This window comes from Chenopodium album, chromosome 18 (genome assembly GCF_948465745.1).
Source record: "Chenopodium album chromosome 18, dcCheAlbu1.1, whole genome shotgun sequence".
NCBI lineage: Eukaryota > Viridiplantae > Streptophyta > Magnoliopsida > Caryophyllales > Amaranthaceae > Chenopodium > Chenopodium album.
In genome coordinates this window covers 47625349-47769527 of record NC_137851.1, presented here as the reverse complement: position 1 = coordinate 47769527, position 144179 = coordinate 47625349, and the positions used below count along the sequence as shown (strand labels likewise).

Below are 144179 nucleotides of genomic sequence, written 5' to 3'. Positions count from 1 at the left end.
TGAGTAGTGGGTACTCTCAGATTTATGAAATAATTATTCAACTAACATACGCATGAGACGATGTTATTGTCTTGCATACTTGAATATGACATGTAGAAGGAAATTGTAAGGGGGGATTGATGATCCACATCTATATAATTTCCTCATCTCTTTTGTAATCCAACCTCCAATGAGGATCCTTGACCAAAATGAACTACTTAAATTGCTACAGAGAATCAATTATCAATCATCAATCAATCAATAACTATATACTAAAAGACACACCAGCAATAACACGTTTCATCTCCTGGTGTCATCTTCTGGTGTGTCTTTTAGTTTTGATTTTTTTTTTTTTTTGGTTAAAATTTATTTAATGTAAATTTTTAATAAGGTAAATAAAGATTGGCTAAAATGTAAATAGCCTTAATTATACTAAATCAATATAGCAAGAGTTTATTTTATAAAAAAACAGACATATATTAGAACTTAAACAACCGTGTATTATTGTACGGGACCTAACCTAGTTATATGAATAAGGAACAAGCCTAAAGTTTATAAAGTTTTCCATTTTTTGATCACTTTGGCATTTCATCCTCATTAAATAAGTCAAAGTGTAATTAACAAGATGATAGGTTATCAACATGGACTAATTTCTACTTCACTTCAAAAGTTCTAAGGTTGTCCGCGTATAACTCCGTAACAACTTTTTTTAGAAAAATATTATTCCGTAGGATGTTGTAACGATGATATGAAAATGTCAAGATTTTGTACTAGGAATCTTCGCATATTATAATTATGCTACGTAGTTCTTATTACTTTGATGACTGTTTTTTGTGATTATTAGCTACATTAAAAAATGGTGTAAATATGTGGTCATTTTATGAAAAGTATGTTGCCATTTGTTTTTTTGGTAGGTACCCTTTAATCCTTTATATTTCCTCTTTATGAGGTATATCCGTATGTATTACTCAACCTCAACGTATTCTTCTAATTCAATATTCAATCCAAGAAGTAAAATTCCAAGTTTTGGAATATTTTACTTTATAAAGTTTCAAAAATTTCCTAAAATTTTTTGGCAATTTTTTTTTCATCAAGGGCACTATGTTGTGCATTGTGAGAAGTGGAAAATAGTATTTAGTTTCGACAATTTATCTCTTTCTTTTTAATTTTTGTCTTTATAAAAAAGGTGATTGGTGGATAAAAAGAAATCGGTTTTGGTTCTTGTCCAGTATATAGGATGGTCTTGCATACTTGATTATTAGAGGTAGGAGGAAATTATAAGGGGAGGTCGACCCAATCTATGTTTTCCTCCTCCCTCTAGTAATCTAACCTTCCTATGCATTGGAGAGGATCCTTTACTGAAGTCACGGCTTAAGTTGCCGTGGAGAAGTATATGAACAAGGAACTTTAAATAGATGCAGCAAAGGAGAGGACATTTTCTATTTTAGCTTCATGTTCATGTCCTTCTCCACGGCAAAAGGCATGCCTAGGTAAGTCTATTATGCATCCGAGTGTATATGTAAGAGTTTTTACACATAAATTATATGCAATTAAATAAATAACTTAAGGATTCGATTTGGCATTGCTGTGGTTTTCTGTTTTTTGGTTTTTTGTTTTTTAAAAGTATATGATACATGTCCCATCATGAATCAAAAATTATATAAACTTATTAAAATCACGATAATTTTGAAAACTGACAACAGAAAAGTAAAAACACCATTTTCTTGTTTCCTGTTTTTGGTTTTTGGTTTTCAAATTAACAGGAAACTGAAAATAAAAAATGATGCCAAACAAGCCCTTAGATAGAAAATGTACATTTTTTATTTTCTTTGACAAGCAGTGTAGTGTATATGTTCATAATGATTGTTTAATTTTCTAAACAAATTATTTCTGATCATTTCTACAGAGGATTAAACTGATTCCATGTTACTCGTTAACAGAAGAAAAAGAGAGCTTGGGGCATTGAAGAATCGCGCTAATGCTAGGGCCTCGGATCAGCAGATTAATATGTTACAAAAAATCAACACTTTTGTTTAGTTAAGGTCTGAATCAGAGAAACAAGAAGTTACCCTGAACGAGCATCATCAGAGTCGTAATCTTCCATTTAGAAAAAAAGTACAATTGCAAATTTTCTGTTGATACAGAGCTCTGAAGGATGTCACATTGACCGGCTTCTTGTCTTTCTATTACTTCGGCCTTGCAGCCTATCAAATGAAGTTCTATGCCTACGAAGAACAGATGAATTTTGCCTTTATATTTTACTTGTCTATATAACATAGTTTCTGTAATTTAATGCTCTGGCATTTTGTATCTCCCCAATCAGTAACTATATAAACTGTGCTCCCTCCATTCCAAACAAGTGTATTGTTTCGCGAAAAGCTACTAACAGTAAGGCAACATGCCAACATTAAATCAAAGGGATTACACACTACCCTCAAAGGCTGAAAAAAAAAAAAAAGTATATATTAATCAAACAAATGATCTTGTAAAAAATGTCAATTACTCTCCAAACCCTGCCATTTTTAACCCATTTATGGGATTGTAGACATCTGATTGCATCTCCCTTAAAACCAAACCCAGAAATGAATATCTTTCACATCATTTGATTATCGAATAAGGTAAAATGTTGAAGAGTCACGTGAATTCTTTTGTTTTCTAAAAGTTTTAATAAAAATATTTCTTTTTGTTTTTAAAAATCTTTCTTTTCGTATCCTATTTATGAAAAATGTCCAATCCAATTTAGTTTGGTCCATAATATGTGTCTAATAATTGTGTAGTTGGATGGGCTTGAAAAGACCTTTTCAACGATATATTATAAGCCCAATTCCGATGAATAATGGGAAAGTTATGGCCAAAATACTAAATTGGATCTGAAATGAGTTTTATATACGGCTCAATGATTAAGAGGAGGACCTATTAATTACTATTCCTAAAGTCATTAGGATTGATTTTGATCCTCTAGAATAATCTAGAAGGTTCTTTCAAATTCTAGTGGGATTAGGATTGATAATAATATCTTTTAGAGAAATAAAGAGTTTTTATTTGGAATAAAACAAGTGTTTCAAAAGATAAGTACGAACGTTAATTAGTCTAATTTAATTAGATTAAGGATTCCGTACAATTTTGAATTAACGCGTTCACCATCGCCAAACGACAACCATTGCGCAACGATGGAAGTAATTTTACTCCAAATCGAATTCGATTTTTTTCTGATCATTTCGGGACTATTTTCTCTATAAATAGGGTTCTTATTCCCCGTTTTCAGATCATCAACAATCATCTAATTCTTTCTCTCTAAAAGTAATAGCTTCTTCTTTCCTTCTTTCTCTTGCTTTCTAAGTCTAGCCTTTTCAAAATACAATATTCCTCATTCACGAGACTTAGACACACCTTACCAAGCTCGAAGTTGTCTTCGCCCTAGACGTAAAAGGTTGATAATTTCTGAGGGTTTGGTCTCAAATCCATATTTTAATTATTTAACTTAACTGTTTGATTTAATATTTTCCTTGAAGTTACCAATGTGTGTATTGTTTTGATAGAAAGAGATACGAGACAACAAAGTAAGTAGTTTTGCTATATCTTTAAAAAGCATGTTTATATTATATGAATTCCTAGTATCATGTTAGAATGTTATTTAATGCTTTATAGTATCATGTTTAAGCTGCTTCCTATTTTCTTCTATCGTGTTAGTATCATGTTAGGGCTACATCTTTGATCTTTAATGTTTAGTGACATGTTAGGATTTATTATTAATCTTATTAGTATCATGCCTAGGATCTTGCTAATATTATTATGCTTTGTTGAGCTTGACATTATTATGATTTGTTGTTAATTATTATTATGTTGCTTAATATTATTGTTATTGCTTGATCACGCCCCCTCTTGCAGGATTAAAGGGAATCTGTACTTGTAATCATGCTTAATAAGATAATTAATAATTTTATTTAGGCTAATCTGATTTTAATTAAGTGATTGCCAATAATGGTTTTGTTTGTGCATTAATATTCAACCAACATAGATTAAACAGATTTAAGATTAATATATTGATTGTATGTTAGTCAGAAAACGCACATGAATATGAGAAGAATAAAAGTAGAGGTTTATTTTTAGGGTAGGTTCAATCTCTTTTAGGTTGGATTTGCACCTTCATCCCCGAATATCCAGTCATGGTTCCAAACCACTATGAAGTTAGCAATCTCATTGATCGTGAAGAGGTGTAACCTTTACCCTGTGAACGGTTTACAAGTTCCTAAAACTTGTTGGCAACACTTTTGCTCTACCTTCCTTTCCTTTGGACGCCACCATGCTTAAGTGTATGATCACAGTGGGCTCAAGTGTGAAATGCTTGAAATATTCCCTACAGGAATCCAAACCTTTTTCACCCTTTAGAATGTAGAAAGTAGCTTACCTTTCAAGCTTTCTTATATAAAGGTGTAAAGACACAAGCCTCCAAGGTCGAGTTGAAATCTAGGTTGGCTCAAAGCTGCCGAGCTTATATTCATCGAATAAAACAACACTTTGTATACTCAGCCAGTTAGCCCGTATACCCCAAAATAAACAGGGCCAAGTGCTACAGAAGCAAGTTAGGTTTGGTTACAGCTAGGCCTGTTCATCGGTCCAAGACTGGACCGACCCGGATTGGACCGAAGACCGAAAATTAGAATTTTAAGAACCGAAGACCGGACCGATTAAGCTAGGACCGAATCCGGATCGGACCGAAAGAATCGGTCCGAAACCCGGACCGGACCGCTTTAGACCGATTTAAGACATTTTTAAAAAGGAATACTAAATTTTTAATAAAGTAATGGAAAACACGAAAAAAGTAAAGGAAAAATTATATTTTAACGTCATTTTTACGTCTTTTTTTATATGTTTAGTACAAAAAAACTTATAAAGTTAAAGTTTTCTAAGTTTATTAAGGATAATTTTAACCATTATTTAAGGTTTCACGCATATTTTTAATAAAAAAATCGGTCCAGTCCAAGACCGGTTTTTATAGGGTTTTGGACCGGACCAGACCAAAGATCGAAGAAATGAATTTCTAGAACCGAAGACCGGACCGATTAATTCGGTCCGGGTTTGATCCGGGGCGGTCCGGTCCATTTTTCGGTCCGGACCGATTTATGAACACCCCTAGTTACAACTGCATTTAAGCAGAGTTCCGTTCGTTTAAGAATTTCCTTAACAGTACATGCTTCAAAAGTTTTCTAGAAACTTCTAAGGACAAAAGATTTAAAAAAACAAACACTGGTAACAACATTATTCAAACAAATTATCACACCATTCGCTAGGATTATAGAGTTTGATTAAACAACATAGTCTCCTAAGTATGAGTGTATGAATAACTAATTTGGAAAGGAAAAAGAAGGGGAAGGGTCAAGACAGCTTCCCTGAAGTTCATGTCCCAGGCTATGAGTGTCTCTATATTTATTGCCAAGCAAAGACTTCTAAATCGGTAATTTATACATTCACTCCAAACATCGGCTAGCCAATCTGTATCACCAATAATGTGTATAGACAGAAATACAGCATTTGAAGGGACTAGTTTGTACTCTCTTGAGGTGCAGGAGATAATGAATACTTATAAATTGCCTCCGTGATCCTCTCTTTGTCTCTGGTAGGAAACGCTTCCAGCAAAACCCCGTTTTTGTAGAAGTGGAATAGTGGCACTGTCTGCATTTGAAAAGAACCATTCTATCATTATCAGCATGAAAATGTCTGGGGTAACAGGTTAGGTGTACGTGTAAGGATTTGTTCATTTCACCATATACAGTTAAGTTTCAGGAATGATAAATCTCAGGTAAGAACCAATAAGTTCCAAAGGGGCAGCTAGAGTTCAACTCACGACTTTAGTTCAAAGAAGTTCAAATAAGGACTAATGAAACTTGTATCAGTGAAAACAATAAGGTTTATACAGGGAAAATCCCACCATATTGATTGTTAAGCATGTGGCAAACTATAGAGTTTGCCTGATAAAATAGACTGCCGATTAATTGAACTTATTAAGGGACTCGAGAATTTGTTGTCTACATCTGTAAAAAGGTTTATCAATTATGCAAACATGCCATCTTTAATTCAAGAACTTCCAGATGCAGGCAGTCTCACCCTATAGACAGAGATAGCGACAACAGTAGTACAACTCTATGAGCAGACTGTAACAAATGCATCGTATGTAAAAAGTGACTTTACTTTGTACTGAACCTAATCCTTATTAAAAACTTAAAGAGATCAGAATGAGATATATGCATGATCAAGCTGAAAGATGCAAGCAGAGAGTAAAGGGAGCCAGTTATTCACCTTGATTCTAAGTCGTTCAGCAACCTCTGATTGCTCATCATATTCGTCTAACACCTGGAGTACATGGCAGCATAGATACAGACTCAAATCAAGTAATCAACCACTAAAATCTCTTTTGATAGAAAATGATAGCAGAAGACTAAATAAGGACAACTAAATAATGAAATATTGCAAGATCAAAACAAAATAGTGGACTGAGTGCTCACATTATGCTTTAAGAATATGACAGGAACATCATCATCACCAGAAGCTTTGCAGAGTTTAGAAAAGCCTTGCTCGATGTACTTGCAGCTGCCACAAGAAGTACGATAAAAGTCCACCACAACCAAAGTACTCTTCTTCTTGGCCTTCTCTAAAATTCTCAAGAACTCTTCATCAGTATAGAATTCTCTGACACACTCGACAGGGCACAGATCTTCTTCTTCATCCTCATCAAGTATAACATCTTGATTTTCATCGGTGACAGACTTCAATGATTGCTGCTTAATACTCGAGCCATTGATCACGGAAACCACACCTACAAACCCATTAAAAATAGCTGGATTTCTAGGCCTAGACACAAATATTGAGGAAGTTCTGAAATCGAATTGCTCGTTACAGTAGTTCCTCAAATGAATTGGTGATCTATACGTACAACAATTGTTACACAGACCCAATATGGATCCTACTGTTGGCATTGTCTAAGAATATTGGCAATTATAAGTTGCTAATACTAATGATGTGTTTACAATAACATTTCAAATAATAACTTCCTAAAATCGATACAATTATGAAGCATGTAACCGAGCTACAATCAGAACAACCCGATGCATTTTTATAAAAGACGGCCTTCAAGGGGCTTCAAATATGATCTGCAAAATGATGCCATTCATTCTGTGCATCAGATGTGAGGAACCTTATACATAACAAAACCCACTAATGGGGTCGGCTATATGAACCAAAAATTTATCTTCTATAATCCGTAAACTAGAAATTAAAAGGCTACATACAATTGAAAAACATATACAGTATGCATCACTAAAATAAAAGGCAACTTAATAGGTGAAATTGAAAAATATAGCAGAAATTCAGATTATTTTCAAATGGGTATATTTTATTTCTATTCAAAATGAGAAAAAATCTAGTAATTCAAAATAGATATTATGACTTTGTTTCATTTGTATATTAGATTTGGATTTTCTCATAAAATAAAACACTTTAAATCCTGTACAGTAATTCATTCAATACAATTTGCGATCACTAATACAAGTAACAATACATACATCAATGAAATTAAATTTTTTTAAAAATTATTATAAAAAAATAAAGGAAAATACCTTAAAGCAGGGCAGTGTAATGGTTGGATTAGAATGGTGGTTCCCGCGCACGAGATAGAGTTTGTAACGAGTGATCAGCAACAAATCAAAGTTCAAAGGGTTTATAAATATCGCCTTATCCATTTCTCTCTTATTGACTTTCTTTTTCTTCATTTTCACTTTGGTCCAATGTCCCATCTAGGGTTGTTAATGAACCGAGACTGTGAATTGTTCCGGTTTTGCTCGGTCAAAGCTCAGCTCGGCAGGGCTCAATTCGAGTTCGGATGTGGCTCGAAAAGTTCGCAAGCGGCTCGAATTGTTTTTTATAAAATAAATATTATACGGTTTTTTTTTTTTTTACAGAGTGTTTGGGTCCAATTTATCTAATAGGGTCTGGTCCCTAAATGACTCAATTTAAAGCCCAATGTTAAAGGTTCAACTCTCCATTCCATGTCAAGTCAAGTCAAGGTCCAAGTCTATATTGCAGGCCCATTTGGCTTAGGCCCATTCCTCCAATTATGCAAAGGTATAAAAGTCATCAATTGTATCACTTCACAGGGATATTCACATATAGCCTCAAACAATTTATTCTCTTGCATAGCTTTCTCTCCTTAAGCACTGTTTGACTTTGGCATCGGAGGGGCCTTCCTCAGCGCAACCCCCGAGGCCAGTTTACATGTGTTTGTTGTGCAGGAAGCCCTCGGCCCAACATTCTTTGGATCGAGTTAGTCTTCATCCATTTCACAGGACCTTCGGCAGGGTCCCATTGTTTGTACCCGAAACAATTTTGGCGTCGTCTGTGGGGAAGACTTTCCAAAATCTTTAAGCCGATCTCAATCTTGCTCTCACCTTAGTATCAATGGCTAAGAACAACAAGAACAAAAAGTCCGAAAGTGGCCCTTCTCCAACTAAGAAAGGTCGCATGGGAATGACGTCGGGGAAGAGGCCCTTAGACCCTCCTTCTCCGTCGCCGTCGCCTTCCCCGAGTAGGCAATCCTCCGGGGAGGCCAGCTCGGGAGGGGCATCTCAAGGGGGATCTCAATCTCCCTCCATCCGCTCTCAGCATAGGACGAGTCCTCCTCGGTCCAGTGCTGCGGCTCAGTCCAACCTTAGGACTCAATCTAATGCTCGAAACAAGCCTTTGAGTATTCATTCTCGTTCCCAGCCGAGGACCCCTTTAACGGGGCCCAATTCGAAAGAGGTAGCGAGAGCCCTTGCAGTACTCATGGACGCCATGAGAGCCCAACTCATGCCACCCCCGCGCGACCGAACCCCTCCGCAAACAAGGAATCAGTGGAGGAGAATCGATCAAAAAGGGGGAAAGCCCTCTTCTCTAATGGAGCTGGCTGGCGAATGGGAGGAGGACACTTGGAAAACCGAGCGAGAGAAAGAAAGAAACTCGCATTATTTCAGGGAGTCCAACACCCAAGCCTACCAAAGCAACAAAAGCAGCAGTTCTGCCTCTCGGCCAGAGACTCCCCGTCGAAGCGTTTATGACCGTCTCGGCGTAAGGGAGCCGAGTGTGCACAGTCGCCTCTCTTTCCCTGACCAAGCCAAGGCTCATCCTAAATCTTCCCGGCCAGGGACAAAAACCACTTCTACCTCTCTAAGAGGGCGGAGCGCAGTCCCTTCGGCCAGGAATAAAGGAAAGGCCATAATGCTTCCCACCAGTTCTCCATTCGAGCAATGGATTCTGGAAGAGCATGTGCCGACGGTTAAAATCCCGTCACACATTACCTATGATGGGACTTCGGATTCGAAGGACCACATTGCCTCCTACGAGGGGCATATGCATCTGAACCCCAAGTCCGAAGCAACCTGGTGCAAATACTTTCCCACCACTCTCAAGGGGATTGCGCAAGCGTGGATTTCCAAGGGGGTAAATGAAGGCTCTATAACTGGGTGGGACGATCTGTCCACCAAATTTAGGAGCAAGTTTTCTATGGCAAACTACCGGGAGAAGACACCTGCAGAGCTCATGGGCCTGCAGCAAGGGGAGGCTGAAAGCCTCCGCGACTACCTGACTCGCTTCAACAACGAGTCGTCCAACATCTCTCGGCTGGATCAAGGGTTGGCCGTTTTTACTCTTCAGCACGGCCTTCAGACTGGACCATTCTCCGACTTCATGGTCATGAATACCCCTCAGACCTTGGAGGAGGCTCTGAATGCTTCAGATTAATTCATCCGAGCCGAGGAGTAGAACAAAACAAAAACCCAACCTCAAACTGGGGGCGGAAAGCTAAAACAACAATCGACCGAAGGCCAAGGCCAGAAGTCGAAAGGAAAGGCGAAGGCCTCGGAACAATCTTCGGCCAACGAGCCGAAGAAGGACAAATCTGCTCCTCATCTGGGCAGATACGAGTCTTACACTCCGCTCGCGCTCCCGCACGCTAAGATCTACAACGTGACGAAGGGAGAGCAGAGTTACCGAAAGCCGAGACCACTTCCCTAGTGGTATCAGCAGAAAAATAAGAACCTTTGGTATGAGTTCCACGAGTCACCGGGACACAACACCGAGGAATGTATCCAGCTGAAGGACCAGATTGAAGATATGGTCCGGAAGGGGTACTTGAAAAAGTACATCGCGGATCACCGCGAGAAAAAAGAGGCTGAGAAGTTTGAAAAAGACTCTCGACAAGAGATAGACTTCCCCTGGAAGAACAACAAAGCTTTGGAGGATAAATTTCCTCCGATACATGTTATTTCTAGACGGACATGTTCTCGGAGGGAGCACAAACGTCACCTTAGGGCTCTGACTCACCAGGTGAACAATGCTGATATCCAACCTCCCCAATCGCCGGTGCCGAACATGACGTTCACATCCGCCGACTACCGGGGGGTGACGTACCCTCACGAGGATCCGTTGGTGATTGTCGCCACGGTGGCCAACCACGACGTCGGGCGAACCCTCGTCGACGGTGGTAGCGGAGCAAACATTTTGTTCCGAAAGGCCTACAACCAAATCAAGGAGAAGCCCAAACACCTTACGCCGGTACTCTACCCAGTATCTGTATTCAACGGGTCTTCGACTTATCCAGACGGGAAGGTCACGCTTCCTGTTACCATCGGCCGCAACGAAGCAGTTAGGAACGTCATGACCGAATTCTTGGTCATTGACGCTCCATCAGTGTACAACTTGATCATGGGGAGACCTATGATTCACGAAATTCAAGGGGTAGTCTCCACGTATCATCAGATTATGGTCTACGTTTCGGACGCCGGTTACCACGAAAGAATTGGGGGCAGCCAAAAGGAAGCCCGAAGGTACAACTACCTCAAGCCCGGGTCGGGGACCCTTCGGCTAGATTTGCCCATTCCAGTAGTGGCCTTAAATGACCACTCTCTTGCCCGATCCACCTCGGACAGACCTGAGAAATCACCAAAGAAGGCCACAGCCTCCTCCTGATGTCTTCCCCAGATGGTCTCTCGGACGCTGGAGGGGATGGAGATGAAGGGGGCATGAAACCCCATTTCTTCAGACCTGAAAGTCTGGAAAAAAGGTAGTGAGGACGAAGGGGCTTCAGTATTCTGGTCCTTCGCCTCTTCGGCAATGTCATCGAGGGTGATTGTTTCAACCTCCACTTCCTTCGGCTGCTCTAGAAGAGCGTCAGCCTCACGCTGAATCTCAATAGCAAATCCTTCATCTGTTGCAACTTTAGTCGTCTCATCAGCTACCCCAGTAGTAGCAGCATCTTCAGCCGAGAGCTTAGCAGCGCTCTCCTGGTTCAGCTCTTCACCATGGACCCCTCCCTTCGGATCGGGAGTTCTTTGGTCCACGTCCATTTCTCGGGTCTCAGGAGGTGGTGGAGGGGTCTGCGGGGGTGGATGTACTGGGGGTGGAGGAATCCTCGGCGAAGCCCGGCCATCAGTAGGCTCTCTGATATAGATTCCCCCAGTTGGCATCGGCCTTGTCCCAAATTGATTAGAGCCCAGCACTGCCATCCTTCTTCTCCTCTTGTTGAGGGGTTCGTCCATTTTCGAGTCTGAAGTCTCAGATTCGGAGAAGTCTTCAGGATTAGCAGGTGCCTTCCCTTTTCTTCTGCCTTCCTCGCCAGTCTGCAGAAAATGGGGGGCAGGGAAAGGGTAGGTAAAAAAAATGCAAAATGCAAAAATGCTAAATAAACTTTGAAGAAATCACCGAGGTGTGCAGACATGCCTCGTTTGTCGCTGCTTCTGCTTCGACAGCTTTGGAGGTCCCTTCACCTCCTCCAAGGGACTCAGCTACCCTAGCTACCTCCTCGGCAGTTTTGGCAGCTTCCTCTTCTTCAAGCGACAAGCGGTAAAAAGGATCCCGCTTTGCCCACCAGGGTTTTAGCCTCAGATAATCCGCAGCTGGAGTAATCTGAAGCCTGGTTGAGTGGAGGCTTAAGGGTCGCTTCTTCGGGTCAGTGATCTCCGGAGCGTTGTTCAAAACAGCTCTCTCAACGTTGATCCCTAAGCAAGCATAGTCAACCTTGACTGTCCCCTCGTTCAGTTCTGAAAAACGAAAGCGAATGATTCAGTTTCAATGGAACAGACACTGGAAAGCGCCGAAGCAAATTACAACAAACAACAAAAAGAAAGAAAAAAGAAAATGCAAGTCCTCGACCCCAGCAGAAGAAACTTACCATCCTGGTACTTTTGGCTGAGGCCGACGACAGCGAGCATCTCCTCGCTGAAGGAATAGAAGGTGTCCGGCAGCCAAGTTTCCGGCACAAACTTCCATCGGCCTATCCCTCCGGGATTTTCCTTCTTCCCGAAAATCTTCAGTTTCCTGTAACTTGGATCATCAGCAGCATTCTCCTCTTCGGGACCCAGATCTTCCATGTCTGGGTCTGGCTCGGATAAGTATTGGGGGGCACCGAAAAAATACGGGTGATTCGGTTCCGAAGGCGCCCTAACCCAGATCCACTGGCCTCGCCAGTCCTTATCCGAAGAATCGTTTGGCCACATAGTCAAGTATTCCGGCAGGCTTTCGATTCTCCACCAGCCAGCACCATGTTCACCATACCCACTCTGGATGTTCTGCACAAGTTTGTGAAGCTTCTTAAAACAGTGCAGATTCGGCTCGATTCGGCAGAATAAACACACCCAAAGGTACGTCATCACTCTTCGGATGCTGACGGGGGTTAACTGACACAGGGAGATCCCGTACTTTATTAGCACGTCCCTGACGAAGGGATGTAAGGGGAACCTCAGCCCATATTGTAGCTGCCGAGTGTACACCCCCACATAGCAAGGGGGTGGACGATGGATTCTATCAGTTCCAGTAGGCATTCGGCACCAGTACCCATCAGAATCTGGAATGCCATAACGCAGTTCGATCTGCTCGGCGAAGTGATACGCCTCAGCATTCCTCACCCACCACCTATAAGGTGGGCAAGTCATCAAGCTGAAGTTTGCTTCGGCATTGACCCATTCAGAGGCCCATTGGGGCAGTTCCCAGGGCACCGCGGCCTCTTCTTCTTCCTGCCCGGAAGTGCTCATTGCCTCCGCCCCACGGGGCGGCGCTGAATTTATCGGGACTGCTGGGATTCCTCTCGGGACCGGCTGAGGGACTTCCTGGCCCTGAGTATTGCTGACTCGGTCCCTTCGATGGGGTCGCCGAGGCAGTCGTGGTTGACGCGCTCTACCTCTAACCATGTCAGAATTTCGAAAGGGAAACCGAGAAAAAGAGGGGTGCTTTGAAATTCGAGAAAAACTAAACCAAATTCGAAGAAAATTACCTTTATCTGATGCGGAATTCGTCAATCTACGAGTTCGGAGTAGCGGATTTCAGTTTCGAAGCTTTAGTTTCGGGGATTTAGTGAAGTTTCAAGACGGAATCAAAGGGTTTTGCGCGAGTTAGAGTGTGAATTGGTGAAGAAATGAGGAGAGAGAGAGAGCGGAATCCGGTTATATTTCCAGAAATGGGAAGTTTGGGAGTCCGCACCCTTAATTTCTCTTAAATGCCTCACTAAGTAACCGTTAAACACACTCACTCCAAATTAACTTCCCATTATCCGTCCAACTCCGTCCAAATTAACTGCCCATTATCCGTCCAACTCCCTCCATTATCCATCCAAACAGCCGTTATTCCATTATTTGCGGTTTAAATTCAAAATTTTGGATTAATTAAATTATTTGCTTCCCTCCTTTTTGATTAATTAAAACCCGACCCGTCATTCTTCCAAATCGGGTATGGGGGGCAAGTTGTTTGGGTCCAATTTATCTAATAGGGTATGGTCCCTAAATGACTCAATTTAAAGCCCAATGTTAAAGGTTCAACTCTCCATTGCATGCCAAGTCAAGTCAAGGTCCAAGTCTATATTGCAGGCCCATTTGGCTTTGGCCCATTCCTCCAATTATGCAAAGGTATAAAAGTCATCAATTGTATCACTTCACAGGGATATTCACATATAGCCTCAAACAATTTATTCTCTTGCATAGCTTTCTCTCCTTAAGCACTGTTTGACTTTGGCATCGGAGGGGCCTTCCTCGGCGCAACCCCCGAGGCCAGTTTACATGTGTTTGTTGTGCAGGAAGCCCTCGGCCCAGCATTCTTTGGACCGAGTTAGTCTTCATCCATTTCACAAGACCTTCGGCAGGGTCCCATTGTTTGTACCCGAAACACAGAGTATTATACTTGGGTAATTGGGTATGTTATGCGACATAAGTTATGTATTTATGGGTCTAAATGAGCTTAGTTTCAAAGTCGATCTTATAACAAGCCTGATTTTGAGCCACAAGCCGAGCTCCATTTTTAAGCACTTGAGCTCGAGCCGAGCTCAATTTTCAAGGCTCGACAAGCCACAAGCTCGAGCTAAGCCTATTAGTATTCGGGCTCGGCTCGGCTCATTAACAATCCTAGTCCCATCAATCTTACCCCTTTTGTTTTAAAAAAAAAACAAACATATAGACAATGTTCAATAAAATATAGTCGTGGTGGTATATAATAGCTGTGCAAGTAGTTGTTACTCCATAGTCGTCAACAAACTGTTAGTTGTGAAAATACGTGATTAAATATGATTATTCAGTAAAATAGTTGTTGACTAATTATTATATACTTGTATACGAGTATTCGATAAATTAGAAATTTTGGCTTTGATACTAAAAAATATATCCCCACTACTAAAAACTACTCAGGCACCCAGCCATTATATTGTCAAACACTCAATTATTTTACTATGTATTAAGCAATGGTTTAATCTGGCCAAACCATTACAAGCTACTAAAAACTAGTGTCAAATTGACCAAATCAGACTAAGATCTCACATGCCTATTTTTCAGTGCATATAAATCATGAAAGACGGTTAAAAAGAGAACGTAAATATATAAAGTCAAATTAGGTCACGTAAAAAAGAACTTAGAATTTATTTCTTATTTTTGTAGGGCGAAGTTAACAAATCCCAAGCCAACAAGATCTCGATTGAACCCAACCCATCTTAGATTAGTTCACTTAGTGGATGGGAATTGGGCCAAGATACCATATTCAAATAAATTGGGTTGTAAGAATGTAACGTCATAGAATGAATTAGCATGCCCAATCAAGGGCCTTTCGTTCACAAAATGAAAGTTGCACAAAGTGCTCATTGTTGAGCATATCCTCGACCTAACCAAAGTGTATGATTTGCATTTACTTTCACACCAAAAAGGTGCCCAAACTTGACATGTAATACACACAGACTTCTACACACTGACACTTTGTAGAATATCAGAAAGGTTTTTCATACATCCCCATTGATTGAACTCTATCAAAAATTTGAAAGATGCTAATGCATTAAATGCTTCACCTTATACTCGTATAGGCATAGACCATTTGATAACCGATTATAAGTAGCAGTAGCAGAAGCAGAAAGAATTGAAGTTTTATTTCACTAGCAAAGTTACACCGTTAATTCAACAAAAGTTGGCTCAAGTGGTAAGTAACTTGATATCGTTTAAAGGAGGTAGGTCTCAGATTCGAGTCTCACCATATGCATAAATTCTTTTTGGGAGACTCACCCACCATAAGTCAGGTGTGCGACCTGGTCGGATTCGGATGTAGTTGGAACTAAGGGTTTGTTCTCTTCAGCTTAATTTCAGTTCAGATCCAATCAGTTCAGTTCAGTTCCTAATTTTCTTCTCTCATAAACAATTCAGTTTAGTTCAGCTCAGTTCAGTAAATCAGAACAGGCCCTAAGTTCCGGTGAACCACGTAGGCATCCTAAAAAATAAGTAACACGGTCAAGTTCATAGTGATGCTATCTTAACCCCAAACTTCAACTTCCAAATTGATAATATTGACCTATATATCCTTAATTCATTACCATGTGAATGGATATTGTTTGTTACAAATTCACGTACATAATTATTCAACTTAAATTATTAAGGTATTACCACCATTTATGTCACTTATTAAACGAGCCGATATAGTCAATACGTTGTTTTTGTTTAAGAAATGCTAGAAAACTACCAAAAAAAAAATGTTACATGAATTATGAATCTTAATTGTAGCAAGTTGTGCAATACGTATAACTGTTAGATATATAATATTCCGTAATTACAAGATCTCAAACCATATTCAATACTTTGAGCAAAACCGAAAAGTCCCTAATTATGCGCAACATTTAATAATCCAGCAAATCTGAACCCAATTGAAACAACCCATTCACAACCTCAGTCTAAAGGAAGGGGTGTGCATTATTGATCCTATAAATAAAATAAACTCTATAACAATTCCTTTGAAATCATACTCCATTCACCAATACATAGGCCACTTTAAGCCAGGGTTTAACTTTAGAAGGAAAAAGGTAGCAGAAAGAGCTAAACAAAAATAACAAAACGCATAAAAACTCATTGACCTAAGTAGTAAAAATATGGGCAATAACTTTCGAAACAAAGAGAAGGTAATAATGGGTGAGTATAAACAAAAACTTTATGAAGAAAATAGAGAAAAGAAAATTAAAAGGAAGGAAAGGTGGAAGCAATAAATATTGACCAAAATACCTCAAAACCCGTGATTCAATCATGAACCCCACCTTATATCTAAGTTGTAGTAGTAATTTATTTTTTGTTACTAGATGATAGTAATATGGCAAAAGCTAATAAACATAACTTACTAGATGATAGTAATATGGTAAAAGCTAATAAACATAAATAAAAGCGTAAATATTACTTCTTATGTTTTGTAATTTTAGTCCCATATGCAATCAATTACATAAAATAAGAAAAAAAGAATACTTGGAATCTAACATTAAAGTACATTATAATTCATAATTAGTTTACCTTACTTCCTCCGTCCTTAAATTAAAAGTGTATTTCTCTTTATTATGTAAGTAATAAATATTAAAAATAGGTTTCTAATAAAGGGACAGAGGGAGTATTTAGAATCATAATGCATAATTCAATGTAGATATTTTCTTACTTAATAAACATTAATTACACCAATTGATACGTGATATTGACATACATTGCAAACTTAACGCCCTCTAGATGCTTGTCAGCAAGATCTTAATAATATATACTTAACGCTCTCTAGATGCTTGTTAGTAAGATCTTAATAATTTTCTTACAACCCTTACATGATCCGACTTTTTAATCTTCATTTCACACCTTAAATCATACTTAATTATATTTATGTGAAAGGTTTATATGCGTAAATTCATAATAAAAAAAAAATACTAAGTATGATATAATAATAACAAACATTTAAACAAATTTAAGTAAGCCCTACATATGATTATGTATTTCTATTAATTAATAATGTCAAGTAATGAAATAATAAATATAAAGTACAAGAGGTCAAAAACCCTAAAATTCTCGTCTCTCCCTTCAAACCTGGCCACCATAAGAAAACTTAACGGTTGTCAACATATCGATTTTTGTCGATGGTAAGCCCTAAATTCTTGTTTAATTTAATGTTTTTAGTCAATAAAGATCACCAGCAGTATGATGATTATAGTCAGTCTCTCTAGGTAGGGTTTAGTATTGTTTGTTTGTTTGTTTTTAGTGTGTGCAGGGATACTAATTTTGAAGATTCGTCTTGTAAATTTGTAGAATTGCGGGTCTGTTGGTATAGGGTTGCAGATTTAGAAGATTCATCTTGCTAATTTGTAGATTTTGATGACCAATCAAATTTTATCACTTTTGCGGCTATACATCGATCAATGGAGCTCCGTCAAGAATCCAAGAGCAGTTCAGAAGCGATATCATTAGTTTAGAGGTGTTTAATTCTTGTATTGGTAAGATCTCTTTAGGGATAATTGTAAGTGTCGAATGACTATTATTATTATTATTCAATGAAATCACCCCTCTCTACTCTATTAAAAAAAATAAATAAAAAATGAAATACGAGTAATAATATTAAGGGATGGAGAGTGCGTAGACAAACATATTTGCAGCGCTTTCAAACCCTATTTAATTGGCAGCAGCATGCAATTGCAGGGTCCCTTCATATTCTCTCTCTTTCACTATCTTTCTCTTATTACAAACTTCAAATCACATCCAAATATTTTTCTTGTTATCAACAAACATCATCATAAAACTCATACGGATTTCTCATTCTTATTGTGGGTTCAACTTTAAGTTAATTACACTTCATGAAATTTCTAGGATATTGTAAAGCCCACCCTTTTCATAAATAAAAACAAATTAAACTTCAGTACAGTACTCGCTAAATACTTCTAATTTATACCGTACAGTTTTTTTTTTTTTTTTTTTTTTTTTTTTTTTTTTTTTTTTTTTTTTTGTGATTAACCAAACCATTTAATTTTTCAATTTCCATGCAATTTTAATTTTCTCATTTTATGATGTCAACTAAACAAGGCCTATCAAGTGAATTATTATGGCTAAATTCTACAACACTTAGGCTAAGGGCTTGTTCTGATTGACTGAACTGAGCTGAACTTATTGGAGCTGAGCTAAACTGAATATTTTATGAAAGAAGAAAATTAAGATTAAAAAGTGAGCTGAATTGAACTTATTGAAGCTGATTTAAACTGAACTGAAAATAAACTGAAGAGAACAGGCCTTAAAAAGAAGCTACAGAGTATCATAGATTGTACGTACTCCGTAATACTTCACTTATTTAAAAAACACCGTATTTAAAAACATACATACAAGTACGAGTACATATTATACTTCGTACTACAATTCATATTATTGAGGGTCTGTTCTCGTTGACTAAAATGAATTGAATTGAGCTAAACTTATTAGAGCTGAACTAAATTAAAATGAATATTCTAAAATGAATATTTTATAAGAGAAGGAAATTAAGAGCTGAACTGAACTTATTAAAGCTGAACTGAAGTGAAATGAAAATAATTTGATGAGAACAGGGCCTGAATCATATATTAGTACAACAAATTGGAAAGTAATACGAAGTGAAAGTAAACCCCATATCATAAAATATGGAATAAAAGTAAATTAAATACACAAACAATAACTAATGAATGGAGTATATGTCTACAACTCTACAAGTGATTAAGAGTTTAATGCAAAAATAAATTAATTAAAGAGGAAAAAACATAGAATTAAAGTTACAAGATTACTATTTGAACACTCAAATTCTAGCAATAACTTTTTGAAACAGTTCATCATCTCTCATCAAAAAAAGGTGAGTGAAAAATGTATTCACCTTTCATCATAGACTTCTATGTCGATGTTGTAAAAGTGCTAACGAGAAGACAATAAAAATTTGACATTAGAAAGTATATATTGTCTACTCGCCTACCCCCACCCCCCCCAAAAAAAAAAAAAAAAAGCATATATTGTCTACTCAAACATATGTATAAAAGTCATATTCATACCTTCATCAAATTATGTTTAATTTCGTGATGATTTTAAGGTAGACCAAAGATGTCCAACCACTTTGGCTGACAGTCTAATTTCCCAAGTAAAATTCAAACTGACCTAGATCAAATCTCGTTTAATTTAAACAACTTTTATTCAAGAAACTTTGTTAAGTTCACATGAAAATTAGGAGAAAACGACTTGACGTGCCTTTACCATTAAACGCATATATATAGGCTTACAACATTAACCTAACTTGCCAAAACTCCTAACAAGATATATACAAAGATATTCACAAAATATATCTAACTTAACTTAATTATATCCTAACAAACTTAATAAACCACAAAACAATATTGCATATCCAAAGATAAATGGTCGAAAATGAATCGATACAAAAGAAAAATGAGACCAAAAATTAACTTTTAATACCAACATTATGTTAGAATTCAAAGTATATAATTATAACAATAAATAGATTATCATATTAATGTTAAATTAAATGTTCAAAATTATGAAGCATTTCTTATGAACCATATATCAATATGTAGCTAGAACTGTCGATAATACCATTAACAAAATAATTTAACATAAAATCCCAAGTATTTTGTGTATGAAACAGCCTTTATATTTTAATTTTTTTGGTATGAAAAAACTTTAATTCAGGTTTGGGACCCTCATTCCAAAACTCTTATTACCAAACTGCAGATTCATGGATTAGCAGGACCATGAATATTCAAGAGGCAGGCAAATACAGCTTTTATTACCATTACAATACTTATCATTTTCTCATTCAAGAGGATACCCTCCAAATAATTACTTGTATAATTCACAGCTCACAAAAATAAATATAGCTGACTTTATGAACCATAGTACTACTCTCCCTCCCTAGATCTGTCCTAAATTTATTGTCGTGTCAAAACCATAAACCCACCTAGCTAGTAACTAGTAACGTGACAACTAAATCAAGACAGCCTGAGAACAGATGAAGGGATTTTTGTTTAATCATAACTTAATATTGGTCACTTTAATTTTTAATTAGCTCATCACTTGAACTCTCAAGAACTCGTTAGGTGAATCATCAATCAAAAAAATGTGAAGGTGTACTAATACAAATTTCCTTTACATATAATAACCAGAAAATTTATAACAGTGAGTAGTTAAAGATAAACGTAAAAAAAACAAAAACATAGATTACTTCGTAACCCTAAAATATACTTCGTATTTTTATTTATAAAATACAAAGAAATAATTAGGGTTTCAAAGAATGGGTTAGAAATTACACTGCAAAAACAATCAAAACTATGAAAAAAAAAACTGAAGGGAATCTGATATTTCACAAGAAACCAAAGTTGCAATAAAAAGTCAACCACTAAATTAGTGGAGTTGGATTACCACAACAGTAAATAAAAGTCCAACAGTTTTACTTTTGACATTAAATTTATAATTAAAAATAAAAATTAAGAAAAAGATACCTAGTTGAGAGAAATCAAAGCAGCAAAATAAGGAAGAAAGATCAAGAAGGTTTTACAAAGGAAAGCCAAACAGAGCTCTATTGGCAGGATGCCCACCTCCCAATTTATACAAGAGTCCCCCTTTTCTATAGGAGGTGGACAGAATGCCAAAGATTTCTCTGTAAAGCCGTCCTTTGCGAAACCCCCGTGAAAAAGCGAGGAATGATGATTAAGAGTTGATTCCATGGATGAGGGAGAAAGAAAGAAAGATTTAAGATAGAGAAAGAGAGAGGGAAAAGAGGGAGACGGGGAAGAAGAAAGTAGGGTCAGTTTGGGTGGGTATTTAAGAAGATGGTGTGGGATAGAGAATTTGAGAGTTTTTGGTGCGCGTCTTATAAATGTCATATAACAAAAGTAAAAATAACGTTCAATTTTTTAGGTAAAAAAAACTTTAAAACTAAAACAGTAAGAAAAAAAATCTATTTGTCATTTCGCATTGTCAATTTAACTGTGCTTGTACTAATTGTTTGTATATTTTGATGTTTATATTATTAATTACTACGTTTTCTTTAATTGCATATATACCTCATAATTGTGCAACAATAAAGTTGTATAATGGTACTCTCTATAGTTCATTTTCCAAATTATTTGTGTCCAAAAAAAAAAAAAAAAAAAATATAGAGTAAAGTTAACAATTTAACACTTACGGTGTAGAACCAGCTCTCATGTTTCCCATTTATTTATATTTTTCTTACTAATTTGATCAATTTTTTTTTTCTCTTAAAAAGACTATAATTAAGAACATCAATATAAAATGAAAGTAGTATTTTTAATAATCACGTATGGAGTATTTTGTAATAGATTTGTTTACTCGTCATCTAATTATCCCAAAAAAATTAGTAATTGATATTTTTTTTTTCACAAAAATAAGCTTGAACAATTATTATTACTCATATTATTTAAGGAAATTGAACAAGTTAATTATAATTACATAGTAACTTATTAATATATATACAAATAAATCTTGATCTTTAATTGATACTCCGTATTAATTAATTATTTTTCTATATATCTTCCACCTATACATCAAGTATCAATTATTTTTTTTTTTTACACAAAAGTACCAATTAAAGGACTCGATCATTCTATAATCAATTATTACTTTCTCCGTTATTTATTTGAATTGTTCGTTCCACATTAACTTTTAAATCTAACATGATCAAACTTGACTTTCACTAGTTATACAAGCTAAGTATAAAAATAAAGATTATAATTATGCTGTTAGGATCTTACCAAAATTTTTCACTATACATATTATTTTCAATATACTAGTATACATTAATTTGTTTTTGTAATTTTTACTAATGAAAAAAGATAGTATGTATGGTTCAATATGTTTACATATACACAGTCAGCAGTATAGAACAACTATGGAGTAACAAATATTCAAGATATACCTTCATCCTGCTAAAATTATCTCAATTTCTCTAATAATTTGCCCCTTATACTTGTCACGCCGTACATAAAAGGTCAAGATGATCGGAGTTACAATGTTACTCTCACATATACTACCTTTGAGGTAGTCTAGCTTGTAAGCATGGAGGGGGATATATATCTTGAGCCATACTTATAAATTCTTGGAGCGCAAGTAGGTGATTCCAGTCTTCCAGAGAAAAATAACCTTTGGGCTTCCAAAAAATATAGAGGGTGATCTAATGATCCTTCAACTCTTTAATAATCTAATCTAGTATAAGCAATAAAAAACTAAATTAAGATTTAAAGCTTGTTTTGATTTACTGAAACAAATGAACTGAATTGTTTATGAGAGAAAGAAATTACAAACTGAACTGAACTGAAATTAAGCCGAAGAGAACAGGCCTTAGTACTATTGACTTAATATAGATCTAGGCAGTCATTATTGCATTGGAGATTATAATTGCGTTGTGTAAATGAATTGAATGAAAATCCCCAAGATCCTTCTTATTTGTAACTACTTTTCCTGAGCCAACTCCTAATTCATGACCTTCACATACAAAGGCCATGTTTGGTAATTGGCTTTTTAATGGCTTTTTGGTTAGCTTTTGGCTTTTTTAGGTGGTCAAATAGCCAAAAAATGTGTTTGGTAATTGGCTTTTTAGTCAGCGAAAAAGCTGGCTTTTAAGCCAAAATGAAAAAGCTGCTTTGAGTAGCTTTTTTGTTGGCTTTTGGCTTGTTGGCCCATAAATTATCTAATAAACAGCCAACAACCAACAATTAATTTACCAAACACTTTTATAAACAGCTAGCTTAAACAACCAATTTCAAAAGCCATTATAAACAGCCAAACATTCCAGCTGGTCAAACAAGCCAAGTGAACCAGCCAACAGCCAACCGCCAACAGCCATTTGCCAAACAAGGCCAAAATGCTCTATGATCTAAATGTGGGCTTACATGAAAAGACGTTAATCTCATCAAGATTCTTCTCTTTACCTTAATATATAAAATACACATAATCAGATCGATTACTTAACATTTGTCTAGTGTTCAGGTTTCTTAAATTGTATCCTTTGTTAAGTACGTACATGTTACACTCCCTAGCTATTTGCAATTGATGTGCGCATTTTTGGTAGAAGTTGGCCTCATATATATTCGTACCTTAGACTTAAAAAGCATATTACAGGTATATTTGGTAGCAATAATAATGAGGTTTTGGAAAAGTTGTGAACACAAAAGGACCCAGCTACGTATCCGATATGCATGTGGAACTTTATCAGAGCCGAAACAGTATCACTCTTCACACCCAGACGCTTCATTACATCACGTCAAAAAGATATTTAACCCATTGCTTTTTTCCTTAATGTCATCATTATGCATTATAAGAAATCATTAACAAAAGTCAAATGTGCTTTAGTTAACAACATATAACAATTACTTCGTATACATCCACAATATATTCATAGGAAAATTTGATTCTAATAATCCAACAGTTCACCAGTCATAATCTATTCAAGATGCACCTAAAGCTGGGATTAATCAGCAATGATCAATATGTATATGGTCGTTTGATGATCAGACAATGCAAGCAATTGTTGTTACATCTAAATTCCATTTAAAAATGACAACACCATCATATTCAGTTAATTTATACCAGCTGCCTAGCATTGCAAGCACCAAATTAAATCAAATAAATTTATAGTGGATGATCAACATTGAACACGAATGGGGTCCTAAGGTCACCATGGATCGGCGAGGCATCCGAGGTTATTGTATCATCATCAACCGTAATTTTGGAATCAATGGAGTAGAATTCATTTCAATGTTTGATCGCTCAATTTTCATCACAAAACTTCATACTAGTAGTCTAGTTACGGTTCTGTCTTGTTCATTTGATTTTGCCTAAAAATATATTATTATCTGAATTTATATACCAAGTATTAATTTCGTCAACTTATATTAGTTTATTAAACATATTTAACTTTTTTTTTTTTTTTTTTTTTGGTTAATGAATATAGTAATCTATAAATTTTTTTAATTTTTTTTAAAGTAAGGAGAAGGACTCTGATTAAACCTCAACCCTTGAGATATTTTTGGTCTAGTATTTACAAAGTCGGGCATCTTATAAGTGAGGGGGGAGGGTTAGAGATATTCATCCTCAAAGTGTCACTAGTGGAGATTAAACAACTCAACCTCAAAGTTAGAAAGTACAATCGTTTCCTCTAAATTAAGCTTAGCTTATTTTAAGTAATATACGATTATTAAGAGGAACATATGAATGATATGATTGTACTCCGTATAATTCTTCGTATATGGTCGTAATACATATGTTAAAAATAGATGAGTAGGTGAGAATGATGAAGCATAAAATAAGCAGAAAAGGTGGTGATCGGGTATGGCCGTTGTTACAGTTTTGTCAATGGAAGAGTAGTCAATTCAATTGACTTGACTAATTAATAATATTATACTATAAATATATACTCCACCTTTTTATTAATTTAATTTCTTTATGTGTTATTTAGCGAGGGAGTCATAGATAGAAAGGTCTCAAATTTGCACTGCTCGATGCAATGAAATTTCCACTAACTTCATCATTGTATTTCAGTGTGAGAGCTACTCACTACTTGCCTTTCCTTTCAATTAACCAGGAGATATATTGTGTATAGAACACGTAACTTGTATGTCATGCTCCACTAATTTTTACTTATTCATGATTCTTGTGTGATTTTTGTTTTATGGTAAGAAAGGAAGGGATCACTTATTAAGGGTCTCTTCTCTTCAAATTATTTTCACTTCACTTTAATTCAGCTTTAATAAGTTCAGTTCAGTTCAGTTCTTAATTTCTTTCTCTCATAAAATATTTTGTTCGGTTCAAATCAGCTCAGTTAAGTCAATCAGAACAGGTCCTAAACTCGTATTAGGATAATATCGCCACATAATTTGTAAGAGAAAATCCGTGTAAAATCCTCTTATAGCTTTGAAAGTACTTTTAAATTTTGAATTTAAAGAGATTGAAACCATGTTCTTTTGAATTGAATTAAACTAAATTGAATAAAAATTAAAACTAAACTAGTTCAGAATGAAAGCTTGATGGGTTCCGACGTGAGCTTGTGTATAGCTCAATGATGAAGTACTCCGTATTGATCATGGTATCAATTCAAGCAAACAATCCTTGGCTATTATCAATACCAAAAGTATCGATTTATTAGACACGTCTGATAAGAGACCAACTCGTATAATCGATTTGAATTAGGAGAGACGGGGTTCTAGTCTTGTAGAGGGTAACAAAAAAAAATTAAAGAGGGCGGAAGTGGCAGGCAAGGCAGCACCCTAGACACGATAATAAAGCAAAGCAAAGAAGAAAAATGGTAATACGAAATAATGTAATCTTTCGCAGCAGTAGTTGTCTTTCCTACAGAGAGTAGTCTCTGTCTATATTCCCATATTTTGACTACTGAGGAATTTTATATCACAAGTCACATTTGCATATTCCATTATTCTTACATCCCAGTTCAACTTACTTATATAAGTCTATTTCATCTATTTAATGCTCTCATTTATTGTGCTTAGTTGGCTACCTGTCACACCCTTTAGTAACTATCACAACAAATTGTTTTTTTTTTTTTTTTTTTTTTCCTTTAATTTCTTCAACAACTATATTTGCGAGCTTAAATTCTCTGTAATTTTCTCAACAAACATGATTGATTTTGTTCTTTCACACAGTACATACTACTCGGGCACTCGTTGAATTGGGTTTATGGTTGATTACAAAATAGTCCTGATAAGGCCGAGTCATATCAGATAATGGTTTGTGACAAATTATTGTATCCAAACGAATTAATTTGTACTCCCTCTATCTCCAATTGTTTGTCCAAACTATAAATCCACTTTATTAAGCCTTTGGGCAAAAAATGGTGTACATGGGTTGACACAAATATCAATGAGGAGAGAGAGAGAGAGTGTGTAAGTGAGAAAACATGCCAAAAGTAGTATGGGCCAATCTTTTAGAGACACTTTAAAAAAGAAAGTGGAGCAAAGAATTAGGAACAGGGAGTAACACAAATATGTTTTCAGATTACTTTGGCTTATAGCAACTTATAATAGAATCGAGTCAGTATTTGATAGCTCTACTATCAATACACCTTACAAGTGTTGCTCTAGGCCTCTAATTTGTTTTAGGAAAATGTTATTAATTTAGAAAATCATAAAAATATAAACACTAATTACACTGAGGGCATGTTCTAATTTACTGAACTGAACTGAGCTGAAGTGAACTGAATTGTTTATTCGATAAGGAAATTAGGAACTGAAATGAATTGAGCTGAACTGAATTGAAATTAAGCTGAAGAGAATAGGTCCTAATGGACCTAATTTATGCGTGTTTGTCATAAATTCCTAATATTATATAATTTTTAAGAGTGTATTTAATGCTTATACATAGCAATTAGGGCTACATATAACATTACCCTAAATTCAGATTTTAAGGTTTCTTTCGCTCTCTAGCAGGCCATAATCTAGCTTTTATGATAAAAACCAATCAATTGGTTTATTCTTTAGATTATTGGTGTTTAGCTTGAGGGAGGGCCAATTATTATGTTACACTAGATGTCTAATGCTAACTAATTACATTAGGTCAAGAAGTTCCCTAGAGAAGCTAAGTTAGCATGCTTACATAATTAGCACCTATAATTAAGAGGCCAAAACAATCATGATGTATCATAATCTGGTTTTATATATTATTGTCGGTTGTATAAGGTTGCTGATGACTTTGTGTAATTTAATCCAATAATTATTGTATTAATATTCAGTGCCATGCATAAGATATTTAACGATCAATATTAATATTTATATATAAGTGATGTAGATAAAATTTGATCCCAAATTTTAAGCAAAACTGAGGACGACTTGATTGCTAATCCGAGTTTCATCGATCATGGCAACTTTACCTTCTATTCTGAGTTTCATCGATCCCGTCAACTTTACCTCCTATACTGACTACTATATATAATCAGTGGCGAATCCAGGATTTCCGAGAAGGTGAGTCACCTTCAATCATTGATCTTGTGTAAAGGTGGGCATGACGTGCCGGCACGCGGGAGGCCACGGGCCCGGCACGACGGCCCAGTTGTGGGCCGTGGGCCGTGCCGTGAACAAAATTTTTGGAAATTGGCACGGTCTTCAGCCCGTGGGACGGCCCGCCGGCACGGCCCACCAGCACGACACGTGGCACGACCCGTGCAAATGTAGCTGTTAGAGAGGAGAAAGTAGTCATTTTCCCCAACAGCCATAAACGGCTACTTCTCCAATGGCTATTTTTGTGTTATTTGCTTATCGCACTCGTAATTTTTTTTAATTATATACATTGTTGTTTTTTGCTAAATCATACGGAGTAATATAATAATAAAAAAACATAAATTAATAAAATTATTTATATAAACTCAATTTTAAAGTTGTTCAAAAAATATATATATCGATTTTTTTATATACATATATTAAAAAAAAATAAAATAACGGGCTGGCCGGCTGCCCGGCACGGCCCGCCAGGCGCGGCACGATGCCCATGTTTAATCTTATGTGAAAATAAATTTTTTTTCTGGCCTTTCATAATTGATTTCAATCCAAATTATATACGGTATAAAAAAAATTCATCACTCTTATTTGACCATATGATATGATTTACTCCCTCCGTTTTTAAATACTTGTTCCATTTTTCCATGTGAAATTTACATAATATACCAGGATGTACCATGAGCATGGTACACCTTGCCTTCCACGTTGGATTTTACATCAAATTAATACTTAATCTGCCAGCTTTACACATTTAAAAAAAAAAAAAAATCCTACCTCAATTCATGCTATCGGGCGTGATTATCTCCCTTTTGTTGTAACTTCCACATTTTAATTGCACCAGCTTTACACATTTAAAAAAAAAAATCCTACCTCAATTCATGCTATCGGGCGTGATTATCTCCCTTTTGTTGTAACTTCCACATTTTAATTGCACCAGATTTTCAACTTTAATTACGGAGAGAAATTTTTTTGTTAATTTCCACCAATTTTTAAATTTGAATTTAGAGAGAATTACAATTAGAATTATACAAAGAATTATATTGACAATCTAAATCACAGAGATTTTAGCAATATAATGTCCTACCAATCCGAATTTCGCCATGATTCAGATTCGAGATTCGTTAATTATGATCTAGATAATGATGATATTGACAATGGAGGTGAATTTGAAGACATTGTAACTGACGGAGAAGGTAATTTTTTGGTTTTTGTATGATTTTAATTTTTGAATTTTGGTTATTATGTCAACATAATTTTGATATTATTATTTTAAGTTTCAAATCAGAATATTTCTAATATTTATTGAATGTGTTAATTCCTTATATTTAAGTATTTATATTATAGAATATAGAATTTTATATACATTCGATTTTTCGATTTTCGGTTGGAGGTTGATGACGAAGTTCTTTTTTAGTGACCCTTATGTTCTTTGCTATTTTAACAGACTAATCAATGAGTTGTATACTCTTCCTATAGTATGTTCGTTGATTGTAGGAGTAATGTTCTTTTTAAATTTATATTATTTAAGTCAATGGTTTTTTTGGGGAAATATTGATGTAGTAATTTTTTAAGGAATAATTTTTTAATATTTGATATAAAATATAATATTAAAGAATTTTTTTTTAAAAACATATAAGACATATACATTACAGTAGTGAGGTATATGAACTATTTAGTTTACTTATTTATTGTGCATTATTTTATGTTATAATGTACATTCATATGTGATATAACGAACATAGTTTATTTTTATTTTTGTAGGTTTTATTGAGGCAAAAGAATCCGAATTGCTTCATAGAAAAGTAAACTCTGACGAAGAGGCATATGATTTATATAATAGATATGCATTCAAACATGGTTTTGGTATACGTAAGGGAAAGTTGAATACTAGAGAAGACAAGTGTACAATTCGACAACGATTTTGTCAATGTTCTTATGCTGGGTTCAAGAGGGTTAATAAGCTTGGTGCTGAACCAAAGGTGTATCAAAAAAGAGACTTCCGTACCGGATGCAAAGCCATGATTCAATTTGATGTAGACAATGATTCTGGTTTGTTTGTTGTAGTTAAGCACCTTATGGAGCATAATCACAGCAGAGTCCCTGTTTCAAAGAGGCATTTGATCAGGTCACATAGGAAGGTTAGGGCACACTCATTAAGTTATTAAAGAACAATGATTTTATATTCAGCGTACATTACTTTATTTCATAATGTACATTATATGATAACTATTTGAACATTATTTGTTTAATTGATTATAGGTCAGTGGTGAGCAGGTTGCTATGCTTAGTAGTTTAACTGAGAATGGTATACCTATTGCTGATGCTGTCCGTGTTTTGAAAAGTCAAGCTAGAGGTGAGGTAAATCTTGGTTTTTTGTGTAGAGATGCATATGGTGTTTCAGCTGCGGAGAAGAAAAAAAAGTTTGATGGTTGTGATACAAAGCAATTACTTAGTTACTTTAAAGAACGAAAATCTAAAGAATATGACTTTTATTATGATTTTGATGTTGATGAGAAAGGTTATTTGCAATCCTTCTTCTTTCATGATAGTAGAATGAAGGTTGATTATGATGCTTTTGGAGACTTATTGGTCCATGATACTACATATCGTACAAATAAATATGCTATGATTTGCGGTCCATTTGTTGGTATGAACCATCATAATAATAATGTTATGTTTGGGATTGGATTTTTGATTAATGAAAAGTGGGAGTCATGTGTGGTTGTTCAATACTTTTTTGAAATCTATGGGAGACAAACATCCTGTCACAATAATGACTGATCAAGCTCAAGCAATGGCCAAGACAATTAAGATTGTCTTTCCAAACACTCGGCATCGATTATGTACTTGGCATATTGGGGAGAATGCAAATAAAAACATCAAAGGACTCAAAGCAAAGGATGGTTTCAATGACTTGTTTGATATTGTTTTAAAGTACACCGATACTATGGCGGAATTTGAGCATTATTGGTCAAGGTAACATTATGCAGTTTTTTGTTTCTTATAAAATATTTCGTTAAATATTAGTTGCAATTTTAGGATATTAATTATGGGATATAAAATATTATAATTTTAATATTTAACGGAGGTAGTACATTAGTTCACCTTAGATTTTGCATGTTCATTTAGTACATGTAATTGTTCTATGTTTCTCAACAATATGTTCTTATTCAATACAATGGATATTCCTTTTTCCCAATATTGAATGTTTTACGGTTTTATTCCTATGTGTTCTGTTTAATAAGATTTCACTAAATGAATGTTACTTAGTAAAGATCCTATATATTTATTTATTTCAAATTGTAATAATATTTCGTACTATAATGTAGTGTGGATTAGGTGCATTTGTTATGGACATCTTTTTACTAATATAATTTATTTTAAACTATATTTTGTTGAAGTTCTACATGCTCCAGTTAAAGCTTTGTGTACGATCATTGATTATTCAATTCAATACACTAGCATTTTACATGTTCTTTTAATAATTTAAGTTGTTCTTTTTGTTTTTACTTTATGTTCACTTAATTAGCTAGTCATGTTCTTTTTAATTTCAGCATGATTCAAAAATACAACTGCAAGGAGAACAAATGGCTTAGCAATTTGTATAATATTAGAGAGATGTGGTGTTCTGTATACTCGAAAGACTACTTTAGTGGTGACATTCTCTCATCTCAAAGGAGTGAAACAACAAACAAATCAGTTTCTCATAGACTCCATGTCACTCATGGTCTTTGTGATTTCTACAATTCGTTCCTTGAGGTTGTTGATGAGTGGAGGAGCAAAGAAGGCAGTAAAGATTATGATAGTATGACTGGTAATTGACACTTAGTGTGGGCAGATGTCGGATTGTTAGAGCATGCAAGAAAGGTATATACCATTCAAGTCTATGTACAATTTGAGGATAATTTTGTGAATGGTGTGCCTTGCACTGCAAAGGTAATAGCGATGCAACCTCCTCTTTATTAATATCATGTTGGGCATCCCAAAAAATATTTGATAATGCATATAGTTACTTTTGATGAATCAATGGTCACAGTTGAATGTACGTGTAAGTACTTTGGCGAAGTGGGGCTACTATGTAAGCACTCACTCCGTGTACTTCACTTGAATAACATCACCTACATTCCGAAATGATATATTGTGAAGAGATGGACAAAGGCTGCCATGTGCACTAGGGCTGATGACAAAGTTGTTGCTGAATCAGGTATCACTCCTTCTAATGTTTGGAGATTACATTCTATTAGGACCTTTATTAGGCTTATCGACCGTGGACAAAATGACATAACTACTTGAACTGTCATTGAAGAAGCTATTGATGAGTGTACTAATAGAATTGATCTATTATTGAGAAATAATGAGGATGAACCCACACAATGTTCAAACATCAATGATCAATTAGCTACAAAAGATAATGGTAATGGCAACCTGTTGGAACCACAAGATAATTTAGAGGAGTGTGTTGAAAGAATAGATGTGGGTGATCAACAAGAGGATGTGGATGATATTGATGTTAAGGACCTTGTTAAGAGAAGGAAGAAGGGATAAAGAAACACTAGACTAAAGAGCACTCAAGAAAAGATATGTAACAAGCTAAAAGGTCAAAAAATCAAGTCATGGAGAAAAAAGAGTGTTAGAGGGGTTTCTAAAATGAAACAAAAGGCGCAAACTACAAGCAAGGTACTATACATTATTACATAATGCTCTTTAATTATATCATTTATGTTCTTTTATTATGAATGTGCTCTTGTAAATTTGTGAGCTACAAAATGATTCTTTTTCAATATTGTTTAAGTTCTTTGCAGGGTATTCTTGTGTTCTTTTCGAAATATAACCTTTTATCATTATTCATACCTTGTATTCATTTTATTTTATTTTTTGGTAGGACTCTATGGCAGTACCTCAAGGAAATATTTTGGCACATTTATCTGAATTTGGAGGGTCATTAGAGTACGTTGAGCCAGATGAATACTTTGGAATAAATATTAATCCCTTTTAAGTTACACACGATAGAGATATTTTTAATTTTTTATAATTGGGCATACAAGTTTTTTTGCTTTATGAGCACCATTATTGAATTGTCTTTTTTTTTTTTTTTTTTTTTTTTTTTTTTTTTTTTTTGGTGCAAACAATTGGATTGTCTTTGATTTATGAGTATGAGTATTTTATTAATTAAAGATTGATAATTATTATTATTTTATAACTGCACATTATACATATAATACTTTTTTCATGGGCCCACTGAAATATGAAATGCAATATTATATCAGTTAGAATATATTGATATACATCACTATCTTTTTTGAAATTATCCTTTCTTAACTCAAGGATATAAGGCCCTTGTTTATAGCCTTGTGAATAATCCAAGGAATTATCGTCCTTAGTTCATGTTCAGGTATTTAGTAGTTCATGTTCTTCAGTTTCAACCAATATGTTCTTTGTCATAGTACACTATGTACTTTTATCAAAACAATATTCATATGACTTTTTTTTGTCTGATTTTTGAATACTTTGGTATTGAATTTCACACGTTTTACACCTTGAATCGTTGTTGATTCAAATTTAACGCATAATTTTTTATGAGCAGTTCAAATTATTGTTTAAAGGCATTGGAAGGATAATTAACTTTAATACAAAGAATATAAAGTATAATAAAAAAGAACATACTTCACATATAAAAGTACATAGAAGTAATATCATGATTTCAACCAAAAACAACGCGTTTCATAAAATAATTGATATGTTCTACATCAATTATACTTCAACTTATTGAATTATCTTTCACACTTTAAAATTCCAAGAAAAGTCATCAACTTCCATTGTCAAAAAGATAAACAAAAAAACAAAATTGCCCCATTGTTCAAAATAAGAAAAATATCAGATATATCAATATCCAATTTGAAAAACTAAGGTTAAAATATGCTTCTTTGCAAGATGATTGAAATCACCCATTGTTCCAATGAATGTATTAAGCCTTTTCATTTAAGAATCTCTTGGCGCGAACACAAACATTTGCATCGAATTGGTTGAGGTTGCTGGTGATAAGCTCAAAAGTGTATCGCATCCTCAGTTTTTCAACGCATCAAACTAAAAAAAAAAAATTATAAAATAAATTAAAACTTATTTAACACAAACAAAAAATCCTAAACAAAAATCTAGTAAAATTTGAAAAAACATAACCTACATTTTGGTAATCTAAACCACACTCCCATGAGTTCTTTCCATTATAAGTTTCCATGTGACGCATGGTATATATGCCACAATCAACTTCATTATTCACTGTTTGCCAGGGCATTGTAAACAACATCATATTGTATGATGGCATTTTTTCATGAAGTTTAATATTTTTCCGTTCAAGGTAACTTGTAAACGCCTTCAACTGTGAAAAAGAAAATAAAAAACAATAACTGTTATTAAAGATTGCTGAAATTGCGTTAGAAATAGACATTAAGCAAAATTTTGGATATATCTTACTATTTGTTCCGGAAAGTCCTTATATTTTTCTGCCATGTCCATACCATCTGGAATTGGACTGCTATCAATATTCTTGATTGATCTTGATCTAGTGTTGACGACCAAAACATAATAATGATCAAACACGTACACGAGAAAGAAGAACTGAACCATTAAAGAACATAAGTTATGGTTTGATATTTTAAAAGATCTATAAACAAATATATATATAAAAAGAACATGCTTTCTAAATGAAAAGAACATGCATTCTAATTAAAGAGAACATGCTAATTGAAAAGAACAGTATACATTTTTATACGAATCCTACCAATTGGAAACCTTTGACTGACTTCAACTTATTATCCAATCATCAATTGCTTCCTCAAACCTATGTTGTTTCAAAGTAGGAGTGACAACTTGACTATCATCTTTGTAAGCATCATTCATGCATAAATGATTCTAAGCAAACATAACAAAAAATTGAATTAAAAAAAAAATCAACAAAAAAAATTAATCACTACAGATTTGGATAAAATAAAACAAAAAAATTGATTAACCAATACTTACAAATGCACTGTTTGGGAAGTAATCCTCTTCTCATTTGATATAGAAATTTAATAATTAAAGATAAGAGACCAAGCATCCACAATTTCAATGAATATGCCCACATCATGACCAAGTGATTTGATTATCTCTCTTGTTATAATTGTATGACCATCATCATACAATAATTCCCTACAAAAATTAATAAATGAACATTCCAATAAATTATAAATTCTAAAAGAAATGCTTATGAAAAATATGATATAGAGGTAAGTTTACTCATCATCCAAATGTTGTTCATATGCATATTCCAAAATAGCATTTTGGAGGTTGTGCGATTGTCCTAGTAGATGCGAGTATTTAGCCAAATACGGTGACTTGAATACATGTGCCAACTTTCTTAACCTTTTTGAAACTTTTGGTGATTTCCTAAATAAAAAATAAATAAAAAAACCCACACCAAATAATGATGAAGGATATAAACATTGCAAGTAAAGAATACACACTTAATATAAAAGAACATGTACCGATTATGAACATCACTTTCCCCTCTTTTTCCATAATCTTTCTCATATTTTTCTTTTCCTTTTTCTCCCATTGCCCTTTTTCGTTTTTATGATTTATTTTCCTCACGATCATCGGTCTTTCTTCCTTGGACACTAAAAGCACACAAATACAATGTAAATAACAAAAAAAAAAAAAAGGCAGAAGTAACAAGTACATAGATATCAACTAAAGAAAGCATAATAAAAAGTACATCAAGCATAATATAAAGAACATTAAAGATTTAAATAAAGAACATATACCATGCTATAAAAGAACATCATTTATATTGAAAAGGAACATAAGTTTTTTTTCCCTATTCGAAAGAGTAACATAAAATTAATAATAGTACAATATATAATCAACTACAACAACAGACATGCTCTAACATAATAACACCCATCCAGTCATATATAGATAATATTTACCACTACATTACCAAGTACAAAATATCAAAACCAACATATTAAATATGTAGACACCCAAATGTGTCTCCCCAAAACCAAACCCAGTGATGAATACCTTTTGCATCGAATGATAATCGAATAAATTGAAAGTGTGAAAGGTCAGGTGTTGTGGTTAGTTTTTATTAAAAATTCTTTCTTTCTGTTTTCGAAAAACAACTCTATTTTATGAAAACAGCCAATCCAGTTTAGTTTGGTCCACGACAAGGGTCCAATAATAGTGTAGTTGGATGGGGCTTGCAAGGAGCTTTCCAACGATATATTATAAGCCCAATTCCGATGAATAATGAGGAAGTTATGGCCAAAATACTAAACCGGGCCCGGTTTGATCTTTACATGCGGTCAGATGATCTAGGGGAGGCCCAATGTTAATTATTATTCCTAAAGTTATTAGAATTAATTATAGTCTTCTAGAATTCTCTAGAAGGTTCTCTTAAGTCCTAATAAAATTAGAATTAATAATTATATTTTGATAAGTTTTACTTGGAATAAAATATTATTTTATGAAAAATACGATTTCAGTTTTCATACGGACTTTACGAGTCAATTTTGATTGATAAGTGGACTCCGTGTTTGAAAGCGCGTAGGAAACCAGGCTGTCGCCAAACGACAGGCCTGTCGCTACGCGACAAGCCTTGTCGCCACGCGACAGACCTTGTCGCCAAGCGACAAGTTTGGTTTTGCGGCGACAGCGTGGAGTTTTATTCCTTATCAAATTCTACCTATTCCGGACTATTTTCTTATAAATAGGGTCCTTGACCTCCGTTTTTATGGATCTACAATCAACGATCAGGAATTCTCATCTACAATCCACAATTAATTCTCAATTCTCTCTAAGCTCTCATCTCTCTAGCTTTTCACAAACACAATTCTGCATACACGAGATCTAGAAACACACCTAGCCAAGTTCGAAGTTACCTTCGCCCTAGACGTGAAAGGTTATAATTTCTGAGGGTTTGGTCCCTAATTTCTATTTCAATTATTTAATTTAATTATTTGATTTTATACTTTTCCTTGAAGTTACTAACGTGTGTATTTTGTTATTAGAAAGAGGTACGAGGCATCAAAGTATGTAATCTTATTGCTCTATTCTTGTAGAAAGCATGTTTATTATTTATTAATTCCTAGCATCATGTTAGGATGTTATTATTGCTTTCTAGTATCATGTTTAGGGTGCCTTTTACTCTTTTCTGATATCATGTTAGTATCGTGCTAGGGCTAAAGCTTTGATTTTTATTGCTTAGTGACATGCTAGGCTTTGTTATTAATCTTGTTAGTATCATGCCTAAGATCTTGCTATTATTATGCTTTAGCGTTAATATGATTATTATTGTTTTTATAATTATGATTATTGTTATTATGTTGCTTGATATATTTTATTATTGTTATTGCTTGATCACGCCTTTTATGCATGTTTAAAGGGAATTTGTACTTGTAATCACGCTTAATAAAATAGTTAATAATCTTGTTTAGGGCTAATATGATTATAATTCAAGTGATCGCCAACAATAGTTTTATTCGTGCATTAATATTAAACCAACATAGATAAACAGGTTTATGGTTAATCTGTTGATTGTATGTTAGTCAGAAAGCGCACATGAATACGAGAAGAATGAAGTAGAGGCCTATTTAGGGCAGGTTCAATCTCTTTTAGGTTGGATTTGTACCTTCATCCCCGAACCCTATTTGGTTCAAGAGCTTTTGGAGTTAACGATCTCCTGGATCGTTAAGGGGTGTAATCTTCACCTTGTAAACGGTTTACAAGTTCCTAAAACTTGTTGGCGACTCTTTTGCTTTAGCTTACTTCCCTTTGGACGCCACCATGCTTAAGTGTATGATCACAGTGGGGTTCAAGTTTGGGGTAAAGCTTGAAATATTCCCTACAAAATAACAATAAGAATGTGCAATAATTAGTTACCCGGTCTTCTCAATATCACTTATTGGATTGCTAGACACCTTTTCAACATCATCAAGATGTATATGTAAATCAAATGAGGGTTAATGCACTTGAGCAGTTTGTGGTGTCTTCCATATGCCCTTATTTTCTTCTTGCTTTCCATTCACATCTTGGGGCTGTACACCGTCATTCATCACCACATTCTTGACGACATCATCAATTATATTCCCAAACCAATCTGAAGCGGAGAAGTCAGTGTCCTGACTCAGTATTGAAGCTCCTTCCACACGTTGATTTTGTGTGAATTGCTGTAATTCAGAAGGCAATTTTGCACTGGCACACTTAGACCACATGGCCGTAACATTGTAGATTGTGGTCTCCTCAACTAATGGAGTTGTATGGAACCTCTAACTTACTCTCAACAGATTGGATAGGTTGAGAAAATCATTGGCTATCCTCCCTGTTGCCTCTCGGAGCATTTGATTATATTCCTGAAATGTAAACAAGCATTCATGACATCTTGAAAGATCAAGGTCATTCACAATCTATGAAAAGAAAAAATATTTAAATTAAAAAGAACATATACTTTAAGATTTGATGGGACATTTTGCTGTTTTGGTTGTTGATGTTGATCTTGTTGTTGTTGCTGCTTATCTTCTGGTTGTTGTTGTTGTTGGGCTTGTTGTTGTGCTCGTTCTTCCTCTTCTCCAGATTGTCGTTGTGCTTGGTCTTCCTGTTCTCCAGATTGTAGTTGTTGCTCTTCAAGAAAAACACCTCCCTCGATGGCTTGAACTCCAATAAGATCCTGTGGTATTGGGATGTCCACGACATCTGGTCTCGGAATTCTGTCCAACACTTTACCAAGCCCAAACCCAGGCCCTAATTCTTCAAAAATGTGTTTCTTGACGACGTCTTGTCTCCACTCTTTCAATAATGGGAATTCTCTAGGCATAAACGACGTCTGATTTTGTAGTCGATCGAAGTAACATATCTGCATCACATTTTTAACATTAAATATGACATCAACAACAAAAACTAATTGCACAAACAATGTGTGTTCTACACAAATAATGATTAAACTAGTTGACAAAACATGTCATGCATTACCATAAGAAATGGCAATGGCCCAGCAAAGTATGTATTCGATTTTTCCTCCACTTGATTGTCCACTCTATCAAACTCTCTATTGCATAAGAAGACCAATCATATTCTGGAATCTTCTTGGTGTCAGTTGTTGTGCTCAAAAATCTATTAAAAAAGAACATCATAAATACAAACAAAATGAACAAACCATAGAAATACAAAGAACATACTAGATGAACGAAAAGAACATAATATATAAACAAAAAGAACATAATATAATAGTGAAAAGATCATATTAAATGAAAAGAAAAAACTATACAAACCAAATAAGCTTATACACATTACAATTAAGAATATAATATATAATAAAAAAGAACAATGCAATTATTTAAATATTGTTGTTTATCTAAATTTTTTTACCTTAGATAAAGTTGTGTGCTTGTCACAGACTTAATACATGAATTGACAACTAAAACAAGGAAGCTCCTTCGCCAGTCATCATCAAGTGAAGTTGTTTCCAAGCATAGATGTACTTCCAAGTCCGTCAAAGTAGGCACTTGACCTCCATGATAACTCTTGAATTGCCTTACCAATTCATCATACTCCTTTTCACCGGGCTTAGCTTCTACAATTTTTATTCCTCCAAATGGTACTCCATATACCAAATGGACATCAATTGCCTCGATACTTAAAACTTGATTTCTACCACAAACTATGCACATCTCATTAATCTCCAATTTATCTACCAACATAGTAGCAAACTCGGGTGAATTCCTTGGTAGGTCAAGGTGTAAAAATCCACCAAACCCCATGTTCTTTATTGCTTGCAGCTTATGCACTTGATTTTCTAAAGCATCCACCAAGTTCATTAAGGGTTGTATTGTATGCCTAGGTTTCACAACACATCTACCAAGAGGAATAGAATTGTCCTCCTCATCCTCTTCATCATCCTCATCTATTTTTGCTTTCTTTTTTCTATGAGTAGGTTTCACTTTTAACACCTCCTTTGGTATAGCAACTAGTGATGATGTCGTACCTGATTGGGAAGCTGATTGTGCAACACCTACCTCAGGTTTCTCAGCAACCTCAAAGCTAGCCTCTTCAATTGGTGCCCTCCTCTTCTTTAGCACCAATTTGTTTTCTTTTGGAGCAACATCTTTGAGTGCCTTGCTAGTAGCTGGTTTTATTGGATTTGCATCACCTTCTTTTCTTTGTTTAGGATCACCTTTCTTACTGGAAAAAAGAACATTGCATAATAATTTAAAGAACATACTTAATATTAATTAAGAACATCATATATAATTCATATGTACTTTGTGATTAGACTAATGTTAATTAAAAAAGTACATTTGTAATAAATAAAAGAACATATAATTAGTAAATAAAGTACATTTTTCTTTCTTTAATACCTTTTTTTGGTAGCTATTTGCTTAAACTGATAATCTGTTTTCTTTTTTGGTAGACCCTGTTCTTGAGGTTGTGATGCCTTTTTGGATTTGATTGCTATGGGTACATCTTCGTCAACCCTGTATGACAGACTTACCAAATGAGATCTCGAATGAAAAGGGGATATCTAGTTTTCATATAAATCTTAGCTTACTAGTTGATATTTATTTTCAGCTTTAATTTAATAAAGTAATCTCAAAATCAATTCATATTAAAACTATCTCTATCATAACACTAATCACACTAAAACGACATTTTATGGGGTATGGGCATACAAGATCACCACACAAGTACATAGATAAGTACTACAGGATCAACACACAAGGTGGGGACTATCTTGATAATGGATTCCAATATCCATATCAAGTTCAATCACCGCAATAAAATTCACTCATCTCAAGCTATAACTCCATGTATCACTTTGGATTCATCTTTTTATCCCACCGTCACTTTTCATTTCAACTTAAATTCTTTAATATTTTTTTTATTATTTTAACTTACCATATCAAGCTTATCAACAATTAAGCAAAGCAAGCATATCATAGAACATGTACTCCTCTCAAAAATAATATTATAACAAGACATATAAGAATATTATAAAAGAACATATACTTTTCCCAAAAAAAAAATCATTACATTACAAAGAAAAACAATTAAAGAACATCAAAGTCTCACAAAGTATACATACGGCCAACTATAGGGCTTTAGTTAATTAGTATTTTAATGACCCTACCAAGAACCAAACCCACTATTTTTAATGAATTACTGTGAACAAAACAACATGCAAAATCTAAAAATTTATAATTTTATCTTACTTGGAACTATCATCCATATTGTTTATGGATCTTAAGATTGTCGGGTCCACAATCGGACCTATGCCATCTACAACCGCACTTTTGCTACCTTTTTTAGACAATATATTAGCAATAGGTAGCTCGTCCTCATCATCTTCTTGTCCTACACTGATAAACAACAACAAATATAAAAAAACAACACATCAGATCCAAAATAAATAAAAAACAAAAACAAAAACAGAAACAGAAACAAAGTTGTAAATATCCAAAAAAAAAAAAAAACGAAAATGCTTTAAAAAAAACCTAGGTTGTGGATCATCTCGTTGTTCTTCTTGAACCACGAAATGTTCTTCTACGCCTGGTTCTTCACGAATCACAGTAGATTCGCTACTTTGATTCCAAAAAAACCCAAAAAAAATTCGAGCACAATTAACAAAAAAAAAACGAAAAGAAAAATAAATTTAAACTCTAACAATACAACATTATGGAATAAAAAAAGCATTTGATGATTACAATTACTACTTACCTTTCGTATAATTCGGCCATAAACCCAATATTTCAAAATACACTAGGGTTCTTTGTTGAGAAAGCAGAGAGAATATAGTTTGAATAGAGAGAGAAATTTTTTAGAGAGAGAAACGATTTTTTGGGAAATGATATCAACCAAAAGATTTTTTTACAATTACTGTGGGCCATAGGGGGTAACTTTTCAAAATTAAGTAAAAAACTACCTCCTAAATAGTCGCGTTCTCTTGCTCAGGGTATAATGTACTTTTTAAATTACATGTTCTTTATTAATCAACATAATGTTCTCTCCGCCTTTTATATTGTTGATTGGGATATGCATGGTACACATTGAAGGCTGTCGTTTTGGGCCGGGTGTACCAATCATGAATTATTTTCCATGCGCGGAGTTTTAGGAGAAATTGGAGAAAGTAATAAAATATGAAGGTAGTGGGGTAAGTGGAAGAATAAAAAATTTTAAAAAATAAAAGTAGTGGAGAGAATTGGAGGAGAGAGAATATGAAATTAATAAAATATGATTTATGTTGGGTCAACTAGGTGAGAGAAATGAATTAAATATTGCAAAAGCTTTCCAAATAAGGAAATGAAGCAAGTATTTAAAAACGGCCGAAAAAAGGAAAGTGGAGCAAGTATTTAAAAACGGAGGGAGTATATGTTAAGCAAAATATAGTCATGTGGGATCTTGTTGGATTTGTTTCATAGTATCAACTTTTTATAATTTTACTCTTACACAATTATAGATATTTAGGTCATGTTCTCTTACACTTATTTTCAGTTTAGTTCAATTTAGTTCAGCTCCAATCAGTTCAGCTCCAATCAGTCCAGTTCCTAATTTCCTTCTCTCATAAAATATTCAGTTTAGTTCAGTTTAGTTCAGTTTAGTTTAGTTCCGTTCAGATCCATTCAGTAAATCAGAACATGCTCTTAGGATATAAAATATGTTTTGGAATGCGTAATTCATCCTTGTTACAATATTAATAGAACGGAGGAAGTAGTACACAACTATACACCCATTAATCTTAAAGTCTTAATAATAACAAAAAGAAAAAGTCAAATGACCTTAGAGACCGGTTGCTAGTTTAACCAATCTCTTTGAATTAAAAGAGAAAGCAGCGCGAGAAAAAGATGAGTTATCTAAGAGACCAATTATAGTAACAACCGGTCTCTTTTATTGTACTCCCTATGTTTTTTTTTTCTTTTCTTAAAAAAACGTTAGAGTCAAATTTGCACATTTGTCGAGACATAAGTTTGACCATCAATATTTTTAATGGGAGATTAGAAAAAATTTTGAAAAAAATTAATTTATAAAAGTAGACATCATGACAAATCTAACAACATATTATATGATCATATTTATATAAAAGTATAATATATTGGTAAAAAAATTAAGTCAATAATGACATATAAATAGTGGAAAATCTCAACGCTAGTTTATAAAAAAATGGAAGGAGTAAAAGAAAAGAGCGGGAATAAAGAAGAAAGTAGGGGGGTGATATTGCTAACATCTAAAAGACCGGTTATTTATACCCCGTCCGCTTTTTTTAAATGCATTACTTTGATTTTTGCACTATTCACATACCATGGTTGACTTGATATTTTTACCTTTATAAAATAAATGAATGTTACTGAGTACTCCGTATTATATAATATATCATTAGATTCGTAATAATGTCTAGTTTCACAGGGCCTGTTCTCATTGACTGAAATAAGCTGAACTGAACTGAACTGAATATTTTATGAGAGAAGGAAATTAGGAGCTGAACTGAACTGAATATTTTATGAGAAAAGGAAATTAGGAGCTGAACTAAACTGAATATTTTATGAAAGAAGGAAATTAGGAGCTGATCTGAACTGAAAATAATCTGATGAAAACAGGGCCATACCCCCTCCGTCCCCAAAACTTCGACCCTTTTGGCCTAATTTAGTCCCAAAATGATCGACCCATTTGCATTAAAATACCCACCAATTTATAATAATATTTGTGCAAAATTAGCTTCCCCATATAAAATTTTATTTTTTCATGTATTTTTAATACTTTATCTCTCTACTTTTTTACAAACCCATGTAAATTTATCTTTCCAATATGTTTTTATTTCTTTTTATTTAAGTTTCTTAATAACCGCGAAATCAATCTAAAAGGGTCGAAGTTTTGGGGACGGAGGGAGTAATATAATTTTATTATAATTTTTACTAATTAACAATTAAAGGTATTAATAGTCAAAGTTGCGTCTCGACAAATGTGTCGGTCAAACTGATGCAAATAAAAAAAAAGCATAATCAGTCACTTTAATTGATTTTTTTTTAAATAGTTAACTTCAATTTTTTTTGGGTTGATAATGCACGTGCATCAGTGTGCATCAATATAGATCCGCCCCTGTATATAACCTTGTTGATGATAGTCGTATGATATACAGTATAATTTTTTTTTTTTTTTGACGATAGTTATTGAGATATTATTTGATATGGTAGAATATTATCTTGTATATTTTAGTTAACTTCCTATTTTCCTATTTTAGTTAACTTCCTATTTTCCTAGGATTATATTTTATTCTAGGGTTAGAAGTTGTAACTCTATATATATTTCATGAGTTAACGTAAAATACAATCCCTGAACTTTGGTATTTGTAGCATTTTAGTCCCTTAACTTTTAAATGAGGCAAAATGGTCCCTCAACCACCCAAGCCTTACCCTTTCTGGTGGAGGAAAAGCTTAGTCAGCAAAGTTTAGGGACTTTAAAGCCAACTAAGCAAAGTTTAGGGACCATTCAATATGATGTGTCATTTATTTCTATTTTTTTTTCAAACAAAAGTTTAGGGACTTGTTAGATCACAAGTCAATTAATTAAATTAAATATAAACTAAAGCTTAGGGATTTATAAAGTGTATTTTTTTTTTACCAATTAAATATTTATAAAGTGAGTGGACAAGAATTAAAAATCGCTAATAAAATTTGATAATCATAATATATTTTATAATAAATTTTCTTCTTACCCTTTTTTCGGGCATGTTCATCATAGCTTAATTTCAGTTCAGTTCAGCTCCAATCAGTTCACTTCAACTTAATTTAAGTTCAGTTCAGTTCAGCTCCTAATTTTCTTCTCTCATGAAATATTCAGTTCAGCTCCAATCAGTTCAGTTCAGTAAATGTGAGCAGGCCCTTCGTAATAAATTTTTTTATAATATATCTCAATCAACTAAACTCATTAACCACACATCCTCAAATCCTAAGTCCTTACCCCTTATATATTTGACACACCAAAAAAAAAATTAAATAAAAATAATTAAACCAAAAAATGTAATGTGTTTTCAAAGTCAGTGAGAAAGACAAAATCCAAACTCTGTAATATAAAACTAAATAGAAATATGAAAAGATTGAAAACTAGAATAAAAAATAATACCATCCCACTTTTTTTTCAAACTGACAATTTATTTTCATGCGTTTACTTTCTAAAAGGGTTTCAATTTTTTTGGGTTTTGTGTGTCAACTTTCAAGGTTTATTTATTTATTTATTTTTTATGCTATGTGTTTATGTTCTAAATGATTTTCAATATTTTTGGTTATTTTGTGTGACATTTTTTAGGGTTTTTTTTTTTCCTTGTGTTAATGTCTAAGAGAAAATAATAATTTCCCTAGCTTATTAACTAAATATATTTAACCGAATGAGTAAGAACTAAGAAGGAATTTTTCTTTCACAAACAAATTTCATATTATAGCAAGATTTTAGCGAGATTTCTTAACATATTTTAGTGAGAGAAAGTGGATTTGTGACCATGAATTTCATACTTAAATATCTCTCACTTATATATTTTTATAAAGTTAATAATTTTTACTAATATTAATTTGATTATTTTGTTGAAATCAAAGTAAATTAATAAATTACACTTATAGGTTAAAACTTATAATCATTTTATATGAGAGCGCCATGTGTCCCTATAGGTCCCTAAACTTTAGCTAATAATAATTGCATTAGCCACCTCATCCTATAGATCCCTAAACTTTCATTTCTAATTTAATTAAAGCCAACTCATCATCTGTAATACCCCGTATTTTTATACGTATTTTCCTAATTAATTAATTATTATTTTTTAAAAAGGGTATTTTAGTAATTCAACTTACTATTTAAATCTTGGAACCAAAATGATATTTGAATTTTGGCGCCAAAAGTATTTTAAAAACAAATTATTATTTTGGATAAGATTTATTATCCATTTATCCTATTTTAAAAACCGGATTATTTACATATTTCGGATATTTTAATTAAAGCAAAATAATTTTTTTAATTAATTAATTATTATGGCCGAAATTACCTAATAACTAGCTAGGATTTTCGGATTTTCCATGTATGGAAAATTTATTTTTCTTGGTTATTTATTGGTAAATAATTGGTATTTAATTAATTAATTATTATTCTATATTATTTATACAATTATTTTAATCCTTAAAAATCGAGCAAAATCTTCCTAAATATATCTAGAGGAATCCGAAAATTAGAGCTATGGTAAGCTCTATATTTTCGGCCCTCATGAAATATTTTGGGGGAATTTAATTGGTAAAATTATATTTTTAATTATCTCCCAAAATCTCCTATTTTCCTTAATTCTAATTCTCCATCTTTTTAATATCCAATCATCATATTTTCTTGCCATTCATCCTTCTTAATTATTCCTCAAGTAATTCCAATTTCCTTAATATTTTTCATGACATACATACCTTCCATATTCAATTATACACAATCTCTTCAATATCAAAACTTTCCTTAAATCTTTACTCACTTCTCCAAGTAATCCCTTAAACCCTACTTACCATAATTCTTCCTACATTTTCCTACCATAATTTATACACATGCTAGCCTATAAATACCCCTTTAATTCATGATCAAACCTCACACTAATTCTCTTCTTTTCTTCTCTTCTTTTTACACAAATCATCCCGTTTATCTTTAAAGCCAATTTTCGGGCACTTCTGGTCAGTTTTTGGGGTATTGACGTTTCACAGAAGATTGTTTCTCTCAAAAAATCCTTGAGGTTAGGCTCAAGAATCACCCAATTCAGAGTTATATCGAAGGAGTTATAGCCTCTGCAAGTTCTGCCTATTCTTTCCAACGAAAATCCAATTCTTCTCTTTTCCGTGGTTTCTTATCTTTTCTTCTTCTCTTCTCTTCTCTTATTCAACTATTATTATTATTATGGGGGATTTATAAAAATTATTATGAGTAGTTTTAATTATATAAAATTAGATTTTTAATGATGTTTATGAAAATTAATTTAAAAGGTTCATGTACATATAGTTGGGGGGTTTTTAATTTCATTGTTGTGATTATTTGTTAACCTTATATTAATTAAGGTTATATTTATTTGTAGGGTGTTTTTGATCAAGCTACTTGAGAGTTCTTTTGAAGTGTTTTTGGCTAAGCAAGGATCAAGGTACGTTAGGTGGTTAGATACCTTGAAAAAAAAACATTGGTTTGAATAAGCATGTTTGAATGATTTCTTGTGATGATTGAATTAAATTGAATTGAATTATGGTTTATGAAATAAAAGTATGTTTAAAAGATTGGTTTTAATAATTAAATTGGAGTATTGATTTTTATAACATGTTTTGATTAATTAATTTATTATTCATGTTTAAAAAGGATTGGTTTTGAAAGCATGTTGGATTTATTAAAAAAAAGGGTTTGGATTATTATTATTAAAGGTTGAATTATTGGATTTAAAAGAGAATTTATTGAATCATTGATTTATTATTATTTATGCTTTATAAGCATGTTGGTAATCCCACTATGCGGATTTGGTTTATTGATAAGGCCTTGGACTTTGTATGACCGGGTCTTTCCTCAAGAATAGCCTTGTTATATAAGGGGACTAGGTTGGGGGGTGTGCACACTTGGGAGAGGAATTGGTTTAATTGGTTTATTATGAGGAATTGGTTTTAAATAATTGGTATTGGTTTTATTGGTTATGGATATTTTGCTAACCCGTACTTCTTATTTGTTTAGGTTCGCCCTATTTACCGTAATGGTAAGCAGTGTTATTTCAGGTGGAGTGAATAAATTGATGCATTGGAGTCCCGGGATTTGGTTTCACTAAATTAGGAGTTTTGGTCTTGTATTTAATTTGAGTACTCATGACAATGGTTACTATTTTTAGTCTATTATTAAATAAAGAAGAGTATTGAAGTTTCCGCTGCAAAGTATTGTATTATTTAATGAGTGTGAGTAGCCTTGCCTAATCACGCGGCGGTAATACACCTAAATCTATCTCTACGGTATAATTATACGTATTATACTGGTATTTCCGTAGAGGGATATTTGGGGGTGTTAGAAAGTGGTATCAGTTTAACGGTCCTAAAAAGATTTAAATTGGAGTAATAATAAAATTGTGGGTAGACTTAAGAAGGGCATATAGGATAGATAGAGTTTCGCATTTGTGTGAGAGTCAAAAGCCTTATTTTACTTAAAAACTATTTTCCTATTTGTGGAAAGATGAATGAGAAAAGGATGCTCGAGTTCTCTACGGAGGCCTATAATGGGTACGACTCTCTGTCTAGGAAAGGCTCTCCTCAACGTCGTAGGTAACTTTCCTGGGAGACGCGGGCTCGACCGTCCTATAATCATGATTCAAGTACATATTTATTATTTTCGAAAATAAAAAGAATTGAAATTATTTGAAACTTGAGTATGCGATGATGTGTGCATTAAAGTTGGTGTTAAAACACCTTGAAGTGTGTATAGGGGCTCCGAAATTTTGGAGTGTTACCCATGATTGGGTGATTTTGAGTTATACTTGGTTTATTGAGTTATGAATTTCTTATTGCAAATGGATTTTGAATTGGACTGTTTGTGTGATTTGGCATTTAATTAGTTGTTTTGCATGTGTGTGTGAAACAGATGGAAAAGATTGATCAAATGAGACATCAATATTTTGACATTCATTACTTGAAAGATAGTGGAGTCACAGTTATTGAGTTCATGACTGGAATTTGTACCTTGGCCTTGACCCTTTGTGAGAAGTATGGTGAGGAAGCCTTGACCCAACAACCTTGGATGGTCCTTTTGGCCTTGGCCCATTTACCTAGGATTAAGAAATACCAACCTCTCTTTGACAAATATAGGGATGTGATCAAGGAAGATGGAACAATGTGGAATGAGAAGCATCATCATGAAGGGAAATGGTTGGCAACAATGTCTAGCCTTAAGAGGGACTTGCACTATGTGGAGCGCAAGTATGAACCTAGGAGGAAAGTTGTGAAAATTCCCACAATCCCAAAGGATCGAACCTTTGGACCTAATGACCAAATGTACTTCTTAAATGCCCAAGTACCTTTTTCATACCCAAAGAAGCGACATGAGTATGTGGAATCTAGTGATGAGTCCTTACCACCTCTTGGTAGGAGCAAGCATTACCGTTATCTTAGCCAAACTCCAAGCTATGAATCTTCAGAACAACCTAGCCCAAAAGTCCATTTCCATGTTGCAAAAAGGCCTAGAACTCGTTCTCAAACTGCAAAAGAAAGAGCCCAAAACCCCAAAGCTTCTTTAATCCAACCTCGTGGGGATGTAAGCCCAACAAAAAGCCCAAGTTACACTCCTGGTCCGGAAAGAAATATAAGTAAATCTGGGTCAAGCTCATCGGGCCTTATTCCAAGCTATAGTGGTTATAACCCAACTCTCATGGCCGAACCAAGTAATAGAAGTGAGGATCCGGATTATGATCCTATTGAAGATGGTTATGCTCATAGTGTTATTTGATTGATTGATTTTGAACTATGGTTTTGTTTAATGTCTCAATAATTGTCCTAAATGACAAAGTTGTATTTTCATTAATTATTAATGAAATAAAATGAATTATTTTAAATTTCTCTATGTTGTTAAGTGAATTAAATGCTTATATGATAAAACTTGTTTTAATTTTCAAAGTGTGATAATTAAACCCAGGAAGTATGTCTCCAAGAATAAGGGATCAATTAAGGAGTAAGCGCACTGGTTCCAAAGTTGGGAAGGTCCTTAAGCAGTTAGCCCATATTACTGAGAACATCACGAAAGTGGTGAAAAGGGAACACCGAAATCCCGAGCTTGATTCCTATAGTGAAGTCTTTAAGAGGGTAGCTGCAGCTAAGCCGCCTGTTTACTTGGGAAAGGAGGACCCTGCCAGTCTTGAAAACTGGATTAGGGAGTTTGATAAGTTGTTTGATGTTATCAATTGCCCAAGTGAATTGAGGGTGAACAATGGGGTTTACTACTTGAGGGAGGAAGCTGATTTATGGTGGGCCCAAAGAAAAGATGAGCTGTTGAAGAAACCAAACTTTGGGTGGGATGAGTTTAAGGAAGCCTTGAGAGAAAAGTTTTACCCTTCCTACCTGAGAAAGCAGAAGTGCATGGAGTTTACCAACCTAAGGATGGGGAACATGTCAATCAGTGAATATTACAACAAGTTCATTGAGTTGATGAGGTTTGCCCCGGAAGTAGTCCCTACCGAAACCATCAAAGCTCAGAGATTTGAGCAAGGCTTAACCTTGACCCTCCAAGGGAAGCTAGGGGGAGTGACCTTTGAGACTCTGGATGAATTTTATGGCCGTGCAGCCCATCTGTACGGAATTAGGGGGAGAGAGATGGAGTAGGTTGGAGAGAAAAGGAAGAACCCGAACTCTTTTCACGGGGGTGAAAAGAGGCACAAGCCCAATGGGAATTACCAAGGGAATTCTGGTGATAGGAGGGACAACAAGGGAAACTTTGGAAAGGGGAATGGAAGCCAGTCGTCCAACCATAAGGGGAATGGGAACCAAAGGGGTGAGAAACCCAAGAGGAGGTATTTCTGCAAGCGGTGTGAAAAAGACCACCCAGGGAAGGACTGTGAGGGAAACCCGGTAACTTGTCGTTACTGTCAGAAGTTGGGACACCGTGACTACGAGTGTTTCAAGAAGGAAGCTGATGTTAAGTCTAGGAAGGTGAAAGAGTCTAGTGCACCTAGCAAACCACCTCAGTTTAGTGGACCTACAACCAAGGCTGGAACCAGTAGCAGTGCGGGAAGTGCCCCAAAAGGTCGTGTGTTCGTGATGAATAGCCGTCAGGCTGAGCTTCTAATGATGTGGTAATTGGTGTTTTCTTTATAAGTTCTTCTCATGTGAGAGTCTTGTTTGATTCAGAGGCGTCGCATTCTTTTATTTCTAAGAAAGTAGTTAGGAGTCTCGATTTAGAGAGTCCCGAGTCAGTTTCTCTAGATGTGTCTATCCCGTCTGGGGAAGTGAGGAGTTGTTCGAGATTGTTTTTGAGTGTGCCTATTTCCATTTCTGGGGTAGAATTTCTGGCAGATTTGATCGAGTTCGATTTGAATGACTTCGATGTAATTCTAGGCATGGATTGGTTGGGAAAGTATGAGGCAAGGATTGATTGTGCGGCTGAATAGGTCACCATGACTAGCCCAAATAAGACTAAAGTGGTATACAAAAAGGAAGGGAAAAGGTCAGGGTTAAGAATTGTGTCTGCAATGCAACTACAAAAGCCGGTTAAGAAGGGTTGTCCTATGTTTTTGTGTAGTGTTCAAGAGGTTGAAAGTGAGGAAAAGAAAGGTGAGAAGAGTATTCCTGTGGTAGATGAGTTTCCAGATGTATTTCCAGACGAGATTCCGGGTATGCCGCCAGTAAGGGATGTTGAGTTCACTATTGACCTAATGCCTGGAACTGGACCTATCTCTAAGGCTCCATATAGGATCGCTACTACAAATCAAATTTGACTTTTAAAAGTATTGTAAATTAGAATTAAGCTATTCATTTAATTGGAAATATAGGGAAAAGAGTAAATTAAAATTGAAATAAAAAGAAATATTAAACGAATATATAAAAGAAATAAACAAAAAAATAGTAATATGCGAACAATAATGATCGAACATGTGACCTGCTTCCTTTTTGGGCCTTGGTTCAACTGCCCCAACCACTAAGCTATATGGTTGCATAGTGATTTATGCCTAGAATTTATTTTTATATATAGTATTATTTTCTTATGGGTGCCGGTTATATAGAAAAAGAATGCCGGTGATTGGGCCACGGGGGGCGGGGCCGGGCCGGGCCTCCACCAGCTCCCTGGCTCCGCCCTTGGTATTATTATTATTATTATTTTACAAGAATATTATTATTATTATTATTATTATTATTAGTTTTTCCATATTATTGACTTTGTAGGATTCTTAATAACTCAAAGAATTAAAAGTATTAATGATTTAAATTGTATTTTAATGAATATATCCATCCAAGTTGAAGCTAGTTCACCTATTTTGTATTTTAATGACTTAATCCCGTAATATTAGTTTGACTAATAAACACTCTCATCTCGATCGATAATATATTGTTGAATTAGACAACTCGATCCGTCCGTTTTTTTTTTTAATAAAAGAGAATAAAAGGAGAGAGTGGAAGTAGAAGTGTAGTGGGACAAAATGGGGAAAGTGATGAGCATAAATGATATAAATGGGTATAAGAAATTAAGAAGAGTTTCAAGACATAAATGATGAGAGCGATGAAGATTGTTAATGATGATGATGTTGGAGATGACTCCTTTTTCCAGCCTTAGCTTTTTCCTTCTCATGTGACCTTCGTATCCCCCTTACAAGATTCGTATCTTTGATTTAATCCCATTTGTTTATTTGATTTATTTATTTATTTCTTCAAAACCTTGATCTATTAATCTCTATCTAAGTATGTGCCATGCAAGTGATACATATTATTACCAATTATTGTTCATGCTACTTTTCCAACGTATATTCCCTCCTGTGTCCTTGGTTACCTGATATCAGTAGTCCACCGTCTATGTAGCATTAATTTACATTATTTTTTGGATAGGTAAGGATCGACAAGGGGCGTCCTATCGAATCAAGATCTCTCACAGGTCAATCCAATCCGAATTAACAGATTTAGCAATAAAGGGAAAGATAAGGGAATTTCCACCTTCAAATTGCTTTTAGTGAAGATTGATTTCACAATCTCATGGTTATGCAATAACAATCTTTACCATTAGATGATCAACTACTACTTCACTACTTGGTTTAATTTAGTGATAAATACATGTGCCATGCAAGTGATACATATTATGTACTATGTACATGTAGTACTCTAGTACATACATATTAATTAATTCATATATAGTGTATGTTAATCAGGCCAATTATTGTATACTATCACTTGAATCTCATGTACATTATCATTATGTCATGTTTTTATACGAGTGAGCATTTAGATAGTTTAATGTTCTTGGTGCATGTAATGAGAAAATAAAAATTGATTATAGTTAAAATATAAAAAAATTTAGGTATATACATGTATGATCTTACATACTTCGTATAAGTTAGATGTTTTAAGATACCTTTTGATAAAGATGGAACTCATTGTTAGTGGACCAACTCAATCAAAAGCTTAAGCTTATGATTGAGGGCCCAGGAATATGTTTTATACTCTATCACTCATCAATATAATCACAACATTTGGGTGTAACTTTGACCAACTAAAATAATTGACATTCACGTTTTGAACCCTAATATTCCGTATAAAGTAGAGGTAAAAAGTTACAAAATTTAGACTAACTCCGCTTCTTATTATGCTCAACTAAAGAAAATTTTATAAATGTCTCACAAGTAATTAAATCCTACTCGGTATAAATTAAAGCTAAGTTTCCATTTGATTTTGAAAGAAAGTGGATTAGAAAGCCAAATCACTAACAAAAGAATAACATGGGGCAACAGCATAAGTAACAAATTGTTAGTTGTTGCTACTATATGTCTATATATTTGCAACTTTATATCAAATCATATTGCTTTCTAATTGTTTTATTTCAAAGAAAAATCGAATTTTCTTTATCATAATAGGAAGTAAACGACCTACTTATAGGAAGATGTAGGTCACATCATATCAAAGTTAGATGTTAATTTTCTAAACTCAATGAATCTGTAAGTGATCACATTGGCTTAGTTGCTTAAAAATAGTGACAAATTCAACCAACCGGCCATCTTTATACGGAGTAAGATTTAGAGTTATACTTTTCATTGTAATATGTAAATGAACCCACAAAATTAACTATAGGAAATGTTATTCTCCAACAAAGCTCCTCTAAAAATTATAGCTATGTGTGTCCGTGCGTGTATCTTAATCTATAACTATTACTAAAATTAAAATTGTTGACATCATCTTTGTACACATGTCATTTTTTAATTAAAAAATTTCCCTCCAAAATTGAGCATGACATTATCATTTTTTTCAATCATCTTTTTTTTTTCCAATTTTTTTTATCTTTCCAACAAATAAATTCAAATATTAGGAAGAATATTTTTTAAAAAATAAATAAAAGTATAAGTATCAATTACTAAATACGCATTAATGGAATTTTTCTTCCTAGAAGTACTCTTTCATATGATTTGTTGCAAAGGCAATCAATTAATTAATGATATAATATTAATAAAATTTCTTAAAATGTGCATCACACGAGTATTAATCTAGTTATATTTATAATTTATCCAGAAATCAATTCGAAATTCTAATTACTGACCAGCCAAATTCTGATGGATCGAAGTCAACCGATAATTTAATTTATACGTAGTATATTGTTTCTCAATGATTTCTACTATGGATTTTTTTTTTTCTGTTTTAAAAAAACCTTATCTATTTAAATTTTTTGACTTCATTAATACATACTACATAGTACATACGGAGTAACACATATGAGTATTACATATTCAAAACTTTCGTTTGTTTAGGTCAATCTTGTTAAAATATTACTTACAAATTAAAATTAAAATCGTTATTTGGAAATAAAGGGATCAGAATAATGCATGAACTGATGAACATATTATAATAGTACATACGAGTAACATGCAATTATGCATGCCATAATTCAAAAAATCTCTAACGTTCAATAGATTTATTGTATGTTTTATATTTATTTTTTTTTATAAATTTTAATTTAAATTATTTAATGTTGCTTGCTATGATTGCATGTAAGAGTCTCGTGCAAATTATAGTGACACATAAAATTGCCAACTTTGATATGCTCTTTTAACACATAACAAGGAAAACCTTTTTCCTAAGAAAAGTAAAAGTGTAAAATTTTTAAAGGGTCAACTGCTTTCCAAGAATTGAATTACATACAAAAAGGTTTAATTGGTGAGAAAAAACTAGAAAGTGAGGATCGAGGTCAGCTTAGCTTAGCTTGTTGCCATTCACCATTTTTCATCATAATTTTGCACATCCTTTTTTGCTTTTCAACGTGCATTTTTTTTTTCATTTTAGTTTTGCTTTCAATAATAATACTTGGACAGTCGGATTATATAATTAAGAAAATCATGTTAAATTTATTTTATGTTAAAAGAGACAGCAATTATACAGTGATGGAAAATTCTTTTCCTAAAAGGACCCATGGCTTTTTATTTTTTTTGTTCTGGTGCAAAAAAGAGAATCTTAACATGACATTTTGGAAAAAAAAAAAAAATAAATAATCCCCAAAATTGAGTATTTTAAACGAAATATTTAGATTGATAAATTTTAAATTAACAATGTTGGCATAGAACACACTACCTAGTTTTTTAACCAATAAGGGCAACCAAAGATATACACGAAGTATTATGGAAGTAGTAGTTCATAATAAACACTGTGTATAGAGGCAGGACTACAAATGCTAATCATGAAAGTGGTTCGGTGTAAGTTTGTTAAATTGGACCCTATAATCATTTTTTGAGGAAAAATATGTTACTAAATTCAAAAACCAGGGCCCTTTTATAGTAATTTCACTTAAGGGGGCCTTGTGCGATCGACCACCTTGCACATGCCCGAACCACCCCTGACTATGTAGTCTGTACCAATTCAATATGCTCGTAATTGTCACCATGTTAATTACTCTATAACCAAGATAAGTTTGGTCTAGTGGTAAACATTAATCTTGAGGTTGGGGGTTTAATCCCCACTTGAGACATTTCGAGGGTGGCAATGCCTTACCCTTCCTGCTCACTCTCAAAGTATCTGACCAGCAAATACTAGACCATTAATAATTCGTGAAGATTGAAGTACAGTCAGGATTTTTGTCATTATCTTAAAAAAAAAATGTTAGTTACTCTATATGTACTTATGTTCACCTCACCTCACCTTATAAAAGATTCAAACTAGAAAGAACAAATAGACAAATACGAAGTAAGGAGTATTTAAAGCATAATTTCATTCAAACATGAAATTTTGAATTCTATAAACTTTTATATATACAAAGTAAGAATAACCAATCCTCAATGTAGTTTGACTAAACTTCTTAGTACTTTCAGAATTAATACCTGAGAGCTTCGTACATAATTCTATTTTATTTTCCCTAGTATTGAACTGAGAAATCCATGTGGAAACCAGTAAACGCTAAACGAACATGCATGCAATGCAATACTTACGATCGAGCCGCAAGCGAACGCTAATTACTCATACGGAATAGATTTTACTACGATCAGTAATTAGTATTCCCTCCATCTCTCTTTGTTTAATTTTTTCTAGTAGTATTTAAAAATTAAAATCTTTATTAGAGACAAAAAATTGGATGCATGAGTAAAGATAGATCAGAGGAGATAGTAAAGTATCAAAAAAACCATCAGCATGCATGGTTAGTTTTCAGCTGGCACCTTTAATAGATTTTGCTTATTTAAAAAATTTCTCTTGTTAAATCATTGCAACCTTTTTTGGGATTAAGAAAGAGCTTTAATAATGTTATTAATAATAAAAGACATTAATTAGATTTGCTGTCAAAAAAGAAAAAAAAAAAAGACATTAATTAGATTAAGAACATATCTAATTTCACATAAGATATTGTCGGTAAAGCGATGGTCTAACTACAGTACACACCAGAAGTCCCTCAAAATTATTTGCCTAGTAAGCTGTCATATGTTTTTAGTTAATGATAACTCTAACCATCTTCCGGCAATTATATACTATAACTCTCACCGTCCTTTATTACTTGTTTCATTTTCGATCCGGTTTTATGGTGTCTTATTATGATGACATTTGTTTTGCGAACGATTATCATAAGTATTACAACGACTATCATGCCTCATACTAGTGTATTTATCTGCTATTTGGGAAAGAGGAACACCAGATCGTCAATGTACTTTACAAAGTAAATCCTTACGTTCAAATTTGTCACATAACTAGTTTAAATTATACATATACACGTTTTACACGGGTGGAAAATTCAACATTATAAAGCATGAGTGCATGACCATAATATTAGCTGAACATACTCATGATATTATACATATGGAGTACATAAATAGGTTATGGAAAATAAAGGAAAGTTACAATGTGATAATCCAACCTTTTGAGCATTTCCTTAGGTTTCTACCTTTTGATTGGATTAACTCATGACAATAATAAGATCAATAACCCCAACCGGAAGGTATTCTCATTATAATTCTAAGAGATTTTGACTTAATAATCTAGAAAAAAAAAATCTTAATTAGGTGTAACCGTGTAAGATCGATCACTTGGAATAATTTGAAAAAAAGAGTACATGACCACAAAGTTATGATTATTCTAAGTTCGTATAAGACACTGACCATAACTTCATATTAATCGGGTTGATGATCCAATTAGTTTTCCTTGTGCCACACAGCAAATCTATGACCACAAGTTGCAAGTTTCCATTCTCTGCCTGCTGGGCACCATGATCCGTCTCCAATCTTCATGCTTAGCTTCTCCCCTATGATTGCAGAGTAGAGATTAGGTTGAGCTTCAAGTACCCTGATAGAAGACCTACTGTGAATATCATTCTGCTTTCGGATGTTGATCTGTACAAGTAGAATTAGAAGGTTTTTACTTAGTTACATTACCCTAAAATATATTACTGTTCAAAACGGCTAAGAAGATTAGTATCTTACCAGATTTACAATTTTGTCATGGATGGATGTACCCCAATCATAGAAGTGGTCATAGAACACAGTTGGTATCCCCGGATGTGTTAGGATGTATGCATAACCCTGGGACATATTCGCAAAACCATACAGTACGTATGAGCAAAACTCCACAAATTCATGTAACTTAAATTCGCAATAATTACAAGGATGAGTGGCCTACTCAATAAAGCACTTAATCATAATCTGGCTACGCTAGTAGGAAGCACCAAGTTGAGAAAGTGGGAGCAGGACAAGATGAAAAGGAAAGGCTAAAATAGTGTTCTGTTTCAATTTGGGATAAATTGCATTGTTAGGATTTAAGTGAATACTGAATAAACAAGTCTCTAAACCCATCTGAATTTTTCTTAATCCATAATTTTACGTTTAAAAACAAAATCAGATCAGATCTAGTGGCAATCTATATAGTGTTGGCATTGAATGTTGTTACCTCCATAATGTGATTTGCTGGGAAGGGCCAGTGAGCCTGCAGAAAGAAATTTATCTCGTTAATAGCACGATAGCTGAGTAAGTATTACTTTGTATAGAAGGTAGTAGTGAGCGAAATACTTTTGTTGAAAGAATGATAACCGATATAGTTGTAGCTGATAATCAAAGTCTACATAAATGGGTTTGCTTATGTGATAAGATAATTCCTAATACTAGGAATGGTAACATCTAAAAGTTAAAGTGCAAAACTAGACTAAATTTCTGCTTGAAGTAAGCATAGCCAATAGATTCACAAAACATTTTTTTTTGTTCCTTAGCATGTCCTTCACAGATTACCTATGGTCCAATTTACATCATGCAGGAAAATGTTCAGAAATATCCATTAGCAACAAGCATACCTTACCATTGATGCATAAAAAAATGAATTATTGTTGCATCAATACAGTGAGGGATTACCTGTGTTGAGCCAGTATCATGATTATCAAGAAATGTAACAGCTCTTGAAGGCCACCAACCCATAACACCAGGTGGCTTCCCCTGCGAATCTTGAAGACGCCAGTATTCTCCCTTAACAGCTTCCTAATATTCAAGGCAAGTAGGATTTAGCTTTTCATTCCTGAATAAAATCTTCAACAACATTAAATATATGCAACTATTTGTCTTCTAGATTTAATCACAAAATATAATTTTGTCAACTTATGATGATAGCAACATAATTTAAATTAGATTTGTTTTATGTAAAGTCTTCCATCATAAAAAGACATGCTTATTTATTCAGCATTCTGGATATACAAGTATACAGGAGTAACCTTGACAATACCTGCAAAATTCCTTTTGTTGTGAAGTCAAATGCAGTTGCAAGTTGTCCTGTAGCATCAATCCAATTGATGATACGTTGTCTATGACTATCTGTGGAAATAAGAAAACGAAGATGCTGAAATGATCCTCCATCAAGACAATGTTCATGAAGCTCACCAGTTTCAGAATCATTATAAATATTTGATGACGTAGTTGGCAACTATAAGGCAAGTCAAAGGCACATCAACTGAAACTGAAGTTCTGTTCTCTCCGATGCAACTAAGTACGTGCCTTCTGTTATACTGTAACTAGTTATCTTAGAAACTTTAGCCCTTGTCAAAAAAAAAAAAAAAAAAACTTTAGCCAGGATAACTCAGAAACTCTCTAAGCTTCCAATTCTTCCATCTCGCATCTGAAATCTTGTCCTTTGAAGCAAATCATCAAACATACCAAGAGCCTACTTTATATTCAATGTACGATATTAACCCTTTTGTAGTAGGACATTAAAATCACAACAACATCAACACATCTGTGATAGAAGGGGCATTAAGCCAACCAAAATAGGTCAATTTACTCGATTATTGTTATACTTCTATATATATGTTATCCCAGAGAAAATAATGAATCAGTCTAGCAGGTTGAATACAAAACCTAAGATTCTAAATTCTAATATATTATGGCTGTTTAGGGGAATCAGTACATTTAGATAATTCAGCACTACTTGCCAGTTCTTATACAAGGTACTCCAGTAGAGCTAAAGCAAGCAATCAATACTGGTTGTATCTGCGAAGGCCTGATATTTGTATAGTATTTAAGTTTTTGGAGCTTGGGGAAACTGGAAGTAATTTTTTATTATATATATGCATGTATTTTCTTGCTCTTTGTTGTATAGAAATCCTTTGGACAAAGCTTCTGTTAGAAAGACAGCAATCAGGTTATCAGGGTAACACCTCTCACAATTGTTTCCCCGCGAAACCTACTTGAAAATCAAAATTTTAATTTTCTGACTCCAACAAGATGGGTTAAGCGTCAAACCTTTGGTTATATTCCTACAGTACGAGTATACTTTCTCTTCTAATTGGAAGCTGCAGTCATAAAAACTAATCCTACCTACATGAGCTAGTTTTGTTGGTTGTTTTCATTTCATTTTCATCTAAGGACTCTATGTGTGTCATCTAATTCACAACTTCCTCCTACTACAGCTACCTAACATTTTATATTCCAGCTACTTTTGTTGTAGGAATGTATTTTTTCTTTACTCTTCCAAAATAGCCCACATAATCTACCAAGTATTAAAGAAAAAACAGCTTTCGTATAGTAGTATGGATGATTATATTACTAAAACCCTGGTAATAATTCAACTAATAAGAGAATTTTTTTTTTGATATTTAACGTATATTTACCTTGGTTGTAGGCCAAACGACCAGTATGATAATTACAAGAATCCCAATATTCTCCAACACAGAATACTGGTTTTGCATCTTCAATATATTCCTTCGCATAATTTGCTGCATAGCTAACCAAGAATTGAAAGGTTATGCCCATTTAAAGCACAAAATAAAAACTTGATTAATAAATGTGTAAATCGAAGATGACAAATTACCCTCTTGCAAAATCAAACCGGAAATCTTGGAAGCCGACCTTGTTCCGCAGCCACCTCAGCCATTCTGTAATATCTTTTCTGACGAAGGATTGTGTATGATCAATGTTGGGAACACCATTAAAGTTGTCACCAGTACTTCGATTTCCCTGAATCAAACATGTAAAACAGGGGTTTCACGTATCAGCATATCAGAATTCAAAAACAAATTAATAGTGACTTATTTTAGCCCAAAAATTTACATTGATCAGCATTAAATTTAACATATTTGGCATATTTGGTTTTAATATAAGCAAATCAGCCAAAAACCCCTATATTAGAATATCTTGACTCAGATTGGTTGGCTCGTCATGTCATCCATTGATGCAAAATTGAAAAAACAATGGCTTTAATTCGCGATCCATTCAATCCTACATAATAGCAGAGTTTTCACCTGTTTTGCTACACAATCACTCTATTTTTTCATTTAGGACCAAGTCTTACAGAATTAATTTTCTTTCATTAGCAATTTAGCATTTTTCTGTTTTCAATCTGAGTTCAGTAGCAAGAGACCATCAAATTTCTAAATTTCAAACTGAGTTCAGTAGCAAAGACCATCAAAATGAGATGCATACTGCGGTCTGGGGTCCTCTGTTGCTAGTAATGTCTCCCATTTGAAATCCACGTTTTTTTTTTTTTTCAAAGGCCATGAAGAGGTCTAAACAATTTAGCTTTCACATCACTAACTAATTGTGTGCAAAACAAATAAATAATTTCAAGGTAGCATAGTAAATCCACTAAAGAAATAGCTATCAAAATTGAACATACTGCGGTTGAATTAAGCATGTCATACCAGTCCACCAGTACATGATGTAACAGCATGCTCATCCCATGATAACGACATTCCATCATAACGGTTGTACATCCCTCCATGGCCTTTGGTAGTCCCAACACGATGATTTATTACTATGTCAGCCATGGGTCTGACTTTGTGCTGCTTCATTTTATGTAGTAAAGCTTCCAGCAGATGCTCAGAACCATAAGCAGAATTAAGTGAATACAGATTCTGTGGAAGATAACCTACAAATAAAATAATCCACAAAGATGAATACACATGGCATCATAAATTGGATACATGAAATATACTGATACCACTGAGGGGCAGCTTCTCTTCCTCTCACCTTCAGGGGACAAGGATTGAGATGCAGGTGGCAACCATACTGATGTGAACCCTGATTTGGCAATGTCAGGCATCTTTTTCTCTAAGTTTCTCCACCAGTCAAATTTGTGAGACTCCCAATTAAAAGCCTGTTAACCATATAACAAATAAACCAAAAAATAAAAGAGAAGAAGTAAAATACAAAATGATTGTCAACATCCATAAGCATCAAATGAGGATGGACCAACTACTTCAAGGTTTAATTTAACTTTAGAAAGATTGGGACATGAAAATTGGCCAATTGAGTACTCTCTCCAGAAATATTTAAGTTTCACTTGAAAAAGGGATTTTCAAATAAGTGTGACTTTAGTAGCCCAATGCAAAAATGTACAATGAATGTCAAAGTTTACACTTTCCCAATCAATTTCCTATAATAAATATGATTTGGTGACCTAGTCATTTTTGAGAAATATTTAGATTACTTTGAGACGTGTACTTATATTATGCGATACATATTTGTGAACAAGGGAGTACATTGTAAAAAGAAAAGAAGCAGAAAGCATCTTTCTTCTATGACATAACACATAACAAGAGAATTTATGGAATATAGGAATGTACCTGAAGAAGGACTTCTCTTCCCCTTTTGATTGCTGCAACTGCAAAGGATCCATTATGACTTTGCTCAGAACTAACACAACTGAACTTTATAGAATGGAAATTTCTTATAAACTCATAATTATAGCTAGATAAATTTCTGTAACTTATGGTGACATTCATAAAACGATTTAATTAAAAGCTAAAATGCTCCATGTGAACACTATGTTAGAGCTTTCATCACATTACTATCACCTTTTTTCTAGTGATAAAGATTTACAAATTTTGGTCTTCCTTAGAAAAAAATAAAATCATGGAAAAATGTTTCATGTAGTTACAAATCAGAACGTTTTGATCCTTAATTAAAAAATAGCTTTATAATTTGCATGAAATCATTATTTATTTTGTCATCTAAAACATGTACTATCTCCTTCAACTGAAATCAATCATAACCAAATATTTAAAACATCAAGGATTCATATTCATTCTAAAATGAAAAGAAATGAAAAATATAAGTTCCACTTAAGGGAGAAGTAGTATTAGTTCTAATGCTTGCTCAAATAAATACAGCCAAAAACAAGAGATTTCAAATTGCCATGCAAAAAGAAATTGTTTCACACTATCCTGGAGGAACATTGCATTCTATTGCATGCAATGTAAACATCAAAACTTGCAACCTGGAGATGATTTAGAAAGAAGAGAAAAAGTAATTATAGCATGTACCTATATCAGTCTGCTGAACATTATCATCAATGCCCTGCACATTGGAAGGTATAAAGAAAACACAAGAGAAGCTTAATTTGAGCTTGAAGACAAACCGACATGTTCAGAAAAAATATATGGCAAGCACTGAAGATATTGCAAAGTTTGAAGAAAGAGTACAGGATGAGACATACATGTATATAAATATAAACCATGCTGGATCAGCAAATCAATACGAAAATCTGGTGTTCCTTACAGAATTAGGCCAAAAGCTCAACTAGTAATCCTATCAGCAAAGATATACAAATAGTTATTAGGGGTATTGAGAATGAACCTAATAAGCTCATCATACAAATGAAATTCAGTAAGACAACATATGATACAATATCCACCAAACTAAAGTTGCTTAGAATAGATTCATGCTAAGCCCCATCAAACGGATAGTATCTATAAATCTCCACCAAATTTGCAAGTTGGAAAGTTGCTACTCTTGCTAGCAGAAAGCAGGAGAGCTCAGAGTCCGACTTTGATTTCGATTAAAAAGTATTCATGTTACAACAGTTACAGGTTCTCAACTTGTAGACATCCTCAGGTTATGTCAGCAAAGACTTACAAAAAGCCTTTATTAGTTTAATTTCATCTACAACTACAAAACTAAAGCCTTTACCCCCAAAAGGATAACATCCGTTGCATGAATCAAGAATCTATCTCTTGCTGTCATCTAGTATTATATTTGTTTTACTCAAAGCCGAATATATTATCACTTACCTATAACCTCAGGGAAATAAATCTAACAGCAAAACAATGAAAAATAATTATAACCCAATGCAACATCCAAGCAAAGATGACCAAATAAACCCAGAAAAATGCTGCACTCTTCAGCCCTATTACCCTTAAATCTTGGACCGTTCATACATAGAAATTACACCCTCAATTCACATGAAGCAGCATCAACAGCCGAAAACAAAAATATATAATATATTCCAATAAATGATTGATTGTAATTTGGAATAAATTCTAGAAATGGGCAATTACTTCTCAAAGAGGAATTTCATCGAACAGCTGGTGGGCAATGATGGGAGTTGAAATTCGATTACTTTTACACAATTGTTTCCCATTTCAACAATATTCACATTCATAGTTAATGGGGTTTGATGATCATGGAATTTTAATTTGATAGAAAAAAAAAAAAATATATAAATTGATTGATGAAAGACATTTGTTGGTGTGACTCGTGTGAGTTTGGACGGCTTTAATATAGGATTCCTTATAATTCTGGCGCGTAGAAAGAAAAAGGTTGTTTTTTGTTTAAGGTTTCTGCAAATGCGCCAAAGTAACTTCCTTTTTCTGTAGTGCCTTTGAGTCAACTATGTGACCAATCAAACAATCGATAACAACATTAACGGTCAACAAATTCCCTTTTAAACACCAAGTATATATAAAAGAGGTAAGAATAAAATGTACTAGTGAAGATGTGGAAATACAACTTGTAAAGTTGTAAGTTATTATTCTTATAAGTGAATTTGCACAGGTATTTATAGTAGCGATTTACAATTATATTGTAGGCTACTAATTTAGGGAGTAATAACAAAGTAGAAATAATATAGGTATTCACATTGCATTGACTAGCAATGTCTTGAGAGTACACCCGTTGGTTACCCATTTAAGGTGAGCATTAAGAGAGAAAAAAAGAAAAAAAATGTTTTAAATATCCAAAAACATCAATTAAGGAGTGAAATTTCTTACCACGTCATCGCCATGACCTTTGACCAAGGATGGGCATTGTATTTCAATGCACCACTGGTCCCATAATAAGTGGTTTGTCAATTTTTTTTTACTCCCTCTGTTTTTTTTTTATTTTTTTTTTAAATACTTCATTTTGACTTTTGCACTATTCATATAGTATGGTTGACTTAATTTTTTCACCTCTATAAAATAAGTAAATGTTATTATATGGCAAAAGCTAATGAGCGTCCTCGGAACGTTAGATAAGAGAATTAAAAGTAGAAATATTAAATTAAAACTAACATTAATTGCATCGAACAACGCGTGATTTTGTCATGCATTCCTAACTTAATACTATTTTTATCAATATAATTATTCCTTATCTAATGCCCCGGGGCGCTCATTAGCAAGATCCTTATATAATACTTCCTCTGTTTTTTTAGTTGACACCTTTCTATTACCACGCTTGCCAACGTATGTTTTTAATGATTAATATCTCTAATTATCAACATTGTAAAATTATAAAAAGTGAATATTAATAAAATATACATTGAAACGATTCAAACAAGATCTCACATAAATATGTTTTATCTTTTCTATAAACCACAAAAGCGAGTCAAAGCATATTGTATGAATAGTGTAAAAGTCAAATGGTGTCAACTAAAAAAAACGGAGGAAGTATATCATTAGGTTTGCTTCAAAAAAAAAAAAGGTTAATCATAATGCCTAATTTTATATATGATTTTATCGCAAATTTTACTAGTAGAAAACTAAAGATATTAATAGTCAAGTAGTCAACGTTGCGTCTCAACATATATGTTAGTCAAATCAATGCATTTAAAAAAAAAAAAAAAAAAAAAAAAAAAAAAAAAAAAAAAAAAAAAAAAAAGAGGGAGGGAGTAATTGTTTTATTTACAAATCTATGCCTACAAAATGGAAGAGCAACCAATGACATTATATGGGTAGTGGACATGAAAGTTGGGCATAAATGAGATAGTTATCAATTAAAAAATTGATGACCACCAATGCATAAGAGCATAGCCATTAATTGCCATTTGCCAAAGGCAATGGTGGTCATACTATATTTAATTAATATCTCTCTCTTCCACCTCACTCATGCCCAATCCACCTCACTCATGCCCAATCCTCATACGTACTTATACCCATATACTCCCATTAGTTGCCCTATAAATTTATGGTCACAAATTTTCTCTTTCCTATTTTTCCTCTACTCAATCACTTATAATTACTTAATTAATTTTTTAGTACTTAATAATACTAATAGATTAAAACATGTAATCAATATTAAATAAAAATAAATATTAATTTTAAATGTTCAAATTGCTGGTGAAACAATAGCGTAAGATTTGATAATAGTATAATACGATAAACAAATTCTAAATTAGAAAATACATGATCATCTAAATAAAGATAATTCTACAATTGCAATGTTTAATGAAAAGTATTAATTCGAAGTTTGTACAACATTTACCATTTAATATCACATAAACAATAAATTTGCAAACAAAAAAAAAGTAAAAACTACTAGTCCAATTAAATGGTGACAAGTGGCGCTTTCTAAGCATTTGCCCACCCTTAGCCAAAGGTCATGGCCATGACCTGGGCAATGTTTTTCAATCTCTCTTAAAATAATATTATTTTGATTTTTTTTTAATATTCTTTTACAATATCTCTCCTCATGCCCGGCCTTTGTGGGCAACGGATGACAATACTTTAGGCAATTGATGGCTTTGCTCTTAGCTTTGAATATTTTTTTTTCCCGTTTGTTTATAAGGAGAGGAGGAGTTCCTAAGAATTATCAAATTGGTTGTGTGGTTGGGGTTTAAATTGGTTGTGTGGTTGGGGTTTAAATTGGTTATGAACGGGTCAAATCATGTCAAAAGATAATATTGGTCAATATTTTCATTATTTTAATCAATTTAGATCGATAAATACATGAATTCGAGAGCAATCAAGGGTCTGTTCACATTTACTGAACTGAACTGATTGGAGCTGAGCTGAATTGAATTGATTGGAGCTGAACTGAACTGAGCTGAAATGAATATTTTATGAGAGAAGGAAATTAGGAGCTGAAAACTGAACCGAACCTGATTGGAGCTGAACTGAACTGAACTGAAACTAAGCTGAAGTGAACAGGCCCCAAGTCGCTTATCATTTTGGGTAGGAGTTGATTCGATTCTAGTCATGTTTGGTCAAGTCAATTTGGGGTTGAGTTGAGTTGGTTTGATATTGGCAATGAGGCAAATTTTGAGATTTGATCTTGTTGCATATTCATAAAATTTGCTTGTGAATTTCTTCTTGATGGGTAGTATAAAATATTTATATTGAAACATTCAGTTGTAAAGTTTTTACTTTTCATTATTAGTAGGTACTTTTGTTTTATGGTAGAGTTCCCACCAAAGAGTGATCTTCAAATTTATGTACATCTTCAAAATTACTAGCAAAAATCCATGGACAATGTATATTGAGTTAACTATTAGCATGCACAAGTAGAACTCATAGGGGCCCAAAAATATTTAAGGGCAATTGATTTACTTCCCTTCCCTCTACTCTCACTCTATCTCTCTCAAGTCTCGACTTCTTTCTCTCTCTGTGATAAAACCACCATTTCCTTTCTTTTCGCCACCACTTATAGCCTTTCACAACTTTCTTAGCAAGTCATCTCATCCAACACCTTCTCTCTTTACCTAGTTTTCTCCCCCTTTGTGTCAAAAGGAGTGATAAAAATTGGGGGAAAAAAAAAAAACTAATACGTGAAATAATTTAGCAAATTGCATAAAAGTTGAATCATTAGAATCAATTTTTCTATATACATAGTATATATGAAATGCACATTAAGTTTCAATAAATGGTAAATGAGCAACATATCTTTATATTAAAAGTTAAAATGTACTCTTTATTCATTTTGATCTACCAACTTGCTTACTTATCATATGGTTATTTTGAGTAAGCTTAAAGGTGAGATTGATTTAAGAAGGTGTTCAAAAGGTAAAATTATTGATGTTGATTACCCAGTTAGTTTTCCTTGTGCCACACAGCATATCTATGACCAGATGTTGCCAGTATCCACTCTTTGCCTTCTGGAGACCATGAACCGTCTCCAATCTTCATGCTTATCTTATCCCCTATTATGGCAGTGTAGAGATTTGGTTGAGCTTCAAGTATCCTAATAGAAGACCTACTATGAATATCTTGTTGCTTTCGAATGTTGATCTGTAAAAGCAGATTCATAATGTTACACGTGAATAAATAATTTCCCCAAATACAATGTTCAAACCGGCTGAAAAGTAGCATCATACCAGCTTCACAATTTGGTCATGGTAAGAGGTGTCCCAGTCAAAGAAATGGTCATAGAACACAGACGGTATCCCCGGATGTGTGAGGATATATGCATAGCCCTGTAGCAAATTACAAGGTGTTAAAAAAAACTACATAAATTCCGTAATGATTTTTCTCAGAATATTGAAGTATCTTAATCAGAATCAGCGAAGTATCTTAATCAGAATCAGTAGTTGAATACTTGAATAGCACCATGGTGAGCAAATGTGGGCAAGACAAGATGAAAATGAAACGCATAGCAAAGTTCTGTTTTGGTTTAAGATAATTAACATGCATAAATTTTATGCATCAACACAAGGCATACTATTCAAAGTCTAAATCCATTATGCCCTTTGCTTGAGCCAAAATTTTGAAGAGGTGAATGTTCAAATGGGCAGCCCAAATTATGATACAAGGGGAAAAAATCAGACCAGACTCTATGGCAAATTGGCAATCCAAAAAGTATTAGCTGCATTTGCTGGACTAGATAAAGAAAATAAGACGAATACCTCCATAATATGATCTTCTGGGAAGGGCCAGTGAGCCTGCAGCAGGAAATTTATCCAGTGAATGCAAGTAAGGGGGAAAACAAAATAGTTTAACAGAGTAAGATTTTCTTTTTGACAACCAAAATAGTCTAATATTATATGGTTGACCAATATAGTATTAAACCATTATCTGATTTCTACAAATGAGTAAATATTTTGTACTTCATTAACAGAAGCTTTATCAGAAAGCAAGAGAAAAACATAATGAATAGGGTTTGGTCATAAAGGCACCAGCAAGTTGATATATAAGGGCAAGAGAGTTCAGCTGAACTCCAATACTTAAATTTATGTTTTAAAGGACTCTGACCCGAAAATTCCTAGTATGCTCCTCTGAAAAGAAATTGCTGAAAGTAATGCACAAATTGCCTGTTATGGATCCAATTGAGGGTACGGGTCAACCCATCAAAGTGTATATACGGAGGCCCAAACCAAGAGGAAGAAGCAACAGTCAACAGGAGGAAACAATCCACACCAACGGTCAGCAAGGAGGGTCAATGAAAGGGACAGCCGGATGAGTCAAACACAACAAAGGGCAAGAGACAAAACTTATTAAGAAGACATTAAGGAAAGCAAGCAACTAAGTGTCAACCTTGTCTAAATTGGTTTTGCTATTTTGGTTAATGGTCACATGTGTTCATTTTAAGTCATTGTTGTCTTAGATAGCTTGAGTATAAGTAGGAGGTGAATGTATTAGTGAAGGCATCCAGAAATTGAGTTAGGAACCCCTTGAGAGTAGTAGCCTAAAGCTACCATGAGATTGATAGCCTCAAGCTATTAATTATCCTTGTAACCTTGTCAACTTTCCACTTAATTAATCAATCAAAGTACTCAAGCTTTCCCTTAATTGTGTTTAATTAGTGTCATTTCCATTACAAGAAACCGGTACATCAAATTGCCTTGTTGCAGTCCCAGCTATATAAAAGGGAGCACAGGTTCATTCATACATAATTTACCAAGTTCCTAGAATACAAGACACATATAATCAACCTCTTCACTAAGGCTTAGTCCAATTAATCTTCACTCTATCGTCCCCCCCCCCCCCCCCCCCCCAACCCTCTCTCCCATAATTAGCTTCCCACTGGCAAAACTACTTAAAATTCAAAGTTGCAACTATCTTTGTTTCCAAAAGGAAATACTGTTCACAATATTTGCTTATGTGTACTCTTAGTTCCCAGCACAACACAGTATTCTAAATGGAAAAGAAAATCAAGCAAAAACTGCTCTGAGTTAAATAGACTATAAATTCAACTTAAGTAAACATTGACGATATATGTTCAAATAAAATATTCTTCATAATCGTATGAATCTTATTTTCTGGCATTTCCTTCACAAATTAATCTATCAATGGTCCTACTCCAAGTAAGCAACAAGCATGACTTACTTATCAGACTTGCATAAACATTTGACTTATTGTTACATCACTATTCAGTGGAGTACCTGCGTTGAGCCAGTGTCATGGTTATCAAGAAATGTAACAGCTCTTGAAGGCCACAAACCCAATACACCAGGTGGCTTCCCCTGGGAATCTCGAAGGCGAGAGTATTCTCCCTTAACAGCTTCCTATCATTCAAAATAAATAGGATTCAGCTTCCTTAATAGCGTCAAAGTACACAAAAGAAATTGTTTACACAAGGCAGAAATAAGGTGTAATGATCTAAATGATGGTATGATTTTGTCAATTTACTATGATAGCAGGCAAGATAAATGACAAACTAGATTTTGATGTCTAGCCGTCTAGGTATTCCCTCAGAAAGAGACATGCCTAGCTGTTCAGCATTAAGGAAATACAAAAACACGGAATACAAAAGACTTTGTCAACACCTGCAAAATTCCTTTTGTCGTGAAGTCAAACGCAGTGGCAAGTTGTCCTGTAGCATCAATCCAATTGATGATCCGTTGTCTATGACTGTCTGTAGAAATAAGAAAATGAAGATGCTGAAATAATCCTCAAGGAAATGTAGCATGAAGCTATTTTAGAATAATAGCGACTACTTGAAGATCTATTTGGCAACTCAAACTCTCAAAGGCACAAATTTGTGCATGCCAAGTGACACTAAACTGAAATGAGGGATGTGCTCTCCCCCAAGAAACTAATAGTAAATTCATTCTGTAGTTATGTCACTAATTGTTGCAGAATTTGGCATACAAGAAACTCCAGCTAGGATTTCTAACTCAGAAGCTGTTAAGCTTCCCACTCTTTTATCTTCATGTGTGATGTGTCTGATTGTTCTGAAGTGCTGTCCTATGTGGGAAATCATCTAACATGCCTAGTTCTTGTCTACTTAAGATTAATATGCTGTGCATATTGACCATTAATATCAAAAAAATGTCAACACAGTACATCTGTGACATAAAAGGGGAAGAAGCCAACCAAATATGTCAACTTCTGTTATACTTCTATATCAATATCTACATGTCTTCCTAGAGCTGAAGATTATTCAAGCTTTATTCAATATAAAGTTATAAATTATAACATAATTAATGTTTTGGGAAATCAACGCATTTTGATTAACCAACACAACTCTTTAGTTCTTTTGTAAGGCATTCCAGTAGGCATAAGCAAGCAGTTAGAACTGTTTGCTGAATCTGGGAAGGACACTTTTCCCATCAAAAACTAGTTTTGGCAGTGAGGCAAGTAGAGGTGACTATTTATACACATAGTATATGCATGTGTCTTCAATGTCTTTCTTATCGCTAGAAGGTTCAATTCCCAATACTTTGTACAAAGCTTCCATTAGGAAGACAACAATCAGGGTAACACTTCTTGCATTTTCCTGTCTTCAGAATTCCTATTTGTAAGTCAAAACTTTTATGCTTCGGCAATTGACTGGGTTCCTGAATTACCTGAATGAATTTTCACTGCTAATTGGTAGCTTCTGTCCCATAAGATGATCCTTCCGACATGAGTTAAGGTTTTGTATCTTAAGACTCATATGTCTTCTCACTTGCAACTTCCACTTACTACAGCTACACAACAATTTTTTTTTCTCCTTCCATAGTTCCATATATTTTTGTCGTGGAGTTATTTTTTTTTCTTTCACTATTTTTCAATATAGTCCACAGAATCTTCCCAGCATTATAGATAAATAGCTGTTTTTTTAAAACAAAAATCACATAACAATATAGTCACAGTAATATAGATGATTAAGATGCTAGAGCTCTTCTAATAGTCCTGCAAATAAGAGTTTATTTATATAGAGATTCAACATATATGTACCTTGGTTGTAGGCCAAATGACCATTATGGTAATCACAAGAATCCCAGTATTCTCCAACACAGAACACTGGTTTTGCACCTTCAATGTACTCCTTCACATATTTTGCTGCATAACTAAGTAATCAGCCAACATTAGAAAATGTTTGCTAATTTCGTGGACAAAAAAAAAAATCAAACTTGACTGATAAATGTGTACAGTTCCAAGATGACTAGTTACCCTCTTGCAAAATCAAAGCGGAAATCTTGGAAGCCAACCTTGTTTCGCAGCCACCTCAGCCATTCTGTAATATCTTTTTTCACAAAGGGCTGTGTATGATCAATGTTTGGAACACCATCAAAATTGTCACCAGTACTTTGATTGCCCTGAAATTAGACATGTGAAATCAGTGTTTAATGTAACAGCATATCAGAATTCAACACCAAAAGAACTGAGGCATACTTTAGACCAAAAATTTAATAGTATGTTTGACTTTCTTTTCTTTCATTAAGAGTAAACCAGCCCAAGAGCAATATAAATTAGAACATTTTGGCAAAGATTGGTTCATCCTTTATGATATTCATTGATGCATGATTTGGAGAAACAATAGCTTAGGCCATGATCAATTCTTCTATCCATCATATAAGCAGGTCAGGTAAACCATAACCACACCATCGCTTATAGAATGAAAACTCTATCATTAGCAATTCATGTATTTTCAAACCGGCCTCACTAGCAAGACACCTTCATTTAATTACAAAATCCAGTCAAATTTGATTAACTTTTCCTCTTCTGTTTTTTATTAGCCTGGGACGCATACTGGAGGGAGTGGAGGGTTGTCGTGATTCTTACATAGGGGGAAGCTTGTTGCTGGTAAAAGTAGTGTCTCTTATTTGAAAGTAGGATATTTCTTTTCTAATTCAATGATGAGGTCTAACTATAAAAGCTCTCTTAAATCTAAACCAAGCTGTAACAGAAACATGAACTACATAAAATGCAAATTTCCATCCAGCAAAACAACTGTTCTTAAAGTGTGCAGCACAAAGGAGTACAAGGTTTCATAGCAAATCTACAGGAGCAATTGACTTAAGGATAAATTACCAATCCACCAGTACATGATGTAACAGCATGTTCATCCCATGGTAATGAAATTCCATCATAGCGGTTGTACATCCCCCCATGGCCCTTGGTAGTCCCAACACGATGATTGATTACTATGTCAGCCATGGATCTGACTTTGTACTGCTCCATTTTCTGAAGCAAAGCTTTCAGTAGGTGCTCAGAACCATATGCAGAATTTAGTGAATAGAGATTCTGTGGAAGGTAACCTACAGATAGAAGAATAATTGCAGATGGATACACAAGCAATAAAAAATTTACAGCATGGATATGTGGAATATTTTATATTTAGTGATGGCCAGTTTCATATCCTCTCACCTTCAGGAGACAAAGATTGAGATGCAGGTGGCAACCATACAGATGTGAACCCAGATTTAGCTATATCAGGCATCTTTTCCTCTAAGTTCCTCCACCAGTCTAATTTGTGAGACTCCCAATTGAAAGCCTGTCAACCATATAATAAATCAACGACAACAAAAAGATTATTAACATCCATAAGCATCGAATGGGTAAAGGACCAATTACTTTAAAGGTTTTTGACATGGGAATTGGCCATTTGCTCTTATGAGTACTTTCTCTAGTCAAAGATAAGAACGGGTCACGGGAATTGGCCATTTGCTCTTTTGAGTGCTTCCTCTAGTCATCAAAGTGAGAAATTTCCAAATGACTGTGACTTTCTTATATTTGAAGCTCAAAATTTGCATGAATTTAGCAAACCAATGTTGACAGTCAGATTTTCTTTACTAGAATAAACAAACATAAAGGGGCTCTAGTCAGTTCTTGAGAAAATTTGTGATCACTTAAAGATATGTACAACTAGCTGCCTACCTTAAGTTTTATAATTGTGATCAAGGGAGTACACTGTAGAAATGGAAAGAAGCAGAAAACATCTTCCTCTTATAAAATAACAAGAGAAAATAGTGGAAGTACCTGAAGAAGAATTTCTCTTCCTTTTCTGATTGCTGCACCTGCAAAATGAACAAATGTGACGTAGTTCAGAACCAACACCATTTAACTTGGAAGAACGTAGGTTGTTAGTCACAATGACGGATCTAGGGGGTGGCCAGCCCAGGCCATGGCCCCCCCATGATCCTGAAAACAAATATATTTATTTAAGCTGCCAAAATTTGAAAGCAAAGCATCTTGGCTAAGTTGGCTTCATCTGTCCTTCATAGCCCAACAACTATTGTTGGTTTGAGATCGAAACCAGTAGGCCACATTTCTTTCCCTTTTCTTTTGTGCTTTTTTTTCTCAATGCTCAACCTTTTCTTTTCTTTTTTTTTTTTTTTTTTTTTTCAATTGGTGGTCCTTTTTAATTTGTTAGCTTAAGGATGTATAACAATCTACTTCTTATAATCCTTCAAAAAAAAAAATATATATATATATATATATACTTCTTATAATCTTTCTTTTTTATCCTTTGTTGTAGTAAATTAAAAATAGGATAATTTATGAATAAACTTTAGATATCGATTGGCCTGGTCTATATTTGATTTATGGATCTGTCATTGGTTAGTCAACACGTAACTATAGCAAGATGCATTGCAGTAACTATTCGTCACAAACTCACAATAACATCACTAGTGTTTCATTGCAGCTAGTTCATAAAGGAGTTTAATCTAGTATAAAAAAGCTAAATATGAAAATGACAACTGAGATTCCAATCAGCTTTGACAAGCAACTTTCTCTGCCAGCAAAAGTTCATTCTTCATGGATAATGAGATAAGGGAGTACGTTTGGTAATTACAATGATATATTGCTCATAAAAGGATGAATACATCCAAATTTCTAAGTGTAGTAGATGAAACTTCTAGGAAGGACCTCATACAAATAACTTTGTAGACATCGAAATTTTATCAATTTTTAGTTGTCAAATTTATGTGGTCAAATTTATGTAATAAGGAGATAATGTTAAAAAAAAAAAGAAAGAACCAAAGTGATAATATCTTCAAGATCTCAGAAAAAATATGATATACATATAATTCTCTAACTTAGGACTCCCTACATAAACAGGGTTGTTTCTAGGGTTTAAGAGGCTGAGATAGAATAAGTCACAATAACCCATCTCCTCCCTAATATCAAACATTGTAGATATAATCGGAATAAGTAGATAAGACCCCAATAAATCAAGCCCTTGAAGAGAGGAATCAAGATATCAACAAGAGTTGTAACCCAAAAATCATCAATAAAAATACTGTTTCCGTTATTTTCTTGCCTCTTTATTTGTACATTGCAGGTTTGAATGTTCATTTGTACAATCACAACAGAAGAAGCCTGATTCCATTTTGGAGTCTATAGACTCTATACTAAAAAGAATTGAAAACGAAAGTTCCGTCTAAGGGTAATGGTATCTAGTTCTGGTGCTTAGCAAGTGGAGTTGTACAGCCAGGAAAAAGCAAATTTCATAGTGTCATATCAAACAGTATTGTTTTACACTGTCCTGGAGAAATATTACATTCTAAGTCGAGCAATGTAACCATCACTACTCGCAGCATGCAAGTGATTTTACAACTGGAAACAAAAATTAATAATAATAAAGACAATCAGTGTTCATACCAATATCAATCTGCTCAATATTTTCATCAAAGTCCTGCATATTACCAATATCAGTCTGCTCAATATTTTCATCAGAGTCCTGCAAATTGGTAAGAATAAAAAAATATAATATGACAGATTGACAGGCACTGAATGTAGCAATGCTCGATACTCGATATTACAAAGAACAGGAAAAAGAGTACAGGATGAGACATACTTGTATACAACTCATGCTGGATTAACAAATAAGACCCAAAATTTCGGGTTGCTTAACGAAACAGGCGAAGTTATCAACCAGTAATCCTGTAAGCAGTCATACAAAAAGATAATGAATTTCACATAAAAATGGACAACAAAAAACAGCAAAAAATCTACTCATAGCAGATTAAGTAAAGATAAATAGTTAAATTTGATTCAAGAAATTGGGTATGTTAAATTTTCAACTTGCAGACATCCTAAAGTTACATGAGCAGAGACAAATGTAGCAATACACCTTGTTAGTATTAAATTGTGCAGGAAATCTTATAACTAATCATATAATTCAAGCATTGATGATTTAATAAAAATGCAGGAAATCTTATCACTAATCATATAATTCAAGCATGATAATTTAATAAAAATATCAATGTTACCTAATTCGACAGTATGAAAAAGGGTACACAATTAACTCAAGAAATGGGAATTTACTCAAAGAGGTATTTCATCGAACAGTTGGTGGGCAACATAATTCATATTCACAATTTTGATGATAAAAATGAAAATCAGAGGAATTGGGTTTGGTGATGTAGAAATTTGATAGTAGTAAAATTTGAAATTTAGATTGAAGCTGATTGATTAGAAAATAGTGAATTGTAAATACATTTGTTTATTTGTTCGTTGTTTTGAGGCGCTAAAAACATTTGGGTGTTGCCTGGAAATAAGAATTCCCATAATTCTCGCAGATCGGAGATAGGATTTATGTTTTCTATGGAATCCGCAAGTGTGCCAAATTCAATGATTGAGTCTCTGTATATAATCTGTATTTACACTTATCAAATGCGGGTGTCTTTCCTACCTTATTAAAAGTATAATATTACTCTTTTTAATAGTGTTATGTCAATTATACCCTTTAAATTGTATATTTACATATATACCCTTATTCAATGTCATTAATAATGATTACTTTTAAAAAAAATTATTAAGAATAGTGCATGGAATTTATACCCCTTAATATATTTGTTTAAATATTTTTCTCATTACAAAGTTGTCGAGAACTAAATTTGTGATGTAAGGTTAAATCGAAAGAGATTTTGGATATGACTAGCTATTGCGCGCGCATCTGGATATGCACGTGTTAGCTGCCCTAATTTAAATAAGTGTTACATTTTAATTTTACTATGTATTTTTTTTTTAACAAAAAGCTACAATTTAATATTATATATCTCTCTTTTCATGGTCCTCACCTAAATTCATTATTCCTTATTATTATTATTATTATTATTATTATTATTATTATTATTATTATTATTATTATTATTATTATTATTATTATTATTATTATTATTATTATTATTATTATTATTATTTCTCTGGTCAAATTCATTAGTTTTCAATAAATTATCAACCCCACTATCTTTCTTTTATCATTTTTTAATACTCCAACAACCCCACTTATCTCTTATTTTATTTAAGTCAATTAAATTTTATTAAATTATATGTGCTGATTAAGGTGTAGCACTTATTAAAATACAGAGGGAGTAACCCAAATTCGACCCAATTTGATCCATTTATCCTATTTTGTAATGACGTTAAAATGATTTTGTAGGGTTAGTATAGTAGTGCAAATGTATCGACTAATCTAAAAATTCTAAAAATATTTTACATGATAACATATAGTAAAAGATATACTCAACTTAATACTATAAATAGTGAAATGATGTGATTATTATACAAAATGTTGTACACACATTAAAAATGGTTACATATATTAAACAATTTACATATGGTAATTGGTAAACCTAAGGGCACATATATCTAGTAAAAAAAAACACATATAACCCACACTTATTTTGTGATTAACCAACACTTGTTCCTCCTCGAAAGGCACTAATCTAATGAGGTGGTGGGCTATAAAGTTTCCATCCCCTCTTAACATGAGACCATTGCACTATATGTCTACATCAAAAGAAGAACAAATTTAAAGAGAGAAAGGACGTCTTCAAAAATCGATCCATAAGGTCTCAAACCCAAATCATCATACCCAAAATGACTCAAATTAAACGAAAATTGATCTAACTTGAACATAAATGATACCAAAACTAGATGACTTGAAATTGTTTAACCTACATGAAATTGATTATAGCTTAAATTCATATGTTTTTCGCAATAAGCTAATTATTAATAGATTTGAAATTAATGTTTCCACAATAACCTAGTTATCAATAGATCTGAAATCAATGGTTCACACTTTGAGAAGTACTAGTGATTAGAAGAAGTCTCTCATGCAACCTCCACGAGGCCACCATGAAGGTGGCAACTGGCAAGTGGTATATTCCTCATTTTATTTATTTATGTATGGTATAGTATTTTGGTCAAACCTTAATTACTTGATAGAAAAGAAAGCATAAACACATGAATTTGTCAACCCATAATGTGACATACATATGCACATATCATACTCGATCTTTATCTCCTTAGTTTTATATTACAACTCAAGTACACTAATACCAAATCATACATTACAATTTAACGTAACTTCCAAGTTATTGTCTTAATCTCCTCCTTATATCTCCAAAGTTAACTTAAGAAAAATAAATATAGTAAATTAACATTAATCTTTAAACATGGAGATTAATACATACTTGTACAGTATACTATCATTAATCTTAGCTCTCTACCTATTAAAATACCACTTTCGAAAAAATTTACAAAAAAGCCCTCCGAGCCCCGCCACATGTCTTCCCATAATTGGTCATTTCCACATTCTCAAGGAGCCATTTCACAAGACCCTAGCCAACCTTGCGGACCAGTACGGTCCAATCCTCTCGCTCCGGTTCGGTTCACGTCCGGTTCTCCTTATCTCATCACCCTCAGCCGCCGAGGAGTGCCTTGCCAAAAACGACGTCGTTTTTTGCAACCGTCCAAGTGGATTCCTCACCGCAAAGCACTTAGCCTATGACTATACCAGCCTCATTTGGGCTCCTTATGGACCTCACTGGCGAAACCTACGGAGGATCTCCACCATCGAAATCTTCTCGTCTCACCGGTTGAAGCTACTCGCCAGCATACGCTCCGATGAGGTGAAGTCAATGATCCAAAGGTTGCTGCAAAAAGTTAGTACGTCGTCATCATCATTAGAAGTCGTTGAAATGAAGCCGTTGGTGTACGAGCTTTCGATGAATGTAATGACAAGGATGATATTTGGGAAGAGATATTATGGAGTTGATGATAAAGAGAGTGAAAAGTTTAGGAAAATGTTGGCTAAAATGTTGAGGTTGTTCAATGATGCTTGTATAGGAGATATGTTGCCATGTCTTAGGTGGTTAGACTGGTGGAAAGAGAGGGAGCTAAGGAGATTCGAGGCAGAGCGAGGGGTGGTTTTGAGGGAGGTGATGGAGGAACATAGGGAGAAGTTGAAGGTTGAAGGTGGAGATAATGGGAAGTCAATGATGGTTATGAAGCCCTTGATCCAAGTGTTGCTTAAGCTCCAAGAGTCAGAGCCAGAGTATTACAAGGATGAAATCATCTTTGGCATCATTTTGGTATGTGCTTACAATTTTAATTTTTTGTTTTCGGACAATTTAACTTTTACATTATCTAATGATATACTAACTACAATATATTGATCTGGTAGACCACTGGTATGTTAAATTAGTTCATATACTTGTACAATTCAAAGATATTATATACCTAGATACAAATTTGACAAGATCTTACACTTGATTTTTTTTTTTTTTTCAATACACATACAAATATTTAATCAAGAGATGTTTTTTTTTTTTTTTTTTTTTTTTTAGCATACTTTATCACAAGATGTTAATTTTTTTAAAAAAAAAAAAAAAAAATTTATTATTCACCTCAAAGTCAAAGTATTTTGACTAATAATGGAAGTTAAGGGGAATACAGGACAATCGTTTTCTAGATCAAAAGTGAACTAAAGTGGTTTCTTAGCTTGTTCATATTTTATAAAAGATGTTCTAGTGACAAGTTGTCTATATAACAGTATATATATTCAGTTCTTTAATCTTTGTGTACATAAATTGTCAGGATATACTAATAGGATCATCAGATACATCAGCTGAGACCATGGAATGGGCATTATCACTCTTACTCAACCATCCCCAAGTTCTTAACAAGGCCAAAGCCGAAATCAACAATCATATAGGCTATGAAAGGTTGCTCGAAGAATCCGATCTTAACCATCTTCCTTATCTACGATGCATTATTAATGAAACACTCCGAATGTACCCCCCTGCCCCTAATCTAGTCCCTCATGAGTCATCGGAGGACTGCACCGTTGGAGGCTATCATATTCCTCGAGGTACAATGCTACAGATCAACTTATGGGCTATACAAAATGACCCAAAGATTTGGGATGATCCTACAAGTTTTAGGCCTGAGAGATTTGAAGGAGTGGAAGGTCATAAGATAGGATACAAAATGATGCCTTTTGGGACTGGTAGAAGGAGTTGTCCTGGAGAAGGTTTGGCTACTCGAATCATTGGACTAACCACTGGCTCGTTAATCCAATGTTTCGAGTTGGAGAAGGTTGATCACAACCTGGTTGATATGACAACAGCGCCTGGTTTTAACTTGCAGAAAGCCGAGCCATTGAAAATCGTGGTTCGCCCATGTTCAGCTATGAAGAAGCTAGTTGATCAAATGTGACATTGTCAATTGATCATATAAAATTTACCGCATTATTAGTGTGAACTTGGCTTAGTAGTAGAGAAATCTTCTTGTACTTGTGTAAGTATGTAATGATTATATCACGTCTTAATTGATCTGTAATTTATCTTATGTCATAAAAGTATTGACTAGTTCTTTCATTTTATTATTATTGGACGGTGCATTTGACAAAGCCAAAAGAATACAATTATTGTACAAGTCTTTGAAAGGTAACATTATGTTACCTTCTACAGAAATCTTCAATGGTCCACCGTATAGAAGCTCGTGTTGAAGGCAAGTTTGATCACATACAAGCCTAAGTAGGTTATAGTGCTTTGAGACTAGTGGATCGGAGTAGTAAATCATATTTTTGGGAGTAGTATTAATCGATGCTTTTGTTAGAGGGTCTAAGAAATCATCTAATAACATGTTCTGTTTAGTGGTATTGTTTTCCACTCTTTCTAGTAATTAGGTCTGGAAGAGGTTGCCTGGCTGACAGACTAGCTAATTTATGGTACCTCCAAAGACATGTCCTGTCCATGGTAGCATAAACTATCAAACAACCGCTTATACCATGGACATTCTTTGGTGTCTTATTGCAAATTCTAAAATAACATTACGTTATTAACAATAATACAGTTTTATTTGTAGTTTAGTTATGCAAGTTGAGCACAAAATGGTTTCTTATTGTAGAAAGCAGGGTGGACGAATTAAATAGATTATTAATTATGATACATTTCATCATTTTGACGTCTGAGAAAACAACAGCAAGAACAGTCTTTGAAGAAAAAGCTTTATTGCAAGCAGAAAAGTTCATACATAAAGCCCGGTTTCGAGTGCTAACTAACTTTCAAAATGGAAAAGGTCAGCATAACTAGTGCTATGCCTATAAATAAAGTGCTCATGATCCTATATTGGAGTGGATTGGGGATGGCCTGGTCTGAAATTTGTGGCGATTGTCTAGGAAACATAGCAGATAAACTCACAACAATCTCTGATAATCGGTCTCTCCGGTTGGTTTGTCAAGATTGGGCGTTGACTTTGCCCAAGCTTCCAACCCACCGTGTAGCTATCCCTCCTCTGCTCATGCTGCTTGAACAACAACTGCAGGAGCCTGCAGGTTCACAAGATAAAAAATGCCGTCATTTTATTAGCATTATTTGTGATGACAGCAAATACTCTGTGAACCTTCCTGAAGTTTTTCCTCCTCACCGGATTGTTGGCTCATCTCATGGCTGCCTTATCATAGTTGGGTTAACCGGTGAAATCTTTTGCCTAAACCCAATTTCCAAGGACAGGATAAATTTGCCTCGGCTCTCTGATTTCCCTGATGTTGAATTGTTCGATAATCCTGAGGCCTATTACAGGATAAGCAACCAATACGGATACCCACAAAATCTGAGTCTAACTCAGATGAGAGACTGGTATTTTAAGAAGATAATATTGTCCTCTTATCCTGCAGATGGAGCTGATTACATCGCCCTTGCAATCATTCAATCTGGAAGTCAATTAGCTTATTGCAAAAGGGGTGATACACGTTGGAATTTTGTTCCCTTGAATTTTATACCTGATGCACACAGATCCACTGAGGATGCTGTATATTACAATGGTATACTTTCAGCGTTATCTTATGGACTTTATGGAGATGAACTCACTATCTGTGACCTTAGTAGCCCTGAGCCAATAACCAAGGTGATAGATGCTCAAATTCCTCGTGCAAAGCCTGATAATAGGCTGCGCGATTATCTTGTCAGCTCTGAGGATGACGATGGGCTTTTACTTGTATCGCGGTACATCAACAAAGACGTTGAAAATGTTGTTTATAAGTTTGATACTATCAGTAGCTCATGGGTGTCACAAGAAACATTACATGGTAAGCTGCTGTTTCTGGGGTTGAATTCATCCTTATCATTTCAGGCTTCTGATTTTCGCAGCTGCGAAGAGAGTATATACTTTTCAGATTATGTTGCAAAGGAAACTGAATACATTGATCCTACTCCTATATGGTTTACACCCAATCCATGGTGGAAACACCCTTGGTCACGGAGGGTCACGTGACCTAGCAAAAAAAAAAAAAAAAAAAAAAAAAAAAAAACTTGAAAAAACAAAAAAGCTGAACGAAGGAATTGAAAGGGGAAAACTCAAAACAACAGTAACATAATAATCGTAACATACTCTTCTCTCTCTTCGACAATTTCAATGTCACCGATTTCGCCAATCGCTACACAGACACCACTGATCCGCCGCCGACCGCCGCACCGCCCCGCCGGCCGCCGCACCTTCCAGCCACCTCCGTCCGCATAGCCCCACTCCACTCCTACAGCCTTCTTGCGTGCCCTTTGACTCTTCTAGGTAAGTTAATTGATTTTTAAGTTTTTAATTTCGTATTATACACTAATTGTTGACTTGTTGGGTTGATTTTGTACTTAATTGAGTTGTATTTAATCTAGTCAAATAGTGTGTATGTTCTTTGAAATTGTTGATTTGTTATTAAATTTATCAAATTAGGGAGTTAGGGTTTCTGATTTTTTTAGGAATTGATAATATTGAATTGCTGATTTTTTTTTTCTTTGAAATTGACATTATGAATTGACAATGTGCTAGTAAAATTGATGATTTCATATTTAATCTATGACATTAGGGGGTTAAGATTTAAGAACTTAGGATTTCTGATTTTTGTTTTGGAATTGATTAGTTTGGATAATTGCTTTTCTGATTTTTTGAATTTGATATTAGTAGTGGTCAATTGGATATAGTGATTAGTGATTTTGAATAATTGCCTTGAATTTGTATATGTTCAGTGCTAAGCTCACTGCTCACTATTAGTGTTTTAGCTATACTTTATTATCAAGTTAGTGTGTATAATTATCTTGGATTTTTGAAGCAATAGTGGTTTGCTTAATCTAATTGATAATGTAACTTAATTTTCAAAAAAAATGTGTGATATCACAAGTTTCTTTGGTCCAAAAAACCCCCCTCCTCCACAAAATCCTCCTCCTCCAAATGTTCAACGTTGAATGATTGCTTGGTTACTTATATAGAGAGAGATATGTTTTTGAATGTTGATATAAATGATATTCTAGATCAATATTAAAACATGAAAACTCTTAGAGAGCAATTGTAATTTCTTTTATTTGGTTGTTATATGGATAATTATTACTTTTGGAATGTAATTTTTTTTTTAAAAATAATTATTAGCTTTTATAATATTCTTGCATTAATTATTGATTAGTAGTCGGTGGTGACCCAGCACCCGAAAAATCCTGGATCCGCCACTGATGGTGGTTTGTGTGGTTGTTGATGATGAAGGTGGCGGTGTTGAACTGTTGATTATGGTGGTTCATTATCAGCTTAGCCCATTCTCCTAATTTCCCCCCAAAACACCCTTAACTCACAATTAGCAATTTGTCTCTAGGAGTCTGTGCCAAGCAAGTTGGTTGCATTTTTTTTTTTTTTTGTTTTTTTTTTTTTTGATACGGAGCGAGTAATAGCTTGAAAATGTGATCCATTTGTTCTCTACTTGTGATTTTTACTTGTTTACTCTGATGCTAAATGTGATTTTTAATTCCTTGTAACTTTTAACTACTGCATTGATGCTGATCTACTCAAACTCAAACTCTTTGAAAAGGCCAAGACCTGATTGGCGAAGGCCATTGCCATTGAGGAAGCATGTAAGAAGAAATGTACTTGTTGAGGTTGATGGGGAGAGTTCGAGTGATAATCATCTCATTAGAAGAAGCTGGGATGACATGGACCATGAAATATTGGTTAGCATTATGAAGCGATTGGGTCTGAATGTGCTTCTCCTGTCAACTTGCCTAGTGTCCAAGTCCTGGCTCAATGCCACCCTCGATGCACTCTTCCCACCACGCCATGTCTTCGATATGTGCGGTTGCTCTGCGCTCAGCACTACATCTAAATGCAAATATTGGCAGCGCAACAGGTTGTGGACGATGATTCAGCTTCATCTCAATCGCAACCTACCCACACAACATTATTATACAAATCTTGTACTCCTTCACAGGAACTTAACCATATATGCCTATCGTTTCATTGCTCAAAGGTAAGCTTGTTTGTCAAATTCCTTCCTGCATTTCCCCATTACTTACTGCAGGTTTGAGTTTTTGGATATAACTAGTTTTTGCCCCGAACAATGTCTTGATTAATTTGGTTTCCATTTAATTTTATAGATTAATCTATTTTAATAGATTTGATATAAAACCTTCTATGATGATGATTGCAATGACATCAAGCTTTGGCCTTGTAGGTTGCCTTCAATTACGAGCCTGACTATCTGCAACATTGGTTTGCCTAAGCTACTTAAGTTTCGGGATTTTGCATCATGTTGGAAAGGTTTGGTAGAAGTGGATTGTGATGCATCATGCGTTTGAGGCATCAGTTTGCTCTGGAATCAAATCCATACATTAAAGTTGTATGGTGATATAAAGGTGCATGAAGCAATTTCTATTGCAAATGATTTTCCTTGTCTCACACATTTGTCACTTAAGTATTGTAAATTAAGTGACGATGGTCTATCACTAATATTAGAAGGCCAAAAGAATCTCACTTACCTTAATATGACTCATGCACTTGTTGGTGGCAAGAGAAATTTCGTTCCAGCTTTTTTTTTTTTTTTTTTTTTTTTTTTTTTTTTTTTTAATTGTGATAATTTTTTACAAAGTGTTTTGTGTTCTTTTGTTATAATAATATTTTATTTTGTAATTAAATAGTATATGTTTTTAAAATATTTTGGGGTTTCATGTTATAAATATTTTAATTATATAGTATATTTTTCTTAAATATTTTAATATGTAGATATGTATATACACATATGTATAATAATAAATAATCAAATATCACTAATCCGTAGTTAAAAATCACTAATTAATAAGTTCAGTTCAGCTCATTTCAGTTAAGTTCAGTTCAGTTCAGTCAATGTGAACAGGCCCTAAAACGATAGCTAAAGAATTATTAAAGCAGCAAACGAGAGGGGGAGGGGTAAGGGAATCCCTTACTCTCAAGCATTTTGTATTTAGTGGGGCTCGAAGTTGTGAGTCACAAGGCGAATTCCCTACCACTATACGATTTTGAAATTGTGTGATTGTTAAATGGAAAAATATGTTAAATGGGTATTTGGTTGTACACTAGTACCACATAAGATGTAAGATATACAAGGATTGCATAGAATAATTTCTAGAACGATAGATCCGCGCATTTGGAGTGGGGTAGATATTTCAAGCTTTCATGTAAGAGCAAAATCATGGAAAATGTTCGGACACTTAGACCCAAACTCGCATACACCCGAGTACCAGAGTGGAGCTAGGCTATAATAAAACTCTGTTTTAAACATTATAATTACTCTGCCAGACTTCCTAAATCATAAAGTGTGATGCTTTTAATGGAATGAAGGCCAAAAACAAAAATAAACAAAAAGCACATAAATTAAACATAGGGATTTCTGGAATGTAGAGCAAACAATTGGGAAAAAGAATGAAGAGATGAGTCTATTTACCCAAAAAAAAAAAGAGATGAGACGAAGCTCAAGATGTTCGTCGGTAGTCGAAGATGGATGGCGATGGTCGGAGACAGGAAGTTGCTACGAGATGTTGCCTGATCAAGTGTGGAGTGGCACTGTATTTGTCTAAGAGGAAAAGAATAAGTAACTACCAAGTATGGTGGACAGCATATTGTCACGAGTCATCTCCCTTGCCAACCACGGGCGTCATTTGGTTCACTAGGCAGCAAGGCAACAATCAGGGCTAGGGGACCTGCCTTGGTGCTCAGCTAAGCACTTCCCCCTAAAGAGCTTTATTTTGATATAGTCTTGTATTTCTAGTGAACACCCACTTGACAGTAACACAATAATGGGCCATTTAGACGGGCTAATGGGCTCCAAATGGGCTCAAATTTTGGGGTCCAACATATTTTGGGCCAAGGAAGACCATGGTGGTGTCAGTTTTCCAAACAGAGGTCCCGAAGTATGAGTTTGGGCAGCGAGAAGTCCAGAAAACGTGAGATGCTTCTAGAAGGATCCGGGCTTCTCTAAAGGTTTCTTTTGATGCAGTATTCTAGAAGGGATGTCTCTAGAATATTCAAGGGTCATCTTGTACATAGTAAAAATGTCTAGATCTTCTATGTATGTACATAAGAGTAGTGTGTTCTACAATGTTTTAGGGTGGTCTTGGATTCTAACCAGGGAAGGATGTAGAAACCTCCTTATATGTATGTTCCTTTGGAGGTGGGAACGTTCTAGAGAGTAGTGGAGTTTAGTAGTATAGAACCCTCCATTTGAGGAGGTTAGGAATTCTCTAGAATTCTTAGGGAGTAGCTTGGATGCCTATAAAAATAGGTCATCCCATTCATTTGTACATTTCAGCCAACATTTAGCCAACAATTGTAAAATTCTCTCAAGTAATCAAATCTTTCCTTTAAAATCTCTTGTGAACATCTTTCTCTTTTTAATAAGCCAAATTTGTAGCACACTTAGCCTAGCAAAACAAAGGGGAGTCCTGACTAGGAGACTAATGGGTGCTGTCGACTAGTGGACCGTGTGCAAGGGGACTTAGGCAAATAAGTCAGCACGTGACAATATGCTGATATGATATGCCCATTACCTTAATATTTTATATTATTTTACTATAATGAAAAGAAAAGAGGAAGAAAAGTAAAGGGCGTAAAAATTAGGTGAAACATTTTTATCAGTTAAAGCACTAAAAGAGTAAAGGGAGCTCCCACATCTTTATCTTTTTTGTTTTCTAAACAAATCGCTGAGTGATACATGTCCATAGTGAGCCCCATTAACGGATTCCATCCAAAAATCCGTTAGAAGCTAATAAAATCAATTTTTTTTATTTCTTTTGTGGTGTTATAATAAAAATTTGAGATTATGTGGTGTTATAATCCATTTTAAGTAAAATTATGGTGTTATTTTTCTAATTTTTTCTAATTAAAAATGACGTTAAAATCTAATTTAAGAATAACATATGTTAAACCATCTATTATAATAGTTCAATACATCAAAGACCATAATAGTTAAATTCAAAGAACATAAGGCTGAATTTAAAGAACGTCAGCAATAAAACAGATACAAAATAAACAAAAACTTAGAAGAAGTACATAAGGGATAAAACAAAAGAACATGAAGAATATAACAAAAGATTATAAAGATATAACATAAAAACATAAGAGATATACAAAATGAACATAAAGCTAGATGTTCTTTACAAAACAACTATGGGTGTGTTCGGCAAAAGTAGATGTGTGGGTAGCTATTACCTGTAGTAGTAGCTATTAGCTGTACACCTAGCTATTAGCTGTCAACTAGTTGTTAGCTTTGAATGTTTTAATTTTTAATAGTAGTGTTCGATAATTAGCTGTTGAGTTTCTAAATAGTTTTAAATAATGGGTTTTTTGTCAGAAATTATCTAATACAACTTAAAATTTGTGAGAAACTACCTAATAAAAAAAATGTTGTAAGAAACTACCTTATAAAAGGTAAAATGTTGTAATGTACTACCTTTAGCCGAATTTCCACCGTTAATCTAATTTTAAGGCGTTGACCTACTTCAAACATCCCCAAAACCACCACAGTGGTTGCTTTTCAAGGTGGTAAGGTTATTTTTGGGATGGTTAGAAGATATTCCGAGTTGGTGAGGGTAGTTTAATTTCGTGATTCGTGATGTTGATTTTCGGGGTTAGAGGTGGGGTTTTGGGATTGGAGGGTGGTTTCGGCTTGGTGAAGGCAATTTCAAGTAGATTGTGTTGGTTTTGGGTTGAAAGCGGTGGTTTTAAGAATGTTTTGAGGTGGGTCAATGGTGGATTTCCGTCGGAGGTAGTATTTTACAACAATTAACATTTTGTTAGGTAGTTTCTTACAACATTTTACCTTTTATTATGTAGTTTTTTACAATATTTTTTTATTAGGTAGTTTCTCACAAAATCTGGGCTTTATTAGGTAGTTTTTGACAAAAAGTCCTTAAATAATAAAAAATTATTATTTCATTATTGCATAAATTATATTATATTATTAGTCAAATTTTTATAACAAAATTTAAGGTTTGGTTTATAAAATAAAGTACACAATTTCTTAATTACTATCAAATACATTTGAAAGGAGAGTGAACAATCTATCAAACTAATAAATAAATAAAAATAAATGAGTGTATACAAACCTTTAAGTAAGAATATTTGCTTAATAAGCTAAAAGTTTCTCTAATGAAAAATACGCAAATCGTTTTATTACAATAAATAATTACGGCGTCTAGCTTTCCATAAACTATCAGCTATATGGTCACGAATATCCTTCATTTCAGTACCATCACCGTCTCTATTGTCACAATTTGATCCCGCATGATTAATATCTGGCAGCTCGAATGATGGAATGACATCTGGATTATCCTTCAACACACGAAAAAGGGGATCAATTGGTAAATTAATTCTAATATAGTTGTGTAGGGAAAATGTAGCAACCACGATTTGTATTTATGTCTCAACACTATATTTTGATATTTTGATAAGTATCTTCCATCTCTGCTTCAAAACTCAAAAAGATCTTTCGATACAACTTCGAAGGGATGAGTGCTAACGATTAAAAATTTCTTGTTTATTTTGCAAAGGTACATTCTCAAATTGTGACTTATGATACCTCAACTTAGGATACGGTACTAAATATCCTCTACGATATGGATATCCTTTATCAGCCAAGTAATACTTACCTATTGCATCAAATCAAACAATGTTAAATATATATTTATATCTATTATAAGATTTTTTTAAAATAAACTTTATTCTAACTTCTTAAAAGAATATTTAAAATATAAGTACACCTTGAGGAGGATTAGGAAATTTCATCTCTGGGGTTTCAATTGAATGAAGAAAAACACAAGTATCATGTGCCGAACCTTCCCACCCCGCCGATACAAATGTAAAACACATATCAAAATTACATGTAGCCAAAACATTAAATGTAGGAGTTCCTTTTCGCCCTCTATAAGGCACTTGTTGGGCCTTAGGTAAACATGTCTCTAAATTTGTGCCATTAATACATCCAATAGCATCCCATTAAAAAAGTATAATGATGATATATACCATTTAAAAAATCATAATATAAATATATACATAATTATAAATAAATAAATAAATATATATATAATTAGATTAATCATTACCTTAAAAAAAAAGGTATATATCTATTATCCGTGGCAATTTTCACTGGCACGCCTTTGAAACTAGGATTATAGGGTCTTACAATATCATGTGCAAGCCCCTTTACCTTTCTACTAGAGATTGAGTAGAGAACTTCATGAATAACTCTACTTATTGTATTGCCGGATTGTTGAAAACGCTCACACCAAACTCTGCTTGATACCCCTTGAGCTAGTGCAAATAATAAAATGCAAACTTTCTCTACAATAGACATGTTACCACTAGCTTTCAATCCATATTTTGAAGATAAGTCGTCACATAATCTCAATAATAATCTTGGCTTCATTCTAAATGCGTTGACACATCGAATAGGATGACCATTTAGCACTTCCCTTATCCACTTTTCTCCCGTAAAATTTGAATTTATAAACGGTTCCTTATAGATATACTAACAATAATATGTATACATTAAAGATATAGCATATGCTATTGCAATCCAAAATTTGCGCTTTCTATCGTCACCAATGATGTCCATATCTGTAATTTACATTTCAATAACAAGTGATGAAGCAAAACACATAGATAAATAAAGAAAATTATGTTAAACTAAATTTATAAATGTTAGAAAATTAAACAAATTACATTTACCAACACTACTATTTTAGGAGCAAATAACTCGAAATACAATTTAGCAACAAATAACTAATTAAGCTGCTTATTTTAAACATATTAAAAGATAAAAATCAAAACTACCTAAAAAGATCTTATCTAATTGTCTTTATTCAAATACAAGTATTGCAACCATCTAAACCGACTCTCATCATCATCCATATTTAAAAACACCTCTCTTAGTTTTATCTTCAATCACAGAAATAGCATAAACCCAAACGTCACAATATTTCTCTAAAATATGGTTTTGTACCATAAGATTGAGAACTTGCATGGCTGTAGTAATTGTGGATGAGGATGGTTGGGTACTTGCATTAGGTGTGCTACTTTGAGCCATAAGCTTAACACACTCTGTCATTTCACCAATTTTATGAGACAACATTATTGATCCTGCTGATTGTCTTCTCTTACGCTTCATTTGGACAACATTTGGGCCTAATACCCTTATGACGAAATTTGTAGCTTTTTATTAAGTGTTGTAGAACAAATGTATATATCTATATAAAGGAATTAAATTCTTCCTTGATTTCCATTGATTGAGATCATACTACAATTATATACACAGCTAGCATAACACTCATCTTAAATCTAGGAGATCTATATGAGTACAATATTCTAGTTGATTACCCAATATTCTAGCTAATATATGTTAGATATAATTACCCAATACATGGAAGGTCAATTACAGTATCTTATTCTATCTTTTTTCATAAATTGATCACGTTGATTATATATATATATATATATATACACACACACACACACACACACACACACACACACACACACACACACACACACACACACACACATATATATATATATATATATATATATATATATATATATTTTGGGTCAAATGAAAAGTTTCTTAAAATGAGAAGGATTTTTTGTGCATAACTTTTGTACTAAATGTGCATATATTTTGAACTAAATGTGCAAAAAAAAAAAAAAAAAAAAAAGTTGACCCAAATTCGATGTGCATAAAGTTTGTTCATAATGTGCACCTTTTCTAGTTTTCCAGAAAAATCAAAATCTTTATAGGTTTGAAAATCAGTTTTGCACATTTAGTGAAAAAATATGCACATTTCACTCTTTTCATTCTTCTCATTTTAAGCAACTTCTCATTGGATCCCAACCCTATATATATATATATATATATATATATATATATATATATATATATATATATATATATATATATATATATATATATATATATATATAAATAACATTAGTTAAAACAAAATAAACAGATTTTTCACCATATACCCCTGTGTTTTTTGTTTATTCACCATATACCCATGAAATTTATTGAATTCACTATATGCCCCTGAGTTATTACAATAATTCACAATATACCTCTTACGAAAACAAGATGAGTGGAAGTTGATTAATTATATACGGAAACCACCTTAAATTAGATCTCTTCCCCCATCCTCGAAACCACTTTTCTCCTTTATCTAATTCCTGAAACCACTCCAAATCCGTAACCATATCCGTATGAATGATTTTGAGGGTGGAAAAAGGAAATTTAGGGTGGTTTTGGGGGTGGGAAAAAGAAATTTGGGTGATTTTGGAGGTAGGGGATTGTACTTAGGGTGATTTTGGGTTATAATTAACCCTAATGATTTAAAAAGTTACAAATTAGTAGTCATTAAGGGTATATGGTGTATTTTTGTGAAAACTCGGGGGTATATAATGAATTTTAAAAAGTTCATGGGTATATGGTGAATAAACAAAAAAACTCAGGAGTATGTGGTAAAAAACCCGTAAAATAAATATAGACAATTATTGAAAGCTTACCTAAACGAATCACATGCATTGACTTAGAAAAAGCATATGATAGGCTTGAGTGGTCATTCATCAAGACCTGTCTCATTAGGAGTGGCCTGGATAAGCCATCCATTGACCTAATTATGAGCTGCATTTCCTCCTCCTCATTCCAAGTCATGGTGATGGAAGACCCACTCTCTCATTCTCAGCCTCTAGGGGCATTAGACAAGGGGATCCCATCTCACCCTATATTTTCATCTTGTGTATGGAGTATCTTTCCTCTCTCATCTCCTCTGCCTGTGATGAAGGCTCATGGGTTCCCTTCAGCTTCAGAAGGAATGTCATTTCCATCTCCCACTTGCTATTTGCTGATGATTTGATTCTCTTTGGAGAGGCTTCCCACCAAACATTCATCTCCCTCACAAATACCCTTGATCTATTTTTCTCCTTGTCTGGACAAAAGATGAACCCTTCAAAGAGCTATCTGTATTTCTCCAGGAAGGCACCTCCTCACATAAGAGATTTCTTCTCCTCTTCTCTTCATATTGACATCACTGAAGACTTGGGTACTTACCTTGGCTTTCCTTTAACAGACAAAAGGCCCACCCACTCCCAGGTGTCCTATATCATCAGGAACATGAAGTCTAAACTCTCTTCTTGGAAAGCAAAATGCCTTTCCAAGGCAGGAAGAGCAATGCTGATAAAATCAGTCCTTGCCACAATCCCCCAATATTTCATGCAGGTACTCTCATTGCCAAAGAGGTTGTGCCATGAAATAGACCAATCCTGTAATAAATTCTTTTGGGGGAGTCTAGAGGATAACAAAAAGAGTAGTATGATTGCTTGGTCAAAGCTGTGTGGCCCATATGAAAAAGGAGGACTATCATTTAGAGAGTCTTACTCTCGGAATCTTTCTCTCCTTGCCAAGTTATGTTGGAAAATACATAACTCCACCAACATCTCTGCCAAAATCATCAAAGATAAGTATTGCTACAGGCAACTCCCTATCTCCTTCAAAAAAGGCTCTCACATTTGGAAATCCATTGGAAAGGGTTGGGATACCTACCAGACCTTCACTCAATGGTTGGTTGGGAATGGGGCCACTTGTCTTCTCTGGTTAGACAACTGGACAGGACTAGGTCCCCTTAGAAGCCTCATTTCAGGCCCTCTCCCTCACCTAGAGGAGACAAAAACTGTGAATTCCATTATCTGTGATGGTACCTGGGTTTTGGAAATTCTGCCTATCTCTCTCCCTCCTAGCATAATTCAGCATATCAGAGGAATATCTATCTTTCCACAGAAGGAAGATGTCCCATTCTACTCCCTAGGTGAAGGTCCTTTCTTTAACACAAAGATAGCATACACTTTCCTCTGGAGAAAAAAAAAAAACCATCTCCAACAAAGTGTTGAGGCTTGGCATTCCATTTGGAACCTCCAAACAATCCCTACTGTAAACTTCTTCATCTGGCAACTGTTCTGGGATAGGCTTCCTACAGCATCTCTTCTGCACTCCAAGCACATTATTTCCTCCCCCTCCCGCTCCTTTTGTCCCTCAGACACTTAAGATGCCCTCCATGTCTTCTTCCTTTGCCCTAGAGCCAAGGAAATTTGGAATGAAATTCATCACTACCCATCCTCCCTAAACCCTCCCCGCCTCTCATCTTGGTTGATTGATAACCTAAACATCTCAGCTGTAAACCCTACCTTCAATGCTCCCTGGAATATCACCTTCTCTACTATCCTTTGGAAAATGTGGGCTAGAAGGAACCTGTGGCTATTCAAACAGAAATCATTACCACTTAATCAATGGATAAACAGTGTTAAATGTGTCACCCAAGAGATTTTCTATCTCACTGGCAATAGCCACCAGGTCAAGAGGTCTGCTGTCAGTCAGCCTATACCTGTTAGACAGCTCTCCATCCTTGTAGATGCATCCTTTAGTCAAGCTACTTCCTCTGCTGGTATAGCCTGTATCTGTAAACATGCCAATGGGAGCTGGGTCCAAGGGGTGGGGGCTCACATTCCAGCTACCAATGCCTTCTAAGCTGAAGTAATAGCTATCCTAACTGCCCTTTCTATGTGCAGTAGAATGGGTTGGGAGTCAGCCTGTATATATTCTGACTGTCAAAGAGCTATATTGGGTATTTCTAATACTAAAACCCCTTATGATGAAGCATAATTCTTATATGACTCTTGTAGGGAGCTCCTTTTAGCAAGGCCATCCATTATGCTGGTGAATGTTCCACGAACCAAGGTAAAGGATGCAGATCTTCTAGCCAGGGAAGCAAGGAAGGGTCTAATTCTATATGAAGTCCTCAAGAATAGTATTTTGTGTATGGATCAGCTCTACATAATATATCCACTTCCTGATCCTTTATCTTTTGTAGGGGAGAACAATCGAACCCATTTTGGCCCATGCTTGGGCAGTAACTCCTAGATTGCTAATCTAACTTTTGTATGGCCTGTAATTATCTAACTGCTAGTTTAATGCCTAGTTTGGCTTAATATATCTGTTCCTTTTTCACAAAAAAAAAAAAAAAAAAAAAAAATCACATGCATGGAATTTAACAACTGTGATGAATAATCTTAGCAATGTCAAAAGTTCTCAATAGTTTGTTTTATTAATCATGACATCATCACTATTTTATATACATTGCCAAAATTATCTCAAAATCACAATATGTCTAATTTTAAGAGTTTACACGTAACACTTCCTAAATTATATTATCTATTGACACAAATATAATTTTATCTTCTTATATAAACAATGTATACCATTAATTCCCATAATAATTATAATTAAAAAAAAACCTAAATGGAACCACAAGAGGTTTTTTCTAAAAAAAATAAAATATAATATAATAAGAATCCATACCTTAATCCGAGAAAAGCAATGGGAGGATGAGAACCTCAATTCGATCCTATGCTAATATCTACAACAGAAAAAATGTACAATAAAGCTTAATTCATAAAATTAGAAACTAATAATTTAAGTAGGCAAATAGGAAGATAAAATTTACCCGAACAAAGTAATGCAGAGCTACGTGCCTACATCTTTTGTAAGGGAATGACAATTTTTTTTAATATGATTTGAAATGAAGAATGCAAAATAGAATGTCAGACCAAGTCATATATAGAGCTATATAATATTTGAACATTAGACATGAGATAATTATCAAAACAAATTTCAACGTTAAATTTTGATAAGTATTAAAACAGTATTTCAAATTTGAAGGATAAAAAAACATAATTGGATTTTATTTCCTAAAATTTTGGATAAAAATTCTACTCCTAATTTAAAAAAAAAACAATAAATAACTAAAAAAAATCCCACTGCTATTCAAACGTGAAAACTTTTAAATTTTGGCAAAAGCTACTTGAAACACTAAAGCTACTTTCACCACTACCTTGCCGAACATGCCTAATTTTTATCAAGTAGCGTTTTGACCAAGTCAAAAAGCTAAAAGTTACTCAAAAGCTACCTAAACGCTAGTGCCGACTGTCAAACACGTCCTGTATGTTCATTTCACTTTATATTTTTTTTTATTTTTTTTAAAAGGTTGGATGTACCAATAAGCTTAGTATATCTGCCTCTACCATAAAAAAAATTCATATATGAAAATCTTCAAGGTGATTATCATGATAAACAAAAATTGTTTATTTAGTGGTATTGTAGTAATATTATAAATACGTGCTATTTTTATGGGTTTTTTTTTTTTTTTTTTACCGTTCATGAGCAAAATCGATATTAAAATTAGCGGTTTTTGCTATAAATAAACAAAAATTGTTTATGTACGAGATTAATGGGGACACGCTCTTTGTATACGGTTATTTTATTTTTTATTTTTTTTAAAAAATTTCGGTTATTGTTAGTTTGTATGCTGTAATTGTTGGTTTGTACACGGTTGTGGCATATTTGATATATATTTTTATTGAATTTTAGGTATTTTTACTTGACTCAAATTGTTAAAAAGTTCTTTCATAGGTTTATATGCTTTATGTTTTCTGGAAAATTTCATGCGTCTAATTTAGATATTATCATTTTATAAAAAAACTATTTAATGTTTGTGATTATATTGTTATTGTTGATTAATATACCGTTAATATTGATTTTATGCTATTATTATTGATTGTGTACTGTTATTGCGCATTGGATAGTAGGGTGGTAAGGACGGTGTTGGTTTTTTTTTTTTTTTTTTTTTTTTTTTTTTTTTTTTTTTGAAGGGAAGGTGACAAAATATTTTATTAAATTAAAATTTGACAAATTGTAATTCTCAAATATTATGGACAGCGAGTAAATCATTTGCCTTAAAAATGATTATTTTAATCTTGACAATATCAGCACCCTAAATATATAATCCTAAAGGGTGGGACAAGTTTTAAATTTGCTAGCTATGGATCAATTTTTTTTGGGTTGGTGTCGGCATTCACAAACCATTCATTTATTTGGAAAAGCAAAAGAGTGGTTAATCCAAGTCCACGAATTCTTTTTATTTATTTTTTTTAATGAATAATTCCACGAACACAACGTCTTTGAATTTGTAAGAAGTTAACAAGTCCACGAATATAACGTCTTTAATCATCATGCATTACCATCATCAACTCCAAATAATCTCTCAGAACTCTTACACCCAACAAACAAATTCATATGGCAAACACAGAAAATCAAGTAGATTGGTCTGAAATCCCGGATGATATCCTCCTTAAAATCGCGCAAACTGTCACAATCTACTCCGATTACATCCGCCTTCGAGCGGTTTGTTCCAACTGGCGAGTATCTCTTCCTATAGCCCCACCTCAAACTCTCCCGTGTCAACTCCCATGGCTGCTTCTTCCGCCGCCTACTACGTCTATCACCCCTTATACTAACTTAACTGTCACTGCTACTGACCCTCGTCGTACCTTCTACAACTTCCTTACTAATAAGCTACATACATTATCTCTTCCTGAGTCATCCTACCCTCGTCGAATCCTTGGTTCTTGCCATGGAAATCTTATACTCACCACTGGCACCCCTGAAGTGTTCTGCCTTAATCCTCTTAGCAAATCTAAAGTTTTCCTACCACCTCTTTCGGCTCTTCCTGGTGTTGTCTCCTTCAGGTTTTCAAATGTTGGTAGAGAATACTTGATTCAAGATCAGTTAACTGGTCAGATTTACCCTCTTGAGTTGAAGCAAATGAGGGATGATTTCATTCGGAAACTTGTTCTTTCTTCTCCTCCTTCAAATGGGTCTCCATCATTTGCCTTCGGTATTACCACTTCTTTTTTGTATAAAACAACTGAATTGGTTTTCTGTAACACCTCTGAGGATCACTGGGTGTGGGTTCCGGTTTCAAATTTTACTGCTGAGGATGTGATTTACAATGAATCTCAAGGGTTGTTTTATGCTGTTAATCATGTAGGGGATGTTGGGAGTTTCCGAGTTGGTGTTGAAGGGGTTTGCGATATAACCATTTGGCAATCTGTGAGTCTGATACCATGTGATCTGCGGTATTTGGTGTTGTTTAATGGGGAGCTAATGCTGTTAACCCGATGTTTGGAAACAGAAGTTGACATCAGGACATATTGTGAACTGTACCGGACTGTAGGGTTTGAGCTGTATCGGTTTTGTGAGTATGAACCTGGGCGTGTGTGTTGGGAGCCGGTGAGGAGTTTGGGAGATGGGGTGGTGTTTGTAGGTGAGAGTGCGTCCTTGGCATTGTCAGCGTCAGATTTTCCTGGTTGTAAGGCAAATTGTGTTTACTTCACCGATGATCATTGTAATAGTAATGATGTTGGGGTGTTTGATTTGGAGGAGAAATGCATTTGTTCGTTGCCCTGTTTTCCAGACGATGCAAGCTTGCCTTTATATTGGGGGTCACCCATATGGATCACTCCTAATCCACACTAGCTAAGCTTAAGCTACTGGCCAGCAGTACTCATGTTAGTGTGTCATATGCACGCAAACTGAAGGCTAAAATCAATGTATGCTGGTGGTTCAGTACTTCAGTGAATGTAATCTCTAGCTATAGGTCATTGAATTAGAGCATTGGCTGAGCATACCAGTTCTCAGATCTATATATTATTCACATTAATTTTTGCAATTTTTTTATTTTTTATTATATTTTGTGAGGGGGGTGTCGGCAAGGAATTTATGCAATATTTACCACTTAAGATGATGCTAATTGGCTATTTACCACTTAAGATGATGCTAATTGGCTGAGTAAACTAGTTCCCAGATTTGTACAATGTTGCTACATTCATAATTCACTTAGTTTCAGGTACATCTCTACTATAGAGTGCTCATAATTAAACTAAAAAATCTAGCCAAGCAATACACAAACATCAAGTTCTCAGTAGCCAAATGGACTTTATCTTCAGACAGAGGAGTTGAAATTGGGATTAAGACAACTCAGATGATAGTGCAGATATCTCAGAAACAGAAAACTCTAGGAATTTATCTCCATGATTGTACTAGTCTCAACAAGGAACCAGTATAATACTACGGTCCTACCCATATATGAAGGGGAAGCTAGTATCACAGTATTGGAAACTATCAAAATTTGAATTGCACCAATACAAATAGATTATAAAAAATTGGATACAGCAAGGGAATAACATACCCATGTTTAGTTGCAACTGGAAACAAAGGCAGTTAACTATATTGTTCTAAGTAGCTTCACTTTGCACTTATGAAATCAAGCCGGCATGTGTGCTGCCGCCTCCAACTTTCCAAAGATGATGAAATGCAAAAAAGGTTTGCTCAACTAGTTCTTAGCCCTGACTGAATTGTTTTCCTTGATTCTTGCTCGGTTGTCCAGCTTAACATAGCGTTTAAGATCTTCAATAGGGAGATCTTCAGCTTCTTTCCGTTGCAGCTCACTCAAGGCTGGTCGCTTGTCAAGAAGGTGCCAAAGCCAATCTGGGTACTCAGAGTCTGGTCGTATCTTAGGATCTGCGCCCTCCTTCAGTATGTTAGCTCCCACTACAGTGGTAGCCTTAGTTTCTTTGCTGAGAGATGATACCTTAGGAGCATCAGAAGCTCCACCTCCTTTAGACCCCTTTTTTGCTTTCCCAGCAGCATATGTTCTCGAACCAATCATTCGCATTGGCTCCATTGAATTCATAGCAATTTTCAATGACCTTACATGATTCAATGCCATTTCTTCTTCCTGTCGCAGAAATATACAGCAATATGAACAGCTGTTTCAGAAAACATAAAACTTTAAAAAGTAAGGAGTACAAAACAAGAGACAGAATGATTTAGTTTCACACTGCAGCTTAAATTCATGCAGCTCTCCTTCAGTAATCTATGATTGATATTCATACTTGATAACTTGGAAAAATTCCTAGATACTCTATCAGAAGATTTGCACAATTGCCTGTGATAACATGACACATTTCACAGGACTGATGAATCAGATGCCTTTGGTTTCTCTGACATTACAAACCTTTCATTTAAGGTTCAATATTATGTAAATCCATTGTCCATATACTACCTTAATTTTTTTTCATTTACACCTCACAAGTCACAACCTATGACCGCTTATCTTTACCCTTTCTAAATCCTTGACCCCCTCCCCAACTACCAGCAATCCATCAATCATCTCAACACAAATGGAAGTTATAGCTCTTTCGAACACCCAACACATTCTTGCTAAGAAGGTGTCCAACAACGCCCCCCTCCCCCCTCTCTATTTCTCTCTCTCTCTCTCTCTGTCCCTCTAAAACGAGCAAATAGCATGCGAGTGTTTAACTGCAACAATTCTAAATACACCAACCTGCTATGGCTAGTCAGCCATAGCTGTTGGATTTTGCTAGGGCACCACTTCTGCTACTTCACCATTATAGATGTAACTTAAATCTCTTCCACACATCGATATCTACAATAAAATTAGTAAAAGTATTCCTTCTACATACAAGTCCGGCTGAGAACCCACTAGCTCGCACTTGGATTAAGTACACAGTTTGGGTTTTGGGGTTTTGCCTTACTACATTTTGAGGGATTGTATGACCAACATCAGTCCAAGAAAAAAACAAGGTTCAACTACGAGCTAAAGATCCAAACCCACCTTCTAAGCAGCAATGTAGCAGATACAGGGACCGAAACAGCCATATAACAGCAAAATCAAAATCACAAAATGGGTAGGGCGCGGATTTTACAAAAGCAATGTTTGACAAAATATCTGAAATTATTCAACAATCAAATCGCTTCCCAAATTTGGATTGACAAAAAAAATCCCACATCCTCCATGAAATCATATGGAAATCCGCCAACATCTTACCAGCCCTGTCCTGAGGCAGGGCAGACGGCCCAGAAAGAAACGGTCCATTTTCATAATTCCATCCTAACATTTAAGGGTTCTCCAGTACATCAGTAACCAAATTTGATTCAATCATCAAATTAGGCTCGAAAAATCACATAATTTTCAGGCAGAATATCAACGTAAATTGGACATAGTAAAATTGCAGCAGCAAAATCTCTAGTTTTCATAAGTTCAGTAATTCTAATCAATAGTGCAATTAATCTAAATTAGAAGAACCCTACTAAAAAAATAAATTGACAATAGTATGAAACTAAACCCTAATGATTGAAACAATAAATTAATCTTACCTAAGAAGCTGTTTCAATGGAGGAAAGAAAGCTGCAAATCCGCTTCAATGGAGAACTCAGAGTACGCTTCAAGGGAGGAGAGAAATAGAAAGCGTACAAGTGAGAAGCTCGAAGGCCAAAAAAAAATGAGGGAGGAAAATTAATGAAATAATGAACCATAGAATGTCCAAGGTGAGAGCGAGGGATAGCTAGACCTGGCAATCCTGATCCAAACCCAGACCTGACCGAATGACCCAACCCATGATCCGAAATCGACCCAAAAACAGTGACCCGAAATTGAGCCAAAATCCGAATCAACCCAACCCGACTCGTACCCGACCCGAAGTGGAATTGACCCGACCTTGACCCAAAACCCGAAATGACCCGACCCAAAACAACCTGACCCGAGATGACCCAACCCGAAGTTGACCTGAGACCCGAAACGCCCCGATCCGAAGTGACCCGAGACCCGAAGTTGATCCGATACTCAAATTGACCCGACCTTTAACTTGAATTAATTGAACCAAATAGACTCGAAACCCAAAGTGACCCGAACCAAAATTATCTTATACCTTATATGACCAGAATTTATTTAAGCTAAAGACTTGACCTGAGCAAACCGAAATAGAAAAAAATCGCAACAAAACTGACTTAATTTTTTTTATTAATTTGTAATGTGTAACAATGTGAGTAATTTACATATTTTGAACATTACTTTTCTCGATTTCTCCAGCCTTTTATCTCTATAAGTTATTAAAAATTTGTAAAATGATTGAAATTTAACGACTATTCTATGGAGTTTGTCCATAAGATTAAAAAAAAATTAACTAAAGCTCGAAATAAAAGTCACAATTCTCACAAGTTTAGAAAAAAAAAATAGTACAATAACAATACGTACATAACATAATGTTCAATACCAAATGAAATTACAAACTAATCTAAAGTCAAAACAATTACGGTATGCCATGAAAAAAGTAGCCTTAATAAATATAGTGAGTTTCTCGTCAAAAAATATATAAATATATATACAGAGTTGAATTTAACCCAATGCATCGACTCGAATATGACCCGACCTGAAGTTGACCCGAAAATTGGACCCGAAGATTGACCCGACCCGAAAATTGACCCAACCCGAACTGACCTGACCCAAACTTGACCCGACCCGAAATGTTGACTTGAAATCCGACCCGAATCGATTATCTATTGACCCTAAATCAACCCGAAACCCGAAATGACCCGACTCGACCCGAACTTGACCTGATAACTTTTTGACCCGAACTTGACCCGACTCGAAATGACCTGACCCATACCCGACCCTAATGACCCATTTGCCAGGTCTAGGGATAGCTCAAGTGGTTAGAGTTTCCCTCCCGGTTCTAGGAGATCATGGGATCGAATCTCACCCGCCCTTGAGGCTCTCTAAACACCAAAAAAAAAAAAAAAAAAAAAAAAAAAAGATTGAATGTCCAAGGTTCGGACACTCGCAGAGATGGGCTGGAGTCCTGGACCAGCGGCGCACGTGCCAATAGATGGAAATCGGATCGTCTCATGTTTGTATTCATGACCTTTGACATCGTGTTCAAAATTAAACAAGTTGTGGATTCTCAACACTAACCCAAGTCAATCAATAAACGTGTTTCGTTGTGTTAACTCATTTAATTAAACGTGTGGAAATAATTCGGATGATTTACAAAAGTATAGTTACTTGAAAACTTATTTACACTTTTGCGTCGGAATGGAACTTAATTACGGAACTACTGTCCACGTAGGCTCATGTAAGTTTATTTTTGTTTTTTTAGAGTACAAAAACTGCTACCTCACCCTTTATAAATTGTTATTCCATATCTTTACTTGTAGTACTAAAGACAAACCGCTACCTTAAGTATCGGTTTTAGTCTAAAACCGGTTTATCTCTAAATTAAAAATTACTCCAAATGTAAACTCGAGCCTACGTGGAATGTATTTTCGTAAATAAGTTTCATTCTAACGCAAAATCGTAAATAAATTTTTAAAATGCTATATTTTTGTAAATCATCCAAATAATTCTTGACATTAACTATTTTTTCCGTATTCGATTCGTGTTGTATTGTCATGTTATATGAAAAGATATTAGCCTCGTTCAATATTAACTATTTTTTCCGTATTCGATTCGTGTTGTATTGTCATGTTATATGAAAAGATATTAGCCTCGTTCAATATATATATCAATAATTCCCTGAAAAGTATAAGCCTCATTCAATATGCTGCGTAGATAAAAGAATTATATATAATAAACATTGTGTTGGAGGTAGGTGAACGAAATTTGTGGGCACGAAAATCGAAATTAGAACTAGTTAGGAACAACACATTTATTGCATCAAAATTGGATCTGATAGTTCCAAGTTCGCATCATTATTCTAATTAACACATGTATCGTGTGCATATAGGACAGTGATACACATACATTGAATATATGTGGACCCAAGATACATTACCAATGAGAGGCTGTCACATCAGCAAAGGCAAAAAAAAAAAAAGGAGGGAAAATAAGGGGGTAAAATTTCACCCTTATTGGCGCCTAAGGAGCTCTGTAAGCGGGAAAGATGTGGTGAAATTCTTGGCGCCTAACATCATTAAATGCAGAAATTTAATTGTTTTTTTTTCTTCTGAAATTTATATTAATTCATCAATGATATTATCACAACTATTATACAGGTTAAGATGAGCATGACGCCGGAGAAGATGAACAGGACACCGGAAAATATGAACAGGACGCCCGAGAAGATGACGGAATCTAGCGAAGATGACTACTCCGATAAAGTAATTAGAATTTTCAATTCGCGACCATATTCAGTGGTCAAACAAATTCGATTTTATGTTCAACAATCCACCATGATCGATTTTTTTTATAACATTTCTTTAATTTAATTAAATCAATCTTACTGCACTTATTTCGCTTTTCCAATTCAACAATTGACGGTGAACGTTTAATTAAATTTCAGTATATGATATCAATTTAGATAAAATATACTTTATATTGAAATAATGTCATTCATTTCTCGTATTAAGATTTCCACGAATTTTCAAACTGGATTCCGAACTTGAACGGGTAATTAATTTTCAGTCCTTGCGACTTTCATGGTTGATACATAGATATGTATATATTTAGTAACAATAACAATTGTGTAAGTAAAATCACATTTTTCCACTGATCATGTACAAATTCAAATGTGTTAGATACTAATCAATTACTAATTAAATCAGTAACAAATCCTATACCGACCTTTATTATGAAAAAAATTAACTATTTATATTAGCGTTTACTAAGTATAAGTAAAATAATTAACTATTTATATTAGCAATTTGCAGACTATACCCTGAAATCCCGAATGCAAATGGACTTGTTAGGTTATGTTATAATTACAAAAATTAAAACTAATCAAATAGTTGTTGTTACTAAATAATCATGTCAAAAATAAAATAATCTTAAACAACAACTATAATGGACATAGCTATCCTTCAATATAGAACAATACTAATAATAGTTATCCTTCGATATATAATAATGATAATTATAATAATTATTATAATATTAGAAGGTTACATAATTTGTATTTATAATTTATGGTAGACAATAAAATATTGGAGTATATTTGCATATATGTTTAAGAATTGTTGTACTAAATATTTTTTTTCTTTGATTGTTTCAAGGATTTTTTAATTCATAATATAACTTTATACCACTTTAACTTTAATTGTCAATTGAATTATATAAATAATTTTTGTTAAATTCAGTTCAGTTCAATTCAGTTCCTAATTTCTTTCTCTCATAAAATAGTTCATTTCAGTTTAGTAAAATAACATACCCTTACAAAAATTCTATTCATTGAGAGCATATGTATTTTGTATGCAACTTCCACGGCAGATCCAGAGATAGATATTTATATAGTAACAATAATAATTGTTTAAGAAAAATCATATCATTTGATTGAACGTGTAAAAAGTAAAACGTCTTTGATATAACCTTTGTATTATTCATTTCATATTTAATTGCTAATTCATTTAGTAAATGTACCTATCCCGACCTGTACTATCTACAAATTAACTACTTATATTAGCGTTTTTTAAACTTTAGTACATATGAATGAGATATATATATATATATATATACTCCGTATCATACTACAACTTATGATCTCTTAACTAGTTTTTGGCTCTGGCGATGCTCCGGTCATTGTTTGTAAATAAAAAAGTATAATTAAAAAAAGTGCAATATATTGGCTGCTTTATGAGTTTATAAAAAAAGTCACTTATATATATTGATAATATCGTGTCTTTAAATTATAACTAGATGAAGCTCGTGCAATACACGGTTTGTTTGAATTTTTAAAATAATTTTTTTTAATTAATGTGCTAAAATTAGTTATATATTTAGATAAAATTCCTAATATCAAAAGATAATATTTTATATTTAATTAATTTAAATTTAAAAATCTCATTCGCCGATTTTACTTACGTGGCATTTGAATTATTTATTTATAATTTAAATTTTAAAATCACATTTGTCAATTTTGCTTACGTGGCATTTGAATTATTTAATTATAAAATATTTTATTCAATTTTATGTGCTGGGGTCAAATACTCATATTATCCCTTTTGTTTATAACTAATTTCATGAATCACCATCTCCTGTTACTAGAAAAGAAAGTTAAATAATTTACATTTTTTTATCTAAGATGTAATCGGTTACTAAATATTGTACTAACCTTACTTAAAAAGATGGGGGGGGTGGAGTAGTAGTAGTAGTCCTAATAATAATAATAAGAAGAAGAAAAATAATAACATTGTGACCTGCCTTTGCTTTATGAGCTCATAAAAAACTTACAACTGACTTTGATCTAAGTTGATTAATAAGGGCTTAAGTTAAACACTATTTCCAAGAAAAAAAGATTATAGTACTGATAACCTCTTTACCGTCTTTCAGTATTTTATATAAGATATGTCGCATATCAATAAGGATTATTTACAAATGAAGGCATTTCAATCAAATATTTTATATGTAGAATGAAATACAAGCCAATGATTATTTTTTCAGGGGACCTTATCAAATCGTGATGCTAGTCTATTAAGGATTTGAGAAGAAATAATACATTTATTACAATTTTATACACAGTAACATAGAAAGTTCCTTTGACAAGTATACACTTTTTAATTGTTTGAAAGTGATCCGTCAACAAATTTATAGTATTTACTTCATTATTTTGATTATGTATGACATTTTTCACACTAACTGATTATTTCAATTGCTAAAAAATCATCACTGCTAAATTATCCATATTCTTTACTTGATAGGGCGGCCTTTTTTCCTCAAAACATGAATGTATTCTAAAGAAATACAATTATACATGATCAACGCCACTTTAAAATTATAAATACTTTTTTTGTAACCTTTGGTAGTTATAATTACCAAAAAAATAATTACACAAGATCACTGTAAATAAAGGTAACAACAAAAAAAAATAAAAAAATAAAATAAAAGGGAGAAACAAAGCTTTTAAATAATCACATAACTCAGAATCGATATGTTCTTACCAAATATACTTTCCTATGTTACTAAAAGTCATAGTATGAATTATTGTATCATTTTCAGATTTTTGCGTACCAAATATAGTTTCCCGAGTTACTAAAAAAATATCTAATAACATTGTTCGAATATTTTGGGGGTTTTCCGCCGTTGTCGTCGACGACCTGGCCTAAGCCCATTTTCAACCATTGCTGTTGTCGGCCTTCAAATCTCTTAATTATCTATATGCATTCGCGCGGTTACTTGTGTGCCTTTAACAATTATAGTATTCCAACAAAAAATCCAAATCCATTTGAAATCGATAGGAAGAGAAGACTCATTTCACTACTTCAATTGAAAATAGGTATATTATGCAAATATACCAATTTACGAATTGGATACGATTAATGGAGGAAGAATAAGTCAATTACACAATATACTCTGCAAATAATATATACACATTTACATAATTAACTGGAATAAATCCAATTTGAAAACCCCTAAATCGAAAATTCCGAAACCTAATTAACTCAAATTTTCTCAATATTCACAGGTAAACAACGAAATTTTTGTTCAATTAAACCGAATAATCTTTGCGGTGGATGTAAATTTAAGCAATTCACCATATACTGAAGCAACTTCAAGGTTTTTTTGTTCATCTTCCATCGATATCCATCGTCGCCCATTTCGTCCTTTCTCCTCTTCGCTGTTCGTATTGCAGAAATGATTTTTTTAAAAATAATATTAAATTAATTGCATGGGAAATGACAATTAATTTGAATTTCAAACATATGAATTTTCATTCAAATTTGAATGAAAATTGAAAATAAGTGGATGTTGGGCCCCATCCAAAGAACCAATGAAATGTTGCCATGATTGAATGTATGTGAGAGTCACATACATTCAATGTATGTGTAGCTTTTTCGTGTGCATATAGGGCTATTTACTGTTCGCCTGTTCATGAATTTAGGCATACATATCCATATGCCTAATCTTCATTTATTAAATGTGTCATATTTAGTTATTTACTGTTCGAAAATGTTCGGGTTGGGGAGCTTCAAAGCTAACACATGAAGGTAAATTGTTCCTATTTCTTTTCCTTCAATGTTTATATAAAATGATGTGAGCAATGGGTCTCTATTTTTACTTTTTAGGTAGGCGAGAGAAAGTTGTTTAGAAACATTGGTACTGATATTATTATTATATAGTTTTACGTGGACTATGTGATGGGGTAAGGAATGATAAAGAAATTTTTTTTCACTATAATATAATGAGTAAAGTAAAAGTAAAATAATTAAAAAATAAAGAACATATCAAAACATAAAGTTGGAAGATAAAAAATACAGAGAAATTACTCATATATCATTTGAAAAATCTCTAAGGAGATAGGACTATAGGAGTACTCTTTTGTTTCAAATTGAATTTTTACACTTCACCTTTTCATTCATGTGTTAACTTTGAATATTATCATCTCTAAGACGTACTATAACTATGTATATGTCAAATTTATTAATAAAGTAGTTGATATTTTAAAAATGCATATGTTTGAGATGAATACAACAAGATCTTTTAGAACGGTATTTTACCTTATCATTAAATCACACATGATGGTCAAACTAGAGTTTATGAATAATGTTGCCAAAATCCAACGTGTAACCATTATTTTGATATAGAGGGAGTATCGGAGTACACACTTAAATTTATTTTTACAAAACAGGACTAATTATTACACATAACAAACCATGCTTTTCCCTCCATTTATAATGTCCTAATTTTTTTGGCAACTCTTTTAGAGTTTAAAGTTCTCCAGTACTCCGGTACCAGAGATATGCCATACCAAATTATACGATTAATATCATTCAAATTAAACTTGAATTGTACTTGAACGACTTGGTTTTAACCGTAATCAAAATTAATACTCTGTATTTTACATGATTCAGACCACAAATTTATGTGATTACAATTGATTTATCATAGTTGCTGATCTATAGTTGAACATAATAGCACGCGACTTGCATCAAACCCAATTTAAAGGAGTGTTTGCCACCTCCAAGTATGAAATCAAAACATAACTATCAGTTGGTACAAAAAAGCTCAAATATAAGCATTACCTTTACACTAACAAACCATTTTCTCCCCTTAAAAACAGAAAAGAGAAAGATACACAAACAAACACAAATATTATTTCGTTCTGTAACTAATTAGTAAACTTAGAGCATGTGATGTTATTATACTACTCTTTAAGTTTGGAGTTATCAATGGGACTCTTCCTCTTTGAGTTTGCTCACAATAAAATTCCATCTATAAATATCTCAAGGATCTTCTTTCGGATTCATCAAATCATTTGTGTAACACGTATAAATTAAACTAGCTAGCACGGTGTAAACGTTGTTGCAACCTTAGTTGCCCTACACAAAATAAATTTCGCCAAATTAAATATCTACAACCGATCAATTTATGATGGCTAGCTCAACCATGCTGACTAAAAAGGCGGTATGCCTAATCTTCATAACCATGATGGTGGTTGCACCTCATGCCGCGCAAGCCTTTTCATGTGGATAGGTGGTAACAATGCTCATGCCATGCCTCAATTACTTGAAAAAAGGTGGATCCATCCCGGCTAATTGCTGTGGAGGGGTTAAGAACTTGGCTAACTTGGCTAAGACTAGGCCTGATCGCCAAGCAGCTTGTAAGTGCATCAAACCCGCTGCTAAGTCCTATGGGATCAACTATGACCTTGCTAACAAGCTCCCTAAGGCGTGTGGTGTCAACTACAAGATCAACATCAGTCCCAATATTGATTGCAATAAGTATGTATTACTATTCTACTCTTAATAGCTAGTCTAGAAAATATAATTCACTCAATATATTACTTGGATTTTGAGTTTATGGTCAAAAAACTTAAAACAAACATAATTGGTACAGTATGATAGAGTATATAACATATTCTTAGACATCAACCATTAGGTCAAACTTTTATGGTTTACATGGTCCTATAACAATAATATTTAGTCTTTAATAATTATTTAATTGATATTTTGTAAAAATACATAATTGTGTCAATGATTTGCAGGGTGACGTTGTTCTGAAGCTGAAGGTGACTAGCATGCAAGACCTAGTAAGATCATTTCGTGGAATAAAGAGTCAAGCTTTAATATATGGAATATCTAGAATAAAATTGAATCTTTCTTAAATTTTATGTATATCTATCTTTGAAATTACTGGAAAATCATGAAGAGAACCAATGAGTATCATTTATTATTTGGAAGCCTATACTTTTCCAATGTAATACATAAATAAAATTGTGATATATGTTGTTGCATACGATCCTATGTGCTAGAATATCTAGTCTATGCTATTGAATATGTATAAGGCCAGGTATAGATAGATATGCATAGAATTGTTGAGAAGACACAATTAAGACACAATTTCAACGGTAGAATTAGGTACAAGCTAGGCTGCGCAAGCCTATGTGTTGTGTCAATGATTCCGTGCTTAATGGGTTGAACCTAGAATGCACCAAAAAAGTCATACGATATCTACAATAAATGTTCAACAATAACAAATATATAAGATATTGAATCAAATAAAATTTTCCTTCGTAAAAACTATGATCGTCGAGAGATCTTGCACTGTGGAACATCTCCCGCTTATATCACTGGAAAATACAGCCTTGTTGGAGAGACAATTTAACTATCCTTTGTAGCCGTGAGAATGTTTTCCTTCTCATTCGTCTATCTGTATTCGAAAATTTAATAACTTTTTCACCAACGAAATAATTTCACGACAATCCATTAGATCTAATATAATGAATTCAAAACTAAGAAATTTCTCCCCTGAAAAGAGGAGATAAACCTTGTCTTTCGAAGGAGGTCGAAAAAAACTTGTCTTTCGAATGAGATCGAAAACCCTTTCCTTTCAGGGGAAAATTTCCAAGGAGGAAGCATTATTATAAACCTAAAATAACTTTAAAGAAACAAGGATTAGGGTTTTTCATCGGTTTTTAACCGATGAAAGCCCCTTCAAAATTCAACAATGGAGGATAGGGTTTTGGAGATACGAAGGAGGAGAGAGGGAGATACAAATATATATTTTGTTTTCAAAAGAAAACATAATGTATGATTTGACTTGGAGTAAGACATTTAAGGTTACATGTTTAAATTTTTTATGAAGAACTCTTTAGTAAGTTGAAGACATAATATGAAAAACAAATTGGAAAAAGTGACCCATGATAAGTAGACTTCTTTTAATTTTTTTTTTTTGGATACATACAGTAGATAAATATTATCCAATGACTTGTGTGTGTATACTGTTTAGTGTCACGGGCCGGCTTGACCCAAGGATATCTTGAGCTATCATTGGATTGCAGTCGGATTGATAGTTTTTGATAACTCTGCTCTTAAAGAGGAAGAAGTGCCAAATTTTTGCAATTGTAAAACGTTGACACCAACTATATCCATTTATATTTATGACTACTTATTTTTTTAAATCATATTTGGGGTCAGAAAATTTCCTCATTGTCTTAATCACTATCTTATCTAGAAACCAAGTAACCACCTTGTTCATTTACACTACTTCGTACGCTCAAAAGTCCAACTATTACCATAAATTAAAAAATTCAATAATCATTTTCCGGCACCTTTTCCGGTGAAAACCAATGATACAAGGGTCCGTAAAAGAGAATTACAACTACCCTTCTCCAATTGCTACTCATAAAGAAGTTATCAGCCAACCTCAGCTCTTCTTTGATACACTCAAAAGTCTCCATTCTATGTTGGGCACCAAATTCACGTACGCCATATAAAATATCTATAATGCATCATATTATCGATCGTAGAATCTAATTTACGTAACTCTAAATTTTTATTTTACTTTTACTTGTTTAATAATTGATTTATCACGAAAATTATAAGGTTATAATATTTTTTTTTATTGTGTTATCTACCAAAAGGGTACCAGTAATTGGAAGAAGGGAGCTAGATTTGCATGTGTTATATGTTGAAGTTACTAAGAGAGGTGGCTATAATAAGGTTGATGATACATGTTTAACCCCACTTTTTTTCTTTTACTTTTTTCTTTTACTAATTAAAATTTAATGTTCTACAGAATTTTGTGTAATTATAGGTTGTTTCAGAGAAGAAATGGAGGGAAATAAGTTCAGTTTTCAAGTTTTCTGCCACTGCCACAAGTGCTTCATCTGTGCTAAAAAAGCATTACCTTAGACTTCTTTACCAGTATGAGCAACTTTACTTCTTTAATGTACAAAGCCCTGTATTCTCAACTCCTCCACCAGGTACCACGCCTATTTGTTTCAACTTAGCTTTGTATACACCTTGAACTGTTTACTCTTATTGTTCGGAATTTATAGTCCCATATATTGTTTTAGGAAATCTTCAAAAGGCCAGGTGCTTCCTTAAACAATAATAGCTTATGATAAACTTTATTCCAATAAGAAGTATGTCACAACTTTAAGTAATAAGGAATTAGTTTTGAAATAGGATAGTACACCAGGGTGCACTATGTGCATAGTGCGCCCGATAAATAAAAAAAGGCGGAAATAACATAATTTGATTGAACAAAGAACATACCGCGTTTGACAAAGAACATACTTATGTTTGACAAAGAACATACCTATATATGTTTGATGATGTGTTCTTTTATACTTATGTTTTTTAACATGTATTGATTAAACATATTTTTTGAGTTTTAATAATACAAAGTATGTTATTTGAATTTGGCTTATATGTTCTATGAATTTGGCTCGTATGTTCCTTGAGATAATGAGTTACGCACGCATTGTATTTTTTTTTAATTATCATATATATTTAAATTATTTTTATTATTGTATGTTATTTGAGTTTGATCAGTGTGTTATTTAGATATCAACTATATGTTCTTTACATTATAACTTTGTTCTTTTAACATATGTGATTTTGAATTTTAAAATTTAAAATTTAATTTGAAATGAAATCTTGAAATAATTTTTGAGAGTGAAAACTAAAATTATTATGGAAAGTTGAATTTTTAGAGAGAGAAAAAACTATTTTTTGGGAAATGATATCTTTGGTAAAAAAAAATTTCTATTAATGTGTAATGTCTTTATGTTCTTTGGTAATGCATGTTCTTTGTCAAACACAAACATGTTCTTTGTCAAACACTTATATGTTCTTTTTCAAATACTTATAGGTTCTTTCCGCCTCTTTTTATTAACTAGGTGCACCATGTGCATGGTGCACTTTAGTGCACAGATTAGGCATTTAGGAATTAGAGTAACTCGTTTGTCACAAAATGGTATTCTTATAAAATCACGTCATATCCTTATAATAATTAAAGGTTAAAATAAACTGACCATTGTATGAGGACAAAGAGAGCAATTATTGGATTAGCTGGTAAAATTTGATTCCTACCTCTGCAGGTCCGTGCCCATTTGGTCCTATTACTAGTGATGATCATGAGAAAATTACACCCAAAAGTTCACTTGATAGAGATATTTATTCATTGTCACTATTTCCTTAGTACATGCTGTGAAAATTAACTTTGTACAACTAAACCGAGTTTAGGTAAGTAAGGGTCAATAAAAATCAAGGTAAAAAGAATGAAGTACTCGTATATATCTACAGAATACTGTCATTCTCCTATTGTCCTGCTGGCTGCTAGTAGTAAAAAGTTTCTTGTATTTTCCAGATTCTAGTCCCTTGAGCATTCCAGCAGTAGGAACAATTCATGGGAAATTCGACTGCGGGTATTTAGTCTCTGTCAGACTAGGACAGGAACTGCTGAGTGGAGTGATTTACCATCCTGTAGACAAGCAATGCGCTTCCTCCTCTCCAGCTGATGATCTTAACATGGAAATCATCCCTTACGATCCCAGTAAGCAACCTTGCCAGGTACCAGGAAAAAGAAGGCGTAAGAGGAAACGATGGGGTGGAGATCCCAGCCACCCAAAACCCAACAGAAGTGGCTACAATTTCTTCTTTTCAGAGAAGCATTCAGTCCTAAAATCCCTTTATCCTAATAGTCTAGAGAGGGAGTTTACTAAAATGATAGGAGAATTATGGAATAATCTCAACTCTGAAGAGAGAAAGGTGAGTCGAATTTTCAAGTGTATAAGTCAAGAAGATTGTGATTTATTTAAAAATTGCTTTGATATTTGTTTTTAGTGCAGGTGTATCAGAATATAGGGGAAAGGGATAAGGAAAGATATAAAAGAGAACTCCAGGAATACAACGCCAAGTTAGCTGCAATGAAAGGCAAAACGAACAAGTCATAATCTACTGACTGACGTACTGGAAGAAATTGCTATATTAATTGCAGAACACAATGCTTCTTAGAGCTAGTGTACCTAATCCTAATGCTTAAATACGGAGTATATAAACTGGCTGATAATGCAAATTACCTTTCATGTTATTGAAGAAGCACTAAGTAGATTGAACAAGGTTAGGAGTCTATATTTACCTCATATGTCAACTAGTTTAGTTGAATAGAATTTTGGGGTGATGTCCGATACCCAGAAGTAAATCATATTTCAATTACTGCCTTGGTTGCTATATGAACCCAAAATCTGTGGGATAGGACAGAAGCAAGTCAAGCAATTCGAAACACTATGGAACCAACTTGAAAGATAATGTTGCTAGGTGACCAACTAGAAAAATTATGTAGATCTTCATGCTAGGTAATGCCGACCAATTACATCAACATTATTCATCACATGTTCAAGCAGATGTAATTTGACATTAAGCTGTTTAGTAGAGATTTTAAATTGCGAGCTGTTATGGTAAGGCATAAGGACACAAGCCACGCATGATAGCTTTTGTCCACACAATGGCCAGCTCGAGAATGATGAATAAAAAAATGAGACAAAAGATGACTTCTAATTTTCCATACATCAAAGATGCCATTCCATTGAGTTTTGCCTCAGAAAACCAGGAGGATGATAAGACTAAGTCGGAGCTTACAGATACCGTGATGCTAGTACCATAATAAATATGAAAACATGAGAAAGCTACTGCAGTTAGCCTGATAGGGTCCAAAAAAAGGAGGGGGCTAGATGCAGGCCTTTCCAGAAAGACAAGGCTATGATAATTCAGCCAATGAGGCAGGCGGGGTTCTCATGGGCTACTGATTTAGAGAAAAATTTTAACCAATTATACATGCACTTTTTAGTACTCCAGTAGTTTAAGTCAGACTTCATTTAGTAGCGATTCCTATCAAAGATAAGCTTAAATTTGAAGCCAGTTCATGCTTTTAGGAATTTTATCCACAAGGCTAGCAATATGAAGTTCTCAACGACTTGATATGAACAAGTAATCAATTTAAAAATTATACCCAGGGGGCCAGGAAACCAAAGAGTTCATTTAGTTTATCGTTCAAAGGTCTAACAATATCAAAACTTTCACTTCCCTAACTAAATTAAGGAATCCACCTCCATAAAAATTACCACAATCATTCAGCTGCTTGTTGAAAATGGAGCAGTTCAGATTCAAATTTCCTCAGAGGCATCAATATGGGATCCACCTGCACTTGTTGCAACAGGCAACTTTTCCGTTGCTAACCTTTCTTCCAGTGCTCGAGCACCTCTTTTCCTGATATATTAATACAAATGATGACTATGAGTCTATGACAGTTTATCCAGTGGAAAAGGAAAAAAACATACAACATAAACGCAAGCCAAAACAAAACAGTAAGGAAAAAACAAAAAACAGGCCAGGTATACTGCACTGCTGCACAGAAATGCTTTAGAAAGGAAAAAAGTGCTGATTTTGGATTCATGGAGATCAAAATCGGACAACACAGATGCCTTCTAGTTATAGTGTGAGCTAAGAAACATCTCAAAGTGCTTGACTCAGCAAAGTGCTGATAAAAAAGTTGTAGAATCATATATCCATATATGGCATGATTTAAGGTTTTCTTTAAAATTGCAGCTGCTTATTTTGGGCTTTGAGCAAAAGCAGCTCATACAGCCACACTCACAGGTTGAATCATCATTGATTTGAGAAGTACAGAATTAATCAAATGAATCTCAGTTTGCATCTTTGATCAGACTAAAGGTTGAGCTATTCTTCTTTCAAATTTAGCCAAGTAACCATCTTGACTTCAATCCGTCTTTATCTTCTTTTAACCCTCATCTTGAGTTATTGACTATGTTGCTCCAACTCTTCATTTCACCTCAAGTACCCACGTTAGACCCTCAAGGCCTCGACACTCAGTCATGAATACGACACTTCGACCACTTTATTTTTGTTCAAAATCATAGATAATTTTCACAAATAAACCAAGTCGGACACCTGGACACATACCCGTGTCGAACATGGGTATCCAAGTCCAAGTACTATAGGTCATTAATTTTGGAAGTCTAGAAACATATCTCCCACAATTACTTGATCTTGTTTTAATGTCATAATATCATTTTTAAATGTAAAGACACAAGTAACGATACTTCTTCCTTTGTCTCTCAAAGTTTCTCACACCCTCTTTAATATGGACATCCAAAATTATACTTCGTATCTCTTTTGGTTTTTGGGTTTAAAAAACCAATTTGACTACCAAATACTTACCTCCGTTTTTTCAGTTGACACGTCTTCCTTTTTAGGAAATTTATTTTTATTTGACACATTTCCTTTTTGGGTAAGTTTTATACCTTTCATTTACTAGTGTACCCCACTTGCTTTATCATTTTCTCTCCACTCCTTAATATGTGTGCCTAAATTAAACATGTCAACTAAATAGAATCAAAGGAAACATATTATTGTGAGCATTCTACTATTTAAAATGATCAATCCCTCATAGGTACAATTTAATGTTATATGAAAGTACATGATTGCAATAGATGCTGGGGGAGTGGAATGAATGGCTTGAGGTATGAAGAGAGAGAGAGAGCGGAGAAAAAAAAAATGGGACAAATGGATTTTTATGTGCCAAAAAGCTGCACATCTTATTGGGGACTTATTGGGCATATTTTGATAACCGTTAAAAAGATGCAATCAGGTATCACTGTGCATGATTTGGTACAATAAGCCTTGCAAATAAATGTGGCACGGTGATGAAAGTAGACTCTTCAGAAAACAATGTAAAATTATGCAGCATAGCTCCTTTTACACTCTGTAGTCTGGTGCTTACGTATCTATAGTACAAACTAAAACCGGAGGATGCATATAGTACCAATCTATCTCCCTAGCAACATCAACTTTACATTTAATGCTGGGGCAATATAAATCATAGATAAGACACAAATCTTAGCACAATTTAAATCATTAAGAGGCTTTAACTATCATGAAAATCACAAAGGTCAAACACAATGATAGAGGGAAATAGCATGGACAATTGCTTGTGAAAGAAAAAAGAACACATCACCTTCGTCTTGATGCCTCAAAGGTATCAGAACCAGGAAGTGGAAATCCTCCCATTTCATAATCCTTGCCATCATTAGAAATATCAGATCTTCCGCAGAACATCCGATTGATAACAGGTCTGCATGTTGGCAACAACTAAAGAGGATCAAATGAAGATATAATTAGTGAAACTCACTTTCCGAGACCTAAATAGGTGAAGATGATGTTACCTTATAAATTCTGGGAAGAAAGTGGCAAATGCAAACTCATCACTTGGGTCACCCTTGAAATTAGTCTCTGATCTTCTCTGCAAGTATCTCAGGTAGATACAGCTCATATATGTACCAAAGATGGGAAGGTAAGCTGCCGAATCTGCCAAGAAAAAGCTTAAAATGATTGACAGGAGAATCATGATAGATGTAGCCACTGCATTGTGATGTAATCAGAATTTTATATTTCAGTATATATTTTGCATATTTAGGTGTTTGTAAATTTTGTACATGTTGGGCCTAAATTTTATAAGCACATTATTTTAGTGGAGTATTGTGCATATTCTAGAGGCTTTCGCAATCTCTAGAATAATATCCTACTTGAATGTTCTAGAGCATTATTTACATTGGAAGCTATTAGCTAGAATATAATATATGATTCGTGAATTTTCTAGAACATTATGGATACAAGAATGATGGAGGAATTTCTAGAATATTTCGGCCATTTCTTCCAAGCTCCATCTACACCTATAAATATAGGTCATGGGCATTCAATCACGAAAACAATACAACACAAGAAGCCATACCATACACAAGCCTTCCTACACACTACACCTTCTTGTACTATTTACCTTCTTTACTAATCCACTATTTCTACTTTGTAATACTCCTTAGAGAGTAATATAGAGAGAGAGTCATATTGTAATATAAACCCTTAAAGGGATACTTGTACTCTCCTATTTTCAAATAGTGGAATAAAAGTGCTTGTCATTACATAAAAATCGTGTGTTCATTTATATTAATTATCTTGCCAATTATCAATTCAATTTATACATATCAATCAAACACATCTTCACTTTCGCTGTGCACTCACCAACCCTAACAGTATATCTTTTTAAGGATAGTGTTGTTGGGAGGTAAAAATTACCTTAGCCTTTATGCCAATTACAGAAAGCTCCTGATCTGGGACGATTTGTTTGATACCAACCAAAAATCCTGCAAGCACTCCATGGAAAACAAAGATTAGCATATAGCTGCTGAAGATGAAAAGGTTATGCATCAGTAAATGAATTGGAAAGAGCTTAATGCAGTGTAGGGATTAACAAGAAACTGATTTTGTACATCCAGAGCTTAATGCAGTGGGTACAAAAATCATACAAGATACAAACATGTGCGCTAAAAGATATATGATAGCTCAAGAGTCGCAAAAGTGGATAAGGATTACAAGACAGAGATGACAAAGTGGAGAGATAGCTGAAAGAAGAGAACTAAGGCAGAAAAGCGAGTTAGAGAGTAAAGGAGGAGAATTGATCAACAAAGAAAATAGCATGTTAGGCTTTGCTAGGGAACCAAATGACGCAGGAAACCAAAGATGCTAGGGAGCACCATCACACAGGAAATCCTTGCTACTTTGATTGCCTCATGTTGACTATCAAAGTCAGAATTTAAGTTACATTATGTCTTAAAGTAGCTAGTGCGGCTTTCTATTTTAGTTTCAGTTACATAAATTCAAGGGATTCAAGTGGTGCTTAGAAAGATGCCAACTTCTAACATGGATAATTTCAATGAAAGATACTATTCTTCATTAATAGAAGTACAAGCATAGTGATGAGGTAGAGGGTATCCTCAGGGTAACTTGACCACACTATTGAAAATCAAACAATGGTTGAGAGAGTTTTTAATGAGACAAACAAAATGAACATGTAACACACAACTACCAAACTTAAAATGATAAATTGCTCCCATTTAGTTCAAAAATACCCAATCTACTCCATATCAATAGTCCCTTGTTCCCGTTAAAAAAAAAAAAAAGTCTCTTGTTAGTTCATTTTGTCCAAACTCATGTACTACATAATCTTTCTACATGCTCAGAATAGGTTTTTAAATAACACGTGGCACTTAATTATTGCTCCTCTTTTTTTTTTTTTCCTTTGATTTATGTACAGTCAACTTGGAACAGTTGATAATGAGATAGAGGACACATTGGATTTTAGATACATATAATCTGCCAAAGGTCAAAACCTAATAAACACATAAAATATGCTATTACATGATAAGCACAAAAACCAAGAACAAAGCAAAAAAAAGTCACAGTGATATGACAATATCAAAGCACTTACAGGTAACTTCCAGCCTAGTTGCATAGTACAAAGCTATTGCTGTAATGAAGACACAAATGTAAGTAAGAACGTTGACAATGAATATAAACTTCATGAATTCCTTAGAACCCTAGATCGGCTCAAGCAGCATGCCCATGAAAAGCAGAGCTAATACACTAATCGCCACGTGGAGATTTTAAAATTTAAAATTTAAATAAAAAAAGAAATATTTGCATAAGAAGAGTCATCCAGGATAGATGGAAATAACTATTATAGCCAAGAAGAAAAAAACAGCGCAATTAGTAACCAGCTGTTCAATTAAAGCATCTCGCATGATTTGTTCCTTGTAACCCAAATAGATAGCAATTCGAGTAATGAACCCTCCTATCATGATATTGCCTCCTTGAGTGCGTTTCGATATGCTTTTCATGTGTCGAACAAGGAAAGCACCCGCATCAACCGGTAGAGCATTTAGCATTTGATGAAGCACAAATAACTCATCTTTTCGCACCTTAAATCGGTTCTCACGGCCAAAAATAGTGCTACTAAACACCTTAAGCACATAATGCAACGCAGGGTGACGAGTGGAGGTAAGGCAACTGTTACCTGATGAGAACCGTTCTTCAACATTAATTTGTCGCCAAAGGATGTCAATGTCCCGTTTTGAAATAGGCACTCTTGGTCCACCCGTTGGCAAGCCAAGGGCTTCGTTAAATTCTTATACAGTCCAAGTGTAATCAGCATTGAACAACCGAAAACTAATGGAAGAGCCACCACTAGACGGGCCGGGAAACATTTGAACCTCGAAAGAAGTTAAAAATTCCAATGTTGCTCTTGTAGAGGTTGGGCATTTGTGCGTTAGAAACTCACGTAACCCAACATTATCGAAGAGCCATAGAACATCTTCCTCAACATGTAAAGTCTTCAATGCATCAATGTCACAATAACGCGTGGCAAGGACACCACACTCGAACAATTCCTCATACTTGGCCTTGGTCACCATTAAAGTCAATGTCAAAATAATTAATGACAATTTTTTTTCATTACCTTTAGTGGTTGACAAAATCGCCTTTTTGCTACTAGAAGTAGAAGTCTTGCGCTTAGTGGATGTGCTTTTCTTTGTCCGTAGCGTCTTAGAAGAACAACGAGCCACTGTATTTTGTCGATCACCTTGTTTGCGTGCCATGAGAAATTGAATATAATAATCCTAAAACTCAAATTCGCGCCACAAATATTCTTGAGTGAATAAAAAGCTGAGATCACTATCAACAACAATCCCACACTTGAGTTGAAACAAGCCAAAAGTATCAAATGTCACCTAATAATCGAGATTCCAACCCCTAGAATCATACTTCTCAATTCTCAGAAATTGTTGTCAATAAATATGGCAGCAATCAATTCACATCAATGCCCAAAATCAAAGAATAATTTCATCAATAATCTATAGAACAAACCAGATCAATCAATTACGAATCAATCAATTAAGGACATCGCTGAAATTGTAGAGGGGAGCCTTCGAAAATTTTACCTCGATCAATTCGTTCAAGAATTCCAGTAATTCGCCCTATTTCCAATTGATAACAACAAAAATGTTGAACCTTATGAGTTTTGATGATGATGATGAATATAAACTATAAACTAGCAAACTTCAATTAATAAGATTTCTCTAAGTGTTGAAATTAGAACAGGTGAATTTGACTTTGAAAATGGAAGAGTTACCTAACTATGAAGACTCGAAGAGATTTCAAGGAAAGTTAAAGAAGATAGAAGAACAGTTCCAACAAGGAACTAACTAAGTTCCCCATTAGGAACATGAAGACAACAAGTTGAGGAGCCCAACTTGACCTGCGTTGAAGACAACAAGTTTTATAAGAACTTGGCCTGCGAAGTTCTAGTTGAGAATTGGAAGTCAAGTGACAGCAGGAACTTAGTCCTAAACTGCGTGAAGCCCAAGTATCTTGGAATGCAATAATTGACGGAGCAATTTAGTTTTGTTAAGTTTTTATTCTTTAGAATTGCTGTAAATATGTTTGGCAAGTATACACATGAGATTTATTAGAAATGTGACAAAAAGCTTGGCAAGCTTAAATTAGGAAAGATTTAAAGAAGATAAGTTTTAGGAAAAGATTTATTAAAAAGATTTTATTTCATAAAATCCAGATTTTCTAAAAGATATTATTCTTTTCATAATTTATCTTTGATAAGTTTTTCTAAAAAGATTCTCTTCTAAAAAGATTTACATGAAACCGTATTTTGTGATTTTGGTAAAATAACATAATTATCTTTTGAAAACCCTAGTTTCTATATGATCTAGCATTATATAAATTGTAGTAAACACATTTCATGTTTTCAGTGAGTTTATAAGTAAAGAATTCGAAGAGTGCTTAAGAGTGTAAGTTTGCCAAGTTCATTCCTTGTAATATTAGTTTCGGTTTGTGTATCTTACCTTTCATATACTAGAGATCAATTATTTGTATTGGTTGGGTTCTTAGGGGTGTGTGTGTGTGTGTGTGTGATTTACATTTTTGCACACATTTGTGTAAGCTTCTAGGTTGAAGCTGAGTGAGAGTACTTAGGAAGTACAAGTGAATCTAAGTCAGGGACTTGGATTGGGTAAAATAGGGTTCTACTGTGTAACAAGTTCAATTTGGAACTTGTGAGTAAAGGTCTGAGTACAATAGGTTGTAACTTGTGAGTTTGCCCTATTATAGTGGATTGGTTTGGTTTTAGAAATCCCTTAGAGGGTCGAGGTTTTACTTCCAGTTGGGCCTTGAAAGGTTTCCTCGTAAAATACTGTGTGCATTGCAAGTTCCTTTACATTCTGTTTTTATATTCCGCAAAAGTAGCCACTAGGAACTCACATACAATTCACCCCCCTTTTCTTGTAGTGTTCGTCTCAACTAGCGCTTGGTATCAGAGCACGATTCTCACGTGTAAGCAGATAACTTTGCTGAGTAAGTTCCCGAGGAGAGATGAATTACAAAGAGAAACTTGAAGAAGGGTATTCTGTCAAACGTCCACCTACGTTCAATGGTAAGTTTTACACCTATTGGAAGAACAAGATGGAAATATTCATAAAGGCTAAAATTACCAGGTTCCTCAACCAATGAGAAAAACGAAGTAGTTCCTAGACTTATATCTGATTTTGACAAAGAGGATTATCATAAACTTGAATTAAATGCTTTGGCTTTAAAATACTTGCATTGTGGACTTGGACCCCATGAGCATAATCGAATCATGGGATGCAAGTCTATTAAGCAGATTTGGGATCTACTAGAAGTTACTCATGAAGATACAAATGAGGTTAAACATTCTAAAATTGATTTATTGATGTCTAGGTGTGAGAGGTTTGAATTGTTGTCTAAGGAGTCCATTGAGGAAATGTTTAAAAGATTCAATGATATTATTAATGAATTGAGTTCCCTTGACAGGCACATCCCTATAGATGAACAGGCTAGAAAGATCTTGAGAAGTCTTCCACAAGATTGTAGACACCTAAAAATGTCTCCCCAAAACCAAACTCGATGATGAACAAGCTTTCACCGCCATTATTGTTTGGGTTGAGTATTTAACCTTTGGAATGCTTAATTCATATTTCCATTCAATACATTTCATAAACCAATCCAATTCCTAGCTCATTTCCCTAAAACAAAACTAGTTTTCCTCTTTTCGTGTCCACATCACAAAACCGAGAGAAACTGATTTTGTGTCCCTGTGATTTTGATCCAATTACTATTTGTTTAGATAGGCCTTGAAATAAGCTTTCCAAAAATATATCATAAGCCCAATTCCAATTTAAAACGAACAAGATATGAGCAAAATACTAAACTCAGCCCAAAACCGAGACCCTTTCACTAAAATGGCCATATCTTAAAATCTACAAATGATTTTGACCTGATTCTAATTTTGATGGAAATTAGACTTGATAAGATTTCCAAATATATATTATATGCGTTATTCCGAGTTACGGATCAAAAGTTACCATAGTTTAAAAACACATAAAAAAAACAGGAATTACCGCGCACAGTGTAAAAACGCCGCGTCGCGGAAAAATCTGACGTGGCACGGTTCCTGGTGTCGTGACACGGTAATTTTCAACGTGTCACGGTGCTTTTTCCGTGTTTTCTCACGCGCTTATGAATCTGGACGTGATTTGGGCAGATTGCACACCGCGACACGACATTGTGTACCGTGCCACGGTGGACTTGACCGTGTCACAGTGCCCACATTAGGGTTTTTCTGCGGCTGTATCTCTTCTAGGGTTCCGTGCATTCCCCTATTCGTCTCTTCTATAAATACAGACTTGATTTCTGCAGTTAAGGGGCACCAAAAATCATTCTCTCTCTCTCTACACCAAATCATTCTCTCTTCCTCTCTTCTACACCAAAAATCATTCTCTTCTCTCTTCTCTCATATTCTAAACCTTAAACTTGTATTTCTAATTACATTATTCCTTCCCTAAGCACTCCAAGGAGTCCCTACTTAACCCGAGGTTCCGTCCTTAAATCAAGGCGTGAAAGGTATAATTAACTGAGGGTTTGGATCAAATCAACTCTACTTTTAATTTAATTTGATTTCAATTTGATTTTTTTTTATTGAAGTTACTAACAATTTATTCATGATGTAGAAATTTAAAGGAACGCACGAAATGTGAGTAATTAATTAATTTAATTACTTATTTTATTTTAATATTGCTGGTATCATGATTAGGTTTATTATTATTTGATTTGACTAACAATTTATTGTTAAATTGCTTCCAATATTAATGTTGATTCTATTATTATATTTATTGATCACAATATTGCATGTTTAAAGGGAATATGTAATTGAAAATCATGCCTAATAAGATAATCTGGACGACCAGTTTAGGTTCCTTTTTAATCTTGTTGTTTAATCAAGTGATCACAAATATTTTAGAATTATGTGTTACATTAATATTCAACCAATTTAGCATAATAATAGTTTGGAGCAAATTGAATCTTTGTTTGAATGCCTTTGAGATCGCAGGAATCACTTTTCACAATAAGAATCGAGTAGAGGCCAATACGGGCGAATGTGACTCCATGACTCACTTCGTACCATCATCCCTGATCCTCCTTTCGTGGTTCCGAACCATATGGAGTTAGTAATCTCATGGATTATGAATGGGGTGTAACCATCACGGGTCAATCGTTGTTGCCTTTCGTTGTCCCTTATCGTGATTGCCTTTTATGATCCGTGAACGGTTTACAAGATCCTTTAAAACTTGTTGGCGGCTCCCTACTTTCCTTGTCCCTAATCGTATATGTCAATTCCTACTTCCTATGAGTGCCAAGCATATTCACACATGCTTAACGTAGGCGTACTTCGAACGACGCCTACAAAGATGAACGATGGAGATCCAAGGTTACTGCAATGCAGGATTTCAAGGACTTTACAAATTTCAATATGGAAAAGCTAGCAAGATCATTGATGACTCATGAACTACACTTAAATTCCAATGCCGAAAGTTCCAAGAACAATAGTAAGCACAAGACTCCGAGGAATCTGAAGTTAATGAGGAAGAGATGGCTATGCTGGTGAGAAGATTCAAGAAAATGATGAACAACAGGAAGTTTATTAGGAACAAGAAACTTTCAAGTTGCAAAGACACTGCCTGTTTCAAGTGTGGCTCGAAAGATCACTTCATAAGAGACTGTTTACTAAAGGAGAATGACAAAGGGAAGTTTAAAGGAAAGGATCAAGCCAAGGAACCCAGAGTCTATAAGCGTTACTTTTCAAAAGAAAATGTGAAGAAGGCTATGATGGTTGCATGGGGAGACTCAGATTCTGAAGAAGAAAAAGACCAACCTTCAGAAGAAATGGCTAATCTATGTCTTACGGCCAAAACCAATGAAAAGGACAAATTAAAAGAATACGAGGCTAAGGTATGGTATTCTTCTAATGAATTAAGACATTTTCAAAAGAAAATTTATACACATTGTGTTAGATATTCTGGAAGATTTAAAAGAACTTCATGTAGCTAAATGATCGGGATTGAGTAGGTCGTTGGGACTACTAACCCAAATCAAATTAACTACTTATAACCTAAACTACCCTAATACAAGTATAGGGGTAAGTATAGGGTCGAACCCAAAAGGAAGCATGCAAGCTAAACATCAAATTCACTAAGCAAGAGTCAAGGAAAGGATAATTTTGTTGGTTTTTTGGATAAAAAGCACTAAAACTACGAATAAGCAAAGATAACGATGAATAAAATCAAGAGAGAACAACGCTAGGGATACGAGGGTGACAAACATGATTAGAAAGAGGGGAATAATGATAGTTATCATGAATAACATGCCAAAGAACACAAGATCCTACCTAAACAATTCATTCTCATGCAATAGTCTAGGCAAATTAATGAAAGAAGTTTTTGCAAACTAGGATCATTCTCATGCATCCTATTAGACACAAGCAAAATCAAGAGAATAAAGGAGCAAAATTTATAAAACTCTATTTTAACAACTCATTTTCATGCAATCATTGAAATAGAGGTGATCTTAATATAGTTTAAATCATTTTCATGCATTTAAACTAGAAGGTAATCAAATAAGGTGCAACAATAATCTCAAGCCATTAAAAATCATATCTTTCATCAATTTAAGGCATGTATTCAATCCAACCATCATTATTCATCCAACATTCAACACATATTTTCCACCCCCTTCCCCTATCTAAGAAATTAGCCTAGAGAAGGGAGATTAAACATGATAACAAAACTAAATGAAAACAAAATAAACATGGAAACAAACATGATAAAAAACAATGAAAATACCAAAAGATATCAACCCACAAAATAGATAGAAGTGAACAACTAGAGTGCAAATAAACAAAGCTAAGAGAAAGGATTAGAGATTACTAAGTAGGCAATAGTAGAAATATTAAAACTTGCAAAGTTGCTTGATTGATTGAAATGAAACTTGAACCAAAGTTGTATACATGAAGATAACTTGAGTAATACTACACTTTCTCTCTCTAAGATTAGGGTTTAATTGTTTTCTAAGATAAGGCTCGGATCCCCTCTAATCTCCCCTACGACCAATATATATAGGTCCTTTAAAAGATACAAAAATACGAAATAAAAAAAACTGAAACTCAGCGGTGCGCACCCGCGCATATACACTGCGCGCCCGCGCATATACACTGCGCGCCCGCGCAGATGTCGTGTGTGCGCCCTCGCAGATCTTGTGCGCCCGCAGATATGTGGGTACGGGGAATTAGACCCATGGATGCGCGCCTTCTCCCAGCAATACTACGCGCTCGCGCTTGAAGAGTGTGCGCCCGCACACAAGGCGCGCACAATTCCCTGTTTTGGCTCTGCTTCTGCTGCTGTTTTGTGCGGGTTCTCCCAAGGCTGCACGCCCGCACATATCAATGGCGCGCGCCCGCACACAAAGCGCGCGCCCGCACACAAAGCGCGCGCCCGCATACAAAGCGCGCACACGGTGCACAAAACCTTCTGTTTGTGTTCTGTTCTTGAGGCATTCTTGCGCGGGTTCTCATAGTGCTGCGCGCCCGCACACAGGGTATTTTGGGGGTGAATTGCTCTTCTTCCAATGCCTTGATTCCTACAAAACAAAAACAAAGAAAACAAGGAGAAAGGCAAACAAAGAAAAGAAGAACAAAAAGGAGAGAAAAAGGGGGCAAACAAGCTACAAATGGGAGGGAAATCCCGTAAAAAGAGCACTAAATTGTGGCATAAATGCCACTCATCACTAAAGCACAAAGTGACGAGACACTTGACACTTACAAAGAACACAGTAATGGATGGACAATATGAAATTTGATATTCAATAAAGGTTTTTTTAGTCTTTTTGATGATAATGTAACTTTGAAAGAGAATCTTGAAAGACTAAAACATGAAAACACTCTTTTGAATGTGGAACTGCCTTTGTTAAAAATTGGTAAAGCAGTTCCTAACTCCGAAGTTCCTCTTCTTGATCAGTATCCAAATTTTGTAAAATTAAAATCTGATTTAGAAGAATTAAAAGTAGAGAAGCAAATCTTGAGGGGGAACTTGAAAGAGTTAGGAAGGGCAAACAACCCATTGAGTACAATATACCTGAATGGATTGCAAATGCCCAAACCAAAAGAACTGAAGGTTTAGGTTATAAGAAGAAGTTCTAGAAAGAAAAGAAGTATGTTAACCTACCTAGTAGTATTGTTTGCTATTTCTGTGGTAAGACGGGACATAAGAAAGTTAAATGTCCTAAGAAAGAAAAGATCACTCTAAAGAATAAAAATCATGTTAGACGGATATGGGTTAGGAAATCTGATTCTACATCTGTTACACAGGAACCCAAAGTAAACCTAGGTTCCTGACATTAACGTTTGATTCTTCATGCAGGTTCCAGTGAGGGGGAACAACACTTGGTACCTCGACAGTGGTTGTTCTAAGCACATGACTGTAGATAAATTTAGATTTCTCTCACTGGATGCCTACTTTGGTGGAATTGTGACCTTTGGTGATAATATAAAAGTTGATATAATTGCTATTGGAAAGGTAGGAAGGTCAAGTTAATAGGGTTGAATAATTGCTATTGGAAAGGTAGGAAGGTCAAGTTGATATAAAAAAATTAATTCTATGTGGAACAATGAGGCTATCTCGACATCTCAACTATGCATACTCTCTCCATAGGGTTGAAATCCATCTCCCTCCACCGTTTCCTTGACCACGCCCCTCTAAAGTCCAAGGGTCTTAGTTAAGGTTGTAACGTCATGGCTAAAGGTTAAGGTTGGGAATTAATTTGAAAATTTTGGTGGAAACTCCTAAGTGAAGCATAAGAGTGGCCATCTCTCAATAACAACATAGGAATCTAACCTAAATTTCAAATCACAACCTTCAATACAAATTACATGACAATACTACTCTTTTTGCAAGATTTTCATTTAACTCAATTTTTCCTTCTCTTTTTCCTTTCTTTCTTTCCTCATCATTTTTTTTTTTTTTTGGAATGGTGTTTGGTTTTCATAAATTACAACTTCCTTGCCAAACCTTTTGCACACTTTTTCATGAATAGAATTTCAAGACCTCATTCGAACCAAATTGCACAACTTCCTTGCTTAAAACCAAGACTCTCAAACTCGAACATCACAAGCCGATGCTTCATTAACTACAAGGGTTGGTAGAACATAGGCCGCTAGGTTTGTAATGTGGTTTAACCAAGAAAGGGGAAATAAGGCTCAACATGGCTAGCAAGAAGGTATATGTAAAATAAAAACCAAATTTGTAACAAAACACAAGGAAAACAAAGAAAAATGAGAAGAGGTGCCCTCTTCCTCCTCTAGAGTTATATGATCACGATCTTGGGAGCTAGGTACCAACACAAGGATTAAGACACGCATAGTTAAGGATCCAATATGCCGCTCAACAAAAGTGATGGAGGCTTGAACAATAAACGCTCACATGGGATATGAAAATAAGCAAATACCAACCAAGGGAATCCTATTCACTACGGAGAGCAACACCATCTTACCACTTTCCCGTGAACTAGGGGTTCAAACGTCCTCAAGAGTTCTAAACCGGGCTACCTTAGCTTAAAATGCGTCTAGTTCAACCCTAAGCACTCTCAAACCGTGAAGACCCTCTTCAACTAGGAAGGTAAGCATTCAAAAATATGTCATAACAAAAGCATATAGGTCCACATGTCCAAATGAACGAGCAAATTCTCAATTTTCAAAAATTTTTCGCTTGTCATGATCATGAATGTCACATAAAAGAAAGAAGAAAAGCAACACACAAAGAAAAAGGAAGAAATAAAAAAGGTTCATAAATGAGGCATGTAAATCATATAAATCCCAATCGACATACAATGATCGTTGAATACAACATCAACGATCCCAGGTTCCTTAGAACCAAATCAAACAACCTCGAACCATTCAACTCCTTCCTAAACTAACCTAAGCTATGCAACCAATCAAATATTTAAAGAGTTGAGAAGGAGAATTTGTCACCCAATTACGCTTAGCAAACGCAAATCCACAATCGTTGAAACTCCACTGCTCGGAAAAATTTGGGGAATTCGCCAATAAGCCCTACAAAATGTCAAAGTCCAAAACAACTCGGCAAATATTTGGTTAGTAGCAAGAGAAATATATACAAAGAAATAAAGAGAAAACAAAATAGAAAAAAGAAACTACTAAAGAAAAAAAAAAGAACAAAGAAAAGAGGAAAATGTTTGGATTAAAGGGGAATTTGGATTTTCGAAAAAACGGGAGCCAAAACAACACAAGGTTTCATTAAAAACATCATCATCATCATTTTTTTTTTGAAAAGAGGGGAAGGAACCTTCCAAAAAGACACCTATTGGCCCAAAATTGCGCCCCATAAGAACAAAGCCCTTGAATGAAACAATAAATAAGCACCCCCCACACTTGAATGGAAAACCGTCCTCGGTTTGAACAAAGTGGAAAAAGGGGTGGGAGGAAGGGCTAAACTCGGCCCGAGGGCCCTAGTCCTCCATGTGAGAACTAGAGCCCTCTCCATATGGACGCCACTCGTAATCGACGTCGATAGGAGGGCCATGGGGGTCCCAACCACGGTTCCGGTACAACTCTTGTTGGTAGTCCGGAAGAGGGTCGAAGGGAGGGGGCATCTCAAGAGGCTCGGATGTGTACATGGGGTAGTTGGGGTCCCCACGGTAATCACACCCCCCCGGTGCCTTGTAGAACTACCCCTCAGAGGTGGGGTAGTTCACTCGGGGGGCCCCTTGAGATGATGGCCCGGACCAATAGGGCCAAACCGGTTGACGGGGTGTGCCGTCAGCATGCGGTTCCTCATGAGAAGGAACCGGCCCCTGTTGGGGCGGAAATACGGATAGTTCACCGGTGGGTCAAAGTGCCCTTGGTTTACATGCCAATCATAAATGTTGGCATTGTAAACCGAGTACCCATCGGCGGCCTCCGTCAAACGGTTAACTTGCATAAAAAGGTTTTCGAAGGCACGTTCAAGGTTAAAAGAAGAAGAAGAAGAGGCCATACCTCCCTCGCTAGAGGAGGGGACGCGCAAACCTTGGGATCCCTCCCCATATTGAAAACCTTGTAGTTGAAACCTTTGTTGTTGTTGTTGATGAAACTGTTGTTGTTGAAATTGCTGTTGTTGTTGGAATTGTTGTTGTTGTTCTTCTTGTTGTTCTTCTTCTTGTTGTTGTTGTTGATGTTGCTGATGCCGCTCGCGGACGATCATGTTTCGCTCACCTCCAAGAGCGTTGGGAAGGACACCATTGTCCCTAGGAATCTTCCACACATTCCTTGTGTTCCGCTCCAAGGAAGTGCGGCTCGGGAATGGAAGAATGCAATGGTGCTCCCGCTCAACGCACCAATCGTGGAAGTTGTTCACATCGTTGGTCGGTTGGATGAAGACCGACTTCCGCATGTATGAGATATCCACGAACAAATCTCTTTCTTTTCCCACTCTTGTGCAAAAAGGGAAAAGAACCTCACCCCCTAGCTTTGAGGCAATCCTTGTTATCATCCCACCTAGGGCAATCTCTCCCGTCTTGTTCCCATTTTTTATCGCCTCACAACATAGCACAAACCAGTACCCCATGTTGAGCCGCCCACTCAACTCCTCCTTTGTGGCGACCCAAAGAGTGAAGAGCTCTTCATGAGAGAGCTTGCTCAAGTCCTGTTTGCTGAACACCGCAAACCCTAAGATGCGGTGTAGGATGCGGAGTACCGGATGGATAATTTGGCTAGCCACTGAGTACCGAGTACTAAACTCATCCATGTCGGTAATTGTCCGCCACCAACGAAAAGCGTCATACTCGGGGAAGAGCTCGGTGGATGGGGCAAGAAGATAGGCGTCGGGGTTAAAGTCTAGGAGTTCATTTAGACGCCGAAGAGAGATGACATGGCGGGAATTGAAGAGTTGGAAGGAGATTTGGAACTCGTTGTTTCCAACGGGTTCCTTCTCAAAGGAAGCTAGGAACTCGTAGGTGGGTTCCTTGAAGGTTGGGTATTGATGTTGGATGAACTCACTCATCCCAAGGTTATCGAGAAGGGACCGAAGGTCCTCATGTATCCCCAAGTCACGCATTGAGCGTTGATAGTAGTGTCGGGTGGGGTTTAGCTTGCGTTTGAGGAGTGTTTGATGGATGGGAGCATGGTGTCGGTTCACAAATTTTAAGGTGGGAAGAGAGGATTGTGCTTGGTTTAGATTTTGAGAGGAGGGTTGGGGTTCATCAACTGATACTCTAGGCTCCTTCCTGCTCCTTCTCCTACCACTCATCTTCACCAACTTTACTCAACAACTCAAAGAGATACCGAGAACACCACGGAGTGATTCCAACACTCAAGAATACCAAATCCTTCCCATAACAACAACAACAATTGAAACCTTTGATCTTGCTATCTGAAAAGGGGTTAGGAGCAACAACTTTTCAAATACAAATACACAAGATAAAACAACAAGAAGAACAACAACAATCAACGCCAAAATATGCAATACTCAATCACTAAAGAGAAAATCACTAGGCAGATTTCAATATCAAGCATCAAAAACTCTCAATCAACATACATTTTCAATCTCACATGCATTAACAATTTTCAATGCTCAAAATCAAGATAGTGATCACTCACACAATTCTCAATATCCAAGTCAAGTAATTGCTAGCCAAATTGCATACAAACAACAATATTCACCAACAATACTCACAAATCACCAAGAAATCCACAACAAAATCCACAATTATAAGCAAAACTATCTCAAAATCACACAAAATTCATACAAGCTCAATTCTTGCTTAACAATCCTAAAACATGATCTTATCTAATGAATTAAGACTACAAAGTACTCAAGGATTAGGATTATACCACAATTGAAGAGTTTGAAGACCTCCAAGAGACCTCACGCACCACCACCTCGACCACCAAAGAACCACCACGAATTTGGTGAAAAATGGATGATTTTGAGAGGGGAAAGTGATGAATTTGTGAGAAAAGTGAGGGAATGTAAGGGATTTGATGAAATTTCAAGGAAATAAGTGAGTTTAGAGTGGATTTGGGAAATTAGGGCTTGAGTTCTTGAGGAGAGAGAGTGGGAACCGTGGCTGATTTTGAGAAAATTGTGAAAGAATCGGGGAAAAAGAACATTTAATCCCCGATAAACCCAGATCTGAGCGCCCGCGCAGGTATACTGCGCGCCCGTGCAAGTGAACTGCGCGCCCGCGCAGATGGCGCACACACGTCGCGCAAAACCTTCTGCCAAAATCTGGAATTTTTGCCTTAAATCTGCGCGGGTTCTCTCAGGCCTGCGCGCCCGCACACCCCTCTTCTGCGCGCCCCCGCAGATGTCACGCACAAGGCGCGCAAATGTTTCTGCCAGGTTCTGATTTTCTGAGCTTCCCTGTGCGCGGGTTCTCCCAGGCCTGCGCGCCCGCGCACAGGGTCTTCATCAATATTTTCTTTTTAAAAGCTCCTCACTCACTTCCTAGTCTCCAAACCCCAACTTAGCTCCATATATAACACCAAACGGCCTCCAAATCCCCTCCAAACACGCATCAAAGATGCAAGTGCCTACAAGAATAGAGGAAAACGAAAACCATAAGACAAAAATCAAACAAACAACCTACCAAAAACATAGAAAATAGTAAAGAAAAGGATTCAAAAGCCGGGTTGCCTCCCGGGAGCGCTTCTTTATAAGGTCATTAGCTTGACCATGATGAAAATCCATTCAAAAGGGTGGCTTTGGACCCAAAGGGTCTAGCCTCAAACACTCAATCACACCAACTTCCTCCTTGCAGAAATAGTGCTTCAAACGAGAGCCGTTCACCATGAATTTGTTTCCGTCGGCATCCAACACAAAAGAACCATAGGGAGTGGTCTTTGATACAACGAAAGGCCCCGACCACTTGGATTTGAGCTTGCCCGGGAACAAACGAAGCCTTGAGTTGAAGAGTAAGACTTTGTCCCCAACTTTGAAGCTCTTGTTCCGGATATGTTGGTCGTGCCGTTTTTTTGTCTTCTCCTTGTAGACTCTTGAGTTTTCATAGGCATCATCTCTAAGCTCCTCGAGCTCGTTGAGCTTCAACAACCTCTTTTCACCCGCCAACGACAAATCCATGTTTAGCTCTTTGATGGCCCACCAAGCTTTGTATTCTAGCTCGACCGGCAAGTGGCAAGCCTTCCCATACACCAACCTATAGGGGGTTGTACCAATGGGAGTCTTGTATGCCGTTCGAAGAGCCCATAGAGTATCGTCAAGCTTTAGGGACCAATATTTCCTTGATTTGTTTACCATCCTCTCGAGGACATTCTTGATTTCTCGATTTGACACTTCCACTTGCCCTTGCGTTTGAGGATGGTAGGGTAACCCAACCTTGTGATGAACACCATATTTCTTGAGGAGAGCTTCCAATTGCTTTTTGGCAAAATGAGACCCTCCGTCACTGATTAGAACCCTTGGTACCCTAAACCTAGGAAAAATTATCTTCTTGAGAAGCTTGAGAACAACTTTTTGGTCATTGGTAGGAGAGGGTATAACTTCTATCCACTTCGTCACATAGTCAACCGCTACCAAGATGTAAAGGTTCCTACATGAAGAAACGAACGGACCCATAAAATCCACTCCCCACACATCGAAAGGCTCCACCTCTAGAATACCTTGTTGAGGCATCTCGTCCCTCTTAGTGATGCCACCACTTCTTTGGCATCGGCCACATTGCATGATGAATTTGTGAGTATCCTTGTGCATTGAAGGCCACCAAAGTAGAGATTGGGAAATTTTTGCTACCATCTTGTCAACACCACCATGTCCCCCACATGGTAGTGAGTGACAATGCTCAAGGACCCCCTCAATTTCATGGTCGGGGACACATTTCCTAAATAAACCGTCACCACATTGCTTAAAAAGGTAGGGATCATTCCAAAAATATCTCCTCACTTCTTTGAAGAACTTTTTCCTTTGTTGAGAAGAGAATTCCGGAGGCACTACTCCACAAGCAAGGTAGTTGGCAATATCGGCATACCAAGGTGTAGAAGACGCTACCATAGCCATTAGAGCTTCGATCCCTATCTCATCATTGATCGGAACAACCTCCTTGTTTTCAAATGGAAGCCTTGACAAATGATCCGCTACATAATTCTCCGCTCCCTTTTTATCTCTCATTTCCATGTGAAAATCTTGAAGAGAGAGAACCCACCGGATCAAACGAGGCTTCACTTCCTTTTTAGACATGAGGTATCGCACCGCGATATGGTCCGTGTACACGATGACTTTGGAACATATGAGATAGGACCGGAACTTGTCAAATGCAAAGACCACGGCTAGCATCTCCTTCTCCGTTGTTGTATAGTTATTTTGAGCTTCATCAAGAGTTCTACTTGCATAGTAGATGACACATGATCTTGCTTCCTTCTTTTGACCAAGGACGGCACCTACTGCAAAATCACTCGCATCGCACATTAGCTCAAAAGGCAAGCTCCAATCCGGAGCTTGCACAACAGGAGAAGAAATGAGAGCTTCCTTGAGCTTACGAAATGCCTCAAGGCAAGCCTCATCAAAGCTAAAAGCAACATCTTTCTTGAGTAATTCGATCAAAGGTTTGGCGATTGAGGAGAAATCTTTTATAAACCTCCGGTAGAAACCGGCATGCCCAAGAAAAGAACGTACTCCTGTGACGGAAGTAGGAGGGGGCAATCTCTCAATCACCGAAACTTTGGCCGGATCAACCTCAATCCCATTTTTTGAAACTTTATGACCGAGGACGATGCCCTCCTCGACCATAAAATGGCACTTTTTCCAATTCAACACCAAACTCGTCTCTTGACACCTTTGCAAAACTCTTTCAAGGTTAAAAAGACAAGTGTCAAAAGACGAGCCACCAACACTAAAATCATCCATGAAAACCTCAATTTCTTTTTCAAGCATTTCGGAGAAAATAGAAGTCATGCATCGTTGAAAAGTAGAGGGAGCATTGCATAATCCGAATGGCATTCTTCGGTATGCAAATGTCCCATATGGACATGTGAAAGTAGTTTTCTCTTGATCGCTTGGATGGATAGGGATTTGGAAAAATACGGAATATCCATCCAAGAAGCAAAAGAAAGCGTGGTGAGAAAGCCTTTCAAGCATTTGGTCCATGAAAGGGAGAGAAAAATGATCTTTCTTGGTGTTTTTGTTCAATCTCCTATAATCAATACACATTCTCCACCCGGTCACCGTCCGGGTGGAGATTTCCTCTCCCTTTTCATTCTTGACAATGGTCATTCCACCCTTTTTGGCAACCACATGAGCCGGGCTCACCCACTTGCTATCGGAGATAGCATAAACGATGCCCGCCTCACGTAGTTTCAAAATTTCTTTCTTGACAACCTCTTGGAGGTTGGGGTTCAACCTCCTTTGAGGTTCAATGGAGGTGGAATGATCATCCTCAAGATGAATACGATGCATGCAAAGAGAGGGACTAATTTCCTTGATATCATTAATGCTATACCCTATCACATCCTTGTATGTTCTCAAAACATCAAGAAATTTTTTGAAATTAAGTTCATCAAGGGTAGCATTGACAATAATAGGGTATTTTTCCTCCTCATCAAGATAAGCATATTTCAAAGAAGGGGGGAGGGGCTTGAGTTCTACCTTGGGAGGAGGCTTGGAACTCTCCTCCGATTTTTCCTCCATTGATTCAAGCTCGATCTTGCCTTGTTCATCAACTTCCTCCTTTGAGGATTTCTCCATTGCCATGACAAATTCTTTGGCTTCTTAAGAGTGGAACTCTTCATTGCATGTTAGAGCTTCCACAATTGGATCTTGAGGCTTCATCATAACCCTTCCCAAACGGTCCAACTCCTCATTCACAACATCAACACGATAGCACTTTTCAACCATAGGGGTCTTTAGCAACTTTGAGAACTCAAAAACTATCTTCTCATCGGCCACTTCACATGTGATGGTGTTGTTTTTGCAATTGATGACCGCCCCCAAAGTCTTAAGAGCTTCCCTACCCAAGATCAAGGGTATATCCACATCTTCCTCCATGTCCATCACTACAAAGTCACAAGGCACATAGATGTGTTCCACTTGAATTGGAACATCCTCAAGTTCTCCACAAGGTAACTTCACCGAGCGGTCGGCTAGTTGAATGGTCTTCCTTGTAGGGATCATCTCAATATTGAGTTTTTGAGCAATGGATAAGGGGATTAGACTAACACTTGCTCCAAGATCGGCCAACGCACCCCTAGCTTCCATGTTTCCAATTTTCACCGGCAAAGTGAAACTCCCCGGATCTTTCTCCTTCTTGGGCATTTTATGTTGAACAAGAGCACTCACTTGGTGTGGAAGGGTGATAAGCTCATCATTGAGCTTCCTTTTGTTGGTGAGGATGTCCTTGAGAAATTTGGAGTAAGATGACATTTGTGTCACTACTTCAAGAAAAGGGAGATTGATGTGCAAGTTCTTCATCACACTTAGAAATTTTGCAAACTTGTCATTCAACTTCCTCTCCGCAAGCCTACTTGGAAAAGGAACCGGTCCATCAAGGTTCCTAGTCTCACTAGGAATTGAAGTTGTCTTCTCGTTGTTGAGCTTCTTCTTCTCCGAACTTCCTTCGACCTCATCAACTTTTTCCTCCTCACCTCTCCTATCTTCATTCACACTCTCTTCTCCTCCCTTATTTCCCTCACTATCCCCTCATTTGGACCATCATAAGAAGTTCCCGACCTCAAAGTGATTGCCTTGCATGTATCGGGTTTTTGTTTATGAGAAGGGTTAGGTTGTGGTTGTCCGGGTAGAGTTGATGGTGAATTGAAAGGAGCTCTCTCGGCCAATTGAGCTAATTGTGAATCAACCATCTTGTTGTGAGCCCTTATTTCTTGCATTTGTTGCCCAAAAGTTTGCATTTGTGAATGCATAGCTTGAAGGAGTTGTGTGGGTGTTGGCTCCGCTTGAGGTGCTTGTTCTTGATTTCTTTGGGGCCCTTGGGTTTGATTGTTGTATTGGTTTTGATTGTTGTATTGGTTTTGGTTGTTGTATTGGTTGTTCCTAGGGTAGCTTCCTCTTGGGTTTTGGTTTTGAGATGGAGGTGGATTTTGGTATTGGGGGTTGGAATTGTAAGAAGGTTGAACTTGTTGGCCCCATTGTTGAGGTTGAGATGCAAACCCGGGTGGTGGTTGTCTCCAAGCTACTCCACCACCACCTCCTCTAAAACCGTCTTATCTTGTGTTGTATGCCGCCACATGCTCGGGGCTCAAACCTCCACAATAAGATGTATCATGGTTCGTTCCTCCACAATTTTGACATGAGAAAGAGTTGACTTGAGAAGAGCTTGCTCCACCACTTCAGCTTGCATTAACACTTGTGTTTAACTTTGAAAGCCCTTTTGTGAGTTGCTCAATTTGATGTTGCAATTGATCGACCTTCTCCAATTCATACATCCCACCTTTCTTCGGTGTACTCCTTCTTCTACCTCCCCAAGAGTAGTTCTTTGCTACCTCCTCGATTGTTGCTTCCACTTGATTTTGAGGGATCTTGATTAGATGACCACCCGCCCCCGCATCCAAGTTGGCTCTAGACATGGGCTCCAAACCATCGTAGAAAAACCTCATGAGCAAACTTTGATTGTATTCATGGTGAGGACATGCTTGTACCAACTCTTTGAACCTCTCCCAAGCTTCATTAAGACTCTCATCCGCTTCTTGTTCAAATGATGCAATCTTCCTTCTCATCTCGGCGGTCTTCTCCTCGGAAATGAACCTCTTCAAGAATGCCTTAACTACCTCCCTCAAAGATGTGAGTGAGTTAGGCTTCACTTGCTTCAACCACTTCTTTGCTCTACCCGAAAGAGATTGTCGAAATAAATGCATCCGGATGTACTCTTGAGAAACTTGGTTGGTTTGAATCATGGCACATAGCTCAAGGAATCTATCAAGGTGCTCTATAGGGTCTTCACTTGTAGAACCCGAAAATTGCTCCGATTGAACCATTCTTGTATATTGGGGATGAATTGTGAAGTTAGTCTCCGTGACGGGTAACAAAATCTCTCCCGTGAGCTCATAATCCTCCGGATTTCCAAACTCACGAAATAAAACATCATCTTCTTGTCCCGCCATTGATTCACTTTGCGAACTAGAAGAGTAAGAATCACTCCCACTATCAATTATAGCACCAAGTCCTCTTCCTTCTTCTTGAAAAAGCCTACGGATTTGTCTTAAAGTTCGGTTGATTTCTTGGTCAATTTGATGGGTAGGTGGTCCTTGAGATCTTCTAAGCATTCACCAAAGCTAAGCAAACAATTAGCAATGACAAGTATGATAGAACAAAACAAAACAAAAACAAAGCAATTAAAATTACTCTAACAAAAGTAAATTAGATACCAAACAAGCCGCTTCCCCGGCAACGGCGCCAAAATTTGATCGGGATTAAGTAGGTCGTTGGGACTACTAACCCAAATCAAATTAACTACTTATAACCTAAACTACCCTAATACAAGTATAGGGGTAAGTATAGGGTCGAACCCAAAAGGAAGCATGCAAGCTAAACATCAAATTCACTAAGCAAGAGTCAAGGAAAGGATAATTTTGTTGGTTTTTTGGATAAAAAGCACTAAAACTACGAATAAGCAAAGATAACGATGAATAAAATCAAGAGAGAACAACGCTAGGGATACGAGGGTGACAAACATGATTAGAAAGAGGGGAATAATGATAGTTATCATGAATAACATGCCAAAGAACACAAGATCCTACCTAAACAATTCATTCTCATGCAATAGTCTAGGCAAATCAATGAAAGAGGTCTATGCAAATTAGGATCATTCTCATGCATCCTATTAGACACAAGCAAAATCAAGAGAATAAAGGAGCACAATTCATAAAACTCTATTTTAACAACTCATTTTCATGCAATCATTGAAATAGAGGTGATATTAATCTAGTTTAAATCATTTTCATGCATTTAAACTAGAAGGCAATCAAATAAGGTGCAACAATAATCTCAAGCCATTAAAAATCATATCTTTCATCAATTTAAGGCATGTATTCAATCCAACCATCATTATTCATCCAACATTCAACACATATTTTCCACCCCTTCCCCTAGCTAAGAAATTAGCCTAGAGAAGGGAGATTAAACATGATAACAAAACTAAATGAAAACAAAATAAACATGGAAACAAACATGATCAAAAACAATGAAAATACCAAAAGATATCAACCCACAAAATAGATAGAAATGAACAACTAGAGTGCAAATAAACAAAGCTAAGAGAAAGGATTAGAGATTACTAAGTAGGCAATAGTAGAAATATTAAAACTTGCAAAGTTGCTTGATTGATTGAAATGAAACTTGAACCAAAGTTGCATACATAAAGATAACTTGAGTAATACTACACTTTCTATCTCTAAGATTAGGGTTTAATTGTTTTCTAAGATAAGGCTCGGATCCCCTCTAATCTCCCCTACGACCAATATATATAGGTCCTTTAAAAGATACAAAAATACGAAATAAAAAAACTGAAACTCAGCAGTGCGCGCCCGCGCATATACACTGCGCGCTCGCGCAGATGTCGTGCGTGCGCCCTCGCAGATCTTGTGCGCCCGCAGATCTGTGGGTACGGGGAATTAGACCCATGGATGCGCGCCTTCTCCCAGCAATACTGCGCGCTCGCGCTTGAAGAGTGTGCGCCCGCACACAAGGCGCGCACAACTCCCTGTTTTGGCTCTGCTTCTGCTGCTGTCTTGTGCGGGTTCTCCCAAGGCTGCATGCCCGCACATATCAATGGCGCGCGCCCGCACACAAAGCGCGCGCCCGCATACAAAGCGCGCACACGGCGCACAAAACCTTTTGTTTGTGTTCTGTTCTTGAGGCATTCTTGCGCGGGTTCTCATAGTGCTGCGCGCCCGCACACAGGGTATTTTGGGGGTGAATTGCTCTTCTTCTAATGCCTTGATTCCTACAAAACAAAAACAAAGAAAACAAGGAGAAAGGCAAACAAAGAAAAGAAGAACAAAAAGGAGAGAAAAAGGGGGCAAACAAGCTACAAATGGGAGGGAAAACCCGTAAAAAGAGCACTAAATTATGGCATAAATGCCACTCATCACTAAAGCACAAAGTGACGAGACACTTGACACTTACAAAGAACACAGTAATGGATGGAAAATATGAAATTTGATATTCAATAAAGGTTTTTTAGTCTTTTTGATGATAATGTAACTTTAAAAGAGAATCTTGAAAGACTAAAATATGAAAACACTCTTTTGAATGTGGAACTGCCTTTGTTAAAAATTGGTAAAGCAGTTCCTAACTCCGAAGTTCCTCTTCTTGATCAGTATCCAAATTTTGAAAAATTAAAATCTGATTTAGAAGAATTAAAAGTAGAGAAAGCAAATCTTGAGGGGGAACTTGAAAGAGTTAGGAAGGGCAAACAACCCATTGAGTACAATATACCTAAATGGATTGCAAATGCCCAAACCAAAAGAACTGAAGGTTTAGGTTATAAGAAGAAGTTCTAGAAAGAAAAGAAGTATGTTAACCTACCTAGTAGTATTTTTTGTTATTTCTGTGGTAAGACAGGACATAAGCAAGTTAAATGTCCTAAGAAGAAAAGATCACTCTAAAGAATGAAAATCATGTTAGACGGATATGGGTTAGGAAATCCGATTCAACATCTGTTACACAGAAACACAAAGGAAACCTAGGTTCCTGACATTAACGTTTGATTCTTCATGCAGGTTCCAATGAGGGGGAACAACACTTGGTACCTCGACAGTGGTTGTTCTAAGCACATGACTGGAGATAAATTTAGATTTCTCTCACTGGATGCCTACTTTGGTGGAACTGTGACCTTTGGTGATAATATAAAAGTTGATATAATTGCTATTGGAAAGGTAGGAAGGTCAGGTTCCCATACTATTGATAATGTATTTTTAGTCGAGGGTCTCAAACACAACTTGTTGAGTATTTCACAGTTTTTTAATAAAGGTAACTCTGTTAGCTTTACTTCTAATAAGTGTAAAATCATCCATAATGACACCGGGAACATTATATTAGAAGGAACTCGTAAAGGGAACACATATACTATGGATCTCAACGAGGTTCCAAATAGCAGTTTGACATGTCTTAGTGTTATTGAGGATGATCCTCTACTATGGCATAAAAGATCTGGTCATTCAAACTTTACTTTGCTTGATAAACTTAGATCCAAGGAACTAGTTGAAGGACTTCCTTGTATTAAGCTCCTATATGATAAAGTATGTCATGCATGTGTTAGAGGTAAACAGACTCGAGTTTCTTTTAAATCTAAGAAGATGGTAAGCACCAAAAGACCTTTGGAACTAGTTCATATGGATCTTTGTGGTCCTATGAGAGTCCAAAGTAGAAGTGGTAAGAGATATGTAATGTTTATTGTTGATGATTACTCAAGGTTCACTTGGGTGTTCTTTCTTGTTAGCAAAGATGAAACATTTGATGATTTTGTTGCATTTGTGAAGAAAGAACAGAGAAGAACAGGTAACTCGTTGGTGTATCTAAGATCAGATCATGGAACAGTATTTGAAAACACCAACTTTGATGAATTATGCACAGAACATGGAATGGATCACAACTTCTCTGCCCCAAGAACTCCACAACAGATGGTGTGGTTGAACGCAAGAACAGAAGCCTTGAGGACATGGCCAGGACAATGTTAATCTCAAGTGGTCTGCCTAGGAACATTTGGGCAGAAGCAGTGAAAATAGCTTGTTACATTCTAAATAGAGTATCAGTTAGGGCCATAACCAACAAGACTCCCTATGAACTCATCAAAGGGAGAAAGTCTAATATTTATTATTTTAGATCTTTTGGTTGTAGATGTTTTGTTCATAACAATGGTAAAAGAAACCTAGGAAAGTTTGATGAACGTAGTGATGAGGCAGTATTCTTAGGATATGCCTTAAACAGTAAAGCCTATAGAGTTTATAATAAAAGAACAATATGTGTTGAAGAGTTTGTACATGTAATTTTTGATGAAACTGAACAATTGATTGATGTACAGGATGATGATGATGATTTTGAAATAGGACTTGTACGAAAGTATGATCCAGATGAGGAATCAACATCATTGCAGAAGCAGCATGTAGAAAATGAAGGTGATTTGAACAATGATGCAAATGAAGAGCAAGCGACAGAAGATGCACAAGGTACTCCAGCTCAAAATCAAGATCAAGAGCAACCAAAAGTTCCAGAAGAAGTTCAAGCTGAATCACAAGATGAAGTTCCAACAGAAGTACCAGTCAACAACAATCAAGAAAGATTGTATCCAATCAAGGACTTCACACCTAAGTCCTGGAATCATCAGAAATCACATCCAGTTGATGCAATCATGAGCAACATCACTAAAGGAATTCAAACCAGATCTCAGCTTAGGAACTTCTGTGCATTTTATGCATTTCTTTGTAGCACCCTAGCAATTCCTTTCTTTTAAAATACCTGTTTTGCCCTGTTTAAAACTCAAAATAGCAAAATCTAAGACATTACCGCCACCGTGAAAACGGCTAAGGCAACTATCAAAGACACACAGCGGAAGACTATCTTTTAAAAACATTCAAAACGACTCAACTTAGAAGTCAACCAACGAAAGTAAAGTCAAACAAAGTAAAACAAAGTCAACCTATAACTTGGAACCATTGTAGGCCCTTAACAAAACCGAACCAAATTCAAAACCTTTGTGTTAGTCTCACAAATATAGTGTAATAAAATAATGAAAGCAATAAAACATCATAAACGTATGGAAACTAGCATGATTCGCTCTTCACTCATGCCCATCATGAATATGGTTCATCACCTGAAAAACTTCTCTCTACTTGTTTCCACTACTCTCCATTAAAAATGGGTCATCATAGGGCCAAGGTAAAGATAAGGCCAACAAACACACAATCAGCAACGCTAAGTAGAAAGCGTAGTTAAACACACTAACATGCTTTCACCTATCACACACAACTTACCTCGATGCACCTGTTTACAAGCACACAACATACAACAAGACTTCTCAACTAAGTAACTAAATAATTTATTTAGTATTGATTACGCATTGAACGGGTTTCCCCCCTACCTGCCCCAATAAAGGGGTACTAACACGGGAGCTAACCGTGCCAGTATAAAAGAACCACTCGTAAGTGGCGGAATTCCTGCGCATAATAATAACAGCGTCCTGTACTCCTAGTAGAAGTTATGGTTAAATATAAAACCCCATAACTCCCCCATATGTTCATACTCAAGGTATATACGTTCCAAGAGTTTTGGTGCGTAATCTCTTTCACTTTACGTTATTTACATATTATTAAACTTGGTGATGACTTTTAAACCATATTCATTCAATCATAATAATTATTCAAACAATTAAACATTCCAATTTAATTCATGAATAATTAGTGACCACATAATATTTAATGTTGAACCCTTTTTAAATTTACCTTGGTGTCAAAGACACCTTAAACGCTTAATGCGCCACGAATCCTATCCCTCGGTGTTAGGAACACCTTAAGTGCACTAAGGCACCAAAATATAATTTAATCCTCGTGTACAAAGATACTTGAATAGCTCCTTTCTCATGCTTATAGCATCAATAAAAATTATGTGAACCATAAAAAATTCCCTTTTAATATTCCAAACCAAATTAAACATTTAGTTTAATTAAACATGCTTTAACATTTAGTTTAATTAAACATGCTTTCTATCATGCCATTAATTTAATTAAACATGCTTTCTATCATGCCATAAATAAAAGTATGGTTCATATTCAACATACCAAACGATTAATTTCAAATCATTAATCCATCACAAATAAATCATGCTTCATAATTCAATCACCAATATCAACCAAATCACAATTTTCAATCATAATCTAGCATGACACTACTTGGGATTAAATAATCAAGCCTAGCATGTTACTACATCATCAAAAATATGCTAAGTACGCAAACGTACCTTGAATACGATCTTAAAATCCCCACGATTAATATAAATCACTCACTTCAAAGTCTCCTACAAACCAAAATCATAATATGGCATTAAAATCTACTCGACACAAATTTCCAGCAATATATACTCATATTAAACCACTCATAATTTAATTAAAACAAGCTGAAAATTTATTTAAAACTTCATACTTTAATCCCAATTAATGGGTAGTTAAAATTCTTTCAAGAAACTTAATTTTTAGCATACTACCAAAAATTCTAGCAATATTAATAATAAAAACTTGCTGTAATTATACTTTAAAACCCTTAAATTAAAGGTTTAAACTACCCTAAATCATATTCCTTCAATAATCAATTATATATGAATCTAGGGTTTTAAAATTGGGGCTTTTTAATTAGAATTAAAATCAGAAAATTAATTTGCACCATACTTAATATCAATCATCATAAAATCATCACAAAACTCATAATTTATAATTTAGATCTAGGATTTAAACAAAAGAAAAATAAAAAGAATAATATTTTTTTTCGAAAAGAGGAGGCTAGACAGCAGCACGACACCACAACCAGCTGCTGGTGGCGCCGTCGCTGCTGATGGTGGGGGAAAGGGAAAAAGAAAGAAAAATAAAGGAGAAGGGAGAGAAAGTTTACCTTGGGTATTCTCCACTTTAGGAAAAGTTTAATTTGCCCAAGTGTTGAATATATATACTCCTTTTTCTAGAAACCTTTCTTACCTAGACTTTCCCTTTTTTAATCTTTCCTAATCCCTTTCCTAATAAAACTTTACTAAAATAAAACTTTCCTAAATTAAATCCCCACTTAATAAAATAACTAATTAAATAAAACTTTCCTTTTATAAAATATTTCCAAGCTTATTTAAAATAAATAATTAATATGTCATAAATAATTCATTTCAAATTATTTAAATACCCCACAAAATACTTATTTTAAAATAAAATACGTATAAAAATACGGGGTATTACAGTCTACTCCCCTTAAAAGAAGTTTCGTCCCGAAACTTTGGTAAACGAAATTCAAACTTTTTCCTCACTTTGTATAATATTGTTGTACTTTTTGTCATACCTTTACCTTTTTGTGTCTCTTTGAGAACACAATTACTCAAACACACTCGTTAAAATTGTGCAAAAAGCACAAAAATAACCAAAAATATAGGGAAAAAGCGCGAAATTCTACCGCATTCTACCCCCTAAAGAAAATGAGTTACGTCCCCATAACTCAACATACCTGAAACAACTCAAATTATTTCTTTTTCATTTCATCCTCGGCTTCCCAAGTGGCTTCCTCATATTCTTGGTTAGACCATAGCACTTTCACAATCTTAAATTCTTATTGCGTGTACTATGCACTTTACTGTCAAGAATCTTGAC

General features: G+C 34.9%; 8 protein-coding genes, 1 long non-coding RNA gene, 1 other non-coding gene and 2 pseudogenes across 16 annotated transcripts; 7 read left to right on the top strand and 5 right to left on the bottom strand.

Moving 5' to 3' along the window:
- Positions 1-5230: 5230 nt before the first annotated feature.
- Positions 5231-7748, bottom strand: LOC145590978 (thioredoxin-like 4, chloroplastic). Of its 2 annotated transcripts, XM_081647362.1 has the most exons (4): positions 7593-7748; positions 6483-7127; positions 6277-6330; positions 5231-5652 (listed from the first exon to the last, which is right to left on the bottom strand). In XM_081647362.1, exons 2-4 carry the CDS (start codon positions 6951-6953, stop codon positions 5521-5523), a joined length of 657 nt encoding a protein of 218 aa, XP_081503488.1. In that variant the 5' UTR covers positions 6954-7127; positions 7593-7748; the 3' UTR covers positions 5231-5520. The 2 variants fall into 2 exon arrangements, with proteins under 2 accessions (XP_081503488.1, XP_081503489.1); XM_081647363.1 differs by lacking the exon at positions 7593-7748 and having other exon boundaries at positions 6483-7132.
- Positions 7749-28373: 20625 nt separating this feature from the next.
- On the top strand, positions 28374-31843 carry LOC145592262 (protein FAR1-RELATED SEQUENCE 5-like). Its single transcript, XM_081648710.1, has 8 exons — positions 28374-28491; positions 29060-29436; positions 29558-29945; positions 30052-30274; positions 30853-31088; positions 31137-31234; positions 31445-31502; positions 31605-31843. Exons 1-8 carry the CDS (start codon positions 28374-28376, stop codon positions 31841-31843), a joined length of 1737 nt encoding a protein of 578 aa, XP_081504836.1.
- Positions 31844-56203: 24360 nt separating this feature from the next.
- LOC145590977 (putative alpha-amylase 2) lies at positions 56204-63555 on the bottom strand. 2 transcript variants are annotated; one of them, XM_081647360.1, is made up of 13 exons: positions 63251-63555; positions 62410-62501; positions 62237-62270; positions 61538-61575; positions 60942-61068; positions 60614-60840; positions 59785-59930; positions 59585-59697; positions 58204-58292; positions 57840-57962; positions 57385-57420; positions 56922-57020; positions 56204-56831 (listed from the first exon to the last, which is right to left on the bottom strand). In XM_081647360.1, exons 2-13 carry the CDS (start codon positions 62428-62430, stop codon positions 56634-56636), a joined length of 1251 nt encoding a protein of 416 aa, XP_081503486.1. In that variant the 5' UTR covers positions 62431-62501; positions 63251-63555; the 3' UTR covers positions 56204-56633. The 2 variants fall into 2 exon arrangements, with proteins under 2 accessions (XP_081503486.1, XP_081503487.1); XM_081647361.1 differs by lacking the exon at positions 63251-63555 and adding an exon at positions 63074-63129.
- A 3174-nt stretch (positions 63556-66729) lies between these two features.
- LOC145590976 (putative alpha-amylase 2) lies at positions 66730-75653 on the bottom strand. Of its 4 annotated transcripts, none has more exons than XM_081647355.1 (13): positions 75307-75653; positions 74892-74977; positions 74696-74774; positions 73070-73107; positions 72458-72584; positions 72122-72348; positions 71261-71406; positions 71045-71157; positions 69649-69737; positions 69265-69387; positions 67789-67824; positions 67261-67359; positions 66730-67174 (listed from the first exon to the last, which is right to left on the bottom strand). In XM_081647355.1, the coding sequence occupies exons 2-13, from the start codon at positions 74904-74906 to the stop codon at positions 66977-66979; spliced, it is 1290 nt and encodes a 429-aa protein (XP_081503481.1). In that variant the 5' UTR covers positions 74907-74977; positions 75307-75653; the 3' UTR covers positions 66730-66976. The 4 variants fall into 4 exon arrangements, with proteins under 4 accessions (XP_081503481.1, XP_081503485.1, XP_081503483.1 ...); XM_081647359.1 differs by having other exon boundaries at positions 74741-74774; XM_081647357.1 differs by having other exon boundaries at positions 75362-75653.
- Positions 75654-77496: 1843 nt separating this feature from the next.
- Positions 77497-79540, top strand: LOC145592261 (cytochrome P450 81Q32 pseudogene; annotated as a pseudogene).
- Positions 79541-80395: 855 nt separating this feature from the next.
- Positions 80396-81598, top strand: LOC145592260 (putative F-box protein At5g55150). Its single transcript, XM_081648708.1, has one exon. The coding sequence runs from the start codon at positions 80396-80398 to the stop codon at positions 81596-81598; it is 1203 nt and encodes a 400-aa protein (XP_081504834.1).
- Positions 81599-81668: 70 nt separating this feature from the next.
- Positions 81669-84155, top strand: LOC145590975 (uncharacterized). The gene is made up of 3 exons (XR_014102220.1): positions 81669-81892; positions 83169-83603; positions 83808-84155. It is a non-coding gene; the product is annotated as an uncharacterized LOC145590975 (long non-coding RNA).
- An 11201-nt stretch (positions 84156-95356) lies between these two features.
- Positions 95357-97514, top strand: LOC145592467 (F-box protein At2g26160-like). Its single transcript, XM_081648920.1, has one exon. It carries the CDS (start codon positions 95778-95780, stop codon positions 97017-97019), a length of 1242 nt encoding a protein of 413 aa, XP_081505046.1. The 5' UTR covers positions 95357-95777; the 3' UTR covers positions 97020-97514.
- Positions 97515-97654: 140 nt separating this feature from the next.
- On the bottom strand, positions 97655-99878 carry LOC145592468 (large ribosomal subunit protein mL54-like). The gene is made up of 2 exons (XM_081648921.1): positions 99723-99878; positions 97655-98280 (listed from the first exon to the last, which is right to left on the bottom strand). The coding sequence occupies exon 2, from the start codon at positions 98269-98271 to the stop codon at positions 97876-97878; it is 396 nt and encodes a 131-aa protein (XP_081505047.1). The 5' UTR covers positions 98272-98280; positions 99723-99878; the 3' UTR covers positions 97655-97875.
- A 9828-nt stretch (positions 99879-109706) lies between these two features.
- Positions 109707-112792, top strand: LOC145590974 (high mobility group B protein 9-like). Of its 2 annotated transcripts, none has more exons than XM_081647354.1 (5): positions 109707-110034; positions 110195-110273; positions 110368-110536; positions 111928-112328; positions 112404-112792. In XM_081647354.1, exons 1-5 carry the CDS (start codon positions 109901-109903, stop codon positions 112422-112424), a joined length of 804 nt encoding a protein of 267 aa, XP_081503480.1. In that variant the 5' UTR covers positions 109707-109900; the 3' UTR covers positions 112425-112792. The 2 variants fall into 2 exon arrangements, with proteins under 2 accessions (XP_081503480.1, XP_081503479.1); XM_081647353.1 differs by having other exon boundaries at positions 109711-110034; positions 112409-112792.
- Positions 112793-113722: 930 nt separating this feature from the next.
- LOC145592258 (rhomboid-like protein 19) lies at positions 113723-118882 on the bottom strand (annotated as a pseudogene).
- Positions 118883-136460: 17578 nt separating this feature from the next.
- On the top strand, positions 136461-136565 carry LOC145593234 (small nucleolar RNA R71). The gene has a single exon (XR_014102606.1). It is a non-coding gene; the product is annotated as a small nucleolar RNA R71 (small nucleolar RNA).
- The last annotated feature ends 7614 nt before the right edge of the window (positions 136566-144179 follow it).

Coding starts and splice junctions, on each gene's coding strand:
- LOC145590978 (XM_081647362.1), bottom strand. CDS start 6,953: ATGCCAACAGTAGGATCCATATTGGGTCTGTGTAACAATTGTTGTACG. Junction 6,331..6,482: donor TCATATTCTTAAAGCATAAT/GTGAGCACTCAG, acceptor CATGTACTCCAG/GTGTTAGACGAATATGATGA. Junction 5,653..6,276: donor CTGAACGACTTAGAATCAAG/GTGAATAACTGG, acceptor TTTCAAATGCAG/ACAGTGCCACTATTCCACTT.
- LOC145592262 (XM_081648710.1), top strand. CDS start 28,374: ATGTCCTACCAATCCGAATTTCGCCATGATTCAGATTCGAGATTCGTT. Junction 31,089..31,136: donor GTGGAGGAGCAAAGAAGGCA/GTAAAGATTATG, acceptor TAGTGTGGGCAG/ATGTCGGATTGTTAGAGCAT. Junction 31,235..31,444: donor GTGTGCCTTGCACTGCAAAG/GTAATAGCGATG, acceptor TATATTGTGAAG/AGATGGACAAAGGCTGCCAT.
- LOC145590977 (XM_081647360.1), bottom strand. CDS start 62,430: ATGGTTTATATTTATATACAT. Junction 60,841..60,941: donor TCAATCCTTGTCCCCTGAAG/GTGAGAGGAAGA, acceptor TTTTATTTGTAG/GTTATCTTCCACAGAATCTG. Junction 59,698..59,784: donor CGGTTTGATTTTGCAAGAGG/GTAATTTGTCAT, acceptor ATTCTTGGTTAG/CTATGCAGCAAATTATGCGA.
- LOC145590976 (XM_081647355.1), bottom strand. Junction 71,407..72,121: donor CATCATGTACTGGTGGATTG/GTAATTTATCCT, acceptor GTCTAATTTCAG/GGCAATCAAAGTACTGGTGA. Junction 71,158..71,260: donor CGCTTTGATTTTGCAAGAGG/GTAACTAGTCAT, acceptor CTGATTACTTAG/TTATGCAGCAAAATATGTGA.
- LOC145592260 (XM_081648708.1), top strand. CDS start 80,396: ATGGAAAAGGTCAGCATAACTAGTGCTATGCCTATAAATAAAGTGCTC.
- LOC145592467 (XM_081648920.1), top strand. CDS start 95,778: ATGGCAAACACAGAAAATCAAGTAGATTGGTCTGAAATCCCGGATGAT.
- LOC145592468 (XM_081648921.1), bottom strand. CDS start 98,271: ATGGCATTGAATCATGTAAGGTCATTGAAAATTGCTATGAATTCAATG.
- LOC145590974 (XM_081647353.1), top strand. CDS start 109,901: ATGATACAAGGGTCCGTAAAAGAGAATTACAACTACCCTTCTCCAATT. Junction 110,035..110,194: donor ATGTTGGGCACCAAATTCAC/GTACGCCATATA, acceptor ATCTACCAAAAG/GGTACCAGTAATTGGAAGAA. Junction 110,274..110,367: donor AGAGAGGTGGCTATAATAAG/GTTGATGATACA, acceptor GTGTAATTATAG/GTTGTTTCAGAGAAGAAATG.